This window comes from Amblyomma mixtum, chromosome 8 (genome assembly GCF_055824585.1).
Source record: "Amblyomma mixtum isolate Tamu chromosome 8, ASM5582458v1, whole genome shotgun sequence".
Taxonomy (NCBI): Eukaryota; Metazoa; Arthropoda; class Arachnida; order Ixodida; family Ixodidae; genus Amblyomma; species Amblyomma mixtum.
Genome location: NC_143019.1, coordinates 126,937,154 through 127,066,190, shown reverse-complemented (window position 1 = coordinate 127,066,190; position 129,037 = coordinate 126,937,154). Strand labels below are relative to the sequence as shown.

The 129,037-nt window shown below is 47.8% G+C and overlaps 1 protein-coding gene across 1 annotated transcript; it reads left to right on the top strand.

Moving 5' to 3' along the window:
• The first annotated feature begins 67,928 nt into the window (after positions 1 to 67,928).
• On the top strand, positions 67,929 to 128,520 carry LOC149334260 (uncharacterized). The gene is made up of 8 exons (XM_089556228.1): positions 67,929 to 68,086; positions 90,781 to 90,884; positions 97,303 to 97,513; positions 103,771 to 103,918; positions 105,732 to 105,859; positions 115,374 to 115,491; positions 120,792 to 120,917; positions 128,273 to 128,520. Exons 1-8 carry the CDS (start codon positions 67,980 to 67,982, stop codon positions 128,465 to 128,467), a joined length of 1,137 nt encoding a protein of 378 aa, XP_089412354.1. The 5' UTR covers positions 67,929 to 67,979; the 3' UTR covers positions 128,468 to 128,520.
• The last annotated feature ends 517 nt before the right edge of the window (positions 128,521 to 129,037 follow it).

Sequence of the window (129,037 nt, the reverse complement as noted above, 5' to 3'; positions counted from 1 at the left end):
GGAACCGATGCGAACCTCAGGACGTGAACGAAGCCGATCACGAAACCCGGCATGAACCCGAACCTTTCTGAAATAATCAGGAATTTTTCTCCGGAAAATATAAACCAGAACAGTAAGTTACTATAACATTTATACCAGCGGGATTCGAACCAGCACCTCTAATAGAACCAAACAAAGCAGCTTTATTTCCCAAAGCCTTTGTGCAGTTTGCTATTGCCAGACCTTTGTTTCTTTTTAGTCCATGAAAAGGCTACTGAAAGCAATCTGAAAAAATTTCACGCCACATTAACCGGCATAACACTCTCCCGCACCCGCCTGCTACTAAGCGAAAATTCTCATCGGAATTCCTTCAAGTAGAATTTTGTCAACATCCACACAGGGTTAACTCTGAGCTGTTTTCCGTGTGGCATAGCACTTCCACTATAGCTGCAGTGAGATCGTCACCGCTACCGCGAAGCAAGCCTTCGCCACCGCAACATCTGCGAGAGGGTAGGTTGTTCGGTATGTCAGTCTACCATACGGCCCTTTACTCACTGAATAGTTTCATGAACATTTATATCGCAGCGCACAACTCAGCGATTCTCAACAGAGAGAAAAAAATGCAGTGTACGGTGCGAAGTAATGTCTATTTTAAAGAGTTTGCTGTAGTAAATCCTGAATCAACTCAGGAGCATAAAAAGAAAAAAGCAGTTATCTGGGATACAAAAATACGGTACATGCAATAAAGACTGCAAAAAAGCATGTGTGATATCCCTTCGGAAGTGTAATTCTTCTTTAGGAGCGAGTAAAAAAATTGAAAATTGGTTTCTCAGGAAAGGAAACGACACACCGACTGTCTCCCATATCTCGGTGGACACCCCAAACGTTCCATAAGGGAAGGAATAAAGGAGGGAGTGAAAGGAGGAAGCAAGAAAGAGGAGCCGCAGTGGAGGTCTCCGGCCTCCGACATAATTTCGTCCACATGGGTATCCTTTAAGTCGTCGAAATTTATCCGGAGACTTCCATTAGACACCCCTTTCCGTCTTCATAAACGAGGGAGTGAAAGAAGAATGGAGCAAAGATGTGCCGTTCAGAACAAAACTGCTGGCCGAATAACCTGCAGTAGCTGAAAGACAGCTCTCTGCCACATCTGAGGAGCAACAGACAAACGCTCACGGACTTTCTCCTAAATGAAAATTAGGAGAAAGTGAGCAGAGAGCCATAGGAAAGTGAGCAGAGAGCCCCCGACGAGAGAGAGTCCGGATACCCTTACAGGAGAGGAGAGAATGTCGTGGTATTTTCTTTTGATTTACTTTGCGCTTTTTGCGGGATCCTGGGTTCGAGGCTGAGCTCGACCGATTTTGTAGTGTCCATCTCGCTTCACATTTTTGACTGGTCACTCGATGCCATGGGCTGGCAACTGAAAATGACCCTCCTTACCGCTTTTGTTAATGAAGGGTTTCAAAACGCCAGAAAAAGGATGAGAGCTACTCCAGTCTGATCTGGTGCTCTATGTTTAGCACGAAACGCGATTACACTTAAGCTCTAACCAGTAGAATGCAGTTATCAAAGTTACAAAAAGTTCTTTTTGTACTCAAGGAGAGGGCTGAGTCGGCCTTGTTTTTGGTGTTTTGCCGTACCATTTTTTTACGTTCATTTTCACTGCTTGCATTTTACTCTGCGTATATATCTTTCTAGTAGAGATATCCTCTGTTCCCATCTTCTTCAAGTAACTCTCGTGGTCATCATCATCCACACGGCACTACACAACTGGAGGCATTTGCAAACCATCACGGAAAAAAACGAACATCCAAATTCTATGAGGGCACTATCGGCAGCGGTCTTAACCCCGAGATTTCTCTCACGAGCATGCGCAATCTTTTGGAGCAGAAAAGTCGAATGAGAACTGAGCCTCCAATTAAGCATAGATAAAAGGAGGTGGTTTGTTGATTTGAAAAGAAGAAGCATTAGGCAGAGACACTGAAGGATGCTTACGCCTGGGAGTTCGAAAGCGTTACTGTCCTTGCGTGCACTGACACCCAGCCATACACGAACGCGCGCGAATGACGGCACCTGGAACGCTGGACAACCAACGGTTGCATCACAATTTTTATAAAAACGTAGAAGATCACATTAGTGATCTTCATGCTGTCGTCCCACCGGTTATGAGCACCCACACGTTCGTAATTGCACAGCCAGCCCGCCACGTCCTGTTAGTCCGTGCGGCTCAAGACTGCAGGGTCGCGCTGACGGAGCGCGCTATGGCAGACAACGCCGGCGAAGAGCGGGTGGGCAGGTTGGCCTCGGATGGCATGGTGGTAAAGACGGTATGGTTGAGCAGCTCCAAGATTGCAATCTCCAGGTTCCACCAAGATGAAACGGGCTTTATTCATAGGTGAAGATCTTGTGCGAAGGCCGGGTAGAGCAGGCCAAGACAGGCCTGGGCCCACAAAAGCTGGCGCTCTCGTCTCGCGGCACGTATCAGCTCTGCCGCTGCAGCTGCCGATTATCTTCCTCTTTAGAATTCGCAAATCAGTGTGTTGGTTATAAGAGAACTTCAGATAACTCAAGAAATACACCAAGTGTTTCAAGGAAGCCCGAAACTAATTTTTAAAAATAGGTAAGAAAGCTTCTTGTGGCATAGTAACACCTGTGTGGGCGGACGTCTAAAAAAACAGTTCATTCATATTAACTATAAAGTAATTGACTAAACCCCGCAGGCTCCACCAAATGTTATGTGGCGTGGCGGCCAGCCGAATAATGAGACGCGATGGAAGATGACAAAGAGATGATTGCAATGGTCGCTGGTCTAGCGCGAGCGCTCCGTGCCGCGCCACTGCCAGCTTCGTCTTCGTCACAACATGGTGAATTTTTAACCTATTGTCTCTCGTCTTTCTTACGTCCCTGCACAAGGATGTAGGAGAACTACGACTTACCCTCCGCATATAAAGGTTTATGTCAATGAACGATCCGTCAAAGAGGTAGAAACCATCAGAATACTGGGGTTGTATTCACAAATAAATCGAAAGAATAATGACAGACTCACTAGGCTTAAATGCACGTTAGAAGCGATGGCGCAATTAATCGGCCGCATATCTAATCGAAGGCAAGGGGTGAGGGAAAGAGATTTATGTCGACTAGTGCAGGCCTTTGGGCTAAGCAAGATACTATATGCAGCCCTTATCTCAAATTTGAGAAAACAGAAAAGTACAAATTGGATAGCATGATACGCCAGGCCTACAAAGCCGCCGTAGGACTCCCTAAAAATGGCTCGATCGAAAGGCTTATGAGGTTAGGAATACGCAACACTTACAATTAACAGAAAGAAGCCCATTCTAAAGATTCCAGAACTGGCAGGCGCATTCTAATAAGGCTTGGAATTAGCTTTAAACCCGAAAAATGCTAAAGTAGGCTTGCCCCGTGACTATAGGCCAGCCCTACTAATCAAACCACTTCCCAAAAACATGCACCCCATACACCATGAGGACAGAAGACAAGCACGAGCCAAAGCTTTACATAATATATACGTACAGTGCGCCCGAACAATTTGTGTAGGTGCAGCAGAATACAAACATACGAATGCCTTAGCTATTGTGGCTGTGAACGAGAATGGTGACCACATCGCCTCGGCAAAAACGAAACCCTCTTAAATGGCAAAAGAGAAAGCTATAGCCCTCGTGCTTTCGCATACTCAAGAGAGCATTTTTCTTAGCGACTCCAAAATGGCTACCAATAATTTCGCAGAAGGGCAAATTACAAACACCCCCCTTAGAATCCTTAATGCCACTAAATTCTCACCAAATTATTCCGAAGTCATATGGGAGCGAGCCCATTCTAGGAGTCCGGGGAATGAGGCAGCCCACAATAAAACCCGATGTTTCGTCGACCGGGCAGTGATGAATCTGGCTCCCTGAATTTCACGAAGGGCTTCATGATCACGTAACCTAATCTAACCTATCATTTTAAACTAGAGAGGAGAACTTGAACCCTCCCCACAAAAGTGTGACTAAAGAACAAGAGGTTACGTGGAGTCGTCTACAGACGAGATAGATTTCAGAATTTGGCCGTTCGTTTTGTTTTCAATAGCTATGGGCGATATTTTAGTGTAACGAGCGAGAAAAAAGCTTTGGGTTGACACACACTTCAAAAACGTAGGAACGTTCTTGGTTTAAAATTATATCATAATATATTTCATTCAAGAACTGGAATAGACAGAACCAAATATATAGTCAACCCTGATTATGTGTTTTTACGGAGCGATCATTCACTTAAAGTTAAAGACTACAGATGTCAGCCTGGCCATTTCAAAATGTTTTTTTTCCCCAAAATGATTTCGGAACGGAAGAAGCTGCCTGAGGAAGTAGTGTCCACATTATCAAATGATGCATTTTCTTTCGTACTGGGACATTTTTTATGTATAATAATTATGTATTCTTTCTATCTCAATGTTATCTTTTTTTTTGCAACCACCTGCACGCGGTGGCATTTGTATACTTTTTCCTTTTTCAACACCCTCCCCCCCTTCCCCCTGTAATGCCAGACGATGACGCTGCGGGTACGATGGTAAATAAATAACTAAACACGCACCCCGTCACTCCTCGCGCACATTTATCCTGATCTATGGGATCCCAACTGTAAGCACTGCGGTAAACGAGCCAACTACGACAGTAAGTGTTCAGGTTCTTCTCCTTCCTTGCACCAGGGGTGCCCCGTCAGAGACGGTCTTGAGATGAGTTACGATGCAGGGATAAGGCGAATACTTGAAGTTTATGTACAGATATTTACATCACATACAAATTTAGGCACTGGAGACAAATTAAACGGCAAAAAAGAGACAACAACAAAAGACGGAACTGGCTAACACTAGGGGAGGCCCCTACTCGGCAGGCATAGCCGAAGATACATAGCACTTCACCTCAGCTCAGAACCCTTTTTCCGGCTCGGGGGCCCAGTTTTAAAGCCCTAAAGGCCAGGCCCACATTTGGTAGCTTCCAATCATGTTACACTGCTCACATGATTGGTTTATCGAGAGCACTGCCAGCCCTCTAGCTTCCGTAGGGCAAAACACCCTCTCCATTGCAAAATAAAAGTAAAAACAAACACAAAAATACATTCATGCGAGCACGTGCCATCAGTTTCCCCCGATGACCCCCGACTTTGGCGCCTTCTCGGAATTGGGGATTATAGGGCTTAAACGGGCAGTTACCGCTGTAACTGCCACTGCGAGCTCGTACCCGCGTACCAAGGCGACTTAGCATTCCCGAGGCTCCTCTTTACACGGGCAGCCTAACTATAGTTAACGTTAACTGCAGTTATAGGTCTTAACAATGGTTAGCGCAAACCATAGTTACCTGCGCTTACACGCGGTCTGGGCATGTCGGATAGAGTGACAAACCACCATGTGATTTCCTCCATTGTGAATTTTTTTTTGCAACTACAGTAGTGGATTATTAAACAAGATTACATTAAAAAAGGATAAATGAAAGAAAGAGAGGTTGTTTCTCGCACTACTACCTGCAGGGCAGAGCACTGCTTGCGCATTTGCGGGCATTAACGAAAACCTGGAAGGAAGTCTACAAACAATGATCATAGTTGACTTTATAGCCGACAATAGCCACCTGTAGCCACTACTTTCCTAGGAGCAGTAATGCTTTCCTTCCTCCATGAATGTGAGCATTGTGCCTACAGTGAACTATAATTGTGCCGCTTTTGACAGCAATTGCAACGCGTGTGCGTCATTAGAGGAGTCAAGCGCGGTGCCTCGACTGGTGTGCGATATCGTGTCTTGTGAGCGTATCATTCTTTTCCGACGTTGAACACTGCGGTTGTGATGGCTTCGAGCAGGCCTGTGGCGGACGTTGCGGACGACGCCGACGCTGAATTTTGGGCTGCTTTCGCGGCGCATCAGGCAGCACTTCAAAGCCTTCGCTTGCAGCAGCTTGCTCTGAGCGCCGACATCGACATGCTGGAAACGAAGAGCAGGCGTCATCGAAGGCGAGCTAAACGCCTTTTGTTGGCGGCGATGGTGCAATGCACACGGCAGCGTGGTGTATGGATGCACCCGCGCCCAGAGTCGTGGTATGAAAGGACGTTGCCACATCTTCCGGACAGCAGCTTCCGCGAGAATTTCCGAATAAATCGCTCCACATTCCAATACATTGTGGGCGTTTGTGAGAGCGTGCGGCGGCAAGATACGAACATGCGAAAGGCAATTGCGCTCGAAAAACGTGTGGCGATTGGCCTTTACCGCCTCGCAACATCAGCTGAAGAGCGGACTGTCGCCAACCTCTTTGGCGTGAGCCCTGCCTCCGTCAATCTGGTATTCAGAGAGTTCTGTGGAGTGATTGTGCAGAACTTGGAAGCGCGATTTGTGGGCTTCCCGAAGTGTCATGAATTGCATGAACATATGCGCCAGTTCACAGCAATTTGTGGCTTCCCACAAGGTGTTGGTGCACTAGATGGCTGCCATATCGAGGTGTGCCCTCCAAAGGAGGAGGCGGCAGATTACTACAACTATAAAGGGTGGTACAGCACCATCCTCCTCGCTGTGGTTGACCACAGTTACAAGTTCTTGTACACGAACAGTTGGAGCCCTGGAAGGAATAATGACTCTGCCGTGTTTCAGACCTCACGTCTTCCACGTATTCTATCCAGTAGTCTCTTCCAGTCAGCAACAAAGGAAATTCAAGGGGTACAAGTTGGTCCCGTCCTCCTTGCTGACCAAGCGTTTGCTCTGCAGAGGCATGTTATGAAGCCTTACCCCTTTCGTGGTGCTGCTGGGTCGCCCGAACAGACCTTCAACTACCATTTATCAAGCGCCAGACGTGTTGTTGAAAACGCGTTTGGACGAGTGAAGGCACGCTTCAGGATGTTGTTGAAGGGCCTTGAGTGCGATATTCACAATGTGAACAATGTGATCCGTGCTGCCTGTGTGCTACACAATATCTGCGAGTGCCTCAGTGATCAGTGCGATGCAGGCTGGCTGAGTGCGGTGCAAAGCGCAAACGAAAGGCGTCCTCAGCCATTATGCACAAGTAGCAGAATAGAGCCATCGGGAATAGCTGTGAGGAATGCCCTAGCGAAGCACTTTGCAGACAACTGAAACATTTTGCAAGAGTCTGCTATGTCAGCTGCTGGTCCTAATGAGTGTGAGCGTGCCACTTTCTCCTTCTTTTGCTCTTTGAAGGATTGTCATAGCTAGTGCGACTAGGCGAGCGAACAGTACAGTTCCATCACCACTTTGTACTGTGCTTCTACTCGGGCTGTCTGCATTATGCCGAAGTCATAGCACAATGCCATATGCATCCCCCCCTCCCCACGCACACACACCAGAACAGCTTGCATAAGGGTACGTGCTCCATTATGGCACCTCCAAACATAGAAATGATCCTCCTGATAAGCAGGAAAGGTTGTGTCATTTGTGTTTCATGCCTGTCTACTGGTTTGGTTTGTTCATGATGAAGTTAGCGCCAAAAACAAGGACTAAAGTAGAAGAGAAGACACAACACGAGCGCTTTTTCGCAACTAAAACTTTAATGGAAGAACACATGACATATATATCCATCTCGTGATTTACTTCACGAGATGGATATGTATGTCATGTGTTCTTTCATTAAATTTTTAGTTGCGAAAAAGCGCTCGTGTTGTGTCTTCTCTTCTACTTTAGTCCTCGTTTTTGGCGCTAACTTCATCATGAATAAGATTCAACTCGCCCAACTTTCCACCTTACTACTGGTTTGGTTTGGTTTATTGGGGTTTAACGTCCCAAAGCAACTCAGGCCATCAGGGACGCTGTAGTGAAGGGCTCCGGAAATTTCAACCACCTGAGGTTCTTTAACGAGCACTGACATCGCACAGTACACGGGCCTCTAGAATTTCGCCTCCATCGAAATTCGACCAACACGGCCGGGATCGAACCCGCATCTTTCGTGCCAGCAGCCGAGCACCATAACCACTGAGCCACCACGGCGGGGCCGTGCCTGTCTACTACTGGATGGCTGAATGAACTGGAATTGTTTTAGCTGGGGTAAATGAAGGTTTTCTTTCATTGTGGGCCACATAAATGTACTTAGGGTGAATACACAGTCTGCTCCTGCATGGCAGCTTCAAAGGAGATGCTGTTTAACACAAGTTGCCTGCTCTGGCATTGCTGGATTTTTTGTTGATTTTTATAGTTTGGTTTTCTTCAGCCTCAGTATTCATACTTTTCTTGGACTGTGGTTTAAGCCGTCATATTTTTTCTCACATGTGGGCTTCTGATGAATATGCTGCTCCTCTCTTTGAAATTATCTGCGACATTGACTTTGCGGTCCTGCGACATTGATCTGCGGTCCTCTTTTCATCACTGTTCAGTTTGTGATGGGTCAGACAGTTGCGTCTGACCGTCTTTCAAGGTTGGCTAATCCTTGGCATGTCTTTCTTGACAAAGATTGTTGTTTGGCTTCCAGTATGTTTTTCATCTGTCACGTTCATTAATATGGGTTCCAACAGCTTTGCTGCCTTGGGCAAAAATATTCTTGCACACTGACCCACCAGCAGCTGTGCCAGGCTGGAAATCAGCCTATGGCAGCGTGTTTGAGAAGTTAATTCTGGCTTGCTTTCTTCTGAAAGTACAGTTCTGATGCCGTGTTTCCTGCCTTTCTTTAGTAGTGGATGGCTCGATGAGCTGAGCAATTCTAAATGCTTGGGCTTGTTGAGGTTTAGTTTTGTTCGGGGCTACGTGGATGTGCTCAAGATGAATAGATGTGTGTTCCTGCTGCGGAGCAGCTTCAGAGATGTGGCACCATGTAACAGGAGTGTGCTCTGTGTTTCTATTAAGGGTTAGGGGAAGATGGTGGCCGCAGGTTGGCACACACACGAGTTTTGCTCTCGCTGCAGCAGAGCTGATGGGTTGCTGGTCAGCTGGCGCCATTTATTATTACTTCTGTAAGAAAAAGAGTTGGGGTTTGCTGCCTCAGCGGCTAGCGCTGCCGAAGGAGAGGAAGATGACAGAAGAAGACAGAAGACGAAGCTCGGGTGCGCGCTTGCGAACGCCGGCCTGCTGAGCAGCACTGCTGGGACAAGGACCTGCACCCACTCCTTATTCACATCTACTCTTGTAGTGCATATGCATGCTTACTGAGTAGAAATTACTCTTGTAAAATATATTTCTTAACCTCATCGCATGCTGTTATATCACGAACAGCAGACCAACAAATACTCAGCACTCACGATAAAGAGTTATTTATTTATTGGTCGTTATTTTCCTTATTTTCTCTTGAGACTAGATACCTGTCGAGCAGGCGAACCAAACTGGCATTGATATCATTTCCCTCTTGTGTCATGCGCAAGATTTTCTTGAGGAACTTGTGAGCCCTTTTCTCGGCTTTTCTTGCTTCTGCTGCTTCATCTTTGTGGAGCGCAAGAAGCTGCTGGACAACAGAAGCATTTTGCCGCTTGCGGCGGCTTCTGTCACCTCCAGTTCTTCCGCCACTGATGTCCGCTTGGTCCATAGTGCCACTTGTGCTGGGTAGCACAGCAAGAGCAGATGTGCTCAGCACTGCAGCAGTGGTGCTGGTACTTAGCGTGCTGGCAACGCTGACTTGGGGGTCTGTGGTAGCTCTGAGGGGCCCGTCTTCCCCTTAAGCAAGCACCTCCGCATCTCCTGGTGCCTCAGTGACGACTGGCAGCTGCACATGACCAAATATAGTATATTGCATTTGCATCGTCCCAGGCGAGGGGTCAAGTTGCCCTAATGGTGTGCAATCATCAGATGTCCCGACCTATGCTGGCAAAAAGAAAGGTACAATTCGAGAACTTTAATCTGCACATAACTGCATAGATATATTATTGAAAAACTTAACAGTACCGGCTAGTGAGCTGATCACTCAAAAGCAATAATGAATAGTATGTTTAAAACGAGTGAGACATTGGAGCGCCATTCTTAATATATAATCTTGGCAAGAGGCCAAACCAATTACCCAAAGTAGAGATTAGGTGGGGACTTTAGTGGACACTTTGGTTTGAACGGGAGTGGGATAGTAAGTAACTTTTTTCGTCCTTAGCTGACAGCCACGGTTGTACAAGGGTTATTTTTTTCTGTGCAACCTCTCCCTCTTTTTCCTAGTCAGTTCTCTAATATCTGCATCCGGCCTGCCTTGTACAGTATTTTGTACATTTAGATACTAGTAGTCATGGAAATCGACAGTGATTGAGTGGTCTAATAACAGCTAATGTTTGAAACTGCAAATTACCTCCAAATTTTCCTCAACCCGTCCATCATCATTGATGGGTAGGCTACCGAGGAAACTGTGAAGCGGCCAGTAAAACTGCCACGGGACACCAGGAGACCCAGTGGACGTTGCTGTTCGTCTCAGCTGCCTGGAAAGATGGAAATGATTTGATCATTAAATGTGCTCTTTGTGATCTCTGCAGTTCTCTTCAACATCACTGTGAACACTGGAGCTGCAAGACTAATGTGACAAAATTATGCATAACCACCTGGAAGGTACTGGTAAAAATGTGACTTAACTGCACCAGTTGGAGCTTTTCTAGCGGTTGGCTCAGCTGACATCATTCTAGCAACATCTGCATAGTAGGCCAATGAGGCCTACAGTTACTCTCTCTCTCTCTCTATATATATATATATATATATATATATATATATATATATATATAAACAATTGAGAAATTTGCTTAGCTGTTACCCTAGCTGGTAGCCAGAAGTACCCAAGCACTCTATGAAGTCTCCTTAACTCAGGCAAAAAAAGTAAAACTTTGAACCACATGTATTCGGTTCACTACACAATGCTTACACTTAAGCAGAAGTTGTCTGACTGAGAATTTGGCCCGCCAGTCAATGAGTGCTAGTTAAATAGGAGATGAGTAAAGATCACAGCGCTCCGTGCTCTAGTCATGCCTGCTGACTGCTCTATGGCAAGGTCACTAGCTGTGTGGCAGTTTGTAGACGAAAATCTTGAACAAGAACAGTCCGCGCGAAAATGAGAACGACGAAGTTTGCATGCAGAGCGGTGCATGCACGCGTACGCAAACGAAGGCGAAAAAGAGTACTTATTTACGAAGAGTACGAACGAAAAAAAAAAAAACGAAGAACAGTCTGGCACTGCATTTTGAGTGCAACATACGCTGATCCTGTCACGAGGCCTTCGTTGTTCAGTTCTTATTGAGACGCTCGCGAGGTAAACAATACGCGACAACGGCGAGAAGAGTTTGCACATTGGTGAACCAACACATTACTTCCGCATGTGGGGCTAACGTCGCACCATGAAAACTGCGCTAGATGAGCAATGCGATGGGTATAAAGAGCGCACTTAGCGGTATTTCTTGTTCAGGTTATCCATTTTCTGCTTAACCTGTATTGCCGAGTAGGGGCCTTCGGCCGGCGCTAGACCGGCGTTTAACTCTGCTGCGATAGCAGCATATATACGCGCATTGCGCGTATTTCCACGCAATGCAGGTAGCTGGTCCTCCCAGATACGAATCAAAGCCATTGTTGTCGCATCAGGCCAGCTGACACGCCTCAGGGAGGACGATTCCTGCGAAACCGCTGCTGCACCAGCCATCCCTTCCGTGGGCGTCGCCATTTTGTATGTTTATCGCAAACGGTAGTTAGCCAGCTTGGTTACGCTAACTGCAGTTAGTGGCGTAACTATAGTTTGGCTTGTCGTGTGAGCACGGCTAACTATAGTTACGGAGAACCATAGTTACATTAACTATGGTTAAGGGCGCCCGTGTAAATACAGTATTACTAGCTTCCTATCCGGCGCCTCACCGACACCCGGTCAGTCGCGTCACCCAACTCAGGCCTTCGCTGCTCGCGGCTAGCCGCGCTGTCGCCAGCTATTCGTCATTTTTATCCCCCCCCCCCCCGCCCCCCTCGTCAACGGTGCCTTGACACCGTCCCGTGGTCCGCAGACTCTTCGAACCAGACGTTCGTCGCATGTTTGTGTCGCATATCTGGTGTCCGCCGAGACGAGGGGGCGATCAGCCTGCGGCGGCTCTCACCACTCCCTGAATAGCCGGCGCGAATTGGCCCCAAAGGGCGATGGACGCCCGAGCGGCCCCGGCGCCTTCGCGCGCGCGCATCGTCCCACGAAAATTGACACAAAAGGTCGAGCGCACCCCTCCGTCCCCTCCCGCCGGAGGGGGCAGCCCATTGAAGACGGCAGCGGCGGGGTGCTGAGACAGGATTAGCGGCGGTCCTAATGACCCCGCGTACACTACCCATACCTTACAACGACCATATCCAGTGGGATTCCAAAATAGAGCCACCCCCGGGTTACCGCTTCTTCTCTGGTTCGGTGGGAGACCGTGCTGGCTAGCTCTGACCCCTCAATGCAAATTCTTGCGGGGGAGTGGGCTGGGAAAGTCGTCGAGGGCTATGGACTCTGACCACTCAACGCGACCTGTTTCACAATGAATTTCGTCCCTGTGTTGGCCGCGTTTTACCTTTGTTCTACATAAGAGTACCCGACTAGCGATCAAATCAAAACTGCACGATCATGGTGAGATGCCTTTTGTTCACTTTCTGAAAGAGCAACAGCGCAAATGTTTATCGTTTCCCAGGACGCTGTTTCAAATAAAGCTCGCCTGCGGTGTTGCAAAGTTTGTTGTGAATTCATTCACGGACGTCAGGGTCGGCCACGCCGAAAGATGGCTTTCACAGCTATCGGTTTTACCTTCGACGAAAAGCCTCATAGCTAAATGTGTCTCGATGTCTCGAGTGAGCCGCAATCTATGCGGGTATTTCTACCAAAAGACATCTGCATGTTTTCCTACGACATATGCGTGTGCAGCGGCACGGCTAGCATTGGCTAGCACACCAATTAGAAGGCTGGAATCGTCCGCCTTCGTCGCAAGCAGCAAGCTGATCTTTCAGCACCTCTTTCGCCCAGCACGCTGAGGCGCCCCTGCCTAGAGTCGCAAGGACGCATCTGCATGCGTCCCTAAAACGATCGTACAGCGACCTTTAGCAAGCGAGATAGCGCCCGAGAAGTGAAATGCGGAAGAACCGCTGAAGGACGAATGCCTTCAATTTGCCGCGCTCTCCACGGTCTCAGTGCCACGAACGACTCGCACGTGTTTACCTGGCGGTCAAGCTCGCGGCATCGCGCTAGCGCTGATTGTGCCAAGGTCGCCGCGCGCGTTCCGTCGACCTGGCACAGCTCCCCGGTCAACTTTTTCTCTTTTTTTTTTCGGTTGTTGCCGCGACGTCGTAAGCTACAATTTGGGGTGCTTTATTGCTGCCTTTTCAGGGCCTTCTATGAAAATAATTTTTTTTTTATTTTACTAGCACTAAGTTCTTCGCTTGCGGAAAAGCCATGTCCTCTGGGGACGATGCCTCGGAGCACAAAGAAACTAAAAAAAATGGCTGAGGCTTAGCTAAGGTTAAGCCTAGTCAGATGCGAAGCATATTGATGGCTAGGCTTGGTAATACATGGCTTTCCTTGGTTGAATACTGGGTCATTTTAATACAACCACTAGAAGTGTAGCAAGGATTGCCGTGGCAGCTATATACGGGATCATCGGTGAATTCAATGCAGAGTGTACAACCGCTGCCCCAGCACCGGCTACAACAGCATTCTTGGCACCCATGGAAAGTACATTGGAAAGCTGAGGCAAACTCAGCTTTATACCGCTGCTGTAGCGTCACGTGGTCAACTGCAGCGCCTCTGATGTGGAGCCTCCACCGCCGCGGCCGACCGCGCGAGCCGGCAGCCCATCTCTCCTCTGCTGTGACGTCATGTTGTCACGTGGTGTCACGTGGTCACGCTAAAGGTCAATGGTAGCTCCACCGCCGCGCTCGACGGGCTGTAGTGTAGCTCTAGTAATATGCTTCGCATAAAAATTCAGAGGGCACAAAAGAATCCTTACGTGCTGTGAGTCGAATGCATTACTGTGTCATCGTGAGAGTTCGACCTCGACGCAGGTTCTGCACTGTAACGGAGACGCGCCTCCAAACGCTGTTGCCACAAACGCTGAATCCCCAAAGGTCCCAGTGAAACACTCGGCCGCTCGGTTCGAATATGGGTCGCGAGCTAGACTCCAAACTAAAACAACGTATGCAATTTGCAACCAGCGATCGTATGACACCGACGCAAAGGTTTATGACTTGAGGTTGCGTCACAATTTTTTTATTCACTTACCGTGGAGGGTTTAGGAGGCATTACAAGAGGGTGGGTGAGGTAAGATTACATGACAAGAATAAAAGACAACAATAAACACAAATAATAAAAACAAGCATTGCAGCAAATGTTTCACATTTAAAGAAAAGGCAAGTGCGCGAACAAAATCTTCGTGACTCCGAAGTGATGCTATGCTTTCCGTAAGTTTGTTGAAGCAGTGCATAGCGAGAAAGAGGAGTGAATGAAGAAGTGGGTTAGTGCAACCATATGGCTGAGTGAAGTTGGTTTCGAGGCGTTGAAATATGCAATGAGCAGGCTTGATATTACGGGTATTATCCCGATAGTGGTTGATAATACCGATGGAAACTAAACATAACAAAAGAGGAAATAGTGTTCGTTTTCCAAAGAGCTTAAATGTAGTGATTCTGTTGTTGTCCTAAGACTAGATGTTCGTGCAAGATTTGTTTTGATGAACCGTGCCGCAGTATATTTTGAAGGCATTGTAATTTATTGAATAAATACGTCTGACGGGGATTCCACATTACTGAACCATATTCTATTTTCAAGAAACAAGGGCTTGAACACCTCAACCGCGTCTTCAGAGAACATGTAGAGAGTGCGCGAAAACATACATTTCAAGCCGCTTATGTCGTCGGTTTGAATCCCTATAACAAGCTAGCCTCCAATTTACTAGCACATGTACGCTATCGGTAACGAGAAATCATATGACACCACACGCAACTCTGTACGACACTCGGTTGCTCGAAATTTTCTCAACCCCTCAAGGCCATCTGCCACATGCAGATGCTGGTGAGCTGCGACACTACCGTTCCCTGGGCATCCTCAGGGACATCTCCACAGGGGGATGGATGATGGTGAGAACTGCGCTACCACGGACCCGAGCACCCGTGCAGAGCCACGCGTGGCTCAGCCGTGTCCGGGGAAAAGGGGATCCTGGTGCTTGAGCCGATGCCGAGCGTTTGCACCTTTAAGTCCCCTCGGCGGAGGCAACACACGACATTGGTCCCAGCTTGCTGTACACGGCACCTCCGGCCTGACCCGATAAGGGAAATCGGCAGTTGCCGTTCCTTCATCACGAGTCATATATATAACTCTCTGCTCTCCTCCTTCCTTCTTGCTGTTTCCTTTTTTCCTGGCGGAAAGGATTAACCTTGTGTGACTTCCTACCCTGGGTTTCGTCATATTGGGCTATAGTTGGGGTGTTGTAAGAGCGTCGAGCGAACCCGCTTGTACGCGTTTCATTCGTTTGTGTTCTTTTTTTACAGTTGCACTGCGATCCGCTTCGCAGGGACGCGGGGCGTCGTCGGGGCGCGAGGAGTGGGGGGAGACTTTTGTTTGCCTTTTGTTTGTCTTTCAGTGTTGTGTTTCGTACAATGGCACCCTCGAGCCGTGCCGCCGGGATGCTGTGCGCCTTAGTGGGAGAACTTATGTTTGTGTTTTTGTTGTGCGGAGCGGGGCCCAGACCCCATAAGCGAGACGCCGGCGCATTCATCACTCGTATTTTAATGTGTTTGTTTCCGCGCGTGAACGCGCACTTCGCGTGGAGTGAGCATGAACGTACTATTGTTTTTGTCGGGTTTTGTTCTGGTATTGACATGGTAAACGCCGTGCGTGCGTCTCCGTAGGCGGAGCTTCGAGCATCACTTAGAGCTCGGGTCTCCGGACGCCTTTGGTGAACGACACCCACGCCTCCGTTAGGTGTGTGTGTGTGCTTTTATTTTTTTAATGGGCCTCGGGGCCACTTGTCGTAAATTTGCGCTTCTCCGTGTGAATGGGTTTCCTAACATTGCGGACAGGGACTCAGACGCTTCGGCATCCCAGTCCCGTCTACGGTACGTGCATTCCCCGAACCCGGGGGAAAGTGTCCATGGGAATATGGGAGCGCTGAACTAATAATTGTTTCTGTGGAAGAAGTCCAGCGACGGCCGCGAGCTCTGAGCGGGCGGCAGTTGAGGTCGGAGCTGGGTAGGAGACGGACTTCCTCCCGCATTGTCGCTTAGGACGAGGGACTGTCCTCTGTCCAGGGGCGGTCCAGCTCAGTTATTCGGTCCTATGCTGCTGTCATCATTTTAACTGCACTGTACCTTTTTCTTCTTGTAATCAAGTGCTTAATTCAAGAAGTTTTCTCTGTTAATCCGGCCAATACGAGAGGTTTATTGGGCGAAGCAGGGACATGTACCTACTTTGAAGAATGAAGAAACAACAAACAACAGCAAGTGAAGAAGAAGAGAGAAAGAAAGACGAACACAGAAAATTTTTACTGCTCTTCAGTTGGCGTGGGCAGGAATTGCATGTAAGCTCCTGTCGTGTCCCCTCGTTGGGCTCCATGGTGGGTGGTTGGCACCGTGGCCGAACATGACACATATGTATTTTATGACTCCCCCTTTCGAACAAAATGATCGCCCAGAAAAAAGAGCGCGGACCGATGTGACTGCCCAAAACTTTCAGAAATCGAAGGAAACTCTCCCGAAAGTGCATGTTCTGCACCCTGAAGAGGCAGAAAAACTGCCCGAATGATATCCCCATTCATGGTAGCAAGAAACATGACTAATGCCTTGGGCACGGGTTACAAGCTAAAAAAAATGGTTAGTGGTGCAGAACTCCATTGAAGCCTGAAAATAGTTCCCAACATTCATAGCTATCCACCATAACGTCAGTTCGGGAAACCCCAGTATCAATAACTGCCCACAGATCCCTATACAACGTCCGGGATATAATCTCTGAAGTCGGCTTTCTCAAAATCACCGAACAAAAAATGCTGCAGAGTCCCGGCCCCAGCGGTTGAATTTCTATGGGGGCGAAATTCTAGAGGCCCGTGTACTGTGCGATGACGGTGCACGTTAAAGAACCCCAGGTGGTCGAAATTTCCGGATCAAAGCAAAAACCTCAGTCTTCTTCTCAGGCTTGAGAAAATGGATGACGTGAATTTCAAAATGCACCAAAGCACAGGGTAAGAATTTTTAGAATTAATGGTTCTGTGATGTTATATTTTCTATAACATCTCCGCTTCTTCAAGAAACTAAAACAGATGATGTACCTACAAGTGTATTACCTCCTAAAAGTAAATTGGGGTGGAAGGAAATGCGATCATTGTAAAATACAGCAAAATATTTTTTCCTCAGCCCTTCAAGTTCTGTGCACGAGAATAGGATGTGGTTTACTGTCAGCTCATCCTCACATTTCTCACGTAAAGGTTTGTCTTGATTTGTTAGTAGAAACTTGTGTTATATTTGTTTGTCCGATGCGTAGGCGGCATAAAATTACCGCTATAAAACTTTCCTGATGCCTGCATAATCTCCATCTCTCAGAATAGGTTTGAATAAATGTAGTCTGTTATTTTCTGCACAACTCTATGCAGACCACCATTTTTCTTTAATTTTATTTTTTAGTAAACTTTCGCAATCTGCATAGGGTATATTTACAGTCTTGACTTCCTTATGGCGAACTTGAGCATCTCACCCGTCAGCTGTCTCGCCTCTCATTTCAAGACGGCTTGGTATCTAACAGAGCTTAATTTCATGCCCTTGTATTTCAGCAGTTATTATGTTATGTATCATATCTTCTACTAAAGGTTCTCTTACATTTCTGGCGTTAAGTGCTGTGATTACACTCAGCGAGTACGTGTAGATAATGCTGTTCTGAATGTTCTTTTTGAATATTTTTGATACAGCCACCGAAACGGCATAATATTAGGTTGAGAAAATTGACGCGCACTGAGGCAACCTGACTACTTTTTGCCGTTTATCTTGCACTACAGCACTTCCGGCGTAAAGTGCTTTTTAGAATCGTATGTATAAAATGCTGTGTATTCATTGTATTTTCTCGTAATATGTGTTCACGTAGATTCTGGTTTTCATCAAATTGTGTCAGTGTATACTTGGCTACAGCAGGAAAGGTGTAGCAAGGTGGCTGTGGTTCGGGTCTCTGGGGAACATCAGGTAGTGTGTCCAGAATACGCAATTCCTGGCAAATTTCTTTGCAACGGAGGATAAGGGGTCTCGTTGCATGGGGTTTGTTCCTGAAAAGCTGCTTTGACGGGCACCTCGTATCTAGGGAGTACCTGAGATGTTTTTGTAGTGAATTGGTTTTTATGACGTATGAACATGTGAGCATGGCTCTTCTATCTGAAAGGGATGGGTCATTACGTTCTTTATATAGACTGTTTATGCGCGATGTCTTGTACGCCCCACTTGAAGGAGCAGACCTGACTTATGTACTAGATTTAACCGCTTCAGGTAGGACGGCCGAGCTGAACTGTACACTATGCACCCATAATCAAGGCAAAAGCGATCTATGCTAAGGTAGATGTGTTAAGGGCAGGTCCTATCAGACCCCCAGCGCTTACGTCAAAGCCCCTTTAAGGTATTTAATGATCTAGAAGCTTCCTTCTTAGGTTTGTTTATGTGGGGCAAGAAGGTAAGTTTTTTGTCAAAAGTTATGCCCAGAAATTCGTGGTCACTCTTTATCGGTAATTCGGTTTCGTTCAGGTGTAGCATAGGATCTGTCTGTAGGCCACGCTTGAGTGAAAAAAGAATGCCTACTGTGTTCTGTGGGAAGACCCGAAAATCGTTTCGGCTAGCCCGTGTTGAAAGTTTATTTATTCTTAACTGTACTTGTATTTCGCATGTTGATATTTCTGAGGACGTGCACGCTATTTGAAGATCGTCAACATAGACTAAATACATAAGGGACCTTGGAATTTTGTTACTAATAGAATTTATTTTAACATCAAACGGGGTCGTGCTTAAAATACTCCCTTGAGGCACTCCATTTCCTTCAATGAAAGTTCTCGAGAGAGTTGAACCAAGGCGTACATAGAATGAACGGTTTAACAGGAAGTCTTTTAGGCAGTTCAACATCCTGCCGTGAATGCCAAACTCGGCCAAGTCGTAAAGAGTCCCGTAGATCCAGGTTTTATCATATGCTTTCTCTGAATCGAAAGCAAGCAGCAAGACATTGTTGTGTCCAAAGCTTCACGGACAGTATTTTGAAGACGAACTAGGTGGTCGATTGTGGAGCATGCCTTTTTGAAACCGCACTGATGGACATCGAGAACTCACGAGCTTCTAGCACGAAGGTTAATCTAATATTACGATGCGTTCAAAGGATTTCGCAAGGCAGCTGGTGAGGGCTATGGGCCTATAACTACCGGGAGAGGTTGGTGGTTTTTCAGGTTTTAAAAAGGAACGACGATAACCTTCTTCTTGGCTTCGGGTCATTTACCCGATACCCAAACCTTATTAAAAAAATTTAATGTGCCTCTGCGGCAGGTTCAGGTAAGTGGGATAGCATTTGATAATGTATTCCGTCAGGGCCGGGTCGATTCTGTTTACGAGCGGACTAGACTGTTGATTTCTTGAGCTGTAAAAAATTATTATATGTTTTATTTGTATATCCACTTGTAGAGAGTCTGTTTCTCGGCTGTGTTTTTGTATTTTAGAAATAATTCTGTGGAATGTGATGAGCGGGAACCTGTCGAAAAATATTCACCTGAAATGTCTGCCTGTTCTTCGATGTTTGTCTGTATGCCAGGGGCTGTTAGAAGGCGAAGTGCGAATGAGGAATATTAAGCATGAAATGCTTTTAGACCCCGTTGTCGGCAGTGTGGTGACGTCACGCCGAGACCGAGAGCCATCATCCGGGCACTGAAATCCACTCATCCGGGCACTGAAATCCACTCATCCGGGCACTGAAATCGAGTCATCCGGGCACTGAAATCGAGTCATCCGGGCACTGAATTCCAGTCATCCGGGCTCTGAAACGAGAACATCCGGGCACCGTACGAGACTTAACGAGATTTAACGAGACTCTCTAAGCCCTCCTACGCGACCGGCATGCAAGCAACGGTTGGTCTCCAAACGAGTCACAAAAAATAACTGCTGCCAGTGCCTTCTCAATGTTTATCAAGATATCAGTCGCGCTGTGCGTTTGATAATGCACGGAATTATAATTTCCGATTTCTAATAACGCCTGCAAAAAGCACATAAATGCCACGTACATTTCGTTGTCGTACGTGATCTCTTAGGGGCTTCGCGCATCGAAGCAAAGCTGCGCAGGTGCACAGGGGCCCGGGGGAGAAGCGCTGCGTTCAAAGGGCAAGGCATCGCGCCGAACGGGTGGTGGCGTTCCTCCCTTGCTTTACGGTGCGGTTCGGGTGTCCACCGAGATGGCAGAGAATTACTGCGCCATTTCCTTTCCTCAAAAAACCAAATGGCAAGGCATCGCGCTGAACGGGTGGTGGCGTTCCTCCCTTCCTGTACGGTGCGGTTCGGGTGTCCACCGAGATGACATTAGGCCCGTAAACATTTCATGCTTACTCTACTCTCGGTTACGGGAGAGGCAGAGATTTTTTTACCATTAAGCATTCGTACCTTCTCCCACATTTCTTTTGATGTTGGTGAGCTATTTATGGATGACACGTAACTTTGCCGCGACGTCTTTTCGGCAGTACGTTTTAAAGTTTTTGAGATTTTTATCCGTGGGGTACCTCCGAAAGGTTCCCCATGCTTTGTTTTGTTTATTTTTTGCTGCTCAATATTCTTTTGTATACCAGGTATTGTGGTTTTCTTTCACCACTCCAGAAGACTGAGGTATAGCCAGGCACGCAGCGGGAATAACGCAGTTTGTGACCATTTAAGTTCATCGATACTTAGGTTATGGGGATGTGTTTATTTTTCTAGGCCGGCATTTCCTTGAAAATGGAGCTTCCATTGTCGTGGTATTGTTGGAATGAATTGCGGAGAAGAAGTTACGTTGACAAGAATGGGTAGATTTTCGCTGTCATACTGGTTGTCCAAGACATCCGATTTAAAACCAGTAAAAACGGAAGACGATATAAGAGACAAATCTATGCAGCTTTATTTTCCTGAGCTTGAAGAGCAGTATGTGTGTTTACCCCTGTTGAGTAGGCGAATATTATTACACAGAATAAAATCTCCTAATGTACGGCCTCTAGTGTCTATTTGTTCGCTTCCCCACAAAATGGAGTGAGCATTAAAATTGCTTACTAATAGATACGGCTACGGTAATTGTTTTAAAAGTTCTTCTCAGTCATGGAGTGTTACTGTCAGGTGTGGTTGGAGATATACCAAATATACTGTAATTGTTTTAAAATGTACAACAGTGACTCGGCTTCAAAAATAGCCAGAAGCTTGACTTCACGAGGGGCCACACTACTTTGGAGAATTATGGCAGCGCCTCCAGAGAGCCTTTTTGCTGTCTCTCGGTCGTGGCGAAAGACTTTATATTTACTTAAAATTTTGTTATTTCTTGATCCCAACTTTGTCTCCTGCGATATAGAAAGAATATCTTTTACGTCACTGTACTCTTTTAAGGTATGTCACCACCTTTGAAAAAGCGCTTTTTTTGGAAAAATGACATTTTTTCTTTTTTATATTTTGGGAATCCCAAAACATTCAAAAATGTTTTGCAGCAAGAATAATGTTCGTATCTTATTTTGTTAAAAAGTTATAGCCAACTTTCCAACAGGTGGTGAACAGTTCTGAAACCGAAACTGATGTGGTTTGGTAACAGAAAATGATAACTCGGCAATAATCAGCTGCGTATGTTGAAACTTTTTTGTTTTGTTTTAGTCTGATATGTAAAAGATTACTCAAAGGCAATTTTTAAGGCTTATTTTGTTTTTTAAACATTGCTTTAAATTTCCGCAAGGGGGATGCATGAGGCTACAAGCCTCTGAGTTGTTTGCTTCGCGCTATCGCTTTGAATGCTACCGAATTCGTCCTTCAGTGATGGCAACAGAAGTACAGCAGATATTTTGAGGGAAGCAGGCATCGAATCTGGCCGCCACACTCTCCTACCATGTTGCACCAGTGACCATTACCATGTGATGAAGGCCCAACGTCAATCAACGGGTGAGGCAAAACATCTCCGCAAAAAAAGGACGGGCAGCAACAAATGCCAAAAGAGAGCTCACATCAGCTAAGGAGGGCCCTAGCTATGAACCTGAAGGATTTTAACTTCCTAGGGCATGATGATCTTCTTTCTACAAGGATTGAAAAACTTTAATCTTGTTTTTCTCAAAACTTTATTTCTTGCACTTTCGTGTTGCACAAACAGTCATAACTTCGAAATAAATAAATATTTTTCAATGAAACTTTGCACGCTCTTTCCTTTGTTATTAGCTTGTGCAATGAACTAGGATAAATTAAATCGAATGGTGAGTTTTGATATAATCATGTTTTATGTCAAGGAATGCAGGCAAAAATGACACATTTTTTGTTTTCTTTGGCATTTTTGCTATAACTTTTTTCCCAATTATCAGATGGCAAAGATCCTAGTTGGTTGCACAGTATGGTTAGTTGGCTAAGTCTGCGCCAAAAAGTTTAAAATTCCTGCTCTCCATTCGCTAGTTATGAATGTTTGCATAACAACCAAGTTTGGGCTTTTTTTGTGAATTATTAATACCAGAATGACTTTTTTCACTCTTTCTTCCTTTTGAATATCATATAAAACGGTGCTTTATAACGTAAATGTGAAATAAAAATTTAATGCTCAAAATTAAAAAAATTTTTGAAAAAGGTGGTGACATACCTTAATATGCTTCGAGAGCTCCAGTAAGTTAGGAACGCCTTATCTAATGCCTTTTGGGGATGCATTTGAAACCCTATGCTCCCGGTTTTGTGGGGTCTCTTAATAGAATTTCCCCCCCTTTTTGTGTTCAAGAGGGTTGCGCCGCCGATGCTGCAGGGGCAGGCTACTGCTTATATCTACCGCTTCCTCCGGCTCGGAGTTCTGTGGGTCCGCGGGGAACCCGCCGGTGTACGGATTTGTGGCTTCTCCCGATGGGGGGAAGCCGTGCGGCCTGCCGGCTCAGAACCAGCAAGCCTTTCTTTTGAGATGACAGGGCAGCCTTGGCTGCACCTGTCAGAGATGTGGATGACCCTGCCTGGCCAGTGGCCCGAGGTTGGGTGCTTCATTTCCACTCCCGCTATCGTTGGTTGTCCCAGAGGAGGCCGTCAGGTGCACCCCTGGAATGTCAAAGGTGCCGACACCGGAGTGCCGTTCGGGTATGGGACGGGGCAGGCACATGTGAAAAATGGTGTACTGTGTGCCCACTGTCACCAAACTCCGCTCGGTCCCCCGGCGCACGGCGTCAACATATGACCTGGCTATCTCTTGATCGAAATTTCTTCGTGCTTCAGGGTAAGATATTTTTCTCGTACTTTCAGATTAATTATTTGCTTTTACTTGTTGAATACTTCTCAGGTTCGCAAGTAGGCTGCATGGAGGCCTTTACAATTGGCACATTTTGTTTGAGTTTAATGGCAGTTTTCTGTATCATGTTCGATTTCGGCACATTTGCCATAGGTCTTGCCTCTGCCTGTCTTGCTGCCATGGCCACACATCTGGCATTTGAAACATCTCCTAGGGCTAGGGATGTGGGGGCGCACTGGACACCTCGTGAATGCAACTCGGACAGACTCGGGCAACCGAGTGCTGGCGAATGTTAGCACGATGTGAGATGTTTTTTCTTCTCCTTTACGCCTTATAGTGATGCGGCGAAGGGATGTTACATCTTGGTCTCGCAAATTCTCGAGGAGTTTGTTTTCATCCTATGCCATTAGCAGCCACTCAGCAATTACTCCCTGAACGCTGTCCAGGCTTCTGTGAGGTGTTACTGTAATGTCTAGGTCAGCAAGATTCTGTGGTTTGAGTAATGCATCGCCCTGACTTTTTGGACTTGAGCTGTAGAAGCAGATCTGCGGAGGAGAGTTTTTTCGCTCCGTATTCCTCGCCTATGTCAATCACTAGCCACTTTTGTATTCCAAACACTGATTGCGCACCCACTGGCGCGTTTTACTCACCAATGTGGACTAGCAGGAACTGTGGGAAGTTTTTAGCACATTTCGATGTTCGAACGTTGATTCTTTCGGTGTGGTACCGTTTCCGGTTCCGATAGTTTTTTTTGGAACGGAGTAAAAATGAGTATCCAATAGGCATGTATGGGTTAAGGGCTCCTTTCTGTCACGTGTGCTTCACCCTTATATGCCACAAGAAGGTCCCGGAGCCCCCCACCTGGTTGGTATACAGATGGAGAGCCCGTCTGCCGGTGCTTGACCATGGCGCTGACCAATAGTTGTTTCCTTCCTTCCTCCACCCTTCATGGTTTCTACCCTTCACCTTACAGCTTATCGCCATGGTGCGGATTACAGCTTTGGTATGGGGGCTAAGGGTTCGTGGTCGCGCCAAGGACCACCACCTTGTGACTCAAGGTGTCCTTGCGGGTTTACTGACCTAGCGAGTGTGAACGCCGACCTCGAACAATTCTTCGCTGCCTTCCTCCTATCCATGTCTCTTCGACAGTCTTCACGAATACACTCAGCTATTACGGTCATCTAAAAGTTCTAAAATCATGATCTAGACATAATGCGCTCTAGCCCAAAGAAATTCTGGCCTCTGATAACGCCCAAGGACATAAACAGTTCGTACAACTGTCACCCACACTTCGCGCACTTTTAGTGGGAAGCTCCCAGACACCCTTAGAGCGTGTGGGGGTAGCGGTCTCCGACTCAAAGGAGATGCCCTCGACTCAGCGTGGCAAACTCAGCGGAGACCAGCCACCAAGTGACAAGAGGTTTTTGGGCGTTCGGCGCCCAGCTTTCGCTGGTCGCAAGCCAGAGAATGAGTCGGAGCCAAATGTTTACAAAACAAAACAAAGTTTATACAGCAAAGAGACGATACAGAGGATTTCACAATCACTAGTACAAACACATACAAAGTGATTAACAGAACAATGCAACTCGTGCAAAGTTAAACTCGAGAGAGAGTACAATACAAAGGCAATATTGCACCTAAAGTGCACTAACACTCGAAAGAGAGGTAAACAAACAAAACACAATTTGTTCACCGGGCACTGCGGCAGTCCGACGGCCAGAGTTCCACGACGATGCCGTCCCGCAGACTGGCGACCGTTGCCTCGTTGGTCCGATGCTGGCCGAGTGGAGTTTCCCCGGGAGTCGAACGGGCGCGCTTCGATGAAGCTTAAACGGCGGTCCGGACTGACATGACAGCTGTTGTTGTTGTTGTGACTGAGAGAAGGATGAAGAGGAAATTGCACGGGCCTGCTACTGGCTGGAGCCAAGCCCCCACCGCGGCCACGTGCAGATAGAGGAGAGTTAAAAGATCAGAGAAAAGAAGTAAAGGAAAGAAAAGACGCGGTCAACGTCCTTCTTTTATAGGCTCGCTCTCATGTCTGTTTGTTGTACGCGCCGAAGTAGGCGCGCACATACACGCAGCATTGGCAGTGCTGCCTCCCTTCCGTTCTCTCGCCGGCCGCGCGTCCTCATTGGTTAAAGTCAGGAGTCGTTTCGCGAAGGTTCCAGCGTGTTCTAGCGTGGCGCCGTCGTGGCGGCGTAGCCGACGTCCGAGTGCAGAGGAGGGGGGACATGTCTTAGCGCACGCAAGGCTTCCCCCTCTTCCCCCGGTTAACAGTCGAAACGACTCCCATGCTCTAGAGAAATCGGCGTGGATGACTCATTCCTTCGGCGCACGCCGGGGCGGTGGAGAGAGAGGCACGCGCTCGGTGGGGGCTTTCCCTCTCTCCCGTTGTGCTCGCGCCGGCGAGACGCCGTGCGCGCGGCGGTTTTTCTTTGTTTGTTTCTAAAATGCGCCGAATTTTGTGACACTGTCCCTTCCTTTAAGAATATTGTGTAACAATATTCACAAAACACAAAATTTGCGCGCACATGCATGCGCTCACAAAGTCAGTGGTGAATGCCACTGACTGCCACTGGCAAGTCAGACAGCCGGAAAAACCGGCATGTCTAGTCAGCTGTGATACTCTGAAGTTTTCTCTTCGGAACGAAGGATCGCTTACAGTGTTTGTCTTCTTGAGACACGCTGGTTAGAGCGTACGAGTTTTGAGTCGGAACTCCTCACGTTGCAGTGAAACACGAACCACCTTTGCGGGCTGAGTGCTCGAAACAAGGTTGCCCCCGAAGGGGCGCAGCGGGGTTTACGGAGCTTCCTCCAAGCGCACACCACTGAAGAAGCAGGGCGCCCATTTGTAGCCATTTTGAGAAAACCGGTGGGTACCCGGCCGGTGGCGGGAGTCGAACCCACCACCTCCCGAAGCCGAGGCGGGCGCTCTGCCACGAGGCCACGACTGCGGTGGAAGGTTTCACATACAACCCTTCATTGTATGTGAAACCTTCAACAACTAGAGTAACAAGGCATTGCCGTCCGCATAAATTATCTCCTTTGTTTGCCCGCACCAATAACTTTAAATATTAAGGCGGAAGCTGTTGTGAACCGAATGCGCTACTGACACGTGCCGTGCTTATTTTATGAGGCCCACCGACCAAGCCATCTGTTATCGGCAGTGGTCCCGGTGACGTCACTAGCCAAGAGGCTATAAAACTACTAACCGCTAATAAAGCTCGTTCCTTCTTCTTCGCCAACCACTTGTCGATTCACTACAGTGGCGACGAGCGGCCCACCGCCGGGCACTGAATGCTCCATGGCAGCCCACGTTGGACCGCCGGGTTTCGATGAAGTGGAAGACAGTTGGGAAGCATACCAAGTACGTCTGGAGTCCTATTTTGAAGCCTACGGAATCGATGATTCGAAGAAGCGACGGGCGCTTCTAACGGCAGCTTTAAGTACAGAAACAGTCGGCAGAATAACGGGGCGTTGCGCGCCGGCCAAGATTCAAGAGCTTACCTACGAGAAGCTGGTCGAGCTACTGACTGAGCAGTTTGCGCCGCAGGGCAATGAAATAGCGGAGTCTTACAAGTTCTTCACCAGGTATCAGCGTCCTGACGAAACAACGAAGGACTTCATTGTCGCAATTCGGAAGATGGCCTGCGGTTGCAACTTCGGTGAATCAAGGGACAGGATGCTACGAGACAGACTAGTTTGCGGCCTGCGTGACGCTGGAGTTCAGCGAGCACTCTTGTCAAAATCGTCGCTGACACTCAAAGATGCAGAGGAGGCAGCTTTAGTGGCAGAGATGGCAGCCCTCAACGTGGATCACATGGATAAGACAAAGGGTCAAGGCAACGTTCACGCTGTGAAGAGCAAGCTGCAGGGTCCATCGCACTACCAGAAGACTCGCCTGCATACTTCACCTAGACCGAGCGATGGTGTTGTTTGTTCGTGCTGCGGTAGCACTGGGCACAGAGCAGCGAAATGCAAGTTTCGCCGGGCGGAGTGTTTTCGCTGCCGACGAAAAGGGCATCTAGCGAAGATGTGTGTACTGCAACAACCAGGAGTGGCACATTGCGAAGAGCATCCTTCAGAGAGTGACAGCGATCTTTGTCTGCTAAATGTGTACACTGCATCTGTTAACCTGGTCAAGCCCGTGGTTCGCACCTTCGACTGGAATTCCGCTGAAGATGCAAGTAGACACCGGTTCACCGGTCTCTATAATTACGTGGGAGACATACTGCAAGCATCGGCACGCCTGGCCTGCGCTCCGCGAGACGTCTTTGCAGTTGTCCTGCTTTCTTGGCAAGCTTCCCGTGAAGGGGGAGCTCCGGCTTCCTGTCTCGTACTCGGGTAAAACTCTGGAAGCGAAGCTGACCGTGCTGCAGTGTAACGGTTCGAACTTGTGCGGACGCGACGTTATCAGCGCATTTGAACGCAACGGAAGGGCTGTCCTGAGCATTGTCGGCGAGGCAAGTACGGGTGAGAGGAATTTTCCACATCAAGATTCGGTTAGCGCGCTGTTAGAAGAGTTTAGCGAGCTGTTTATACCAGGCCTAGGACGCATTGGTGGTCCCGCAGTTCATTTGCGGTTGCATGAAAATGCGCAGCCGCGATTCTGCAAAGCTCGTTCTGTGCCATATGCAATGCGAGAGCAAGTGTAAGGAAATAGACCGGCTTGTTAAAGAAGGCATTCTATCGCCTATCGACAGTGCGGACTGGGCCACGCCTCTTGTTCCCGTTATCAAGAAGAATGGCTCCATTCGATTCATTATGTGGCGATTTCAAAGTGACCGCGAATTCTGCATTTCTGGGAAACTTGGCTACTGTTTTGGAGCCGCTGTATGAACTGCTAAGAAAGAACGCACGCTGGCAGTGGGGAGTGAGACAAGATAACGCTTTCCGATTAACCCAGCGGCTGCTACAAGAGGCAAAGTTTTTGGTGCATTACGATCCAAATAAGCCCCTTATCTTGGAAACCGATGCATCCTCGTGTGGCGTTGGCGCAGTGCTATATCACAGAGTAAATGGGCAAGATCTACCAATCGGGTTCCGATCACGAACTCTGTCACCGGCTGAGCGGAATTACGCGCAAATCGAAAGAGAGGCATTGGCTGTGGTCTTCGGTGTTACAAAGTTCCGGGAATATCTACTCGGGAATCAGTTCACGCTCGTCACAGATCACAGGCCCCTCCTCGGCCTTTTCAGCCCTGTTAAGCCCGTTCCAGCCGTGGCCGCTGCACGGATTCAGCGTTGGTCACTCCTACTAAGCGCCTACAACTACAAGATAGAGTTTAAGCCAGGGAAGGCGTTAATTCCGGCGGACACCCTCAGCCGTTTGCCTGTACGGCAGGCGCATGACGCTAAGGCTGCAGAAGAGGACGCTAGTGAGTACGTCCTTCTAACCGATCACTTGGACTCCGGTCCGCTGTCGGCGAGCGATCTGGCTACGATGACTGCGGACGATAGCCAACTCGCACAAGTCCGCGATTACATTCACAACGGCTGGCCACGATACTTGCAACCTGCTGAGGAGCCTCTACGCGCATACATGCACAGGAAGGACGAACTGACGTCCAGCCATGGAATTGTGTACTGGGGCCATCGAGCGGTAATTCCGAGGAGTGCGCGGCTACCAATGCTGCGTATGTTGCATGATGCTCATCAAGGAGTAGCGGCTATGAAGAGATTGGCCCGTTCTGTATTCTGGTACCCAGGACTCGATCAAGACATTGAGAAGCTGGCTAGCGCATGTCCAACGTGTATAGAATGGGGCAGCATGCCCCCTGCACGACAACCCGTGCCTTGGCCAGAAACAGCGGAGCCGTGGTCCAGAATTCATGTTGATTTTGCAGGTCCTGTGGAAGGTCACATGCTGATGATTGTGGTAGATTCTCATACCAAATGGATCGAGGTCACTCTAATGAAGACAGCCAGCTCGGGAAAAACAATTGAAGCACTGCAGACTATGTTCAGCCGATTCGGCTTGCCGAGGACCCTTGTGACGGACAACGGGCCGCAGTGTACTAGCGAGGAGTTCAGGGCATATATGAAGCGCAATGGCATCAGTCATATGCGAACCGCTCCCTACAAACCACAGTCTAACGGTCTGGCGGAAAGGGCGGTACGGACTGTGAAGCACGGGTTAAACAAAAACACGCGAGGTAGTTTGCAATCTCGCCTGGACCACATTCTTTCTCATTATCGGCGCACTCCCCTTCCCAACGGGAAGACTCCGGCTTCCGGTTTCCATGCTTCTCGGATATCAGCCACGCTGTTTATTACACAATGTGGTATCACGACCCTTTCCTTCTGCAGATGAATACTACACCGGAAAACCGCTGCACAAGGAAATCTGGTTCAAGAACTACGGAGTGGGCGACAAATGGAAACCAGGCGTGGTAGAGTCCACCGAGGGCTCACGCATGACAACCGTAAGGACAGCAGATGGGGAGCAACATCGCCGCCACCTCGACCAACTAAAGACCAGGAGGACCAGTGTGGAAGGGGCTGACGTGAAGCCCCAGGCACCCACGGAAGCATCAATGGCTGCGGACAGCGCAAGAGCATCGGTGGACTCGCAGCCTCAAGGTCACGGCAGTGGGGAGAGTGGGTCCCAACCAGGACCGGACAGTCAAACGACGCCAGACGCGCAAGCCGAAGACTGTACAAACGAAGCACAGGGAACAGACGGCGCTGACGCACCGCGTAGGTCAAAACGGCAGCGTCGGCCCCCGGACCGCTTCGCTCCTTAAGGGGGAAGAATTGTTGTGAACCGAATGCGCTACTGACACGTGCCGTGCTTATTTTATGAGGCCCACCGACCAAGCCATCTGTTATCGGCAGTGGTCCCGGTGACGTCACTAGCCAAGAGGCTATAAAACTACTAACCGCTAATAAAGCTCGTTCCTTCTTCTTCGCCAACCACTTGTCGATTCACTACAGAAGCCTTTAATGTCTCATCGTTGTAAGCAGCAGTTGTCGACAGAAAATGTCACGCTTTTCAATTGGTGGAAACAGTCGTGACGTCACAGTGCGCGAATTTCAAACGGGGCCAGTTGTACTTTGGCTAGTAACCATGCATCGTTATTCGTAGGTTGAAAGTTAATCCTATAATCCCGCGACTATAGGACGGCCCTACTAATCAAACCACTCCCCAAAAACATGCACCCCGTACACCATGAGGGTAGAAGACAAGCAAGAGCCAAAGCCTTACATAACAAATACAGACAGTGCGCTGGAACACTTTATGTAGATGCGGCAGAATACAAAAATACCAATGCCTTTGCAATTGTGGTTGTGAATGAGAATGGTGACCACATCGTCTCGGCGACAATCAAAACGAAATCCTCTGAAACGGCAGAAGAGGCGGCTATAGCCCTCGCCCTAGCGCATACCCAAGGGAGCATCATCTTCAGCGATTCCAAAATGGGTATCAATAATTTCGCTAAAGGGCGAATTACAAACATCTCCCTTAGAATCCTTAACGTAACCAAATTCTCACCAAATTATTCCCAATTGATATGGGCCCCAGCCCATTCGGGGAATCCGGGGAACGAGGCAGCCCACAATAAAGCCCGAGGTTTCGTCGACCGGGCAGTGGATGAGTCTGGCTCCCTGAATTTCACGAAGGACTCCATGATCACATATCATGATCTCACCAATCATTTTAAACTAGAGAGGAGAATTTTCCCCCCTCCAGACAAAAGACTTACTAAAGAACAAGAGGTTACGTGGCGTCGTCTACAGACGAGATCGATACGCACCCCATCACTCCTCGCGCACATTTATCCAGATCTTTACAACCCAAACTGCAAACACTGTGGCCAACGTGCTACCTACGATCACATCCTGTGGGACTGCAAAATAGAGCCACCTCCGGGTGATCTAGTTACAGCTCCTTCTTTCGAGCGGTGGGAGACCGTGGTGGCTAGCTCTGACCCCAGAACGCAAGTTTTGGCGGTGGAGTGGGCTGACAAAGTCGTCGAGGGCTATGTACTCTCGACCACTTAACGCGACCTCTTGCCAAGCTCTTCCCGGCGAATAAAATGTTTTACAATCAATCTAGTAACCATGCAACCAATTGAAGGGATCGTATAGTGATGCTCCAAGTAAGTGGGACTGAGCTTAGTTAATTGCTTAATTACCCAATTAGCCTAATTAGCTTTACTAGTCAGGCCATATAAATAAATAAAACCGATTAAGAAATTGGTCGCAATCAGGAATCGAACCCCGGTCTTCAGCGTGAGAGACGAGCATGCTATCCACTCCACCATGCCAGCTCGATGGTTTGGAATGAAAAAAGGCGCGTCTAGTGAATACGGTGTCTTCACTCACTCTCATCCTCCTCCATTCCCTTCCGGCGAGGTTTAGGTGTCCACCGACAAATGAGAGCGACGAGCAAGGCGTAGAACCGAATGGGCGATGGCGTTCTATGGACTCCTTGGCAGCGTTGCAAGACGCTGTCGCGTTCCACTCTTAGGGGCGAAGCTTAACATCTTAACCACACATCAGTGACCACACTTTAGGTCAAAAAAGTGCCCCCCTGAATTTTGTGAGACAGTTACTGCGTAATTTCCTTTCCTCAAATACAATTTTCATTTTCTTCATTACGGCTCCTCTTTATCTATCTTCTTTCACTCCCACTTCCTCCCTTCCTCTACGGTGCGGTTGAGGTGTCCACCGAGATGACAGAGAATTACTGCTCCATTTCCTTTCCTCAAAAAGCGTTGCGTTCAAAGGGCAAGGTATCGCGCCGAACGGGTGGTGGCGTTCCGTGGACTACCTGGCAGCGCTACAACGCGCTGTCGCGTTCCACTCCTAAAGGCGAAGCTTAAGCGTCATTAATTAGCAGTTAATTAGTATTCAGTCATTAAATAGTAATTAACCATTAATTAGTGATTTGTCATCACTTAGTAATTAGTACTCAATTATATGTGACGCCACCAGTGCCACAGAAACAGCGCAGGTGGTGCGGAAAACGCTTCCGCCTCTACCCACTTTAGACAGTCAAAGTGCCCCCTGAATTTTTCTTTCTTTCCTCGAACTATAGCAGAATGGAACAACCTACCCCCTCATGTGTTTGTACCCGAAAATGTGCTTTCCGCCATTGAACAAGTACTTGACCGTTAACTATTGTTTGTTGTCTGTTGCGACTTGTTTTATTTTCATGCTCCGTATCGCTTCTACTGCATTCTGCTGTTGGCGTCGTCTTCTGCTGGTCGTCGGAGTTCTCTGTATGTTTATCCCACTCCTGCTTGGGCCTTAACGGCCTGTAGTATTGTATAAATAAATAAATAAATAAATAAAATAAATACATCAATACCTTGATGCTTTAACATACATAACACAGTACAATAGACAGATTGCACTCCAAAACTTCACAACACTTCAAAACACGCCGCGTTTCGGCGGTACAATTCGCGCGCACATGCATGCGCTCACAAACCACATGCGAAAATACACACATCAATGCCATGATGTTTTCACATGCACAGCACAGTACAATGTTGAGAATGCACATAAAAACACGCCGCGATTGGGCAGTACATTAACACAAGGCTACAAACATGGAGCACGCAAATACAAGGCACACTTTCGCCTACACTTCCAAGTTTGGCCTACAGAGTAGGTTAGGGACAGGACTGTTCCCCTCAAGCTTTCGGTCGTGCTTTTGACTCTCTTGAGCACGCGGCTCCGTGTTTTCTTCCTGTCTCGGGTTCGACTCTCCTTCCGCCTCATTCCGAAGCTTCTCTTCCGAACGCTGTTTTGGCCCAGCTTCCTATTCGTACTGCTCTCTGTGCATCGGTTCATGCTTCGAACCCTTCCCCTTTTCCTGTGGTTAGCGCGTCTGTTGCGAACAAATTTAACGCCAGTTCGCTCATGACGGTTCCAGTTCTTGTGTTCTCCTTGGCGGCGCGCGCTTTTCTGCTTGCGTTTGCGCCTCGAGACTGAGTCTTTGCTGATCGCTGGGCTTGTTCGTCGCAGCTTCTTTCTCACTTTGCTGCGATGTTCGTGTAGCTCGCTTGCATTCGACACGGCTGTCTTCAGCTTGGTTCTGTTTCTTCCCGTTTTCTTCCCGAATTTTCTCCAGGGCTTCTGCTTTTCGGCTTCACCTGCTTTGGTGATGTCCGACTCATTTCTCTTTCTTTTTTCCTTCTTCCAAGTTCTCCTTTTGGTCAAGCCCGGTTCACTGCCAATTGCGTCATCTGAGTTTTTCTCTCGCGATGTAGCCACTGGTTCAGCTCTCTTTTGTTCTTCGAGGGCTGAGCTTCCTTCTTCCAAATCCTTTTTTCTTTTCTTCTTTCTGACTACTCTTCGAGCGCAATGCTCAGAGCTCGGCTCAGGACTGATTGGAGAATCGTTCTCACTTATGAATTCACCTTTGTCAACTCCTTGCTTCAGTTGGTCACATTCAGTGCAGCTGTAAGCAGACTTTTCTCCAGTCTGTTCCTTTACTTCTACTGCACATTCTCCTTCTTCAGAGTCAAACATTTGTTCGCCTCCCTCGCAGGCACCGACTTCCTCGCCTTCCTCATCGGGAAGGCTCTCCTCGCTGCTCAAGGGTTCACTCGGAGCGGTTTCCGGGTTTTTTCTCAGTACGCTCTCCTCAGTGCTCCTTAACCACTCCTTCTCGTGGTCTGCGCTGCAAGACTTCGACGCGTTGCACTCGGAATTCTCGATGGAGGTCCGAACTGCTTCTTCGTCCTCAGGCGGCTGCCCTAGGATTCCCTCTGACTGAAGCGTCAGGTTGGCCTTTTCCTCAGTGCCTACTACCTCAGCAGTAGCTACACTTTCAGTTTCCTGGGGAAGGGACACTTTGGTCTGTTCTTCACTCTCTGTGGTTTTAATTGCAGGAACAGGCTGTTCCACAACCTCACTCTCACTAGTGGAGCTAGTTACAACCTCTTCCGTGGTTGTCAACAAATTAGACTCGTTAGTCTTCCTCCCGGCCTCTCCGGGGTTAAGCTCCACTTGATCTCTGACGTTCCTCGAACGCCGAATTTCAGCAAGCTTCTTCTGAAGGATTGCCATCTCTCTTTCAAAAGCCCTTTCGGCCTCTTCCTCTCGCCTTTTCCTCTCTTCTCGAGCTCTCTCTCTTTCCTGGTCCACCCATTCTCGCAGTTCGGCTCCGGCCATCCCATCTGGAGACCGACCTCTATTAGCTCCTTTAGCTCCTTAAGGCTCATTATTGGAGACCGAACTCTACATTCAAGGCAATGGATACCTCTAAACGGTGAACATCACTAACCGCTTCAGAGCGGCACCTCACAATATCGCTCTGCTGCTAACCCTCGTTTACGACCTCTTCGTAAACTCCTTCCGACTCTTTCTCCGTTCTCTGTACTTGCAAACGCCAAACGTCCTGTCGCGGACGCCAGAATATATTGTCACCCACACTTCGCGCACTTTTAGTGGGAAGCTCCCAGACACCCTTAGAGCGTGTGGGGGTAGCGGTCTCGGACTCAAAGGAGATGCCCTCGACTCAGCGTGGCAAACTCAGCGGAGACCAGCCACCAAGTGACAAGAGGTTTTTGGGCGTTCGGTGCCCAGCTTTCGCTGGTCGCAAGCCAGAGAATGGGTCGGAGCCAAAGGTTTACAAAACAAAACAAAGTTTATACAGCAAAGAGACGATACAGAGGATTTCACAATCACTAGTACAAACACATACAACGTGATTAACAAACGATGCAACTCGTGCAAAGTTAAATTAGAGAGAGAATACAATTCAGAGTCAATATTGCACCTAAAGTGCACTAACACAAGAGATAGAGGTAAACAAACAAAACACAATTTGTTCACCGGGCACTGCGGCAGTCCGACGACCAGAGTTCCACGACGATGCCGTCCCGCAGACTGGCGACCGTTGCCTCGTTGGTCCGATGCTGGCCGAGTGGAGGTTCCCCGGGAGTCGAACGGGCGCGCTTCGATGAAGCTGAAACGGCGGTCCGGACTGACTTGACAGCGGTCAACGTCCTTCTTTTATAGGCTCGCTCTCATGTCTGTTTGTTGTACGCGCCGAAGTAGGCGCGCACATACACGCAGCATTGGCAGTGCTGCCTCCCTTCCGTTCTCTCGCCGGCCGCGCGTCCTCATTGGTTAAAGTCAGGAGTCGTTTCGCGAAGGTTCCAGCGTGTTCTAGCGTGGCGCCGTCGTGGCGGCGTAGCCGACGTCCGAGTGCAGAGGAGGGGGGACATGTCTTAGCGCACGCAAGGCTTCCCCCTCTTCCCCCGGTTAACAGTCGAAACGACTCGCATGCTCTAGAGAAATCGGCGTGGATGACTCATTCCTTCGGCGCACGCCGGGGCGGTGGAGAGAGAGGCACGCGCTCGGCGGGGGCTTTCCCTCTCTCCCGTTGGGCTCGCGCCGGCGAGACGCCGTGCGCGCGGCGGTTTTTCTTTGTTTCTAAAATGCGCCGAATTTTGTGACAACATATCATTGAGAAGACAAGATGGCACACGCGTTCCGCTTTCCGAACGCTCTGATACAAGAATTTCTACTTCACATCAGTCTTCACTCACAAACCAACGGAGGACATGATAGCTTTACCCCAACTTAATTTAGCTTCAATGCTACCTGTTGCCATCACGTCTGAGGGGATTTCTAAGCGCATCGGTAATCTCAAGCCGTCTACTTCCCCACGACCTCACAACATAGCTGCCGAAATCCTCAAAGGAACCGAAGAATTGTCAAGCCAAATCCTACAGCTCATTTTCGACCAGTCTCTAAAGACTGGTCAAATTCCGGACGATTGCAAAAAAAGCATAGTTGTGCCTGTTTTTAAGTCCGGTGACCGCTCTGAACCCTGAAATTATCGTCCCATTTCGTTAACATGCATCTCGTGTAAACTCTTTGAGCATACACTGTACTCCAGTATTGCAAATCACCTCGATAAAAACTCTTTTTTTCTTTCCAAAACAACATGGTTTTCAGGGCAGGCTTTTCACGTGATACACACCTTTTTTAATTCACAACTGATCTTTATCTAATTCTAGATTCTTTAATTCAAACAGGCGCCATTTACCTAGAATTCTCAAAAGCATTCGATCGCGCTCCTCACCAACGTTTCATCTGTGAATTCGCATGCCTGTCACTCGACCCTCTAATCTTTTCCTGGATTTGCTGCTTTTTGACTAATCGCTCACAGTTCAGCGTCATCGCTAATCACGCATCTGCAACTACCGTAGTTATCTCCGGTGTACCCCAGGGTTCCGTCCTTGCTCCGCTTCCCTTCCTAATCTTCATCAACCACCTGCCATCTTAAATCTCGTCATCTGTTTGTCTTTTTGTGGACGATTGCGTCATTTATCGCCGCATATCTGGTAACACTGACCAGGAATTATTACAGGACGACTTAAATAAAATACAGAAATGGTGATCCGACTGGCTCATGCAGCTTAATCTCTGTGCCGCTGTCAGTAACGAATTCGTACAGGTACCTTGGCGTCGAAATAACGAACAAATTAGCATCGACTAACCACATTATCAAACTTTGTGCAAGCACTTGCAGAGAACTTTGCTTTATCCGAAGATCACTATCAATGTCGGCTCCATTCGTTAGACAATAAGCATACGAAACATTCATTCGCGCTAAAATGGAGTATGCATCAGCAATATGGAACCCTCACCAGACCTACTTAATACAATTGCTCGAAGCTATCCAGAATCGGGCAGCGCGCTTCATAACGTCGCAGTATTCGTCTCGACACAGTGTTACCAACCTAAAATCGTCTCTCGACCTTGAACCATTAGCACTCCGCAAAAAAGTATCAATTCTTTGTCTTTTACACAAACTATACTTCAACTTCCCTGCACTACGCCAAACTCTGTTTCTGTTCCCTTACGCTCATCTCGCCGATTATTGAACGCCCTCAGCATTCAGCGATTGCACGGTTCATCCCACGCTTACAAGAAATCTTTGCTTCCCACCGCCATAGAAGAATGGAACAACCTTCCTGAAACCGTTGTCATCGAATCTAATCCCACCAGATTTAGGCAGCTACTAACAGACCACCTGAACCAACTATAGCTACTTCCCTCGCGCTGCTCTGCCTGCAATTTGGACTGCTTGTGTGATTGCGTCACCCCCCACAAGTGTTTTCCCACTTATTTAATTTCCGCATATTTTATTTTTTAATTTTATATACTACTGCATTGACATATATTGCCACCTAGTATTGCCAGGTGGCTTTTGGAGTCTGCAAGAGCACCCACCCATCGACCTGTTATGCCAGCTGCAGCCTACTATACCTTGCAGAATCCGCGACTGCCCAAACCATTCCATGGCAGTCAACTCGAAGACGTCGAAGACTGGCTGGTCGAGTTTGAACGCGTGGCCTCGTTCAACCAGTGGGACGACGCAGCCAAGCTTCGAAACGTCTTCTTTAGCCTGGAGGATGGGGCACGTACGTGGTACGAGAACCGAGAAGATGCGCTAACATCATGGCATGAGTTCCGCCGACGCCTGCTGGAGACCTACACCAGCACGGATCGCCGAGAACGGGCTGAACGGGCTTTGCAGTCTCGCATTCAAATGCCGAATGAGTCTGTAGCCATGTACGTGGAGGATATGACTCGGCTCTTCCGGCGAGCTGACCCGGCCATGCCCGAAGAGAAAAAGATGCGCCAACTCATGCGCGGCCTCAAAGAACAGCTTTTCGCAGGCCTCGTGCGCAGCCCACCATCGACCGTCGCTGCATTCCTTGCCGAGGCCGCGACGATGGAAAAGGTTCTTCAACAACGTTCTGCGACTTACAACCGGCCCGTGCATGCTGCTGCAGTCACCGAATCGTTTGCCACCGCCGGGAGCCACCCTGACGATTTGCGCGAACTGATTCGCACCATCGTGCGTGAAGAGGTCCTCAAGTTTTGCAGCCCTTCGCAGTCTGCACTTGGTTCGATTTCCGCTCTTGTTCGCGAGGAGGTGCAACAGGCGTTCAGGGGTCCTACCGTCGAAACACCACCTCTGCCGGGAGACTACAGCCGCCCCACCTATGCCGAAGTTGCGAGACGCCCGGCTGCAGCTTCGCCACCGCCGATTCCAGTAACGCCTCCTGCACCGCTGTCCCCAGTTCCACCAGTCCCGTATTTCGACGATCGCCGAGTGCACTTGCGGAAGGCCGATGTCTGGCGCACACCTGACAACCGGCCACTCTGCTTTCACTGCGGAGAACCAGGCCATCTCTACCGCAATTGCTCTTATCGACGCCTCGGTCTGCAGGGCTTTCGAGCCGATTCGCCCAGACCCCGGTTTGGCCACCGGCCTCCAGCCATTGAAGACTTCCTCGCGGAACAGCGACTTTCAGCCCGTGCGCTGCATCAGCCGCGCTCATCTTCTCCGCGGCGCTCTTCCCCGAACCCGCACAGCTCCTCGCGAGCAGTACAGGGTTGCTCGCCGAGCCCTCGCCGGGAAAACTGAGACCAGCGACCTTCGGGGGCGAGGTCGCTGGGAGTCGCTGCGCTGAAGACCTCCCGCCGCCGCCGCTACGCTCCGGCCGTGAACAGATAGTACCGTCATCTGACCAAGACAGCTGCGTTTCCTTGGACATACCTGTTCTTCTCGACGGTCACAGAGTCAGTGCATTAGTGGACACCGGGGCCGACTATTCAATTATCAGTGATAAATTGGCGACTCTTCTAAAAAAAGTCCTTACGCCTTGTTCTGTAGTGCATCTCCGTACTGCCGGTGGTCATCTCGTTACTCCAAAGGGTATTTGCACGGCTCGCGTTCAGATTCAGGGATCTACGTTCGTCGTCAGTTGTGTAGTTCTGTGCAATTGCTCCCGCGATCTCATTATCGGCATTGACTTTCTGCGGGAGTATGGTGCTGTCATCGACCTCCGCCGACGAATCATCACCTTTTCGACCAGTAAAGCGACCCACCTCGCCGAATCTTGCCACCGCAGTGCCGCCCTTCGTGTTTCTGCAGACAGTGTCACGTTGCCGCCACGGAGCAGTGTTTTGGTTGAAGTCACTTGCAACGACTTGCATGACGCAGAAGCAGTCGCCGAGGCTAACCGTTCACTCCTGCTTACTCAAGGCATCTGCGCCGCTCGCAGTCTACTGACGCTTCGTGGTGGCCGGTCTGCGGTCCTGGTCACTAATTTTTCTAATGAGAACCGGCACCTTTTTGCAGGAACGGCTATCGCTTCTGCCGAACCTGTTACCGATATTCCCGTTTGTTTTGCGTCCGCGGCAGCCGGCACTGACGAACCTTCCCTTGAAAACGTCGACATAAACTGCCACCTGTCTCGGGAGCAACGCCTGGCTTTGGAACAGCTGCTGAAGGAATACAAGTCGTGCTTCGCTTCCTCCTCGAAGGTTCGTCAAACACCCATCACGCAGCACCGCATCATCACCTATGACGACGCTCGTCCTATACGACAGCAGCCTTATCGTGTTTCTGCTAAAGAGCGGGCGGTTATCCAAACTCAGGTTCAGGAAATGCTTGACGATGGCGTTGTTCAACCTTCCCAAAGCCCGTGGTCTTCACCTGTAGTCCTTGTTAAGAAGAAGGACGGCACTCTCCGGTTTTGTGTCGACTATCGCAAACTGAACAGTGTGACCAAAAAGGACGTCTACCCGTTGCCGCGCATTGACGACTCGCTGGATAGATTACGGCGCGCTAAGTACTTCTCATCCATTGACTTAAAGAGCGGCTATTGGCAAATTGAAGTAGACGAACGGGACCGCGAAAAAACCGCCTTTGTGACTCCAGATGGCCTCTATGAATTTAAAGTGCTTCCTTTCGGTTTGTGCTCCGCCCCGGCTACGTTCCAACGGATGATGGACACCGTCCTCACAGGCCTCAAGTGGCAAAGCTGTCTTGTTTACTTGGACGACGTCGTAGTTTTTTCGGAAACGTTTGACCAACATCTCCAGCGCCTGCGGGCTGTCCTCGAAGCCCTCCGCTCGGCAGACCTTACCCTGAAGCCCCAGAAGTGTCATTTCGGTTACGAAGAGCTCAAATTTCTGGGTCACGTTGTGAGCGCTGAGGGAGTGCGGCCGGACCCCGAAAAGACTGCCGCCGTCGCACGTTTTCCCGTTCCGACCGACAAGAAAGCTGTCCAGCGCTTCCTGGGTCTCTGTGCGTATTATCGGCGCTTTATTGCGGACTTTTCCACGATTGCTGAGCCGTTGACGCGCCTCACCAGGAATACCACCTCCTTTGTCTGGACCACTGAGCAACCGACTGCTTTCTCTACGCTCCGCCAGCGCCTTCAAACACCTCCCGTTCTTGCGCACTTCGACGAAGTTGCCGATACCGAGGTCCACACCGACGCCAGTAACATCGGTCTTGGCGCGGTCCTTGTTCAACACCAAGACGGCCTTGAGAGGGTTATCGCCTATGTTAGCCGTACTCTCTCCCGCGCCGAGAGCAATTACTCCACGTCTGAAAAAGAATGTCTTGCGGTCGTGTGGGCCACCATGAAGTTTCGCCCTTATCTTTACGGCCGCCCATTCAAAGTGGTCACCGATCACCACTGCCTATGCTGGCTGGCAAATTTGCGAGACCCATCTGGACGCCTGGCACGCTGGAGCTTACGGCTCCAGGAATTTGACATTACTATTGTTTACAAGTCCGGCCGCAGACACGAAGACGCCGACACACTGTCGCGTGCACCAGTTGATCCTGCCGACGCAGCGCCCGATGACGACAGCGGCTTCCTTGGTACTCTCACCGCCTCCGACCTACTGACTCGGCAGAGGGCGGACTCGGACCTTCGCCCTCTCATTGACGCCCTTGAAGGTAGTGATACGGTTATACCTCGCCACTTCTCTCGACGTCTTGGCTCCTTCTGTTTGCGGCAAGGTCTCTTGTACAAGAAGAACTCGAGAGGCAACGATAGACCTTACCTTCTCGTCATTCCAGCCGACCTCCGATCTGACGTTCTTTTCGCCTGCCACGATGAGCCCACGTCTGGCCACTTGGGCTTTTCACGTACGCTCGCCAGAGTGCGGAACATGTATTACTGGCCTGTACTTTCTGCTGATGTCAAACGATACGTTAAAAGCTGCCGAGAATGCCAGCGCCGGAAAACGCCACCACTTAAGCCGGCGGGTTTTCTCAAGCCCGTTACTGCCCCTCGCGCTCCGCTCGACCAGATCGGCATGGACCTCCTCGGCCCTTTCCCCTTGTCGCAGGGCGGCAATAAGTGGATCATAGTTGCTACCGACTATTTGACTCGCTACGCCGAGACCAAGGCGATCCCTCGTGGAACAGCTTCAGAAGTCGCAGAGTTTTTCATGCACAACATCGTCCTGCGACATGGCGCTCCTTCGCGCGTGATTACAGACAGAGGGACGGCGTTTACAGCGCAACTAATCGACCACATCTTTCGGCTGAGCTGCACAACACACCGCAAGACCACGGCCTACCATCCGCAGAGCAATGGCTTGACCGAACGATTAAACAGGACCCTTGCGGACATGTTGTCCATGTACGTAGATGTTCAACACAAAACTTGGGATGAGGTCCTGCCGTATGTCACCTTTGCCTACAACACCGCCCTGCAGGAAACTACGCGCTTCTCCCCGTTTCGCCTTGTGTACGGACGCGAAGTCCAGAGCATGCTTGATGCCATGCTTCCGTGCCCAGAGGATGACCAACTCGCCCCAGACGCCCTACAGTTTGCCCAACGTGCTGAAGAAGCCCGTCAGCTGGCCCGCGTGCACATCGGGCAACAGCAGAGCTCGGATGCGCGCCGTTACAACCTTCGCCACCGACAGGTTGACTACAAACCCGGTGACCAAGTCTGGGTGTGGACTCCTGTTCGTCGCCAAGGCTTGTGTGAGAAACTGCTCTCCCGCTATTTTGGCCCTTAGAGAGTGGTACGGCGTGTGAGTGAGGTTAACTATGAAGTGGTTCCGGACGGTGCTGCGCAACCGCGACGCCGACAGCCCGACTCTGACACTGTGCACGTTGTGCGGCTTAAGCCGTACTATACACGGTGACGCACCGTGCTGATGTTTTCGCGCGCTTCAGTTGCGGCAGTTTGCTTGTTTTTTTTGTTTATTTTTTGTTTCACCCTTACGTCGACAGCGACAGCGCTCTTTTTTTTTTCTTCATAAGGGGGGAATAATGCCACCTAGTATTGCCAGGTGGCGCATACGAAGTAGGGCGACGACGACGAAGTAGGGCTCGCGCCTTGTGGAGTCTGTCGCTGTTGTTGCCCCAGCTTGCCTGGCCTTCCCTTTCGTGCCTGCTAATAAAGCCCCCCTTCGTCAGCAAGTACGTTACAATATTTTCTGTATTATTTGGATTACTTGACAGTATAATTTCACGTCGAACTTGTTATTCTTGTTATTTTTATTATGCTTTTTTATGCTCACATGCCTTTGTATGACCGTTTCACACCACTGTCTTCCCCCCCCTTATGTAATGTCCCAGATGGGATCTTTAAGGGTACAATAAATGATGATGACGATGTGGTAGGTGTCTGACACCTCCCCACAGTACGAGCAGCGCCCGTCGAATTGACGATGGAAATGTTTTAGAGTTGCCGGGCACAACATCGTGTTAGTGAACAGGCGCAGGAGTACGCGCTCGTTGGCCTTCCCCAGCCCTTTGCACGGAGTTGGAGGAGTTTGGCGAGTGGATTTGTAATAATCACATATTATGCGAAGCATATTAACGTAGGTTTCGGGCCTTCGAGCGACGCCCGGCGGTGGCCACCATTGACCTTCAAGTGACCTTCAAGTAGGTCACGTGACATGACGTCACGTGATGACGTCACACCGGCTGCAGATGGGGCCTCATATCGCGCCGTCGGTCGCCTCCCGGCGGTGGCCACCATTGACCTTGAAGTGAGATCAAATGATGTGACGTCACGTGATGACGTCACACCGGCTGCAGATGGGGCCTCATATCGCGCCGTCGGACGTCGTCCGGCGGAGGCCTCCACGCTTCGGTTCGCGCCGTCGCGCGCGACGCGGCGGCGGCGCCACCATCGCTGCATCACGTGATATGTGACGTCACGCCAGGGATGGGGCGGCGCGAGCCCGCCGTCGCGTCAGTCTCTGTGCCCGCAACCGCGCCGGCGTCTTAGCGCCGGGTGTGTATGCGGTCAAGATGCCTCCAAACGCTAAGGACATGCTTCGCATCCACTGGGCTTAACCTTGATAAGCCTCCAATTTTTTCCTTAAAAGTGTAAACCTAATTGAAATTTTAGACCTGGTAAGCGCCGAGTCCAGTGGGAAATGTACGGAGAGAGAGCGCGCGGGCAGCGGTGTCGGCTACCTCGTTTCCTTAGAGGCCTTGGTGACCTAGAGTCCAAACGAGACATCGGTGCGCCGGATCCGAGTCTCGGCTACAATTCTGGTAGATGCGATAAGCCAAGGGGGTAGCCCACCCTTGCTCGACGCTTTGACAAACCCCTCGTGAGTCGCAGATTATATATTTGGAGGAAGAGTCGGAGGCTGCCAAAGCGATGGCAAACCTCTTCTGCGTGAAGTGCTGACTGAGCCTTGAAAGTAAGGGCGTCTACTGTTTTGCCCTCGTGGACGACCGCAGCCGTGTGCCATCCCCTGGGGTCAGGGCCGGAGGCGTCCACGTAGAAGGCTCCTGATTTGCTACCAAATGGTGGCCCAAGGCCGCGCCAGGCGCCTGCCATTATGGTCCTCTTTGGACGTGTTGGATAAGAGAGGCCGCACGTAGAGGGCGCGTCTTCAGTGAGTTGACAGTTGACAGCCGTGCTGTGCGGACGCATGTTTAGGCGCTCTTCGGATCACGCGTGGAGACCGGGACCGGACCGACTGCGAGTGCGACTGCGTAAAATAGATGAGTACATTATTTCAATATTTTTAAAGCAGGGTGTGTTTAGTTTTTAGGCTGTTAGGGGAAGTGCAGGATAAAGAATAGAATTTTGGTCAGTGACCTTTATTCGGCCGGGTCTATTTGGCCAGCAGTTTTTCAGTGCTTATTTGTGCGCTAATGTTTTAGAGAGGTAATTTTATTTTAAGTGATCGATTGGCATTTGCGGTAGGAAGAATTTTACTTTATTTGTGCACGTGTTTTCAAGTGTTTTTTTTTTTGTTTTGAGCATGTAGATTTCTTAGCATTTGGTTGTAGCAATAATCGAGTGCTGCTAAGATGGTTAAGGTCCTGAAGGTTAAATGTAAAGAGTGTGAGGCCTCGGTGAATTTAAAAGAAACGCGGTTCGAATCTCCGCAGGAGGCCGAAGGCGCAGATTTTATGTGCAAATGCTGCGTATTAGGTGCACGCCTGGACAGGGCTGAACAGGCGAACAGCAAACTAGTACTGCGTATGGATGCTCTAGAAACAGAGTTACAGGTAGAGAGGGCAGAGAAGCGCAAACTTCAAGAACAGCTGAGTCAGAGTAAAAAATGGCTGACACCGCCATTGGAAGCCACAACGGCGGACATTCTATCGCCAGCAACGTGGATGGGGCTTGCACTGGCATCGACAGCGACAAGCAAGTAGGTCAGGCAAGTTCAGACAGGAACAGCTACGCCCAGGTGGCAGCTAAGAAGTCCAGAGGCGATATGGAGAAGGGGAACGAGATAATAACAGGGAATGAGGCAACTGTCATTGATATGAGGCAGCAAGATGCGGAAGTTAGGAGGGAGGGACAGAGTACACTATTGCTTATCGCTGGAGACTTGAACATGAGGGGCTGCAAAAGAAATATACTGGACCGTGTAAAGGGTGATAGGCGGGTAGCAGTCGGGGTCTTCCCATGAAGGACAATGAACGATGTTATGAGAAAGGCAAAAAGAGAACTTTCCGAGAATGTTGCAAGGCATAACTTGGTAGTGGTAGCGGCGGGGCTAAATGATGTCCTGACTGGTGACGCCGCCCAAGTAGTGAAAAGATTAGCTGAGGGATTTGACGGTATAAGGGTGATATCACAGCCAGCGCAGATCGTGATGTGTACAGTGCCGGAGGTACAAGGAAGAAATGAAGAGATTGCTAACGGCGTTGGGAATCTTAATCGAGAGATAAGGCAGTTATGCCTCGAGAAAGGCTTTGAGGTAGTAGACATAAACAAGGAAGTGCACAGAGCAGGCTTTGGCAGAGGCTTTAGACGAGGTGGCGTCCATTTCAGTGGAAGGGCAGAAGAAGAGATAGGCTGGCGCCTGGGAGGCCGAACGGTAGCTTTTTTAGGGGGTCCACGGTGGCTCAGGGCGTAGGGGTAGGCAGAAGCGAAGTAGTAAATGTAACAATGAGGGCTGAGCCCACCAAAATGGCTATTAGAGGGCCCAGAAAGAAAACTAAGAAAAAGAAATTTAACGCCAGGATCAGTTACATAAACATGCAAGGGGGTAGAAAGAGAGCGAAATGGCTAGAAACAGAACAGCAGTTAAAGGACGAAGAAGTTGGTGTGTACGCTCTATGCGAGACACATCTGAGGGATCTAGAAGATCCACCTTTAATCGATGGCTATGTCTGGGAAGGGTCAACAAAACAACAACGGAGAAAAAGGGAGGAGGAGTAGGTATGCTGATATATCAAGGAACAAATTCGCAAAGAATAAACTCAACTTCCAAAGAACATGTCTGGGTAACCGGTACAATTGCTGGTAAAAGGACAAGGCTAGGGGTAGTTTATTTAGGGACCGGGGACAAATGCAGGCAAGAAAACAAGGATCTAGTTAAGTGCCTCAATGACGATATAAAGCAGCTTACAGACGATGCCGATAATATTCGGCTTGGAGACATGAATGGCCGCATCAAGGATCTGGATAGATACACAGATTGTAACGGGAAGTTAATGCTAGACTTCTGTGAGCGACACAATCTAGTTATTGTCATAGAGAAACTAAATGTGAGGGACAGATCAGGTGGGAATCTCGTAACAGGCAGACAACCATTGACTGCTGTCTAATGTCGCAGGGCATCTATAGCAAGCTGGCAATAATGGAAATAGACGAAGAGGGGAAGGACAGCCTAGGAAGTGATCATAAACATATTAGTCTACAGTTGCCAACCCTAGTCAAAAGAGAAATGCAGCGAAGTCAAAAAGGCGACACAAAATTAAACGATGAGCAAATAGCGCTAATAGCAGCCGATGTAGAAGTAATCAAGAAACGCCCCATGGAAAAGTGGGATTATAATCAGTTAGAACTGCTCATCGCTACAAAAATGAAACAAGTGAAAGGAGTAAACCGCTGGAGAGGAAAGAAGAAACCGCGAAACTGGTGGAATACGAAAATTAAGGAGGCCATTGAACAAAGACGGGCGGCTTCAAGGGAGCACAGAGAAGCAAAGAGAGCGCAGTTATCTGAAGAGGAAATAGGTCAAAAATGGGAATCTTATCGACAAAAGAAACAGCAAGTTCACGTCCTAGTCCAGGCTAAAATAAAGCAGTCCCTTGATAAATGGCTGGCTGAAGTTCGCGAGGCAAATAAAGGGGGGCCAAGAAAATTCTGAAACCATATAAGCAGGTTGGGAAAAATAAATCAAAGAAAGCAGGAACAGATTAAAGATGCTGAGGGAAAATGTTTAGAGGGAGACGATGTTGTGAACTACATTACGTCATTTATAGCTGCGTCTTTTAGCAAAGACAATGGTGCAATATCCCCAAGTGTGGCGGCAACACAGGACAGAACAATAGGGAACAGCTTAGAACTGACTAGTCTTAACTGGAAAAAGACGGAAGCAAATATTCCTAAAACCATATCCTAAGGGATAGAAGAAATTCCAATTGAGCTCACTAATGAACTTGGAACAAGAAGCAAGGAAGCGCTGATAAAAGCATTGGAGATAGTCAACAAATAAGGATATTCCGCACAGCTGGAGACAGAGTAAAATCAATTTGATTTATAAAGGGAAAGGAGATAAGATGAACATAAAATCATTCCGTCCGATTACGATAACATCTGTTATGTACAGGCTGGCAATGTAGGCGAGGAAATTAAAAATGCAGTCATGGGTAGAGGGTAATCGGATACCCGGAAAACATCAGAATGGGCTCAGAAGGGATAGGCGCTTAGATGATGATAGCCTGTTCGTGCTTACCCAATGCACAGAAATAGCTAAGGCGGAAAACAGACCTCTGTATTTAGCCTTTCTGGACATAAGCGGTGCATACGATAACGTGAACAGGGAACTCCTGTGGAGCATATTGAAAGATTTAGGTATCGCTCATGAGGTAATTGATTTTCCATAGGAAATCTACCGAGATAATAAAGTTGAAATTACATGGGAAGGAAAAAAAAGTACCACAACTGTGAGGGTGCACAAAGGATTAAGGCAAGGTTGTCCTCTATCACCGCTGCTGTTCATACTTTATGTGATAAATATGGAAAGAAGGCTACAAGAAAGTAATCTAGGTTATAATCTGTCGCACAGATTAGGCGGTAATGTAGTTGAGCAGCGACGCTCGGGTTTAATGTATGCGGACGATATTGTACTGTTAGCAGATAGCTAGGAAGATTTACAAACTTTGGTTAATTGTTGTGGAGACGAAGGAGTTTCTCTAAGATTCAGTTTTAGCGCACCTAAGTCAGGTGCGATGATTTTCAACGATACAACTGACCAGGTGCTTACAATACATGGCCACGAAATACCCAAAGTGGCCGAATACAAATACCTCGGGATATGGCTAAACGAAGGGGAGATATACACCGAAAAGCATGAACAGGATCTTAGGGCAAAAGGACGAAGAGACGCCGGGATAATGAAGCAGGGAATTATGGGGGTACAACAAATATGAAGTACTGAGAGGTATTTGGAAAGGAATAATGATGCCGGGGCTTACTTTCGGCAATGCGGTTCTGTGCTTAGGGGCAGAAGTTCAGTCGAGATTAGATGTAAATCAGAGAGCTTTTGGAAGATTAACACTAGGTGCCCACAGCAAAACCACAAACGAGGCAGTACCACGGGATATGGGCTGGGCATCGTTCGAAGCACGGGAAGATAAGAGTAAAATTCTACATGAAGAACGCCTGAGGAAATTGGACGATAACAGGTGGGCAGCTAAGGTATTTAAATACTTATACAGAAATGGCGTTGACTCACAGTGGCGGAAAAGAAGTAGAAAACTATCCAGTCAGTATGCTGGTAATGAGCACGGAGAAAGAAAGAGCATTAAACGACAGGTTAAAAACGCGGAAGTTAGAAACTGCGTTCATTAAATGGAAAAGAAGCATAGTGCAGAACTATATGGATAATGGAAAAGGCAGATCAAGAAAGAAATTTTCTATGATAACTCAAGAGGCAGTGCCCTACTTTTTGAAGCGAGGTCAGGGTGTCTTAGAACGCGCAGCTACAAAAAGAAATTTAACGAAAAAGATGACACATAAGCAGTGTGTGGTAGATGTGTGGAAACAATTGAACACCTCATACTCAAATGTGATGGTATCCATCCGGATGTCGATGCAGGCACAGTCACTCTTCCTGAGGGCCTAGGGTTTAAAGTTAACAATGGTCTTGTAAATAAATCAGCAGTGGAAGTTAGCAAAAAGCGATTGGAGGATTGGTGGCTGCAAAAACAGAGATGGGACATAAGGTTAGAAGCGTAGGAAACCTTAGGTAAAGAAAATGGCGAATCTTAATGAGAATTGACAACACACCTGAACAAAAATAAAGAAAGAAAAACTGAGCATAGTGGCCATTGCCACCACCCCGTTTTAAAGGGGGTGCTCCTATCCATCCGTCCGTCCGTCCGTCCATCCATCCATCCATCCATCCATCCATCCTCGGCGGAACATGCGACCCACATGGTCCCCCACCTGCCGGAGCTTGGCTAGTGCTGTGTCGCAGCGTCGCTGGTTTTGTATGAAGAGTGCGAGTACTATGATTTCCTTGGATTCGTGAATGGGACCGCTTTGCAAGAGGAGATTTATTTGGGTCGAGCATGTGTGCAAGGGGCGCAGATGAACAGATTCTGATTTTGACGGGGAGCCTTGCAGACCACAGTCTCGGGCATAGCGGTCCACTATGCTGGCGGCCGTTTGCTGGCTGGCTTTCATGTCCCCGAGACATCCTGCCAGCCCAGAGGGTGATGTTGTCGGCGTAGAGCGCGTGCTGGACACTTTCGACCGCAATAAGCAGGGCAGGTAGGCGCATCATGGCAATGTTCAGTAGAAGAGAGGACAGCACCGCGCTTTGTGGAGTTCCCCGCGAGCCGAGCAAGAAAGGTTCGTCTTCTTGGTCCTGTATTAGGATGTGGGACAGTCTGTCCGTGAGAAATTGTTACAAATAATTGAATGTATTCGTACCGCACTGAGTTTGACTAAAATATGTGAGTATGACCTCGTGAGTTACGTTGTCGAACGCTCCCTTCCGGTCGAGCGCGAGGACAATTTCGTCGTTTTGTGAGTGTTTGATAGGGTTCGAGATTTCGCGGTCGAGTTGCAGCAGGACATCATTTACGGATCTATGTGGGCGAAATCCGAACATGGTGTCCGCGAAGCTGCTGTGTTCGAGGTACTCGGACAGCCGATCCCGCACCATCGTCTCCATCAATATGCCCTCACACGAGGTGAGATGGGGAGGAGGTTGTCCGTGTCTATCGGGTTCCCTACTAGAGATGTAAAATTTCAAGAAATTTTGAATTGCATGAAAAAAACCGTTCTTTTCAGGGTTTTTTTCATGAAAAATTGGAACTTTTGCAAAACGTATCAAAAACAGATTTATTTGCAACAGCACAACAATCAATAATAATGCTCCAAAGTTCAGTCGAATATGCAGTTATAGATGTCATATTGTGAAACGAACTTCTTGTTCTATTGCACCGAGAAGATAAATAATGATTTGCACTTCAGGCGAATATGGAGATATAAATATTATATCTGTGGAACGAACTTCTTGTTCTATTGCACCGAGAAAGGGAACATGAAAACTGATCTATAAGTCACTCCATATCGCACTCAGAGTCACTGTCGCTTCGGTGGATACGGCACTACGCGCAGCAGCATGGATTGAAGCTGTGTCCACAGCTAGGTTCGACTGCACATGCACAAGCTTACGAACGCGTTCCTCTTAAAGTCTGTTGCGAATCCTTGTTCGCACGTTTGCGAAACGTGACCAGTTTCGTTCGCAGCTGGCGGATGATGGTGGTATCTGCAGCAGTCGGCAAGCCAGAGGAGTTAGCGGCTGGTTGGTGCCAAGGCCTTGCCACCAGGTACATGGGGCCACGTGCTTCGCTGGGTCCCAGACCCCTATCCTGGATCAAATTCCTGCGGATGTCCTGTACTCTGCTACGTTGGAGATCAAGAAGCTAGGCTTGTATTTGGCTAAAACCGCTTACGCGCACAGCCTATGTTATTTATGCCGTGTGTGTCGCGCTGTAGTATTTGCAGCCATTTTGTTCTACTTGAGCCGTGAGTTCAAGCATTAGTGTGTTTTTACGTCAAGCCTGGATCTTCTATGTGACCTGGCCTTCAACCCGCGGTACTCGCAGCATGAACGTTTTAAAAGCACTACCTGGCACCGGCGATGATGACTGCTCACCAGTCGTTCAACGATGTACACTGCAATGGTTTTCAAAGAAAAATCGAAAACCTAAACTAAAAGCAAGCAATTATAAAACCTTGAAATTGCATTGTGAAATTTTCGAGGTTTCTTTCCATTTTTCCTCGTTTGAAAAAAACGAAAAAAAAACGGTTTGTTTCCAAAATTGCAGTGTTTTTTTCTGGCCTTCACATCTCTATTCCCTACCTTCGGGGTGAAGGTGACAAGAGCCGTCTTCCAGTCAATGGGGAGGGAGGTTTCCACCGTCCAGATCGCATTGATGTATTCCAGAAGGCACTGGTGCACTGAATCAGGATTTTTCGCCAAAATTTTGACGATGACCTTATCCCCGGCCCGGCGTGGTGCCCCTCCTCATTTTGGTCAGACTGACCCGCAGATAGTGCAGCCGGAAACGCTTGTCTAACTCCGAGTTTTCCCTGCCTGCATAGCAATAGACCGATCTGCGGGCGTCCTGAGTTGTGCGCAGGCAGCGATCGCGGAGCACCTGTGCCAACTCCGTTTTTTATTGCGAAGTAATACTACTTTCTCTACCACCTCAGCCCGTGCCGTGCCGCGGCCGCATAGCCACGCTTGACCTTTTGCGTAACCTCGCTGCGTGACGTCATACCATCTGTGTGAAAACGGGGCCCTATCTCACGCCGTCACCTTGCGCGGCGCATAGCCACGGCCTGACTCCCGCTCCTCTCACCAGGGGCGCTGCGCGCTATGTGACGTCATACCATCTGCTTGAAAACGGGGCCCCATCTCACGCCGTCGCCTTGCGCGGCGCATAGCCACGCCCTGACTCCCGCTCCTCTCACCAGGGGCGCTGCGCGCTATGACGTCATACCATCTGCTTAAAAACGGGGCCCCATCTCACGCCGTTGCCTTGCGCGGCGCATAGCCACGGCCGCGGCCTGACTGCGCTCTTCGCGTCAAGCCCATGTGATGCCACCTCCAGCCTATACGCGGCAGGTTGCAAAGAGGAAGCATCAGCGAGCTACGGAGACAGAAGAAGAACGAGAACGGCAGCAGAACCACGTATTGCTTCGCAATTACCAGGCCTAACCAAGCTAAGCCACAACCAATTTTTTTTTTGCCTGGAATGAGTGCATGGCTTTGTGAAGTTGCTTCTGAGTTTCTGTGCGGGCCTGTATTGGGTGGATGAAGGCGCGGGAGAGCCACCACGTGTGGCTCGACATCTGCCTCGCCGCCGAGTTCCAGCGGTCCACCCAGTTGGAGACAGCGAGTTGGGTTGCGTACTCTGCTGCCTGCCGAGTGAGGTCCGCAATGCGCGATTTGAGCTTCTTTTGTTTCTGGCGCTTCAAGCTGCGCGTAAGGCCGCGACGTGCTTTCCAGAGGTGGAGGAAGTGGTTGTCCATGTGCGTGACCACCTCTGTGAGCTGTATCTGCTTTTCGTGGGAGTGAAGGTGCAATATGACTGACCGGGACCAGTTCGTGTAGCCCTGCTTGGTGATGTTTGTGTTGTCGACGGATGGGAAATTTGGACAGAAGGTGGTCCAATTGGGGGTGCGTGCTTGTGTGATGGGGCGTTTTAGGGGGCGTGTATGAACAGCGGTGTTCAGGATGCAGTGGTCGTGGCCGAGGGTATCCTCGGTGTTTATCCAGTCTGCATGTCTTTTGTCAAGGTGCGGTCAACAAGCTTGGGCGACCTTCCGCCTCGAGTGCTCGAGTGCGACGGCGCAAGCTGCCCTCGCACGCCGGGCTAGTGTGGCGGCGAGGTTATGCTGCACCCTGTACTAGGGACGCGGACCAAGATTCCAGCATTCACTGCCTGCGCCGGGTCACCCTCTATATTTGTTTATTAAAGGTTTGCTCTCTGTCTTTCTCTCTTTTGCTGTCGCTTAGTAGGAATTATGCTTTTGTTTCTACGCAGGCGCGGGCTATAGCAACTTCCTCCGCAGACTCTATGCTGCGCCCCCGGAGTGCTGCCGCGGAGACTCGCGCCCATCGGCCGCTAACGACCGAAGCTACTGCCGCTCCTTGGGCCTTTTGCGTTCCAGCTCCATCGAAACGCAGCCGCCGCGGTCGGGCTCGAACCTGGGCACTACCCCTCAGTAGGGAGCGCCGTAACGAATGAGCCAAGTGTATTCTTCTTTTGCTAACAAAAATTTTAAAGGGAAGAAAGCTAAGCAGGGGCAGGGGTTGCCTCGGCGACCATGGAGCTTCCCGTAAAATAAAAAAAAAAGCCTCTGGATTAATTGAGCGTAACAGAGAGAGGGAAATCGTGTCGACGCCAAGTGTACGTCGGCGCATCTCCGGCCGCCAATGTGGTGTCTTGCCTCCCCCTCTACCATGCCGTCGACTAGCCCAAAATGCAAAGCGGCGATAACGTCAGGAATTGCGGATCCATGCCGCGGTCGCCAGAACGACCGCTTACATGAGGAGCGTTAGGCACCGCTGAGTTGGGACGCTTAATTATTCGCTTGTAGCCGCTTCTAAAGAGGGCTTTAAGCAGCCCGCCGATGTGTGCTTCGCATTTCCGCGATATTAACCAGGACATTCGTAACAATGTATCGTTTGGAAGCGCAACCCTGATCCTCATCTTTCTGGTTGCTCTATTTATATGTTGCTGACCCAGTGTGTCTGCTTCTAGTCCTCTACATCGCCTTTCCGTGGCCCAGAAAAAGGCGAAGACCAAGGGCGACCGACTGAGAAGACGAACTTCCTTACAGACACTAAACGGCTGCCGTCTTTAACTCTGCTCTTTCTCATGATCAATATTCCTCTGGAACGAAAGCTTTCTGAAACGTGGAATATTTAGCCCCGTTCTCTATTTCAGTCACCGATCTCACAGCATTTGTTTAGCCTGTTACAATTACACATCTGAGATCCTTTCATTTATTTCCTAATTGCTATTATTATCATAATTATTTTATTTTTCATAACCATTATTTTCTTGTTGAACATTTTGTACACCTATCAGTTGCCGCCTGTGTCTTGGCCAATCCCCCGCAGTGGGTACGCGCCATTATCTAGAGGACAACAGCAACAACAACGAAGACGTGCACTAGCACGCGCACCAGAAGAAGAGGACTTACACGCGAAGGGACGTGCCTGCTGCCCGCTCTGCTGCGCTTCCTCTTGAGCTGTCTCCTCTAGGCTGCTTCTACCATGAGTGAGTTTTGTGATTCCTGTTCCCTTACCTACGCGGCTCTGAGTAGCGAGTCCACCACCAGCCCACTCAGCCCACTACGCAGAAACCGAATCGCTGAATCGTCAGCGCTCACTCTGAGGCGTCAGCTGGTAGCCGGCGTTGGATTCCACATAGATTGCGGGCCGCGACGTGCAGCGAACGTGGATAAGCTTCAGAAGCTTCGCAACGGGCTTCTGTAGCAAACTAGCCGTGATTCTCTGCACCGTAAGCTCACTTCGCGCGGACGCCTGCGGCTGGTGGAAAGTTCTTATGTGTTCATTGGTTGCTGGAGGATTAGTCACCCGCAATGGGTTTGTGAACACGTACACTCCGGCGAATTTACCTAAGTTGTAAGAAATTTTTGCTGTCGGTAATATGTAGTCTCAGGGAACATGCAGACGTAAATTTCCCTCACTGGCTAGAACTGATCAGGTAGGCCTAGCATGTCTTTTATTCCTAATGCCTTGCATGTTGCGCCACGCATGCTTTTCGTTCGCCGTACTGCTTTTAGCGAACCCATATCAAGTCTAGATTTAGAACATCAATTGAATCGACAATTAATTTTTGCTCCCAGAAGAGAGCACGAATCAAGTGCCAAGTAGCTCCACCTAATAGCAAAGCCTTCCGTGGTTTTATTTCTAGATACTTGATGTGTGCCTTCTAAGGTAGATTTTCTCCTGTCGTGTTTGTCTCTTTTGTCCACGTCTTTTGCGTCGTTTTTCTGTTGAATCTCCACCGTGCAGTTCTTCCGAGTTCATTGAAAAGTGGGCAGCTTACAACTTTCATGGTGTTTACTTCTTTGCTTTGAATCGAGGATTGCGTAACATCAGGGCCCCATGGTGTCACCTTTAATATCTAGCGTACCTCGAAAGAAAGCCAAAATAAGATCCAGCTCCGAGTGTTCACTCACAATTCGTTACTGCATACTACAACCGCACTGCATAGAACAAAATACAAAACCCGTTGGAAGGCTGCACTTATGTGCTGGACCATTGCAAAAAGCTGTGACGCAAGCAGATCTGCTAAACTACGAGGCTGTTTCGATGCCTCGTTTTTTTAAAGCAGTATAGACACCTAACTTTTCGGTACTTGTTTTGTTTGTATTGATGCGACAGGGATTATTATACATGGATTAACACGTGGTATTCTGCTACAACTGCTACTTAATCTATTATAGAATTTTTCCCGTGCTCTTTCGGTATCGGTTTTCACAGCTGAGCGATGAATGTGACATTGAAGTTTGATTATAGGTCACGCGAGGCACGAAAAAACTGAAATATAATTTGTGCTTCTACACTCGTTGTCCTTGCGACTCTTAAGCAAAGCTAGCTTCAGCGCTGTAGTGAATGAAAACACTGCAGCAGCGATCATCCTCTTGAGACTCGAGATGCATTTGAAATCGAAAGTTTTTTCTAGGGTGTTAGAATAAGCCGATAGAAATAGGAAGGTGAAAAGTGAGAGATATTTTTAACATGACTGATAGTTGCAGCTCAGCACGATGTCCGATATGTTTGACACCAGGACTCTAGCCCTACTTTTGGCACCCAGTTGGCGTGCCACAAATTACTTGAGATATAGCTGTGAAACGTGTGCCAAAAAGTACTCGAAATTTGGAGGTCACCATTGAGTTGGCAGTGGTGAAATCATCTTGGAAATCACTTTTTATCATATGCGGTTGAAGGCAAATTTCGGGAGTGGCTCAGCTAAATTTGGAGGCAGCTGTTGTGTTGGCCATACTCAGTTAGGTTGGGCACGAATTTTAATCAAATTCAGACGAACTGAAATTTTGAGGGCTCGGTGTACCACATTTTGCGGGTGGCCAACATGAACTTGAAAGTCACCATTGAGGGACCGTCGTCATCGCTGGCTTCTTCAGTGCCTTTATTAAGTGGTGCACTGAAGTTTTGATCAATAAGAGTGTCGTCGTCGTATCCGATAGGTCAATGTCCGAGGTGTTGCCTTGTGCAATTCTTTGCGAAACTGCTTCGGAAATCTAATTAGAAACGCGAGGCCTGTCTCCTAGGAAGAGAAAAGAAGGTTTGATTTCGTCCCCAGCCATTAAACATCAGCAGTACTCGTTTACTCTTACTACCAAAGCCATCTCAAAAGCACGGTTGAAATAACCGGCTTGAGTTCCAGTGTCCAACGCATTGGGCACGTAAAATCAAGTTAAAAAAAGAGAAAAGTGAAGACGAGCAGAGTAAAAATCTGCTGTCTCTGTGCTTCGTCTCATATTTTTGTTTATATAAGACAAATTTATGCTCAGAAAGAAGGTAAAAATAGCAGAAACTATACTACTTCTGTGACAGATGGCGTAGAGCACCGCGCCAAAGGACGTCTTTGTCGCTACCTTTAAAGATTATGGAGGAACCTTGACGGCAATGAACGCTGTCATTGTCGAAGTGTTTTGGCGCGAAAGTGAAAAATTTAGTTTAAGAAACGATGCACAGATGACACCACCAGTTGTCCAATGTACTGGACGACCAGGTTTTATGAAGATGAATGCTTTGGTGTAGGAGTATTCGCCTAATAGCTAATGTCGAATATATTGGACAAATTTCCATATAGGGATCTCAGGAGGTTGTATTCATGATTTTCATGCCTTACGTGACTTATAGCCACATTCTGACGCTGCCGTTCAGCTGCTGAAACCTAAACTCAAAGAGCATGACAGAAACATTCGATTATGAGTTATTTAGAGGTCGTAGGCAAATATAACATGATGTTTCATGCAAAGTAGTGTCTTCCGCATCATTGTAGAGAAGAAAACATGAACCAAAATTAGGTATTAATGCTCCTTTAAAGTGAAATTTTTATTTTTAGGGTGGCCTGGCTTTCCTTTTCGTAGTTGTTATCGAAAGGCCATGCTGAGGGCCTTCACTTGCGAATGCCATTAGGCGTCTTAGGTGGGTGCCCTGCCTTTACAAAACGGGAGAGCGTGGACCTTCCTGGTGTCTGCCGGCGCTGATGAGGTTTCTCTGTTAAATGTTTTTGTTCTGTCATCCAGCACTGATTCCACGCCACAGGTGTAGTCTTTCTCACATAGGTCTGACCTCACAGTCATTTTATGCAAATCAGTGTTTTTTTCGAGAGCTATCGTCATATATAAAGCAGAAATCATATTGTGTTTAAAGACCGGTTGCTTTCGTGTAACTTAGTTTTTTGTTATTTTCACAGCTTCTTCTGCGGCAAACCGCGAACAGAGTGAGTGATATTTTCCGGGTCACAAGGCTTCTATATACAGTGCGTAGGCCTTGTGAAGCCTCTTCTGAGGTTTCACAGAAATGGACAATTTATTGTGACGAACATAACGCGTGTTATGAAGCGTAATTTACGACTTTCCCTAATTCAGTTATGCGATGTTAGAAGTGCCTTTTAAAAAATTGGCGGGGCTGCCTCGGATCAAGCAAACAGCTGCGCCGCCATGCATACTCTACGATTTCACCATCAGCCACAGAGATGACCGAGCACAACAGGACCTTTTTCTATGCGACCGCCGTTATCGGAACGGGTCGCAGGTGCCATTGCACACATGTAGTAGCAGGTTCAATCTTACGAAGGGTGTTGGAGCTTGGATGTGAAGATACTATTACATAACAGTAGAGCAGGTATGCTCGGAGCACTGCTTTTGTCGCGGCTTGCCACTGACAGCAGGTGGTATCCTTGATTGATTTCCTGCAGAGTAACTGTAAAAGTGCCTAGAGTTGCGCGTAGGTCTGCCAAGTGGCCGCAGAAAGAATCCACATTATGAGGGAAAGCCGCAATTTTTGTATGCAGGAAGCGGACTTGGTGCAGTGGTTAAAGCAAGCTTAATCGGCTTGTTTCTGGCTGCCGGACTTGCTTTATTTTAGCCAAATTACTGTTGCACTGAGTAATACAGCTTGCTAGCAATGCGTCGGCTGCACCGTGGCGCACTAAATAGGTTGTGGACAAAATACTCGCCATCTGGGTGGGTAGTGCCATCTGTTGCACCCACCATGAATCACGAATCTTTTCTTTATAACAAGCGAAATTTCTGAAACAATTGCGTGTTATTGATAAAAAAAAACCATCGTTCTCGGCGAAAATGTGCTCCTTCAGTAACTGTACGAATTTACTGTCAGCAACGGTGCAGAGGTGCAAAAAACTTGGCTTCTCCGATACTCATAGATACTTTCAACCATGGGATCGCGTTTGGCCAATACAGTCGCGAGCAGCGCAAGGAACAAAAATGCGCAACTCTAGGCGCTCATACAATAACACTAACTTTCTGTGGCGCCCTTGGTTTTGGGGAACAGGGCTGTTGCCTTCACTCGCTATTCATGTCGCGCATTTTGCTTTAAGTATAAATTAAACGTGGTCGTATATCGGGTACGAAGTTCATCAGGGCTCACGAAATGAGATCTAGACACATATGGGCTGCGTCCACCAGTCGTGGATTCTCACTATTGCATGTCCTGCAGGCACTACGTTCGACTTTCTCCTCCTCATTTCTTGTCTTGAGCCACCGGTTAACCGACATGAGCAGTGGTTGCCATTCATAGATCTCACATGGTTGTCTGAGATGGTTCGTTAGCGCAGAAAAGCGAAAGGAACGCAGCGTCCATGAAATTTCCATACAATGATGTCAGGCCAAGAAGGGAGATTTTTCTTTTGTGGACAGGATTATTCCATCTAACCTAGAGCAACGAATTATAAATCTAACTTTCCAATAGCAGTTGATAATTATAAAATGTTCAGCCATAATGAAGCCGTGCGCTGCTGCCGTTTATAATGCCAGAAACCTTTTTTTTTCGCAACGTTGTGCGCTTCTTCCCGCTTGTTTTCACTGTGCTCTTGTTAGTGTGCTGAGAGCAGCAAATTGAAAAGAGCGTTATTCTCTGTGTTCTTTGCCTGTGTAGTTGTTTTTGGTGGTGTTGGTATGTAGATACCTGTGATGTACTTTGCATTTATGTCCACATGTCACAGTATTGCATTGCTGCCAAAGTGGCGGTATGAGGCATTGTCAAGCTGTCGAACGGCAGCTTTTACTTGTACCATTATGGTAAATATAATTGAAATTGAAGTGAACAATCTGGAAGGCATTGCTGCAAGTTTGCGATAAGGCTGGAATGTAGTTGTAAGACGCGCGGCATTCCAAACTTTGAAGAGGCGCGCTGTTGTCACTTTCGCCGGGAAAGAAATTCGAGAACTGGCTGCGATATTTTATGGGCTTCTTGGTAGGCGGAAGAAAAAAAAATGAAGGCGGGTCAAGTATCGTAACGTGATATTTAGCGTTAGCTCTTGAGGGGGTCAAGGCTGCGCCCCTAAATATTAGTACGTCCTGATAACGACTAAGAGATATGATGGGTCCTATTCCCGCATCGACGATGCATCACGCAAGAATGTTGACTATATTATGCTACGTGGTGCATCCTTTTATCAGCAATGCCAAAATGTTTGGCTCTGGACGTGGGGGGAAACCTCAGCCTTAGAGCGGAAACTTTTGTATTGTGCGGCCTTGGAAATAACCGGATCTTGTTTCCTAACCGCAGGCTCGGTAAATCGTAAGTATTTTTTCGCACATTGAAAATAGAAATTTTCGAACTCTCATTCTTGACATACCGTTGCACTTCCACTTTAAAACTGCAACAGTGATTTTTTACAGACATTAATTATACATTTCTTCTTTGATAACATACAGAATCCATTTTCGCAACAGTAAGTACTCGTGCCCACTTGAGTGACCACCCATTAAATATAGTCCTTGATGATGTGGCAAAAGGCACAACCTGGTGAATAGGGAGCAGTGCATTGCTTTCTATGCCAATAGGGATTTACAAAGCCTCATGGGAGTCGCCGTGCAGCACTAATGTTCCGGCTATCCGGAAGGACACTGGAAGTGCGCCTGTCCCGTGGTGTTTATCTTGTTTTTGTTTTCACTACTTTTGTCGTTCGTGTGTACACACTGTGAAGTTAAATAAAAATAAAAGACGAAACACTTATTCACAAAGATGCGATAAATAATACAAGTGTTAAAAGAGCGGGAAAAAAGGAATACGGAGGCGTCGTAGAAATCGGAGGAGACGCACGACGAATACCAACCGATTTAGCAGTTGGGCATCATCAATAACTGCGTTAGGCGGACAGTGCAGAATGAAAAAGCCACCATGGAAACACTAAATTACAAAGTGTGCAGACGCAAATGCGCCACTAAAAATAAGGAGGGAGGGAATGAAGGGACGAACATATATTGTATCGGGAAAGTGAACATGGGCACTGATGGCATTGTTCGGCTTATGCATCTTTTCCTAAGAACAGTTGTCTGTGTCAAGCGCACGAAAATTAGGAACACCGCTTTTCGTTTCTGCGGCTGGCACCACGCGCTGCATGGGGCGGAACATCTCTAACATTGCAGAAAAGAATTGAGAACACAACTTTTTATCTCCTATACAGCGAGAGCTGGCAGTCAGCGGCAAACCTTTGTCCCGGTCTAAACGTTTGCTTCGCTTTTGGCAGGTGAGCTCTGCAAGCCAGGGGACAGTATCAGCCGGAAAGCGGCTCGTATCTTCAACGGCTCTCACCTTCGCAACTGCTTCGGGTGACTGATCTGCGCATGCGGCTCAAGAAAGCTGTTGTTTCGACATCGCAAGCCATCCTTGCCTTCATTCGCTCTGGACCTGCCAAAGATGTCCCCCTGGCGCCGATCACCGACTATTTAAAGACCGTCAACTTCGTGGACCGTTGCAGTCAGCGGCAAACCTTTGTCCCGGTCTAAACGTTTGCTTCGCTTTTGGCAGGTGAGCTCTGCAAGCCAGGGGACAGTATCAGCCGGAAAGCGGCTCGTATCTTCAACGGCTCTCACCTTCGCAACTGCTTCGGGTGACTGATCTGCGCATGCGGCTCAAGAAAGCTGTTGTTTCGACATCGCAAGCCATCCTTGCCTTCATTCGCTCTGGACCTGCCAAAGATGTCCCCCTGGCGCCGATCACCGACTATTTAAAGACCGTCAACTTCGTGGACCGTTGCAGTCAGCGGCAAACCTTTGTCCCGGTCTAAACGTTTGCTTCGCTTTTGGCAGGTGAGCTCTGCAAGCCAGGGGACAGTATCAGCCGGAAAGCGGCTCGTATCTTCAACGGCTCTCACCTTCGCAACTGCTTCGGGTGACTGATCTGCGCATGCGGCTCAAGAAAGCTGTTGTTTCGACATCGCAAGCCATCCTTGCCTTCATTCGCTCTGGACCTGCCAAAGGTGTCCCCCTGGCGCCGATCACCGACTATTTAAAGACCGTCAACTTCGTGGACCGTTGCAGTCAGCGGCAAACCTTTGTCCCGGTCTAAACGTTTGCTTCGCTTTTGGCAGGTGAGCTCTGCAAGCCAGGGGACAGTATCAGCCGGAAAGCGGCTCGTATCTTCAACGGCTATCACCTTCGCAACTGCTTCGGGTGACTGATCTGCGCATGCGGCTCAAGAAAGCTGTTGTTTCGACATCGCAAGCCATCCTTGCCTTCATTCGCTCTGGACCTGCCAAAGATGTCCCCCTGGCGCCGATCACCGACTATTTAAAGACCGTCAACTTCGTGGACCGTTGCAGTCAGCGGCAAACCTTTGTCCCGGTCTAAACGTTTGCTTCGCTTTTGGCAGGTGAGTGTTGGTTACACCTGTTGTAATTCATCACTTTTCGTGTTTTGCCGCTGACTGCACCATGTCTTCTTTGTGTACTTCTTGCTCAAAAGCCATACCGAAAGATGGGAAATTTATGACTTGCTGTGCCTGTGAGGGCGAATTTCACTTGGGGAAAAACTGCTCGTCAGTTACTGATAACGCCTACAAGAAGATGAGTACGGTAACACGTGAAACATGGAAGTGTCCTTCATGCAAGGATGATTCGGTGGCGCAACCTGACGTAGCATCCAACCCTGATGGTGGTTCGTTCTCGCAGCAACTGTCTGCTCTGAATGTGAAGCTGGATACTTTGACTACCACTGTATCAGCACTGATGGTGAAAATGGAAGAACTGTTGTTGGTCAAGGAAGCTAGTGAAAAGGTTGCTTCAGCAGTCGAGGACATACAGTCAGCTATTGACTTCCTTTCGTCACGGTATGACTCTGTGCTTGCTGGAGTGACCACTAATCAGGCTGAGCTTGCAGATCTTCGGTCACAAGTTCAATCACTGTCTTCAACAGTAGTTTCCCAGAAAGAAGTGATTGACAGGATGAGTGGAGAGATAAATGATCTCGAACAATACAGCAGACGATGTAACTTCGAGATTCACGGCCTTCCGGTCAAATCTGATGAAAACTTGCACACTTTCTTAAGTACCTTAGCAGGCAAACTAAACATTACCGATTTTCAACCAGCAGATATCTCAGCAGTCCATCGGCTACCGTCCAGAGGCGACTATATCCCACCGATCCTAGTACAGACTCAGTCGGTTTCTGTTAAGCAGAAATGGCTCGGAGCTCGGAAGGGCCTTCCTGATTTGGTGCAAGACGACCAGTCTCCTCGGCTGTTTTTTAACGATAACCTGTCTCGGGTTAATCGCGAGCTGTTCCGACTAGCAAGGTCTCGGGGCAAACAAAAGGGTTTTGAGTTCGTCTGGACCAAAAATGGGAAGGTCCTTGCAAAGCGGTCCGAAGGCGCACCTCTCATTCGCATCAACAAGTTTTCGGATCTTGAGAAACTAACATAACCATGTCTGATACAGGTTTCGTGAAGTGTTCCGATTTTTCTGAAGTCCGGAAGTTCTTTCAGTATCAAACAGGCAATTCATTTCAGTTTACTCATGTTAATATTCGCAGTATACGGAAACACTGGGACCATTTTTGTGCGTTAATTCACCCTTTTCACTTAAGTTTTGACGTCATTGCTCTCACGGAAGTGAACGCTTCGTCAGACGTGTTACTACAGTTCTCGCTGCCAGGCTACCAGTTATATTCTTACACTCGTTTACAAAGAATGGGAGGAGGAATCGCAGTTTTTGTTAAGGATTCTTGGTCCGTTTCTGAAATTAGTGTTCCTTTCACTCAAGCAGAAGTAGTTGCGCTCCGCCTAAGTACACCTTGGTTGTCGCTGGTTCTTCTCACAATTTACCGCCCTCCGTGTTGTAACGGTCGAATCTTTTTAGCTGAGCTAGATTTTGCATTATCATCGTTCTCCCGCGAAGAACACGTGTGCATTATCGGTGATATGAATATCGATATTTTACGCCCCACTGTGTCAACGGTCGCAGATTATCTGGACACTTTATCAAAGTGGGGGCTAGCGACTACAATCCACAGCCCTACACGTGAGGAATACTTAGCTGGGCAGCTGGTCGCGTCTTGCATCGACCACATCAACGTGCGTTCTCAAAACCTGTCGGTGCGGTCTGCTGTGGTTGAGGTCAAGCTTGCAGACCACTATTTCATTTGTTGCTCGTTAACAGATAGTTCCAGCCATCCTGCATCTATGCACAGCCAGCAAAAGGTCTCAGTACTTGATTATAAGCGTCTTGACGAAAGAATAGCAAAGCATGATTGGGATTCTTTTATACACAGTGTGTCCCCTGCGGACCTATATGATCGGTTCGTCGATGTTTTTCGTTCACACAAAGCAGAATCTTCCCGCATGGTGAATGTTAAACAACGAAATTTAGACAACAAGTGGATGTCTCCCGCAATATTGGCAGCCATTAAAGAGAAGGATCTGCTCTGGGCTCGATCAAGACGTGCCCCAAACTGTTCTCAGCTACGACTGCAGTTTAAACATGAACGAAACCGTGTCAACGCCATGATCCGTCTGGCCAAGCGCAACCACTTTAGGTCTCAGTTTAATGACGCACGTTTTAACAGCAAGAAAACATGGTCATTGGTGAATAGTCTGAAAGGAGGGAGCGCTGCTATCTACAATGATACATATTTCATCTCGCATTTTCATAAAGATGGACAGAGCATTGCGAATGACTTCAACAATTTTTTTCTCTGGTCTCTGGTGCATCTCGAACCCCTCCTACCGACTGTCCTATGCCTCTCAGTGTGATGGAATCTGCTTTCCTTCCTGATATTACTGAAAGTGATTTAAGGTGTATACTTTTCAGTCTTAAACGTAGCAAATCTCCTGGTCATGACGGCCTCACGATTTCTGAATTGTGCAGAAATTTTGAAGTGATTAAAGGTGTTCTACTAGTTATCCTTAACACTATCATTTCTACTGGTATAATACCTGCTTCAATGAAAACTGCTAAAGTTATACCTTTGTACAAGGGTGGCTCCAGAAACATTATGAGTAATTACCGACCTATCTCTATTCTACCATGCATTGGCCAAATTTTTGAGAAGCATCTATTACTCACCATGACGAATTTTTTGAATACGCACAGTGTTCTATCACCTTGTCAGTACGGCTTTATAGCAGGAAAAGGAACAACGGTTCTTCTTGAAGAATTCTCTGACGTGCTAAATTCAGCTTTTGATAAGAATCAAGTCGCATGTTCTCTTTTTCTGGACGTAAGCAAGGCTTTTGATAGCATCTGCCACGTTCTTTTGCTTGATAAACTTTCTGCGCTGGGATTTCGAGGTTCGTTTTTGGAACTGCTTACTAACTTTTTACAAGATAGGCGCCAATATGTGTCGATTTCAAGATTCCATAGCGATTTCACGGCAATTGCCTCTGGAGTCCCGCAAGGTTCTATATTAAGTCCTTTATTATTCAATCTATACGTTAACGACCTTGCTAACAGTGTGCCATCTTTGCTGTTTCAGTATGCTGATGACACTGTTATTGTTGCATGTGCAAAGAAATACACTGATGCTGTTACAGCATTACAGATAGCTGCTATTAAAGCCATGGACTGGTTTAAGTTTAATCTTATTAATGTTAATACTTCTAAAACAAAACTGATCTGTTTTCATAACCCATTAAAACAAGTTGAATTAACTGACCTTGTTTATTTGCATACTTCCTCTTGTCTTAATTGCAACTGTGTACCAGTTGAATATGCGCATTCGGTCAAATATCTTGGCCTGACCTTCGACAGTGATCTCTCTTGGAAATCGCACCTTTCTTTTGTTTGCCAAAGGCTTCGTGCTGTATCGTGTGTCCTGTATAACATTAGATATTTTATGCCTTTTTCTGTCCGTAAATGTGTTGTACATGCTCTAGCCTATAGTGTACTTAGGTACGGAATTACTGTTTATGGTCACTGCACGGTTCGCTGGCAACATAGGGTGAATTCGCTTTTGCGTTTGCTTCTAAAGAATATTGCTTACGACCTGTCCATTGGTAATGACATTGATATTTTTAGAAGACTAAAGCTTCCAAGTTTTAACTCTTTATTAACAGAAACTATTGTGCTAAAACACTTCTGGTACAGTCAGTTCACCGTTCCATATGTCCCTGCTCGGGATTTAAGACCAAAATACCGCTACTGCATTCCTCGCTCCTCAACCCGGTACGGTAAGCGCACACGTCATTACTATGTACCTGCCTGTTTCAATAGCTTGCCTCCTACTGTACTCCGCATGAAAACTAAATACACCCTGAAAAAAACTTTGCGGTATGTCTCCGTGTTGCTTCCTGCCCCGTAGTTATTTCAGCTATTTACTGTATTAATTTCAAATCACTGTAATCTTTCTTGATGTTGTAATAGTTATATATTTGTTTCATTCTGTTTGGTGACCATTTTCTTTTTTTGCAAAGTTCATTGCAACGTCTCTATTTTCCTTTGTTTTGCCAATGTTAGCTGTCTGCCAGGCGCTGCCACTCAAGCCCTTTGAGGCTTTGGTAGGCCTGATTTATGTTGTCTGGCAATTGACGTGAATAAAAGTTCTATCTATCTATCTATCTATCTAGCTACTCCGGGAGAGCCCAAGAAGTATTTCATAAGCAACATTTTTCAACATGTAGGAAGTGTTATCATCATACCACCAGCCGGATTATGCTCACTTGAGGACCCGGGCCTCTCCCATATCTCTCCTATTAACCACGTCCTGTACCAGCCGCGGCCCCCTTACATCCACTTATCCCCCGCAAACTTCTTAATCACTCGAGCCCACATAACTATCTTCCAGCCCCTGCTACGCTTGCCCTCGCTTGGAATCCAGTCCGTTGCCCTAAACAACCATCTTAAATCTTATCCCCCGACAACTTCTTAATCACTCGAGCCCACATAACTATCTTCCAGCCCCTGCTACGCTTGCCCTCGCTTGGAATCCAGTCCGTTGCCCTAAACAACCATCTTAAATCTTATCCCCCGACAACTTCTTAATCACTTGAGCCCACATAACTATCTTCCAGCCCCTGCTACGCTTGCCCTCGCTTGGAATCCAGTCCGTTGCCCTAAACAACCATCTTAAATCTTATCCCCCGACAACGTCTTAATCACTCGAGCCCACATAACTATCTTCCAGCCCCTGCTACGCTTGCCCTCGCTTGGAATCCAGTCCGTTGCCCTAAACAACCATCGTAAATCTTCGCATTAGGGCCGTTTCACATGCTGCGACTAGAACGAAAATAGTCGGCCTAGTCGGTGACGCCGCATTGCGATTTTCGCTCACTGCTTTCGCATGCAACGCGTACCTAGCGAATTCGTTCAGAGGGACACGCAAGGTTGCTCGATGTTCGCATGGGCAAGCCACGAATAAACGCGACAGAAACGCTGCACGGAGTGTGTTTATGAAGTTATGACCAGCGTTTTTTTAGATTCAAGGCAATATTTCTGATGTTTTGATTAGAATAAACAGTTTTGCTTACGCCGCGGCAACAGCTCCCACGTGACCCCACGTCACGCGCCGTCTCGGCGCTGCCCATTGGTCAGCCGCAGAGCGAAACCACCGACGCTGCGACTGAATTTCAACCGCAAGAAACTCCGTCGCATGTCGTCTGCGGCTAGACCGACGGCTCTCCCCAGTCGCAGACCGACAGAATTCGCAGCATCGCAGGCGAGAATCGCATGCATGTGAAACGACCTTTACGCGCCTTGCCGATGCTAGTTTCTTCATTATTTCGACTAGGATGTGATTCACTCGCATCTGCTTCCTTACCCGCTCTGCCCTTTTCCTATCTATTAAAGTTACACCAATAACATTCCTTTCCATACCTCGTTAGACCTAAATTTAGGTATAAATTTAGTTTGAACCCTTTTCGTGCCCGACGGGTAAGTACAGGACAGTTACACTTTGTTATATATAGGTTTCTCTTTGGAGATATTAGTAAACTGCTATTTATGATCTGTAGGAAAAGAATGCATAATCTTCGTGCACCATCTCTCCGTAATTTTTTTCACAATTATATATCAAAATATTGTAATTGTTTTGAGATGAATAGGTTTCTGAATATGTTGTAGGCCTTAGATTTCTTCCAGCCTGTCCTTACCTTTTCCGATATACTTTGCTGTTTCGAAGTAAGATTTCGAATTATCGCGTGTCATGTAAGTGAGAAAAGGTAAAGGGATTCCGCACGAGGAAACATGGAGGCCCATTATCTAAAGACAGCTCTGTTAGCGCACCGTCCTGAGGACGCAGCAGCCAGATAATGGGTTTCTGACAAGAACGCATATAGATAATGCATTCATTGGTCATATCCGTCTTTCTGAATAACTGTTTATACCCCACACTCCTCCCCTTATGGCCCATTTTGCCTAACAAGTGCCATTTAGTCCTGCCATGTTTTCTTTTCATTTATGCCTGATAAGGGCTCCATGTTTCGTATAAAACTATGTACGTAGCTGCAACGAATAAGTAGTCAGCGCCCGTGTCATACTGTCTCGGCTTCTCTAGTTTGTCGTATCGCGGCATGTCAACTCAGATCATCAACCAACTGACCATCTGAGGAGTAGTGAGGCAACTCTTTCCTTGCATTTAAACTCCTAGAAACCAACAGTCATGCTCTTGTGCATAACAGCAAGCTTTCCAAGGGTCCTTACAAACTGTGTGTTCACCCTGGGTATTCTCATGAACACCCACTGAACCTGAGATCTCCGTCTGTGCAAAAATTCATTTTGCTTGTTTAAAGGCCCTCATCTACGGTCAAAGAGCAAAATGTTCACAAGCTGTAAAGTATACTTCTCTGGCTTTTTTCTCTCCTTTAATTCCGCCCTGGCTCTCCATATTCCTGCAGACGCAACCGGGCACCACCTCCGCAGAGACTTACATCAGTGGCGACTCTGCGTTAACCACGATGGCCCCGGTTACCGAAACCGGCTTCGAGCCTTCAAATATTGACGATATGTCGGACACCGAGTTCTGGGACCTGTACGGCTTGCCTTACGACATCCTCATGGAAAGGTGGGTCATCGCAACCATTAAGAGAACCACAGGCGACACTCGATGCCACGGTTGCCACCCGTTGTTTGCGAAAAAAAAACTAGCAAGGGGAACAAGAAAAATGAACTGCCAAGAAGAAAATTCAGAAGTTCAGAAATATGACTATATGGTGTCAGTGCGTTAGCACTACGTTTTCTCCTTCATGTAGATTAATAATCAAAGCTGATGGGGCCTGCACTGTACACGGTAGACACCCGCAGAGTTTTTCCCGTGGCAACTATCCTGAAATTTCCCTACCCTCCGCCCTCGTCTGAACGCCCCCTGGTCACGCTCGAAATCTTTAGGGTTCTTACCGGGGCAGCTAAGTTCTCGCCTAACCCTCCCTTCCCTTAGAAGTCGACTGAAGATTTCTCTCCACTTTGGTGCCTGCTATCTTTACAGGTCATTTCAGGTGAGTAAATATCATTTTTAACGCCAGTGCCAAGGCGTGCGTGCTGCAAAAAGCCGGCATCGTCGTCGTTAGACGTGAGCGAAAAATACGTTCAAATTTCGAAGAGAAGGAACCTATGTGGCAGTGGAGCACGTAGGTCACGTGACTCTAATGTCATCACAACCTGCTCAAGTGATTGTGAATAAACTACATATACTGGTCGATGGAAGCGAAATGCTACAGGCCTCTGTACTGTGCGATGTCAGTGCAAGCTATTCGGGCAGGAGCGGCTTTGACTCCTTTTGTGCGTCATCGGTGGCGTGACGAACGTTACGAAGTGACTCACAAGTGTCCCCATTGTGGTGCTGCGCCCGACCAGTGTGACGAAAAACACTTGCTGTGTGGACTTGCCCGACTACAGCTTCCGTGAGACGACGCTTCCTAAGAAAGGTTTTCCTGCGATGGGACGTTGCAGACGACTATCGAAAATGGACTCAAGATAATCGATTTATCGCGAACTTTTCCCGCTTTTTAAGCGAGGCTTATTTGCACTCCTTTTTATAACTTTCTTTCCCTTTTTCATTATGCCTAATGGCAAACAGCTCGAATAAATAAAACAGTGCACGCTAAAGAAGCCCAGTTGGTCGAAATTATTAGAAGCCTTCCACTACGACGTCCCTCGTAGTCTCAATCTCTTAGAGACGTTAAATTCTATGAATCAACAGAAGTGCCAGATAAGAGCTGTTGTAACGGGATATCGTTAAGGACCGTGTTATCCACAAAATCGGCCGTCGGAGTTGTGGGTACATTCCTCAAGCGCTGCACTATTGCACAAGGTGGGCGTGAGGATTCCCAGGGACCTGTGAATGTAAAGTCGAGAATCGCGGATTCTATCTATATGAGCACTAACTGATTAACACTACCGCTTCATATCCTTAAGATGGAGCTTGAGTGTTCCCTCCTTTTTTTCATTTGAGAGATGCTTCTTTAACGAAGCGTTAAAGATGCACAAATGTGGTCTGAGCAGGCGCTATGTACGTCACGGCGGACTTTGCTTGTGTGGTAGGAGGTAGTCAGAAGATGACTAGGTAGTTAAAAGATGCATGGTCAATTATTTTGGACCGCCTAAGTGTATACCATTTTATTTTTGGGCAGAATAGGATGCGGCGGAATTGGCTCTAGCCTTCAACATAAGAGGCGAATGGGCACATATGCTCTTATGCATATGTGCCCATATGTGCCATGTATACATATGTATACATGTAATATGTATGTACATATTACATGTACATGTAATGTGTACATGTGCAGGCTGCTGTCGGCTATAAATGCAACAAGGCCCTAAACTGGGGCCTGTGGGTCCACATTCGAGTGTCGGGTGGCCGGCGGGTGTCGTAGCTCTGAGTGCCTAGGTGTCGTTTACGTGCCGCCCGAAGTCCGGGGCAAGTTAGCAGAAAGTGAGCTAACGTGCCTCTGTAGCAGAATTGGGGCAGGAGGGGCAGTTCAGAAGCGGGGTCTGTGATGTCCAGGAGGCCCTGACCACAGGCGTCAGTGCCGCACCCACCCAGACTCTCCTCAAGGCCACCTCGTCATGGCGAGTTAAATCGCCCCGAAGGTTGGATCTCTGCGATGGAATTAAAGCACGCGTGGAGCGGCAGAGAAATTCCTTTTGAAGCGAAAAGTTCCACTCCGAGGGTCGGAGCCCAGCTTCACGTATGCCGTATGCCGCGACCGAGTGACGTCACGCACAGCGCAGGTGCAGCCGCGCTCTACTGCGCATGTGCGCCGCCTTCTCACCGCCGCTACAACTGCGCGCTTCGCCTCCTCGCCCACCGTTTGACCTTTCATTGCAGCCGCGTGTTTCCCGCGTCGCAGCCGGCAACCCTCCTCTCCGCATTCCTGCGGGCAGTCTTAACCGCGCCAATTTCCGTCTCCTCCTCCTCCTCGTACAGGCAGTGTGTGGACGGCCGAACGCCCCACCGCTATCGTGGTGCTCCCGGTGCATTGTTCGCGAACTGCGACAGCCATGACGTCAAACCAAACATAACTGAAGCTTTTCGCTTGTATATTCAGGCTTAACCAGAGCTAAGCCACAGCTTAATTTTTAGGCAGAACGAGAAGCCCCCGGATAATTTCAGTAGAAACGAGTATATCACTTGTATCGCATGGGAAGCATTACCCGCTTCCCTAAGACGGTGAGTATTACACCGAGCCCGCAAAACTCGGACAGGGCATGGATACGATTTCACTATGCTGCAAACATGGACACAATACCCAGGACGCAGACTGCGTGCTCTAGAGCCTTACTGCTTGTGTTGAGCCGCTGTATAGGAGAAGATATTTCGGTGGTGGAATTATGCTAGGAAAATGAGCCAATACCGCATCTAACGCGCGAGGTACAGTGGAAGCAAACTAGCCGCCCTACCCGCCGCGGTGGCACAGGGGTTAAGGCGCCCGTCTACCGAGCCGGAGTGCCCGGGTGCGAACCCACCGCCGCGGCCGCGTTTAGATGAAGGCGGAACGCAGAAGGCGCCCGTGTGCTGTGAGATGTCAATGCACGTCAAAGATCCCCAGGTGGTCGAAATATTATCCGGAGACCTCCGCTACGGCACCTCTCTCTTTCTACTTTCACTCACACCTTCCTCCCTTTCCTTACCGCACAGTTCAGGTGCCCACCGAGATATGTGAGACAGATACTGCCCGATTTCCTTTCCTAAAAAACAAAACAAAAAAAATCTGCCTCTTCTTTCACTCCCACCTTCCTCCCTTCCCTTACTGCGCTGTTCAGGCGTCCACCGAGATATGGAGACAGATACTGCGCCATTTACTTTCCTGAAAAAACAAAACAATTATTAATATTATTGTTGTTATTATTAGCCGCACGTAACTCCAGGGCGAAGCGCTTAAAGTCTAAAAAGCCATGGAAACGCATTTCTCGCAGATTTTATGCGAAGCATACTACTTTAGCTACCACTTCAGCCCTTCACCGTGGTTATGCGCCTCCAAATCACGTGATACATGACGTCACACCACGTGACACGATGACGTCACGACAGGGGAGAAACGGGGGCCTACCTCGCGCCGTCGCTGTGGTTGTGCGCCTCCAAATCATGTGACACGATGATGCCACACCACGTGACACGATGACGTCACGGCAGTGGAGAAACGGGGGCCCACCTCGCGCCGTCGCTGTGGTTGTGCGCCTCCAAATCACGTGATACATGATGTCACACCACGTGACACGATGACGTCACGACAGTGGAGAAACGGGGGCCCACCTCGCGGCGTCGCTGTGGTTGTGCGCCTCCAAATCACGTGATACATGACGTCACACCACGTGACTTGATAACGTCACGACAGTGGAGAAACGGGGGCCCACCTCGCGCCGTCGCTGTGGTTGTGCGCCTCCAAATTACGCGACACGATGATGCTTCGCATTCTCCAGGCTTAACCAAGTTAAGCCTCAGCCATTTTTTTTGCAATCGTGTGCAGCCCAACTGCCATACACTGACTGATAGAAAAGAAATTAGCTGCGGTTTAACTTCCGTTGAACGCGGTTAGACAGCGAAAGCTATGGCGTATCGTGCAATTATACGCTGCTTGGCGTCCGTAGCGTTCAGTGCGTTCCGGACACTGGTTAGACCGCGCGCCCACACTGCGACCCTAGCAGGTGGCGGTTCATGGTTCATCCGGAGTGTTTGCGTTTTGCCTCCACCTAAACGCAGCCGCCGCGGCCGGGTTCGAAAACATGTACTGCGGCTTAGTAGCCACAATCATGCGGGCCGCCGCGGTGGCTCAGTGGATATTGCCGCGAATCTTTGTAGCGTTTGTTTGTTGTGTTTATTTGTTCATGCTTCAAGGCTTCCGGCACGCCGCTTTATTGCTTCGTTTGTGACGCAAGACGCGCCTTGAATTATCTCGATTGATCGCATCCGGACGGAGCGGATTCTAGTTTGCGCCAGAATGTTCTAGTAACTTCTAAAGCTTTATCTCGAAGGGTCGCTACCAGCTTTAAAAAAGAGCACGGCCTACAGCGGCGGTCATTCTGTTCGACGACCGCCGAGCACGCTTGTTGCTACGCCGCTGCCGAATGATTCAGTTCTTTGCGGGCGCAAGTCAGTCCGAATAAAGAGTTTCGTTTCGAAGACATTCTCGCTGTGTTCCTGTTCGCCGGAATTCAGTCACCACTACGTGACAATATAGTGGTCGACTGCTGACCTGAAAGACGCGGGTTCGATCCCCGCCGTCGCAGCCCAATTTCAATGGAGGCGAAATTCTAGAGGCCCGGGTACTGTGCGATGCCAGTGCCCGTTAAAGAACCCCAGGTGGTCGAAATTTCCGGAGCCCTTCACGACGGTGTCACTCGTAGCCTGAGTTGCTTTGGGATGTTAAACCTCATAAACCAAACCAAACCAAACCAAACCACTTCCGCATGCAGACAAATGAGAGTTGAAAGAGTTTTTTGGCAACAGAGACCCCTCTGGAAAAGTTTGCGCACAAATGTTAGCGCAAAGAGTTAGATATACACACGAATGTCTTGTGAATGTCTCGCTTTTTGCGCTTACTTTTGTACGAAAACTATGCACCGACTAGCCAAGCAACAAGTGTTACCTGAGTACCCGTCTGGCAAGTAACCCTAGCCTTAATCTGGGAGAGCACGTTAATGCTCTCCCCGATTGGCAAGGAAGCCTTGCGGCAGGTACTACTTCCTCTTTCGCTTTAATATTGTTACGAAAGCAGCGGAAGCGACCGTTGTATGCCGTTTTCAAACTAGGCCGTATCTGCTGGCCGGCTGGGGACCACGTGAGGAGGAGCGCTTCGAGTCAGCTGCGCGTCTGTCATAATTTTAAGCCGAAAGCCTTACTATCCCCATTAAAGAAAAAGAAGCAGCGTGTGTTAGCGAGTTAGTTTTAGTGTGTCTACTCGCAGATGGTACAGAAGATACGAGCGATCGCAAGAAAAAAAATTAGCTTCGGCTTAGCTAAGGTTAAGCCTGGATATCTCGAAGCGAAAACCTGCGGTGATGCTCGTGGTTTAGCTTAAGGTTATACTTACGGTTACACTTAGGGTATAGCTTTCTGGCTTTTCCGAAACGTATTGCCTTAGGTATACAAAGTTTGTACAGAGGCGGAGGGGGAGACGCGCGTGTTTTGAATACGGTGCTATCTTAGAAGATTGCTTTAGAGACGTACTGTGGTATGCATTTTTTGGGGTGTACGCCAAGATATGGCAGACAGACATTTGCTTCCCTTAAAAGCAATTTTCATTTCATTTCATTTTCCTTAAAGCCCTTACGGCGCGGTTTGGGTATCCACCGAGATATGAGAGAGATAGGCGTCGCCTTCTTTCATTAAAACCAATTTTCTTTTCATTTTCCTTATCTTACGGCGCAGTTCGGGTGTCCACCGAGATATGAGAGCTTCCTGGCGCACTGTCTGTCTTTCATTTTTTTATTTGTGATATTTTTTCTGTCATGTCGTTTTTTTATTTTAATTCTGTCAGCGGCGGCGGCGAGGGCCGTCACCAGATGATGATGATATCAACTTTATTTTCCTCCAGATAAGGAAGCCGTCTACTCCCCGTCCCTGGCGTGCAGGCCTTGGTGACGGGGGCCGTGGCCTCCGCTATTAGAAGCAGGCAAAGAGGTCTTGATTCCTCGAGCCTTCTTCCGCCAGGCGGATGGCTTGTTGCTGTGAAGCAGGGGCCTCGCTCCGCAGCAGGGCTTCCCAGGTTTCTCTCAAATTTATGTTTTATTTAGCCCCTGGGGAGCTAGCGCACTCTCAGATTATGTGGTCGAGGGTCCCTCTCGGCTTGGAGGCGTCCCGATGCGATTGCCTCCCAAATGTTTAGACTTTTATCCGGTAGTGGCACCAGTCTCCTCTGTAGCCAATAATTTTCATCAATCTTCGCATAATTTTGCAGACGCTCGTCCATGTTTTGGCAGTCGGGCGGCTCCACAGCTACCCGGAAGTAGAGAGCTCGGGCTAACTCGTGGGTCGAGTCATTGCCAGGAATGGACGCGTGTGCGGGAGTCCAAATTAGGCTAACTTTTCTGTTTAGCCGTCTACTGGCCAGAATACTTGCCGCTTTCGGCGAGGTCCTACCCTTTTCAAAATTATAGATGGCCGTTTTCTTATCGCTGATCATAAAATTGGCTTCCGTTCCAACGCAGGCGAGCGCGATCGAAACTTTTTCAGCTGTTCCCGCGTTCCGGCTTCTAATGGTGGCTGTCGATACGGGGGCACCACGGCCGTCGACCACTGAGGCGACCGGCGCACCCGACTTGCTGCGTCCACGTACGCAACGTACTTGCTGTCCATCGGATCGAAGCGTCTGATTAGTGATTCTGCTCTCTTCTCCCTCCTTTCAGTGTTGAATATGGGATGCATGTTACGAGGGAGTGGGGAATGATTAGATTTTCTCGGCACTCCTGCATAATGTTCGATTTGGCTCGTAGTCCCCTATCTGTTTGGAGGCCTACCATTTCAAGGATGGCTTTGCCTGTGGTTATTCGGCTTAATCTTTTGAGCTGTGAAATTCTGACAGCCTCTGCTATTTCGTCTAAGGTATTGTTCACTCCCATAGAGATCAGCTTCTCCGTGGAGGTGCTAATCGGTAAGCCCAGGGCTCTCTTTATGCACCGGCGAATGAGCGAATGTAGTTTCGTCTTCACCTCAGCCGTGATGTTTAAGAAAAGTGTGGCATCACTCACGCGGCATATTATACATGGTTGGGTTGATTTAAGCAAGCTTTCCTTTATCTCTCGTCCTTTCAGCGTGACCCTTCTAAATATACCAAGGGCTTGCGTGGCAAATCCCTCAACCTTTTTGATTGCCCCACCCTTATATCCATTATCCTGAACAAATAGCCCTAAGATTCTGATTTGGTCTACCTTTGGAACTGGTTTTCCCTTTACTTTAATGTCAAATTTCCAGTTGCGCTTGCTTCGGAGTGACTTCGGGTTATAGGCGAATAATTCTGAATTTTGCGGAGAGCATGAGACACCACTTCTGGCAGCATATTCGACGAGAGTGTGCGCCGCAGCCCGCAGGCGCTCCTTGATACTCGCATCACTCCACTGGTTAATCCAGAGGTTGATGTCATCCGCATACATACTGAAATTTAGACCCTCTATGCTACGCAGAGCTTCGAGGAGGGCCTTCATTGCCACGTTGAAGAGGAACGGAGAGAGAACTGAGCCCGGCGGCGTGCCCCTGCTCCCTAACTTCAGTGTGCGAGACTCGATGTCTTGGAACTTCATGCAGGCAGTTCTGCCTGACAGAAAGTCCTTGATGTAATCGTATGTTCGCGCGCCTACCAAAATTTCATGACGACTTCGGAGGATTGCTTCATGTTTGCCATTATCAAAACCCTTTGTCAAGTCTGGGCCGAGAAATACATTGGCGTCTCTAGAACGTGAGTCGATTGTCATGTTTCAGACGGATCATAACGTCCTGCGTGCACAAGCCCGGTCGGAAGCCGACCATCTCGTGCGTCCACAGATCGCTTTGCTCCATAAAGCGCGTCAGTCTGGTCTGGACTACGCCCTCCATCAATTTCTCCATGCATGAGATTAGGGAATTAGGTCTTAAATTTTCTAGTCACTAGTCACTCGTGACGAGTCTTGGGTGTACGTGTACTACCCGGAAACCAAATCCCAGTCGTCACAGTGGAAGCATTCCACGTTACCAAGACCAAAGAAGGCCTGTCAAGTGCGCAGCCACGTGAGAGGGATGCTGAGTGCTTTCTTTGACTCCCGCTGTGTGGTACAGAACTAGTACTCACCACATGGTCAAACAATGACTAAAGAGTACTACAGGGATGTCCTCCGTCGCCTACGTGATGCTGTTCGGCTCTAGAGACCGGAGTTGAGGTCAAGAGAAAATTGGCGCTTCCATGACGACCATGCTCCTGCACATTCCTCGCACTTGATTCAGACTTTTTTTGCGAAAAACCAGGCTCCTGTTGTTCAACAGACTCCTTACTCTCCTAATATGGCGCCCTGCGACTTCTTGCTGTTACCTAAAATAAAGAGCCTATTGAAAGGAGCATGATTTCAGAAAACAGAGGACATTATAGCTGCAACGACAGCTGAGCTAAACTCCATTTTGAAAGTGGCCTTTTCGGAATGCTTCCAACAATGGCCGCAGGGAGAAGTGTGTGGAGTCCCAAGGAGACTACTTTGAGAGTGATTAGGTTTCCAACGCTCCAGTGGTGCCAGTTTTTTTTGTTCGGCCAAAGGTCGGATACTTTCATAACAGACTTCGTATTTCCCATTCCGTTACTCTCGGTTGACGCACACGACGCGTCTTAACTCCTTTTTTAAGGATCGAGGCCAAAATGAAATGATCGCTGCCGAAATTCTTCTCTGAATTGTGCACTTTTAGATCTGTCACACATTTAGAGAAGGACAGGTCAGAGGAGGTTTCTGTGCACACACTTACTCACCCTGGGTGGACTACTAGGGTCTTTAAGTAGAGACCCAGATATGCGCGTCCTCCCACAGCTGCCTGCCTTTGGGATCTTGTTTAGCGTAACCCCATTCCGAGTGCACAGCATTAAAGTCACCATAATTGCTTTGTGAAAGCGGGCCCTGAATCTCACCATACTCTGCTGTGGGGTACTGTGCAAATTTAAGAGGAACACGCTAGGCTTCTGTTTTCGTCCCGTATGAACTTCCAATAGCACTGCTTCAATTTCGCTCGAGCTGACCTCGTGCTCGATTGCCGCGATGTTCCTCTTAATAAACGTTGTGACACGAGATTTCTCACCTCTCTCACTTGAAAAAGCTCAATATCCCGAGAGTTTTGCTCTTTTGCTCGTCTCCTGCAGGGCTATAGCTAGCAGTTTCTTATTTAATAGCGTCAGATATTGTTGCAATAACGGCCACTTGCGTTGGAATCCGCGACAGTTCCGCTGCCAGATTAAAGACTCAGTGGGTGCGCCTCTGGCCATGTTGGAGCTGGTCAAAATTTTTCCTCCTCTTTTTGTTGCCATTCTCCGACGGCAACTAATTCTGCCCTTTGCCTTCGCACTTCGACCGTAAGCGCTTGTATCTGGCTTCCTGCGCCGTGCGTTATGTCACTCGGTTTCGCGCATGCGCAGAAGTGGCAAATCTGGGCTGCGGCTCACGCGAAGTGCGGCGTTGACCAGCCTAGTGAAGCTTTTCGCTACAAAATTCAGTGGTCACTTGAGGCTGCTGGCTGCTGCGAAGACGAAAGCGTCAGTGTCATCGCGAGCGTCCGATATCGACGCTGGTTGCGCACTGCGAAATGAAACGGAGGCGTGCCTCCGAACGCTGATTCCACAAACGCTGAATCCACAAAGGTCCAAGTAAAACGCTCGCACAGTCTGTTAGCATGCGTGTCGCGAGCTAGCCTCTAACCTGACTAAGGAACATATGCTGTATGGAACGACAAACCATATGGCACCATCCGTAACGGCGTACGATGAATGGTTGCGTCAAAAATTGGATGCCTGAATTGGTTTTTGAGGAAACGAAAAGGCGCAGTAATTGCTACACATCTCAGTGGACGCCTGAACAGTGCCAAAAGGAAACAGGTAATCTGGGCTGCTGACCGGAAAGTCGGGGATTTGATCCCTGCCGTGGCAGCCGAATTTCGATAGAGGCGAAATTCTAGAGGCCCGTATACTGTGCGATCTTAGCGCAGGCTAAAGAACATCAGGTGTTCGAAATTTCAGGAGCCCTTCACTACGCCGTCCCTGATAGCATGAGCCGCTTCAGGACGTTAAGCCCCCAGAAGCCAAGTAATCACTGTCGCAGGCTATTGCGGAACTTGAGCGGACCATGTAAGCTATGTCCATACAGAAATTGTATAGAACCTCCTGAAAAGATGTATGCCATACGGTTGTGCTGGCAATTATCGTAACAATGTAGTCGGGAATACTGGCACAATGTTTAGGTCAGCCAGTGCTGGGTGGAATGGAATGAATGCGATTGAAATTATGGCGCTCGACTGGCTGCTTCCATGACGGCGGTGGTCGCTTTAACGAAAGCAAACATGCAGCGCTCCTTTTGCTGATATCGCGAGAGCGAAGCGAATACGCGGCCCGCACCCTCCTAGCGTGCTTCGATGCCAGCACCCGTTGCAGGGTGAAGACACCGCCCTCAGCGAGGCCATGTTGGGTCCCACTCTCCCGTTCGGCTCCACTGAGCGCGATGCAGCAGCGGGCCGTTTCGAGGAGAAAACTGCATCTGCTGCGACGAATTCAGGAAATTTGGTGTTTCACCGCGACAGAGAAGTACCAGAGATTGTTTAAACAGCGAATCGAAGTTAGTTGCTCCATCTTTCGCAGCTAATCTGCCGAGATTGCCGGCATCTGTGAACAGTTGGTGCGCTCATGTGTGTTCGCTCTCTTCTGCTCCGTTTCTTTTGAGCCGTGGTCCTTCATAATTGCATAATTACAATGTGCGTAGCATAATCTCTTCACCCAGATAGTCTACTTTTGGATTACTTTTCCAACGATCACGATTACTTATTTCGAGTTGCATATTCGCCAAAGACAGCCTTTAAACGTTCTTGTTCATCTTGAAATCGGGTGCGAAAAGCAGCCTTTTATGGCTGCTAATTTAAGGATGCAAAGTTAAGTTCTTCATTACCGCGCGATAGCGTGTACAGCTCGTTCGGTCGAAAAGCCGTCGATGTAGCCCGCACCGCGTGTTGAAAAAAAAATGCCTCCTGCCAACCGTTTGCTGTAGAATGTTCCGGATGGTGTTATAGGATTGAGCGTTTCGTGCAGCATAAACTTATGAGTTATGTTGGAGCCTAGCTCACGGCAGAGATTCGAACCGGCGACCTATAATCGAGAGCGACGTAAAAAAATCGTATCATGGTAATTTGTAGTTCTCGTGATTGATTTCAGTGTGATATGCGGTGACAATGTGATGAAATCATTGTAATTAATTAATTAAAGAAATAAAAAATGGTAAAAGAGGTTAAGAATGCTCAGAATGAAAAGCCAAGTTTTGATGATGCTAAGAAAATTTCCAGTGTTTAATTGACGAATTATTTACTTGAAACAATTGATAAAAAATGTAAAATGCGTTCGAAGGTGTCAAACTGCTTAGAATGATAAGGCTAACGACTACGCTATCATGTCACACACTTAAGGCGAAGCTTACGTGTTCTCTCCAATTTTGTCCTCAGTCCGCAGCAGAAACTGTTCTCGAAAGCAAGCATTTCGCATGACTGACCTTGCGTACTTAGAAGTTTAGTTTTGGTCTAGCCATCTCGCTCGGCCTCCGACTGCCACTTTTTTCTGCGCACGCTGCCGCGAGTAAAGCAAAGCGAAATAGCAGGTGCCCTTTTCTAATTTTACTTCCGGTGCGTCTGCAATCACTGGGGTTTATGCTTCCGGCAACGTAAGCGACTCAGAACGCTCCGGAAAATTTTGGTTGTACCTCTGACACAGCCTCCGTGAAAATGCGACCGCCGCGGCCGGGATCAAACCCATGTCTTTCGGGTCAGCAGCTGAAAATCATAACCATCTGCTCGGCGCAGCGGTTGCCGCAAACTTCCATAAGCACACTCACGCTTTTGCGCTATGGCAGACGGGAGTTGACGTCGGCGAACAACTAAGCACGACAGTGCGTTCGATATGGCTGCTGAGGTTTTCGGGCGCTACGCTAGATTTTCGGGCGTTACGAGGTTTTCAGGTGCTAGGTTCCATACTGCCCGATACGTGTTGCAAGTTTGAGGTTTGGCAGTACCCGCAACAGTCGATTAAATGCGCGGCCCAGGATGTCGGCCGGCGGGACCGTGTTATGTGTGGCCTTGTCTTTGATTGCTCGTTCATTTGCCCGTCCTGGTTTTACCTTCACGGTTGGCGTATCTAACAACTGAAAGAAAAAAGAGCCGAAAGTTTTCAAGACAACGCCGAACACGCATCCACTAGAAATGTGTGTCGAATTCATAATATTTAGCGAAGAATGGCACGGCAGTAAAAGAAGAGGACAAGAGAGTAACACAGACACACACCAGAACAAATGCAGACATTTATTACATCGCTCTCAAACCACTCAATAAGTACTTGAGAACACAATAATCACCACCATCAGCCTCACTACACCCTGTGCACGACAAAATCCACTCTCACATCTCTTAGTTAACCATATCTTGTGCCAGCTGCGACCACCCCAACTTCGCAAACTTCTTAATCTTAAACACCCACCTACCTTTTTGCCGCCTCCTTCTACGCTTCCTTTCTCTTGGATTCAACTTTGGTATCCTTAAGGACCTTCGGTTACCTTGCCTTCGCATTACATGCCCTGCCCAAGCCCACATTTTCCTCTTGATTTCGACTAGGATGTCATTAACATGTGATTGATCCCTCACCCAGTCTGCCCGCTTCCTGTCTCTTAACGTTACACCTATCATTTTTCTTTCCATAGCTTGCTACGCCGCCCTTAGCTTGAGCTGAACCCATTTCGGTAGCTTACACGTTTCTGCCCCATAGGTGAGTACCGGCAAGATACAGCTGTTGTGCACTTTTCGCTTGAGAGATATATTGTTAAAGTGCTGTTTGTTATCTGAGAGAACCTGGCATATGCCCTCGAGCCCATTCTTATTCATCTAGTTATTTCCCTCTGATGATCCAGATCAGCCTTCACTACCTGCCCGAAGTAGGCGTAATTCTTTACAACTTTCAGCACTTCGCTACCAATTATGAATTGCTATTCCCTTGTGAGAGTGTTGAATATAACTGTTTTTCTTATTATTATATTTTAGGTCCACCGTTATTTTCTGCCCTTCTAACTCACGAACATCCTTTGAGAGACCTAGCAAGGAAATGCTATCAGCGAATCGCAGATAACTTAGGTATTCTCTGTTAGCTCTCATCTCACACTGTTCCTAATCCAGGCCTCGAAACACAACCTGTAACCAGGCGGTGAATAGCATTGCCGAGATCGTGTCTCCCTGCTTGACGTCCTTTCTTATTAGATTTTCTTTGCTGACTTTATCAAGCTCCTTACCAGCTGTGTAATGGCTTTAACACCTTTCAAAATTTTTTACATAAGGCTCTTCTACACCCTGATTCTGCAATGCCTGAATGAGTGTTGTTGTTTGGACTGAGTCAAATGCCTTCCCGTAATCTCTAAAGGCTATGTATAAGGGTTGGTAACACTCTGCGCGATTTTCTATCACGCGGTTGGTAGCGCGAATATGGTCTATTGTGAAGTATCCTCTACGAAAGCCTGTCTGCTCATTTAGTTGATTGGAGTCTAAGGTTGCTCTCAATCAATATGCGATTAATTTAGTAAATACCTTACAAGCAACGGACAGTACGCAGATTGGTCTTTAAAGTTCCTGGCCCTAGACCTCTGCTTTCTTGTCGCTGAAGTTGATATTGGCATCCTTCCAAGCTTCTGGTACGCTCGAGGCGATAAGGTATTGTGCGTACTGGGTGGCTAGTTTTTCTGGCGCAACCTCGCCTCCGTACTTCCAAAAGATTTGTTCTTACCTAACCCTCGCCAGCTGCTTCGACCTTTTTCATTGCTCTTAAAACTTCTGTACTTCCTCTTTCTTTAATGGTGGGAGGTTCGAGTGCCGTGCGCTTCTGCCCCTCTCATTAACGTCTTGATTACATTAGGTACCCTGTAGATTCGTGTAGAATTCTTCGGATGCTTTAACTATATTAGCCGTAGTGCTAGTTGCATTGCCTTCTTTGTCTCAACGATATTGTCTGGTTTTTGCTTATGACTATTTTCCTATTCAGCGCTTTTAGTCTGCTTTAAACCAAAGTGGCCTACCGTGCGAAAGTTTCATGACGATAAAACCCGAACCGCCATGAACGAAATGTCTATTATCGCGACAAGCGCCACGCTGCAGCATGATCGGCACTTCTCTGTGCCAAACGGAGTAGTCTCCGCAGGTTTCTCGTTCGCTACCTCAGTTTTTTAGAGCATGCTCGATTCTCTTCATATTAAACTTCCTTATTTTGACTAACTTGGTTTGGTTTCGTTTTTGAGGAAAGGAAATGGCGCACTAACTGTGACATCTTGATGGGCACCTGACCCGCGCCGTGAGCGAAGGGGTAAACAAGGGAGTGAAAGAAGACAGGAAGACAGAAGAAAAAGAAAATTGAAATTTCGCCCAGTGATTGACTTTAATAGCTCTGGCAGTTCTATTTTCTCTGTGGTGTTAGTCGCCTTCGTCCTTTGGCGTTTCTTAATCAGAGCTTTAGTGTCAGTGCACGTTAAAGAACCCCAGGTGGTCGAAATTTCCGGAGCCCTTCACTACGGCGTATCTCATAGCCTGAGTCGCTTTGGAACGTTAAACCCCGTAAGAAAAACCAAACTATCTTCTGAGATTCTAAAGTTTTGCGAACAATGACCTCAAGGGCATCCTTCTCGTGTTTCCGTATGGGAAGATAAGGAGTCGAATAGAGAATTCGACTGGTTACGAAGGCGTTTGCCAGCCGCAAGGCATCCTTACTTCGTAACCCTCCGCTTGTGTTGTAAACCCGCCGGACCATGCGGCCCACCTGGTCACCCACCTTAAAAAGTTTGGCCAATGTAGTGTCTGGCTTCCTGTGTTTGTGGATGCAGAGTCCGAGCAGCCGTATCCCATCAGTTTCGCGTATGGACCACTCTCAAGAAAAAGAGAGATTTTAGTTATGCACTTTTTTGAGGGGCGCAGGTACACAAATTCCGATTTTTTTAGGGGAACATTGAAGATCGCAGCGGTGGGCGTAGTGGTGTACTATCCTCGCCGCTTTTTTCAGGCTGGTTTCAATGTCTCTCTCCTGCGCTGCCCTGCGTGGCCCACAGAGTGATGTCATCGGCGTACAAGGCGTGAAGCTGGGCCGGCAGGTGTATCATAGGCAGATTGAAGAGCAGCGGGTCAAGTACCGTGCCTTGGGGGGTTCCCCGCGTTCTCAGTGGGTAAGGAGCATGCTCTATATCTTAGATGCGGGATGTAGGATTGACGATCCATTGAAAATTGGCATACATATCGGAAAGTGTTGAGGCCACAGACGGTCTGGCTCAGGTTAGTATGATCTAGCGTGTTACATTGTCAAATGCCACTTTAAGATCCTTCAAACAGCCGGCTTATGGCGCTTGCGGTGGGGAATACTTTCCGGGAGCTCCGGGAGGCGCACATTACAAACCAGTACACGCGCTTGTCGCAAACGGAGTCGGGTCGCCGCCTTCTTGCTCGAACCCATATCCAACAGACCACTCCCAAGAAAGAGAGGTTTCACATCCCAGAAGTGTGGAGACGTGCCCTCCACGTGCGGCCTCTTCCAGCAAACATGTCACACGAAGACCATAATGGTCGGCGCCTGGCACGAGCGGCAGCGCTAGCTTGACATTATGGCAACAAAACAGGTGTATACTACGTGGACGCCTCCGGTCCTCAGCACGGGGGATGGTACACGGTCGCGGTAGTTCACAACAGCAACACAGTAAACGGCCTCACCTTCAGAGCCAGAAGTGCAACACAAGCAGAAGAGGTCGCGATTGCTCTCGCGGCCTCACATTCCGATTCCAAATACATAATCACCGACTCGCGAGGGGCCTGTCGGGACGTCGAACAAGGCTGCACTCCCTTCCTAGCCTATCGAATATAGCAAAAGTGCATACTGGTTACGGACCCCGCACACCGTTACCTTATATGGGCCCCTGCTCATCATGGGTTGGCAGGAAACGAGGCAGCAGACGCAGCCGCCCGCGCACTCTCACCGGGCTGTTTTCTCCTCCCCACCCGATCAGGAACCACATTTTAATCCGGTGTATACATTCAAAGATATTACTACCTACTATCAAAATAGTCATCGCCTTTACCCTAGCCCATGTAAAGGCCTGAATAAGGCGGATGAGTGGCTCCTTCTCCGCCTCCTGACTAATACATTGCTGTGCCCGGCTGCACTAAAACATTTTGACCCCTCCTTTAGCAGCTGCTACCCACACTGTAGTGCGGTGTCTTCGGACACCTCCAACGTGGCCATTCCCCACTTCTCCAACCCAACCCGGGAGAACTGGGAGGCGACCATGCTCGGCTGCCACGACTTACAGGCCCAGCAAGCCTTAGTCAGACGCGCCCGGGCGGCTGCCACCGCCACTGGGGTCCCAAACTAGGGACCTGCTGTGGTGGCCCTTCAGGAGCCAGGAAATGGCGCCACCCTTGCCAGTTACACGGTGTACCAGCAGGATGCGCAGAGCTGCCTCTGCGTACATAAAAATTACACGGCCTCCTAGGTTGACCTGGATCTTAGCGCTAATTTCTCCTATGTAATGGTGACGATCCTTCCGCTACGCAAAGAGGACCCCCCCATTGCTCATACTCAACATTTACTGTCCCCCAAAGCTACCATATGTTACATTCGCAGATGTCTTCAGCCGAGCTTTGAAGGTCGCGAATCGGGATCCCCTCATAATCGTTGGGGACTTTAATGCTCCCAGCACCTTATGGGGGTACACACGTGAAGAGAAACGCGGACGCAAGTTGGCGGAGCTTGTTTCCACACTGGGCCTTACACTTCACACGGATCCCGCGCAACCCATTCGTATAGGTAACTCTGTTACGCGCGATACGTGTCCGGACCTCACCTTTACGAAAAATATTCGCTATGCAGATTGGAGGAACACAGAGGAATCCCTCGGTAGCGACCACTGCATAATTACCACTACAATCCATACCAAGCCACTCACAAGACCACAGGCCAATGCAAAACTACCCGACTGGACCAAATTTAGGAGCAGCTACACCAATCCTCAATCGATAATGGACCAAGGATACTCAACGTGGTCCCAACACCTAGTATCCCACTTGAAATCAGTCGAGCAAAATGTTCAACTCTCAGAGGCGAGCCCGGCGGTGGATAACCACCTCCTCCACCTCTGGGAGGCACGACACAGCCTAGTCCGCCGCTGGCGTCGTCAAAAACACAATCGGAATCTCAAAATTCGCATCGCGGATATCACCCAACAGGCGGCACAATACGCGGCCCAACTCGCCGACTCCAATTGGGTGCACCGATGCAACACTGCAGCTCGGCAAATGTCGAGTCGGAGTACGTGGCGCCTCTTCCGCACCCTTATTGATCCGGCACAAACCCGTACTGAGACACAAAAACAGCTTCAAAGGGCTATACATAACTTCACTGGAGACACGGCCAAACTGGCCGATGCGCTCCGCGACAAATATTTGAGTATACACCAGGATCCCCGTGGTCAGGCGTACTCGTATGCAGGTTCCGAGAATGCGGATTTGGATCAACCGTTCCAGCTCCATGACCTAAAAGCGGCCCTGGCTAAAATGAAGCGAGGTACAGCACCAGGCCGGGACAAGGTGACGGTAAAGCTTCTTGCCAACCTCCCAGATCCCGCCTACGAAACTCTCCTCGATTACTTCAACACTATCTGGATTGGAAGCACACCACTCCCCATAGATTGGAAAACGACACTAGTAACTTTCATTCCCAAGCCAGGTAAAGCCATTAACACCGACAACCTCCGGCCCATCTCCCTCACTTCGTGTGTGGGGAAGCTGATGGAGACTATGGTCCGCGACAGATTGTCGGCTTTCCTGGAACAGCAAAAAATTTTCGCAGACACCATGTACGGTTTCCGCCCACACCGGTCCGCACAAGATGTCCTGTTGAAACTTCACAAGGAGATTCTCGACCCCGTCGAGCACCCCAGCAATGATAAAGTAGTCGTCGCACTTGACCTGCGGGGGGCTTTCGACAATGTGACCCACGAGATCATCCTATCCCACTTGTCGCAAACAGACTGCGGGCGCAATACTTTCAATTATATCAAACAATTCCTTACAGATCGCCAATCCTATATCCGGCTGCAAGACACAGAATATGGCCCATATCAACTTGACACACGAGGGACCCCACAGGGAGCTGTCCTCTCGCCATTACTATTTAATCTGGCCATGATGAAGCTCCCTACCCAGCTGGCAGAGGCCGCCGGTGTGCAGCACGCTCTGTATGCGGACGACATCATCCTCTGGGCAACACAACAATCGGTTGGAGACATCGAGACCAACCTGCAACAAGCGGCAGCTATTGTGGACGAATACGCTCGTCGCTGTGGTCTTGAATGCTCCCCGAGCAAATCGGAATTTGTGCACATACGCCCCAACTCAAAGTGCACAACCAAATTTGCCCTTTCCCTACTTAGCCGACCGATACCTGAACACGAGGAGATCCGGGTACTGGGGCTTTTCATTCATCATAGGCGCAAGATAGACACTACCCTAAACAAGCTACGTAAGGTGGGGGACCAGGTGGGTCGGATGCTCCGCCGGGTGTCCAATAAAAGGGGGGGACTACGATGCAAAGATTCCCTGCGGCTGGCCAATGCATTCGTGACCAGCCGGATTTTATATTCGGCTCCCTACCTCCACCTACGCAAATGCGATGAGAATGCCTTAGAAGTAGTTCTCCGCAAGATTTATAAGAGAGCGCTCGACCTCCCCATAACGACGTCCAACAAGCGTCTCCTCGGTCTGGGGATGACCAACACCTTTGCGGAGTTACGAGAAGCTCATCTTAACAATCAATACTTGCGCCTAAGCAAAACACCTGCGGGGAGCCGCCTTCTGACCCGCTTACACATATCCTACGCAACACATACAGAAGAACGGGTCCGCATCCCTGAAGCCTGGCGCTTTGCACTCCAGGTGCGACCCCTTCCGAAGAACATGACTGCAGACACCCATGATGGTCGCCATCTCGCGCGGGCGGAGGCTATTTCTCAACAATATGGCCATAAGCCAGGTGTCTTCTATGTAGATGCGGCCGGCCCACACCATGGGGGTTGGTACACGGCGGCCGTCATCCACCAAAACACTACAGTTCAGGGCCTTACTTTCCGTGCCCCAAACATTACATTTGCGGAAGAGATCGCCATTGCACTGGCCGCCGCAGATCTAGAGTGCCGAGTCATTATTACGGACTCCAGGGGCGCCTGCCGCAATATTGAGCAAGGGTATATTCCAGACCGTGCTTTCAAAATTCTCCACGCATGCGAATACACAGGGTTTCCGACCCATCGTACTATCGTGTGGGCTCCGGCTCATGCGGGTCTTGAGGGGAACGAGGCAGCCGACGCTGCCGCCCGCGTGCTTACTCACCGGGCGTCGCCTCATCCGCAGCCTGATCCGGAATTCAATTTCAATCCGGCCATCACCTTTAAAGAGATCACCTCTCTTTATCAAAATTTTCATGGCCTCTATCCCCCTCCCTGTAAAGGCCTCACCAGGGTGGAGGAGCGCTGGCTTCTCCGCCTCTATACCAATACTGTACTGTGCCCGGCAGTACTTAAGCACTTCAATTCTTCTTTCTCGGGCGCGTGCCCACACTGTGAGGAGGAGTTTTCGGACACCTACCACATGGTGTGGGCATGCCCTTCCAATCCTGCCTACCCACCCCACCTCCACCCCACTCGACAGGACAGGGAATCTGCCCTGCGCGGCTGCACCGAACTCCATGCCCAACAGGCATTGGTAGCTAGAGCCCGGGCCGCTGCGGAAGCTACAGGGATCCCGGACTAGGGATCCCTCCTAGTGTTTGTAAGGGGCGGGCCCTTCCGGCTCGCCCCATCGACCTCTCACTGTAAATAGAAATAAGTTTTCCTCCTCCTCCTCCATCTACTACGTCCCCTCTTTTGCCTTTCCTTTTTTAATTCCCTCTTTTCGTCTTTTTCTTAGGGTGGGGTTCAAGTGGTCACCGGGATGTTAGTTACTACTCATTTCTATTTCGTCAAAACCATAAATTCTGTATTTCCACCGGAATCGCCCCCTTTGAGTCACGAGGATTGAAGTAAACAGTATAACGGTTGCTTCACTTAAGTTGTTCTTCGATGTTTGAAAATAGTGTTTTGCCTTAAACGAGCCCTCTTTTCGTCATAGCATATTGAGCGACGTAGCGCATCTCATTGTAGCTAGGGTGTACTATGTTGTAGGCTGGATAACTAATACTGAATAGTTAACGTTTTGTCTATTAGTCGTATTTTCTGAGTCTTACTTAGTCTTATTATATACTAGTCTTATTTACTGAGCGGCGTATAGCCCCCGTAAGTAATATCCATATAAGGTTTTTCAATTTTTAAAACGAAGATACCTCCGGCCCTGTGGCCCAACAAATTTTGCCTAGTTGGACGAGATGTGTGCACTGAAGAGGTTGCTTTTCCTGCATGCTTTTTAGAAGGCGCACGTATTTTGAAGCCATGTGGGCAAAATATGTTGGGCCACAGCGGCGAGGGTAACTGCGTTTTGTAAGTTGACGCATTATTATGAACACTACTTTCAGTGGGCTGTAACCCTCTCAGTTAATAATGGGATCAACATTAATAGCTGAAATGTGCACTGCTAAATACTACCTAATTAGCACATTCATAGCACGCCTAGCCAAATTATGATGCTCAACAGCTCTGAAAATATGATTGCGAAGAACATCGCAGAACTTGTTAGGTTAAACATTCTGTGCATTACGAACAGAATGCGATGAAGACTACGGGCTGTTGAAAAAAAATGACAGGCGCTCATACGGCGGGGTGCGAAAAGTACGCGACAGCGGGAACCTTTAGCTTTAAAAAAAGTAGCAGTCATATATAAATATATGGCCATTGACGAAATTACCTTTAACTGTATTGCTCTAATACACCATGGCCGCTTAAGTACAATGATCACAAAAGGTACAGTCCTTGTGAAAAGTGTACAGACCAAGCCGTCTGTTTCTGAGCACTTCCGAGCAACTCCTCCAGCATATTCAGGGGGCCCTAGTCTAACGAAGGAGGGAGGGATTGAAGTCCTCAGCCCTTCCAAGCATAGTACTGCCAAAAGTACTTAAGAGCCCCGCTACACCGCTTGCGAGGGGTCAGCCCCTTCGGCTGTATATTTTTGACAAATGATGTGCATTCTTTGCAGCCTTCTGCTCGAGTCAGCTGGGTAGCAAGTTCATTGAATAAGACCGAAAAGCGTCTTCCAGCTCCCATGACCATCCCAAATAAACTGCCAACCCCCCCTTCCCGAAAAAAAAAGCAAATAAAAAGGTAACATTGAAATTGCAGTTAACCGCAGGCCAAGCGGGCCCCGACAGGCTACAAGATCAATCGATGCTTCGTTTGTGCCCCCTCGGCGAAGCATCTGAATGGAAGCAGTTCGATTACCAGGAGTTCGATTACCAGTCGCAGTATGACCTTTCTGCCCACCCGGTCGCGTGGTGAGCGTCGCCTGCCCACTCGACCTGAGCGTTCTGTGCTGGCGGAGCGTGAAGGCAGGTAGCCGACAGCAGATGCACACACGACGCTGCAGCTTCGTCGGAACATCTTTAGAACTTAGTACAGGATCGAATACGAAGGTGCTTACCTACCGTAATCGCCTACCGCGAACGCTTCAATTTATCTCGTCCGCGGCAGCAGTCTCGGCCCGGAGTACATGTACACACTGGAGAGCTTAAAAAGTTCCTTGTTAAGGTATGCTTTCAAGAAACAGACGTTCTTTGAATGCATTTGTTGGCTGTGTTAGGGCAAGTCCACATATTACGAATTTCGGATACAACAAGCTCAATCCATGTGATCGTCAGTTTTGTTATAAGTTGGCTCGACTGTACATGTTTGAGGCAAAAATTTGCAGTAGCTGTTTCGCTCACAATGAAGGCATGAGGCGAGTGGGGAGTTCAAAGGATGAAGTGAGTCTCCGTAGTGGAAGGATGCCGATTATTTTCGATCCCCTGTGTGGGATTTATGGCGCACAACGCATGGAGTTAATATGCATTTCTCAGCTAGAGACGCAAGCGATGTCAACGGAGTTTTCAACGGAGTTAATCCTGCATCCTCACGCCACCACCACTGAGCCACCACGGCGGGTGGATGAAGCTGGCAGTTGTGCGAAGCGCAGTGGATTGTCGACAGCTCATTAGTTGGGAACAAGCCTTGGGAGGCAGGTAAAGACCAGTGCGAGCATAAATTACAATAGTGACCTATAGCCATCTGTAAAAGTTTGCAGGGTAGTCAACGATAACGGATAGTTTTTATGCTCAGAATAAATAAAGGAATAAACACTTCCTATGCGCCGCAGCTACAAAAGAACGCATAATGACTCCGATAAATATCAGTTCCAGTGGCACCTACATGTAAACGTCACAAGTTCCATGGTGTTTTTGTACGGACAAGCAGCTTTCTTTTGTAGACATGTCCTTGCTTGATGTCAGTACGAGTTTTCTTTCACTACCGCAGTGCGTTCGTCGTTTGCGAAATAAACATTTAGACACCTTTTCAAATTGTTATCCTTCCGCTCTGCAGCTCCGAAGATTCGTTCGGCCGAAGATGCCTACTTTACCTGCTGTGCCTGCTGCTGATTTTGTTCTTGGCCGCTGTACTTTTCGTCATCGCCGCCGCCGTTGCTGGTACGAAGTAGAGTTCGTTATTTTTTTCCTTGCTACCCAGAAATCACGCGGCTTCTTTCCATTAGAATAAAACCATTCCTTCTTGCCTGACGTCTGCATGTGTGTCGTCTTCATTACAGTTGACAGAAAGAGAAATTAGTTAACAGAAACTTGTTATGATTGGGCAGAGCATGCTGCATATCGTAGATAACTTTCATGAAAACTGCATTTCCACAAAAACTTCGGCCAAGGAAGCGAAGTGCGTCTTTAGTATCTTTAGTATCTTTGGTAACAAGCCAGCTTTATTGAACGTCAATGTGTGCAAGGCTTTAATACTCGAGTACATCTGTAGTCATGAGCAGAGCGCAAAACAGCAATAACATTACTGCGCTCACCGTATCTGCGTTGTGTGCTGGGCGTTTTTCTGGAAGTCATACAGATACCTAGGTGTTCATATTTTCACATAACTTATCATGCCATATGCACGTTGAGCATGTCACTAATAACGCTAACCGGGTTCTTGGATATTTACGTCGAAATTTCTCTGCTGCGCCTCTAGCAATAAAACTAACACTTTACAAAACATTAGTGCGGCCGAAGCTAGAATATGCTTGCGCAGTATGGGATCCCAGTCAATTCACATTAATCAACACACTTGAATCCATTCAAAATCGCGCAGCACGTTTCATCTTACCTAACTATTCCCGTCACGCCAGCATTACTTCCATGAAAAACACCCTTACCCTGCCAGACCTTTCCTCACGCCGTAAATGTTTTCGACTCTGTCTTTTCCATAGAATGTATCATCTCAACCCTGTATTAAAGGATCATCTTTTTGCTCGCCCATCATACATATCGTCCCGTTCTGACCCCATGTTTAAAGTTGCTGTTCCATTTTCCAGAACAAAAATGTGTCATAACTCATTCATTCCCAAAACGAGCGCAGACTGGAACGACCTTCCTCCCTCCATCGCTGCCATTTCTGACATCTGCAATTTCAAGACAACTGTATTTTCTGCCGTTTAGTAAATAATATTGTATAACATGCACGGTTCATTTTATGTATCTTACCACTCCTTTCTGTAATGCCTTCGGGCCTGGAAAGTATCCGAAATAAATAAATAAATAAACTGCTGGAAAGGTGATCAGAATGGCACGCATTAAACAGCCAGCATGCTCCTCTTCGCGTGCGGGGTCAAGGAGAGAAATAACCTTAGTATTTTTTGAGTCATTTTATTGAAAAAATTTTGTATCAGCTACATGAATCAAAAAGGACCAGGCAACAGTCGCATCAAGACTCCTGACAAAAGCATGTTTTCCTCGAAAGGCATCGCAAGGCACTTTGCTAACCTAAATCTCAATCATACAGGCTCGGTGCTTATGAATGTAGCTAATATACAAGAAATAAATGTACAAAATGAAATACTGTCTAAACAAGAGTGCTTAAACATGACATCATGTAAACAAGAAATTTAGGGCACGAGAAAAGAAAATGCCGAGCAGGATTACGAAGCAGTATACGTGCTTCAGGTGTGTTGCTCAAAGAATATGTTATGTTCTTTCGACCGCACGCAGTTTCTATCACTGAGTAAAGAAGTTGTCGGTAAGGGTTTAAAATGACTGCAGATAAGTGCACGAGCTTCTGAAATTCATAATTTCTCCTGTATTTCGAAGCATGAAACTGCGAACTTCTAGAACTGTAAGGCTGTGGGCTTTATTAAATATGATCTTACTAAACATTTCAGGCGCAAACATTAAGACAATATATTATTTCTTGGACGATCAAGACGGAATACTTCTTTGGTGGTGCCGTTTTGTAAAGGTTTAACTAGAAATACATATTTTCCTCTGCAGGAAGAACTGACGCCAGAAGGGGAGACAACACAACCGTTCTAGTAATAAGACTTACTAGAACTACCGAGGTCATTGAAGGAAACGATACGGAAACGAATACGACCTCCACCACAAGCGCGACAAGCACAACTGCCACCTTTTCTACTACAGCGACTACGACAACCACGGCAACCACCACTAGCACGAAACCCACTACAACAGCCACAAAAACCACTTCTACAACGACTGTAACCACAACAACCACTACTACAACGACTACAACTACAACCACTACGACCACCACTACGACCACCACGACAACAACTACCACGACAACCACCACGACTACAACGACAACGACCACTACCACTACAACCACAACTACTACAACGACTACTACCACCACTACTACAACAACCACTACAACCACTACTACGACGACTACCACTACTACTACAACTACTACCACCACTACTACAACAACCACTACAACCACTACTACGACGACTACAACTACCACTACCACTACAACCACAACGACTACTACCACCACTACTACGACAACGACTACTACCACTACTACAACTACCACTACAACGACTACTACAACGACCACTACCACCACTACTACGACAACGACTACTACCACTACTACAACTACCACTACAACGACTACTACAACGACCACTACCACCACTACTACGACCACGACCACTACCACTACAACCACGACTACTACCACCACTACTACTACAACGACTACTACCACCACTACAACTACTACCACCACTACTACGACAACCACTACCACCACAACGACGACCACTACCACCACAACTACAACGACCACAACAACCACAACCACTACAACCACCACGACAACTACTACCACGACAACTACGACAACCACAACGACAACAACCACTACGACCACTACCACAACTACAACTACCACGACAACTACCACAACGACGACAACCACAACGACGACAACCACAACTACTACGACCACCACGACGACTACAACTACAACCGAACCCCCATGCGTGAACTGTAAGCATGCTTCGTTCCATTTCACCCTGCAGTACATTTGGCCGCGGCCAGCAATTTTAAACAAACTTCTCGTTATGAAACTCGAGCGAAGGAGTCCATTAGCATCAGATATCAAATGCGGGGATGGTGGGATTATTCTAAATGGCTAAGCCAAAGCTATAACGCTTCTTTGATTAATACACTATGCCGGTAAGCTTAGCTGTACAATTTTTTGTCGAGTATACTGGGTGTCATGAATATACAAAAGCATGTCGCTTTAGGAAATGAGAAGTTCGGCTTCCGAGTACTAAACACAGGTATCCACAGGACAAAATCATGTGTTCAAGAACACCTAAAGCGTCGTTTCAAGACCCACTACACCACTCAGTGGAAACCTCAGCAGGTATGCAGGCATTGTGGAATCAGGGTATAGAAATGCCAGGAGCATGAACTAGAGCATGGTTGGTTAGTAAAAAATTTATTCGCCACGCTTCAGTGGATCAGGTGAGGTTGGACAAAGGGTAAGGGGGATGAACAGGACGGTGACGGGCCCTCTGGTCGTTTTTGATTACCGGGAAGTGTTGGGCCATGTGACTGCAAAGGCCCGGCTTGGTACAGCTCCGCTTGTGATCTTCGCAGAACAACCTCCCATCGTTCCTGTGATTCTGTTCCTTGAAAGGGAGGTTTCGGTTTATTTGCGCAAGTTTGAAAGGTGTGTTTAAAAGCAGCCCTGGTGCTCGGGCTTAAATGCAGGGTAGAATATATTTCCCCCTCGGTGTAAAAAGAAATGGGGGAAAGGGAACGTCATGCTGGCGATTGGTAATCGCCACCTTACCACCAGCTAAGTTTTTGTCCGGAAAGAGTGAGGAGGGCAGATTCCTCTGGAGTTTCTAATGCTTAGTGGCGGCGTGATAGGTGAGGAGGTGGTCCCTCGCATTTCGGAACCAGGGCAGATCGTCCGCTGCCCGGTTGCCGATCTCTCGGGCTTGCTCGTGGGCGGCCGTGTTGCCCTGGTGTCCGCAGTGCGCTGGAACCCATATGGGGATGATGTGGCAGTTGGGAGGGGGCATGCCTATAGCAGCTGCGCAGCTACCTTAGTCAACCATAAAGTTAGCAATAAAATTCCAATAATAAAGAGTGTCAGGCAGGGATACACAGATCTCGCCAATGTTATTCACCACCTGTTCCCAGGAGGTATTCACTGTTCTGGATTGCGAGAGCTGGGGAAGAGAGTTAATAGAGAATGTCTTATTAATCAGCTATTTGCTCATGACCTTGCCTTGCAAAGTCACTCAATAGATAAATTGCGAAGTGCGATCAATTAATTAGGCAGGCAGAGTAGTACGATGGGAATAAAAGTAAATATGCAGAATAAGCAATGTTCATCAGTCTCATGCAGGAACAGCAGTTTCAAAATGGTAGCGACGCGCTAGAAGTGATAAGGGATTACGTCTATTGAGGGAAGGTAGTGACAGGTGATCCGGATTATCACAGGGATATAACTAGCAGAATAAGAATTGGCTGGAGTGCATATCGCCGTTTCTGTCAGATATTGAATGGCAGTTTACAAATTTCCCTCAAGCGCAAACTATATAACAGCTTTATCTAACCGGTAGTCACCTATGCGAGAGAAACGCGGAGTCTTAATGAAAAGTGTCCAATTAAGGACAGCGCAGCAAGCTATGAAAATAATTATAGAAAAATGAAAGGGACAGAAAGAGGGCAGAGTGGGTCATTGACGAACCACGTGTTAATGACATCCTAGTCGAAATCAAGAAGTAGAAATGGCCTTGGGAAGGGCATGTAATGCGAAAGCAACAGAACTGATTGGAAGCAGACTGGATTCCAAGAGGAGGGAAGCGTTTCAGGGGGCAGCAGAAAGTTAGGCGGGCGGATTAGATTAAGAAGCTAGCGGGGATAGGGTAGCCTCAGCTGACACAAGAGTTGTTTGGCCAGATATAGAGTGCCATTTGTCCTGCAGTTGGCGTAGTTAGGATTATCTGAAATAATTTAATATTTATGTATTTATTTACCTATTTATGAATACCACAATCCCACAAGGGATTTTCGCTGGGTGGGTAAATGAACACACATAAAAAAGAAAAATTACAAGAACAGGTGTCAGAAGTTCAGGCAGAAAGCTAAAACATGAGAGTAACAACACTGTACAAGCGCTCAACGGTGATAAGCAAAACAATAAACAGTTCAGCTATTACACCCAGTCAGTAACAAAATTTTTAAGCCAGATGAGAAAATAGAACGGAATGCAATAAAAAAAAAACAGATTTTAAGTTATACATGCAGTTCTAGTATATGACACCAGAGATTGCAGTAAAATTTCGCCATTGGTTAGCCGATTGCAGTCCGTTACACTTCTTGGAGCAATATTTGAAGCAATTATTACGAGAGCCAAAGGGGGTAATTGTGAGACTGTGTCGCTGTCTAGCGTTGTTACTTGGAAGATAATCATATTATTTCACAAAGGTATTGTTTTTATATTCAATTTATTAGCAGCCATACATTCAGTATGACTATTACTAAACTTCGTGGAACAATATTGACGGGCAACCTGTTGCTACCAGCAGAGCGCGTGTAGTAACCGACACCTTACCATCGGTGATGTCGATGGCTCTTAATGAGAGATATGGGAAAAGAGAATATGAACGCGCAGCATTAAAGGTCTTACTTATTCAGCGCAAAACCCTGTGGCGTCGCCGTCAGCGGCAGCGTGAGCGAGGAATCCCCATAGAAGCTGGGATACGTGTGACCCAGGTTGCTCTTCCTGACGAAGCAGCTGCAAGTCAGCGCCCGTCTTTGTGTCTTCCTTCAGTCGTCCAAGTTCGCGCTGTTATTCAAGGAAACGCTGTTTAGATCATGCGACCTTGTGTCATCGCATCCTGCCTACCGGATTGCGAGCAAATTGCCCACCATGGCAGGTGGCAGTTAATGGTTGACTGCGAGAGGTTGCACTGAAACTGCAGCCTGGGTTTCAGAAGCCCCACCGGTGGTTGTGTTTGCAGCAGCCACTTACCTTGGCAGTGGAGCATCGCTTAACTGCTGAACCTTTGCGGCACGAGTGCGCACCTCCACCAGATGTCACGTAGTGGTGGTTGCACACAGGCGAAGAGGACAACAGCGAGAATGTCTTCGGTAGCAACAAGCGTGCTCGACGGTCGTCGAACAGAATGCCCGCCTGCTCTCGGCCGTGCTCTTTTTAAAGCTGATAGCGAACTTTCGAGGCAAAGCTTGAAAAATTACTAGAACACTCTGGAACAACCTAATGTCGGCTCCGCCTGGGTGCGATCAATCGAGATAAATCTAGGCGCGTCTTGCATCATAAACAAAGCGATAAAGCGCCGAGCCGGCAGCTTTGAAGAATGAACAAACAAACACTATAAACATTCGCGGCACTATCGCATCACTACTTTAAAGGGGGACATTAGGGTCCCCTCTTGTGTCTGTGTTCTCTTTCATATGCGCTGTTTGCATATCACTTCTTGCGAAAGTAAAGAGAGTGTCAGTTGTCATGCTTTTGCTGTACGATTGCTCACTGCATGCTCACGACTTATTTTAGGCATCAAGTTGCTGATCTGCACAGTGGGCCCCCTCGCCGTATATCCGGATATGTATGCTCCCGACGGCGTCTGTCACTACATATTCTATACGGACGTCTTCATCGTAAAAGGAGCCGTGGTGGCAACTGAGCTACAAGGCTCCTTCCAGACGTTCAAGAACGTTCTGAAGACGTACTCGAAGACAAAAGGAGGCCTCTCTTTCGACATAAAGTGAGTGGAGCTCTAGAACGCACTGGCTTTAGGCGTTCCGGCGATCCCGTGCAGATCAGATGGAAGCACGTGCATGCAGGCAAGATTGCTGCTTTTGAGGATTTATTTTCGCGTCAAGACGGCTACTCTCACTCAAAATAAAGGTGACTGGTGTCTCTAGCTCGCCAAGCTGGACGTTTAGTGAACTTTCACACACAAAGAAGAAAAGTAGCGCGTGAGTGCTGAAAGCAATTCGATATTGTTTTGTCGGCTGAATTTCCCGTCACGAGGGTTTTACAGCATATACAAGTGCTTCTTCAGAATCCCCTACTCTCTCCCCGGGTTATATTTAGCAGTTATCTTAAAACTGGAATGACGTCATCACTAAGCAAAGCCACGTGGCATATTTTCTCGCTAACAGTGTCTGAAAGAGACCCGTAAAGGGTAACGGTACTTTCCGGAAGCTGTACCGAGAGACAGATTATTTTGCCACGCTGCGTATAAGTGGGCCACGTACATCCCCGTAGCACGACCGCTCAAGCACAAACTCTTCACATCTTGCTCTCACATGTCTCAAGTCGTCTGCCCTTAAATAACTGTCCATTACCGCCTTTGCAAGAAATTAGCGACTGCAGCAATAAAATTGATGCATCTCATCAACGACGCCAGATTTAGGCTTGAATTGCATTGCACAATAGTCATGTTGCTTTCTTAGACGTCTCATACATGACGGCTCCCGTACTCGGGTATTAATCAGGTGTTGTGGCGGCTGAACTTGCCATCATCTCTGCGCACTCGTGTTCTTCGAACTGGATGACGCGCATTGTCTACGTGGTTATCATGGAGGCGTAACGAACATTCGCTATCAGCCGCTCTTCTTAGGTGGGCAACATATTTAGATTGTTGTTTAGATTTAGACGAAAAAATATGTCAGGGCTTGGACAGAATACCTTGCCCCTAAATAGCAGTTCGCAATTGGTGGCGAGGTGCTGGAAGTAGTAAGTGAATATCTCTACTTAGGGCAGGTAGTGACAGCTGATCCGGATGATCAGAGGGAAATAACTAGAAGAATAAGAATGGGATAGAGCGCATATGGCAGGTTCTCTCAGATCATGAATGGCAGTTTACCAATATCGCTCAAGAGAAAAGTATACAACAGCTGTATCTTGCCGGTACTGACCTATAGGGCAGAAACGTGGAGGCTAACAAAGAGCGTTCCGCTCAAGTTAATTACAACGCACCGAGCTATGGAACGAAAAATGATAGGTGTGACGTGAAGAGATCGGAAGCGGGCGGAGTGGGTGAGGGAACAAACGCGGGTTAATGACATCCTAGTTGAAATCAAGAGGAAGAAATGGGCTTGGGCAGGGCATGTAATGCGAGCGCAAGATAACCACTGGTCCTTAAGGTTAACGGAGTGGATTCCAAGAGAAGGTAAGCGTAGCAGGGGGCGGCAGAAAGTTAGGTGAGCGGATGAGATTAAGAAGTTTGCGGGAATACGGTGGCCAAAACTGGGGAAGGACAGGGTTAATTGGAGGGACATGGGAGAGGTCTTTGGCCTGGAGTAGCGTTGTCAGGCTCATGATGATGATGAAAAGAGAGTAAGCTAGAGGGCAGCTTACTCACTTGTTTACTCCTTTCGTGTTTAGAGTTTTCGGTCTCTGCCACGCCAGAGCGCTCACCCCAATTTAAGCTGCCCAGCAACAATTCGTGGCACAGAACGAATACACGATTGATGGCGATGAAAATTTTGGACGCATGTGGCGAGAAATTTCCAGCTAGACGCTGTCCGAGCTGTCTAACGCATCCAGGAACGAAGCTACTTTGCCTGCGTGGCTGTTGGTTCAAAGCTTGTCCTGGGAAATTTTAACGTAAAATATTTCTTCTTGACAGCTTAGCCAGAGAACGTTTCGCGATGCTCTAGATATATTCTGCCGTGTGCTCGGCTTCAGGTCCGGGCTCAAGCTCTGAGCTATGTACAACTGTAAGTCCGCAGCTGCTTCCGAACGTCATTGGGCTTAGTTCGCCTGCAGTATGATAGCAAGTCGCATCCTTCTTGTGCAGCTCTTGCTCAAGAAGGAGACGAAATTTTTTTCGTTTTCATTGTTGAATACAAAACTGGTTCTTGTGCAATCATCAGTTGTATTTGGGTTCCTGTGGCGAGTATATCTTTTAAATTAGTGCTTGTGTTCTTGTGATGTTTGGACCACGCGGCTCATCCTTACGTTGTCTTCTCCCAGTGTACGCATTCGTGTCCTCAGTTTTCTCCCTAGGGAATATGCAGCATAGTGGCCCAAAAATGCATTCTTTTTCAATTTTTCTAGTTGTGCCATGCACACCGCTGACAAACACTGCAAATATTCATGCGAATCTTAAGGTTATCAGCGGCGATGGCAAAGGCGCTGCGGTGGATCCCTACTTAATTGAATTTGCCGATCAATTTGGCTTGAGAGTCGAGGGCCTCGGTCATTAGTAGAGACCGGATTTTAGGTAAATGCCTATTTTTTTCAACGCTTCGTAGGCGCACCATTTTTAGATATGAGCACGAATTAGGTGCTGACAATATGTTTAATACTCTTTTTATAGTGCCTATAAATGCCTATATTGGGTGCCAGTGCCTATAAATACCTATTTCCGACGTCGGTGCCTAAAAATGCCCTATTTTACAGAAAAGGGGCCTTAATACTCTGTGGTTTTGCTTTCAAATTCTGTTTGCTTTCGAATCCATTGCGGTTTTGAGTAGAACACACACGTGACAACATTAAATGACCTCATCAGTTGGCTGTGGTGAACACTGCACCTACGCCGGCTGTGTACACAATACCAACCACGTCAGCCGAAAATATCGAAGCAACTTTTTTCCTATTTTCTGCCATTTTATCGTGGCAGCTGGTTGGTGACTTTGGCTGTGGTAGTTGACCAGATGTCACCACATTTCGGAAAGTATACGGAGTAAGTTATAGGTTCGTCCATATAATTCCCAGTTGGTTCCAATTGAAACCAGCTGTAAAATGTTCCATAAATCTTCTGGAGACAGTTTAACTGATTAAAATTTCCACCTGGGTAACCTGCCTTATTTTCGTTCCTTGCGTCCCAGATGGTGCTTGTCTGCTACCTTTTCTATAGCTTTAACAGTGATTTCTAGATGGATGATGTTTATTTTACCATGGATCCTCGTGGATGTACGTAGGACCGTGCAGAACTATGATTCTTTTCGGCGTATTCTGCATCAAGCAGCACTGTCTGTAACATTTTCTAGTATCTCATATTTATGGTTTACAGACTCTTCAAATGGCAAGCACCATTTGATAGTCGCGTGGCTCCAGACACGTGAAGCCACAAACTATAAAACACTGTTTACACAAATGACAACATATTTATTAATGTTCAAGCATAGTGTATGCCTGCAATAAATAAGTTCAATTCCTTTGTGAGCGAAGACTGAACTCATTTGTCAGATGCTTTGAATTGACAATGTTTCTATCGATTTCTAAATACATGGCCTCCTGTTAAGGTGTTCATTGTTTCTACTTTTGTCCACGACAAGCGAATCGTTTGTTTCGAGGTATACCAAAGTGTTTAAAAAGGGTTGGTAACCGTCCATTTTGCTCTGCTGAAGCATGTGTATTGTACGAAAAGTTGCGCGACAGCCAAAAAAAAAACGACTTCTAATGTTCGCACCTTGCTTAATTCCCCAAATCATTCCTGCTGTGTTTTTGTTTAATTTTACGGCAGATATTGCGCGCTGAAGTTCGGAAGTGTGTGCTTTTTTGATAAAGATTAGAGTGCCTATTTTTCTCCGTTAGGTGCCTAAAATGCAATTTTAGCCGCCTATTTATGGCGCCTAAAACATGCTTTTTAGTGCCTAAAAATCCGGCCTCTAGTCGTTAGTCAGCCAGTCGAAAGGTCTTGATTTGCCTGCTTTGGTTTGGCCACACAATTTTTCGTCCCGGTTTTACATCGGTAGCTCGAGAGTTTTAACACCTTGCGCCACCGGACTACAAAGTCGTTTCTCTCCTCAATCTTCTCTCTTTAACCCTTGCCACTTCTTCACAACGGCAGCGAAGGCGAGCGTGCGGCATGTGGCTGCGATCGCCTGTACCACGCGAACTCGCACTCCCACAGAATTTCAGGCGATACCGCAGAAAACAACATAGCTCGCACATTCAGCGCAGCTGTTGCCCACTTTAGCGCATTACGCCGTGACGTTGGCAAGGCTATTCTAAGGCACGAAAGCGCCATCGCATTGGCTTCGCTTGGCCCCAGCTGTCGGCATAATGGAGCGAAACATACGAGGATAAGGCTGTGGCTTTCAAAGCGGTGCTCTTCTTCCCCATTCGAGAGCTGACCTTACAGCACTGCAGCCAGGCTGCTAGCTACTAACGGCTCCCTCGGAATAGTCATGAGTTATCGTAGCACAACCCGTGTGTCACGATTAGGATGTGTAACATCGGTTTTAGGGAACTGCGGTCAGGATCACTATAAATTGTTGCGAGATATTGGAATGTTTTCTTTCCTCGAACCAGCTTCTTAGTGCATGGCTTGGACTTTGGACATGAGCTTTATCTTTTCAAAGCGCCTCGGGCTAGGAGAGATGCCGTAGTGAAGGGTGGCAGATTAATTCAGCCACCTGGGGTTTTTTAACATGCGCTGGCGTACACGGGAATCTAGCATTTTGCCTGTATCAAAATGCGACCGCCGCTTCCTTGTTGAACTCACCCTTGTGGTTAGCAGCCGAGCATCATAACCACTGAAGCCACCGCGGCAGATTTTTCTTAATACAGCTAGCTTCATAAATAAAATAGCATATATGTAATACATCATTTCATCGCACAATACAGTGCTTTGTTTTGATTAAGCTTTGCAATTTTTAACTCTTCTTCAGGCGAGTTATTTTCGCTGTTATATTTCATGTTGGTGATGATATATTAAACGGAGCGTACATTTACTTTTTGCGTTGCTAACATGTTGCCTAAAAATTTGTCCTCTTGGTCTATAACAATGGTATGTGGTGCAAATTCCGGTGGTGTGATGGCATGGTTCGCACTGCTGTTTTTTTTTTTTAAAGTGCTGTTGCTAATTCTGCCATGTAAAGGGGCAGGCTACGCAGTCAAGATTGGCTCATACCAGCTTTTGTCTCCGCTCCCTGCATTGTTATCAGTGTAAAAAATGGAAACTTAACATTGAAATGAATTGAGTTGAAAACGATCTATTTATTCCGCATCAGTAAGGCGTTTCCGGGTGGCACTTCTGCTACGAGACGTACTAGATTGCGCTGGCGGCGACGTCATTGGCTCACTCGATGGCCCGTATTTGAGTCTTCGGATTCGAGGTGACCAGCACAGCCTCCCACCACTCGGGAGAAGGCAGCTGTATTAAGTCTGCCGTTTGCGCAGTTCCAAAGAATGTGTTTGTACATAGCTCTTTCGCCGTATTTATTGCAGTTAGGGAAAGCACCACTGCATTCAGAACGGAATGTGCTTGCAGCCGGTGCCAGGTAACTTCCGGCGCCTTCGTTAAGTATTTGTGGGGAGGTTTACACGCGCGCCTCTCCTGTCTAAAGTGATGGGTGATGCCATAAAATGAAGTTAATCGGTCCCTTTCGAAATTTCGGGTCGAAGGGCGAGCCCAGTCGACGAAACCTCGGGTTTGGGCGCGAGCCTCCTCGTTTCCCTGATTAGAACACTGGGTCTGGACCCAGATCAATTTGACCTCATTAATTGTAAAACTGCGCAGAAACTCTAGCTACCACTTTCTTTACTCAATAAATATGCATGCTTCTTCTCAAAATATGCGAAATTGCCAATATTGTCGGCGTCTGAGAGATAAAAGGTATCAAGATGGCTGGCGCATTCTGTAAAGGACGCTAGATATATGCTTTGAGCCTCTTGCCAGCAATGACGTAAATTTCCAAATATCCTAGGAAGCATGCATTTCCCTATTTTTTCTTCGTGATTGCTTTCCGCGCCATCCAGCCGGGCAGTCAGCGCTGTAATCTGGGACTTCTAATTCGGTTGTAGCAGTTGCGATCTTTCCCACCTGAATATTCGTTAGGGAGAGCTCTTTTGCACGCTACGATAGCTCAGCGGCTATGTCTGTTGACTCTAGGGACCAGTGTAGTTTGAGCAATTGAGATCCCCTCCATCGCAGCTGTAAGCTCTCTGCCGTACGCAGCCTAGAATACAGCTTGCCTCAAAGCCCATGCTTAGCTATTCGTTACAACTTCTCGCGCTGGAGCCACTGGCAGATGGCAAGTGATTTTCTCTTTTTTGTTGCAGGTACATTGTCGCCGGCAACGTCTCCGATAATGAAGCGGCTCTCGCGAAGCTGGCGCCTGGCAACATCGGCAGTTACGGGTTTCTTGGCATGGTAGCCCCCATCGAGATATTGCAAAAATGGGTGGACAAAGCCAGTAGCATTCTAAAGGTGTGCCTTCCATTCAACAGAATCAATCGACGTGCGAAACTCCGCACTTCGTAGAGTGGGCGGATGCTCTAGGTGCGGACGTTACTGGCTGCTGACCGCTAGCAGGGTGCTGGGTAGCGTCCTTTGTGAACTTTCTGCGCTTCAGCTGGGGACATTTTAAGGCCACGGTACGATCGTGTAGAGATCAAGCTTTATTTAACATCGTGATGTTGGGTGGGCACATACAAAAAGCCAAAATGAGGCTTGACGGGGAATGTGCCCCCCTGTACAGGGCAGAGATAGTTACATCAGTGGGGTGAGTTAGAAATAAATAGTAAAAAACATCATGTGGTATCTGCGCGCAGCAAAGGTTGATAATTGCATAGGACCACTATACAGGCTTATTAATGGATAGGACAGCAACAACAACAAAAACAGCAATTGCATCCATTCAAATTCGTTAAGACGGTCATTTAAACACCACAGGAGTTATGTGTAATATTAAGCATTTGGCGAACCAGAACTCTAAGCATTTGGCAACTATAATTAGTGCGGGAATGAGGTATGTACCAATCATCATTAGCTCGCGTAGTGTACGGTTTGTCTGGGGGGGTTAAGCGAGCTAGAATGTCGAAAAATGGGTTCTTGTTTTTTTGGTGGGTTTGATAACGACGAATTAATAACGCGTTTTGAAGTTCATTGACAGGTGTTATTCTTAATGAGGAAAAAAGCGACAGGTGTTATTTTTAATGGGGAAGATGAAGAACGGGTGAAATTTCGTGTAGTTGCATTCAGAGAAAACTACCGCTGTAATCTTTCATGCACCGCGGGAATACCCGGAAATATAAGCTGTCGATGTCGCCTCCATAGCATCTGGCTCCAAATCAAAGTGCGGGGCTTTTTTTTTTCTGGAAGGAGCTTACAACGGACGTATTTCTGTTCTCTAAACTAAGGACGATGGATTAAAAGTCTGGATAAAGTAAAACGGGAACATGTGATTGCAGCTACCATCGAGGAGAGCCAAAAATACGCCATGGGACATCGGCGGCCACCAGGTACCGCGTGCAGCTCTTAGCTTCTGCATGGCGTCCCCTCCTTTAAGGGGTACCTGTACTCAAGGTCATCTCAAAGGTTATATATTGGTTTAGTTAGTTCACTTTAGATAATATCAGTCTTTGCAGGCTCACACACGAGTACGAGCACGTCACAAGGCAGATTGTTTAAACTTCAAAAAAGGAATGAATATTGCGTTTTCAATAATGACGTTCGAGGAAGCAAACAAATAAGCAATAAAACCAACAGCGCAATGAAGATTGTGCAAAGCAGGTGGTGCTATGTGAAGCACTCTCCGGCGAAGTACTGCAGTTGCAAAGAATGTAACAGCGAACGGTTCAGGTGCGAAATTTTCGATGGTGAACTCAAGCTATATATACACCCAAAAAAAGTCCATGATATATTCCGTGAGCATATAAACCTGCTGCTTTCCCAACCGAAGAGCGCAGGCTGTGACGGAAAAACTGTCGAGGCTCTCTCTGAACTCTAAATATGTGTATGGCGCCGACTGCGATATTCCACTACTCTACCCACTGACGACTGAGGCGCTGAGATAGTAGGTTAGTGAATGTGCTTAAGTTCAGCGAAATTTTGTCACGGCCAAATATATATCAACAAAAGGACCACGGCCGCACCGCCAACTGCTCAAAAGTCCCGGCTAAACACTGGGTATTCTAGCCGGCTAGACATAGAACGCAGCCACAGTTTGGTATCCAGGTCCTGAGCGTCTCTGTGCAGCAGCAGCGACTGACCCGGAACAATACTTTCTTCCTCTTTCCAGGAATTCAAGAAACTTCAAGGCGGAGACCAATCCAGAAGGACCGTCGTAGCAATCGGCACGTTCCGATACAACGAGCACGACACATGGGCCAAATACACCGATCTATTGAAGATATCCATAGGGAAAGAGTGAGTTCTGTTTGTCTCGCCACCTGCGAACCAGAGCTCAAAGAGGCGCGGTTTTATGCCCGCTACCTGCCAAGGGGCGTGCAGCGCCCGATATAGCGGGTTGTTACACGCGTTAGCACCCAGGGTCCCTTCAGCGGAGAACCCAGGGTTCGTAGTTAGCTTGTCGAGAAAATCAGGATCGGTGGATGGGGCCGTGACGTCACACGTGGAGCAATGTTTCAGTCATTCCTTCCGCGCACAGCTGCTGAGTGGAATCACCTTCCTGCATGAACCGCTACAATTACTGACAACCAGCGCTTCAAGACAGCATTATAAAACACTGTATAAGAAGGAGCATCTATTTTTCTACTTTTTTTGTTGTTATTTGTACGAGCATTTTGGTTTTTTACTGTATTTCTGCGCTGTATGTTGCGTATTATATACTATTAACCAGCACACCAAGAACCCAACAGCTAACATTGTATAACTAGGAGCCATCATTTTTGTATTACTAATTAGTTTGCTGCATGGTACATATTTCTTTCTTGAAATTTATGTAACCACTCCCCTCTGTAATGCCTCTGGCCCTGAGGGTACACGAAATAAATAAATAAATAAATAAATAAATAAATAAATAAATAAATAAATAAATGGAAATGAGGAGATTAGAACTTGAGATAAATGGTGATTTTATCGCGGCAACTGTCACCTTCGCGGACTAGTTGCGTGCGTGTGAGAAGGTCTTCGCGATTGCTAGCGTGTGCCGACGACATCGTCTACCTAGTACGGGGCGTAGGTCGGCCTCTGACGGCACATCTGTTTGACCGCCACTGCACGAAACTACGTGTCCGCACTGCTGCGCGCCCGAGTCCGTCGGCTTCAGCAGTCGGTAGAAGTTTGCCCGTGCTGCCGCAGCATCGTAGCACCGAAACAACGCACCAGATACTGGTCGCTTTCAAGGCTACTCTCATTTCTTTGTGTTTTCGACGGATCATCCAGCGCCTAAATATTCGGTGATGACAGCCCGGTACGCGCTTCGTCCAATTCTTTTGCCGACGATAGCTTCCTCTTCGTCAAGAGTACAGCCTTGCACGTCCGCTTTAATCACGCACGTTTCGTCTGAAACGTGCGGCGATCCTTCGCTGGCGCACAGAACTTCGCGCTTCAAAGAAGTGCCATCTCGTTGAACAGCAGACGCTGACTGGCAAGAGTCAGCGGCTCAGCGGCAAGAGTCAGCGCCTCCCTAGAGTCATATTCCGTTGTTGATTGTGATTTTGAGGTACTCGTTGCCGAATCTTCTGGTGTTATTATAATTATTGTTTATAGAACCTCGTCTGGTAAAGTTGAAGGCTTTTTTTCCTACCTTGACCGTGCACTTCATCGCTTACAGGACATAGCCAATCTGTTGTCGTGATGGGTGATTTTAACATAGATATATTCACTGATAATGCAGTTTCTACGAATTTTATTGGTATGATGTGTACCTACAGCTGTACAAATGTTATAAACCTGCCAACAAGAATTACCACAAGTACTGGAACTGCTCTCGATTTATGTGTCACTGACTTCTTACCAAATATGTCCAGTCGGGTGTGATGGCCTGCGACGTTAGCGACCATCTTCCATTTTTTGTGCTTTTGCACCATTCGAGGAAAACTTTTCCTAGTAGCGCAGCTAACACTTTCTATCGAAACGTTAATGACGAAACTATAAATCGCTTTCGACGCTTCATTTCAGAGGCGTCTGGTCACTCCTTTTTAACGAAGAGGATCCCAGTCGCTGTTACGATGTTTTTGAAAAAAAATTTCACGATGCCTACCATGGCGCCTTTCCTCTAGTCCGCCGCTCTAGATACAAAAAGTGTAAGAAACTGTGGGTTACTAAAGAGCTGTACAAGAGAATAAGGCAGAAACGCAATCCCTTTGCTGATTTTTTCAAGCACAAGGGTAACGAATAAGCTCAACACGGATCTAAATCCGCAAAACAGGAATATTACGCAAAAGTGTTTGCTAATAAACTTGCCCCTAATCAAATATGGAGGTCATACAACAAGTTGATATCAAAACGAACCGAGCCAACTCCAGTAGAGATTGTGCTAGATGGCGTTCCACTCAGAGGTCGTCCCTTATTAGACATGTTTAACGAACACTTCCTGACGGTTGGTGAAAATCAGCCTGCGCAAACAACATGCATTGATCCAATGTCATATCTAAAAGGCAGTCCAAAAGCTTCGATATTTCTTTCCCCAACATCTACAGCCGAAACTCCTCCTATATAATGCTTCTAAAAAATTATTGTTCCGTTGGAGCTCATAACATCAAGGGTGAGGTAGTGAAAGCTGTATCTTATATTATCGCACCTTTGTTGCCCCATATATGCAACCAAATGCTCAAAGAAGGCACGTTTCCAGATAAATTAAAGATAGCAAGAGTTTGTCTGACACGTAAGACAGGAAGCTATAATGATCCTAATAATTATCGCCCAATATTCGTTTTGCGGTCTTCTCAAAAATTGCTGAACAAGTCATCAATACCCGCCTTACTTCGTACATCATTAAGACCGGAGCTACTGCGAAAGAACAATATAATTTCAGAAAGCTAAATCTACGGAAAAAGCTTTACTTCACATAAAGGACAAAATAATCAACAATATAGAAAACAGAATTTTTACACTTGGGCTATCCTTAGACTTTAGAAAAGCCTTCGACTCGGTCTGTCACGAAATTTTACTACGCAAATTACAATTCTATGGGATACGAGGCTTCGCGCTTAGTCGTATTCAGAGCTACATATCATCAAGAGTACAATTCACAATCATCAACGACATACCTTCAAGCTACGGCCTTATACGCACTGGTGTGCCACAGGGCTCAATACTGGGTCCCATTCCATTCCTAGTTCACATAAATGATATTGTTAATATTCTTCCCTGCTCCGAAACAGTTTTATACGCTGACAACACAAATATTTTCTTTCATGACGCCAGCTTACAAGCAATAGAATGTAGAGCAAATCTCTTGTTAGAAAACCTTACATTATGGTTGAGGGCAAACAGGTTAGAACTAAACATCACGAAGACGAAGTATGTAATATCCAGAGCTAAAAATAAAGCCATAGGTGATGAGCCAATCATATTATGCAATTGAAATGTTTTACGACGAGTACAGTCTATAAAATTTCTTGGAGTTATATTTAATGAATACCTGCTGTGGACTGACCATATTAATCAAGTAAGAAAAAAAATTCGCGATCAGTGCTCCTTCTAAACAAATTTAGGCTTCTATTACCAATATGGTTTCAGTTTATAATTTCAGTTTAATTCGGTTTGGTTTGGTTTTTCGGGGTTTAACGTCCCGAAGCAACTCAGGCTATGAGGGACGCCGTAGTGAAGGGCTCCAGAAATTTCGACCACCCGGGGTTCTTTAACGTGCACTGACATCGCACAGCACACGGGTCTCTAGAATTTCGCCTTCATCAAAATTCAGCCGCCGATGCCGGGATCAAACCCGCGACTTTCGGGTCAGCAGCCGAGCACCATAACCATTGGGCCACCGCGGCGGGTCAGTTTAATTCATTCTCATCTTCACTATTGTTTGCTGATATGGGGAGACTCAAGACAGACTAATTTAAATGCTTTGCTTTTGTTACAGAAAAAGGCCACGCGAGCAATTGCTAATCTAAGTTACTTGGATAGCACGAACCCGTGGTGGAACAGCTTGGGGCTATTGACAATTTTTCAATTAAAAACTCTTCGGCTAGTGCTTGAGACATTTCATTTTGAACCTCAGTTTTTTGCAACACCAGAGCTACCACAATGCCCATAACACCTTCGGCAAATGACAATAAGAGCACCAAAAGCAAGAACAAATTATGGGTTCAAAACAATTAGATACCAAATGACTACCTTTTCGAATGAAAACAAATTCTCACGACCTCCTATATCAATATAGAAGTAAAAAATATACAAGAGAAAAGTGATTGCACTGTTGACTGCATGACTATCCGGTAAATCCTGTGACATATTGTCAATTGACAACAGTTAACATGATTCTATATATTTTTTTCATTTTATAATTCCCTGTAATCCAACAGCACGCATTTCAACAACTTTGAAGCGACTGTAAAATTGCTGTATAGTTTTTTGTTTTCTTTTAACATGCCAACAAGTGTCATGGCGACCGCTACATTTATTGTATTTGTTTATTTTGTATGTATATATGCTGAATGCAATTTGCTTAACCAAGGGAGGAAGGCCCTCGTCAGGCACCACGTATTTTGGCCTCCTTCATGATGTGCATGTAGACACACTTCAAATAAATACTTTTCAAACTTAAAAAAAAACTCGGCAAAGGCGTGCACGTATGCCGCACAAGCAGCGAGCTTAATAAGGCGCCGATCATCAGCCACACAAAAGGTGCGCTGGGCGGCACATGAAGGACAGAACAGTCGACGCCAAACTCATACATATGTGGAAGGCCCAGCGCAGTCTTAGCGCTCGCTGGCTGCGCCAAAAACACAATCGATCCCTCAAGCTCCGTCTCGTTCGCCTCGAGCGAGAGATCGAAGCTTACTCCATCAAACTGAGTCCGGAGCAGTGACATTAAACCTGCGACCGTCTTAATGGCCAGTTAGGATGCAAAAACTCGTGGTTCTTCAATAAAACGTTGCTTGAGGGGATGTTTGTAGCACGACAAAAAGAGACAAGGGACAGAAAACGAATGGGACAAGCGCTACTCTCAACTGGTTTATTCACTGGTTTATTCAACTGGTTCGTGGTTCTTGCTCAGACATCTACTGGACCCAACTCACACCAAATACACATCTCACAAGAACCTCACCCGTGTCATACACGCTTTTCAGGGCACAAATGAGGAACTCCTCGCTACCCTGAAAGAAATACATCAATACTTCCACTGAAATTCCCATCCCTTCAGGGTACACGGGTGCTCAGAACACCAACATGGACGCCGACATCACAGCAGGAGAAGTCCGCGCCGCCCTCAACCAGATTAAAACCACCGCAGCCGCTGGCGACTACCACATAACCAACAAGATGCTTCGTAACCTCGAAGATCAGTCCGTCGAGGCACTCACGGACCTCTTCAACCAACACTGGCATGAGGGTCACCTTCCAGACACTTGGAAGCATGCCAAAGTGATTTTCATACCTAAGCCAGGCAAACGACTCGAGCTGGGCAACTTTAGGCCCATCTCGCTCACGTCCTGCCTGGGAAAGGTCATGGAACACGTCATACTAAATAGACTCCACACTCACGTAGACCAAGAGGACCTTTTTCCCCCCACTATGATCGGCTTCAGGACCGGCCTCTCCACTCAAGACATTATGTGGCAAATCCAACACGACATCATTGATCCGAGACCCATCCAAGCTACACGAACCATCCTAAGCCTAGATGTCAGCAAGGTTTTCGACAACGTGTCACATGCTTCCATCTTGGCAAACCTCTCACAAATGAATGTAGGCACTCGCACTTACAACTACATCGCCGACTTTCTTCATAACCGTACAGCAGAACTTCACATTGCAGACCTCCACAGCGAGAAGATCACACTAGGCACCCGAGGAACACCACAAGGAGCAGTCCTATCTCCGTTCCTTTTCAACACTACAATGAGAGGCCTCCCTCCGCTCCTGGAAGAGATACCTCACATTAAACACTCAATATATGCCGACGACATTACCCTGTGGACCTACCCTGGCTCTGACGGGGAAATCCAAAACTCCCTCCAAACAGCAATCGACAAAGTACACTCCTTTGTACAGGCGAACGGGCTCACATGCTCCTCCACGAAGTCCGAATTACTAGTCATCAGGGACAGACGAGTTCGCTTGCCAGTCCCAGACCCGCAAGAACCTATTGTGCTTGAAGTCGACACACATCCCATACCTCCGGTCCGCACCATCCGCGTTCTGGGTATATTAATACAGAACAACATGCAAAACTCGGAGGCCATTCAGCGCCTCCGCACCACAGCCAATCAGATCAACGGCCTTATCCGCCGCATCAGCACCCGCCGCAGAGGTATGAAGGAGGATGACCTCTGTCGGCTCACGCAAGCTTTCCTCATTAGCAGGATAGTCTACTCCTACCCCTACTATCACCTCCGTCGGAAGGACGAGGAAGCTGTGAACAGCATTATACGTTCAGCGTACAAAGCGGCACTGGGGCTACCTCCGTACGCCAGCACACAGCACCTCCTCCAACTCGGCATCTACAACACGCTCAGAGAACTCATAGAGGCACACAAGACCGCCCAAATCCACCGCCTCTCCCGCACTAAACACGGGCGGCTCATACTTGACCGTCTCAACATCAACCCCATAGGCGACGTCCACCCCACGACGCCCATTCCGATAGGGGTCTATAGGCGCCTAGTTATAAAACCAATCCCCAAAAACATGCTACCTGGCCGCCATGATACGCGCCGTCAGCTGAAAGCCCAAGCACTAGATGCCACATACCTTGCCGACGAACACGCAATATACGTAGATGCTGCACAGCAAAGTGCAAACACATACATGGCTTGTGCAACCACGCCACAATCTACTCTCGTCACCGCCGCCACAGTAGTAGCTCACTCTCCGACAGCGGCAGAAGAAACCGCCATCGCGCTAGCCACCGCTGACCCACGTACGCGCACAGTCCTAAGCGACTCCAAAAGAGCGATACAAAATTACTCGGCAGGTTTTATCTGCCACCCCGCTGCACGCATCCTTCGCGGCTGCACTCTCGACCATAAGATCAACCTGGTCTGGGTACCCGCCCACGCGGGACACTCTGGAAACGAAGGGGTCGACCGACCAGCCCGAGGACTAACCAACCGGGCGGCCGGCCCCACAGACCCAGACGCTGTTGCCGAGGCTCCCCAGACCTTTGCCGAAATTACTAACCTCTACAGAGAGATGAGACGCCAGTTCCCGCCTCCACACCCCGACTTGAATCGAGCGCAAGCCAGCTTGCTCCGCAGGTTGCAGACGCACTCCATCCTTAGCCATTCTAGACTTTCACTCATCACAGACGGGGAATACGACCCCGTCTGCCAAAATTGTTACCAGGGAGAAATCGCCACCCAGGCACACATCCTCTGGGGCTGCGCGGGAAATCCGCCACCTCGAACCTTACTGCCAGCTCCCTCCGAAGAAGGATGGAACCAACTCCTCAAAAGGCCAGACAAGAGCATCCAACTGGCACTCATTCGGTGGGCTCAGGAAGTCGCCCCCACCTGGGGGCCACACCAAGCCCACCTGCCCTAAATCCCACCAATCTATGGCAATAAAGTTGTTTCTCTCTCTCTGTGCAGCGGCCTTCTGCAGGCTGTCACATTTTACTTTCTTTGCGTTTTTTTTTATCGCAGACATCTTACTCCGACGGGAGGATAATTGCGGCGAAAAGAGCTTTCCGATTATACAAACCTTGCCGCGTGTGGCACCAACGACCTGAGTAAAATTACGAACCACTTTAGCGGCTGAAGTGGTGAAAGGCGAAAGCCTGACGGCTGCATTCTGCTACGCGATTGTTCACTTCACATTCGGTTGGTGCATTAATTAACTGCCAGTTGATGACGCTTAACTTTGCCTTTAGGAGTGGAACGCGACAGCGTGTTGGAGCGCTGCCAGGGAGTCCACCGAACGCCACCATCCGTTCGGCGCGATGCGTTGCCCTTTGAACGCAACGCTTTTTGAGGAAAGGAAATGGCGCTCTAATTCTCTGTCATCTAGGTGGACACCTGAACCGCACCGTAGAGAAAGGGAGGAAGTGGAGTGAAAGAAGAAAGAGAAAGAGGGGCCGTAATGAAGAAAATGAAAATTGTATTTGAGGAAAGGAAATTGCGCAGTAACAGTGTCACATATCTCGGTAGGCACCAGTCGAAAATTATATTTGAGGAAAGGAAATTGCGCAACAACTGTCTCCCATATTTCGGTGGACACCCGTCAAAATTCGCGCGCAGTGACGTCACGACCATTTCGACCAATCTGAAACGCGGACAAATTTGCCGACACGTCTTGGTCACGACAGTATAAGCCATTAAAGGCTTTCACCTTAAAAAGAACATTCTTCAGCGTAAAAACTTGAGAACCAGAATTTCTTTCGTTTCCGGGTTTTCTTCGTGCAAGGTATTACACAAGTGGTGGTGGTGGTGAAAAACTTTAATCAAAGAGAGCTTGAGGGTTAAAAAAAAATAAATAACCCTGCTGCATGGTCGGTATCCTTAGTCAGGGACACCGCATGACGAGGCCCCGTCTCGCGCCCGCTTGACCAGAGCCCTTTGGGACTCCAGTGTGGAGCAGTTGAGGAGGGCAGTCTCCCATGCCTCTCGGGTGGGGGTGGGGGAGGGGGGAAGGTGAGGATTCTGAGTACATGCCCACACCATGTGAAAGATATCGCAGATCTCTCCACAGTGCGGGCAGCGCCCATCTGTGTTCGGATCGAAGTGTTTTGCTATTGCAGGACAGAGAAGGGTTCCTGTCTGCAGGCGCCGCAGAGTTCGCTCCTCCGCCTTACTCAGCCCCTTGGCAGGTGCCGGGTAGAGACGGTGGCTGTCGCAATAATAAATTAGGATTTCGCGGAACCGCAGAAGCGGTTTATGAGCTTCTGAGCCATGAGAGCTAGGATGAGGAGCCCGGTGTGTGAACGCTCGGGCGGCCGCATCAGCGGCCTCATTGCCTCGTAGACCCTGGTGGCCAGGAGCCCAGATCACTTTTGTGCGAGTTGGATCGGCGAGAGCGCGTCTTAGAATTTGCGAGGCCAGAGGTGATATTTCGCCTGCAAGATAATGTTCACAGGCCCGGCGAGAGTCTGTAATAACCGTTTTCGATTTTGGATCGGCGGCAGCGAGAGCTATTGCGACTTCCTCCGCTCGTGTTGAATTTGGGGCCCGAAAAGATAGCCCATCGACATTCATTCCCCGGTGGACTACGGCAGCCGTGAAGAATCCCGCGGGCGACGGCCCTGTGATGTCCACGTAATAGACGCCCTCTTTATACCCATATTGCCTCTCAAGCGTGCGAACCCGCGCTTGTCGTCTGCCTTCATGTGAAGCCATGTCCATGTTACGCGGGAGCGGAGCGACCAAGAGCATGTGGCGCCACAGCACCAGGATGTTCTCCGTCCCCTCTGGTATGCATGTGTGTTGGATGTGTAAGCGGTTTAGCAGGCGGCGCCCAGGCACCGTCTGCGATAGCCGCGTATATTGGTTCACGAGGTGGGCCTCCCGCAACTCCTGATAGGAGTTTACCACTCCCAACGCCTTCAGTTTGGCGTTGGAGGTAGCCACCGGAAGGTCCAGTGCTCGCTTTGTTGCCTTCCTGATGATGGCGTCAATGCGCTCGTCTTGTTGTTTGGTGGTGCGTAGGTACGGCACGGCGTAGAGGATCCGGCTGGTCACGAAGGCATAGGCGAGCCGTAGCGCGTCCCTGCAGGTCCCTGAGTTCTATCTCTGTTGAGGTTATTTTTTCACTCACTGTGGTAGTAGTGTGTTGTTAAGCCTAATGGTCTGCGCTGGATGCTCTGCAGCTACGGTGCGGACGTCGTGATCGTGGTCACGTCCCTCTACATGCAAGAGAACATCACCCAGTGCACCGTGGTCCCGCCTGCGGTTGTGACGGCCGCGGATGGAAACTTCCCTTCGTTTGTGAGTACACACGAGCCTCCGCTCGCCAGCAATAGCTATCGCAGCTAACAAAGTCTTTCGTATTAAACCAACATAAGACGAAACTTATGCGCTATAAAGAATATTCTTCAAGGTGAGGAACAGGCAAGTGCCCACAACGATGAGAACGCGTATTTGAAATCGATTGTGTTCTTTCAGACACGAAGAAACAGCGTTTTCTCAAGGGGAAGCTTGCGCTTTCTTATTTAATTTCAAAAATTGTCATCAAAGTTTCAGAATACGGACGGTGCTCAGTAATCGCATCGACGCACTCTGAGTGTATGTCGCTGTGAGCGCCACCCTCGGGATAAGGAAGAGGCGCGCAGTAACTGACCTCAAGCTGCCAGACGCGACGAACAGAGTATTTCTATCCATCATTGTCGATGCAAAGCAAGAAAAGCAGCGGCTTCATGTAATATACAATTACAGACCTACTTTTCTGTGCTTTTTAGTATCCAGGGCTATGGTCAAAGGACTGGTGACACACAAGCCCTTCTTGTACGCGTGTAAGGCGCCCTGTGAAAGATATATGCGAGCTGTTTCACCTAAGACTAGACACTTTTTTTTTAAATATTCTTTTTGAGTTAGAACAACACCTTTTGCGGCATGGCATTGTCAGCTATGTAAAACAACATAATGTAGCTCAGATGTGGTAACCAGAAGGCTGGTTAACTAATATTTAATAGTTACCTTTTTAACTATTACCGTTAGGCACCTTAGGTACTGAGAGGCGTGTAGGCAACCGCTAGTAATGGAAATATCAGTTTTAGAATTTCGAAAATCTGATTACCCACCGCGCTGTGTCCCAACCAATTTTGGCTACGTCGCGACAAAATACATGCGCTTTTAAGCACCTTGAAGACAAAAGAAACCCGCCAGTGTATGTAACCAGTCGAAATAGCCCAAACATGCTGTGCCACAGCGCCAAGCTTAAACTCGTTTTGTAAGTTATAAAAATCTGATATATATATTAATAACGCTGGGCTGCACACCTCGCAATAATTAAGGAGCCTGTCAGGTATAGTCAAGGTCAATAATGGTTAACCAGCTTGCTAGTTAGATATCTTAGCAGTATTCTGACGTACTACAAAACTGATTATCCTATGCCGAAAAAAAGCGCTCTTCTTATTCAAAAGCCTACTCTTAAAAAATTGTGTATAGACCTAGTAGCAACATCGTGTATACTCAGTTCCATCGTTGGTGCACAAAAGTGAAAGCGTGAGATTTCGTCAGATTGCGTTTACGTGTTGGTAACATTCTATAACAACGGCGGGCCGGAAGCAAATATTAAGTAAATGGAGAATGGGCGGCCCAAAAGAGGCCACACCAGTGTCGTTTATTGCGATTTATTGCGATAAGATAAGATCCGTAGAACCCGAGGCACCAGAACTTATCAGGGACCTTGAAGAACAATGTTATAAAGCTTTAGGTCCGAACATTTGTTGGCCCAGCCGTGCTTGCGTCCCTTTCTGTGGTCAGGTATTATTTATTCGTCATAGGATTTCATGCTGTCACGCGAGAACAATACTGATAAAACAAAACTAAAGCGCCACCGACCAAAGGCCAAATGGAATGGCGTTTCTGCATTGGGCATGCTGTGCCTGCCCCATTGCGACAGCGTATTGACTGTGTTATCGTGCTGTGGCAGCTCTATCACAAGCTGCGCGGTTTACACTGCTATTGCCCCACCTCCCTCAGCTGCAAAAATGCTGCTAAATCAACAATGCTCCTTCATCTTGTTCCATTCATCATGTGGTAACACTTGTCTTTAGGTCGCGCCGCATATCACGGTCAGGTTCATATTGAATAAGACTCCCGTCTCGGAGCGGAATTCACACTTCATTTTCATTTTTGCCGGTGACATTTTATTTTCTGTCATTTACCCCCCCCCCCCCCCCCCCCCCCAGACGGGCTTCGGTTACTTTTAGCTTTCATTTGGACAAATATTTTTCAAGCCTAGATGCTATGTACCGGCCGTAGATCCTTTTAAGCGAGTGTTTAATAGTGGTGAACATACCCTGGGTTGTTTTATGGTCTGATCCACAATATTCTGCGGCCGGTCGGTCTTCCCTAATGGAAAACACTTCGAGGGATAGACATTAGCCTGTCACATCCAGGGCGCTCAAAGACGCGATGCTTCTCGCCTGCGAACCCTCGTGACACTCAGTAGTGTAGACGTCATTAACAGAAACTCTTAAATTGTGTCCTGCGCAGATCATTCTCCAGCCCAGAGTTTTTATGCGACTCCAGAGATTTGCAAGCCCATAAGATTGCCAGCCGTATTCTCATACCTGCCCGGTGACATCAAGTTGGCTTGGAGCTTTTCCCCATCCCTATTGAAAGTGCCCTCTAAAATAGGTGCAGTTTTTCCCTTTTGTGCGAGCACACCTGTAGTTTCTAGAGGTATGACAACCACTGCCAGGATTCAGGGAAGAAATCTATAGACTAGAAATGATTCGCCTCATCTTTCAAACTTTGATCTTTCCAGAGCCGACCTAAGGATTTTCTATATAAATCTTATGTAGACAGCAACAAATGCCTTATCCTCGGTGTGTCGCTGGAGAGCAGCCCTTTGTCATACAAGCATACACAAAATATCACCCACGTCAATGAACTTCAACTTTACAAGCCTTGCGAGGAGTTCACCTACGGACCCCTTGACGTGGTAAGCAACACTCGCCTCATCTGGAATCTAGCGGTGATTTATTGAAAAAAAAAACTGTCGAAATGAACAATAGCCTACCACGTACAAATGAGTCACAAAAGACAGCTTATATAGCACAAATTCATTTCAAAATATTGCAGGGACTCAGGAAAGGAACCGTATGCCCATTAAGACTGTCAACCTCCCACCAGAGTTGACCAGTCCCTAAAAAAAAAAAAGGGTCAGCCAATATAAAAGCCAACAGCAGTGAAATGCAGTCTCATAGCGTAGGACGCATGCTGAAAGCGTGGGTTCGATCCTGGCCACAGCGGTAAATAAATAAATAAATAAATTCGATGGAGGCTAGATTCTAGAGGCCCATGTACTGTGCGATGTCAATGCACGTTAAAGAACCACAGGGGGTCAAAATTTCTGGAGCCCTTCACTACGGCGTCCCACAAGCCTGAGTCGGTATGGTACGTCAAACCCCCCAAAAATCCAGAAAACATGCTTGCAGTGGTTGTTCGGGGCATGTCGGGAGGAAGCAATGCGAGCTTTAAGCTTGTGAAGTGAGCCATAAGGATTAATAGGACATCTTCGTCTTTGCCGAAAACATTCACTCATAAAGAGCTCAGAAGGATTTATTACAGCGTATGAAGAAGACTTACGCGTCCAAAGTGCAATGGTAATCGCCCTGGAGGCTAATTTAGTAAAACGAAGCTGATGTTTAGTGGTTTCGCACAGAAAATACATTACGTCATATTTAAGAACGAACTGGCCGCTGTTAACTCTATCAAGTGCCTCTAGCTGCTTTTAATCAGAAGCAATATTTCCACATATAATAGATAAGCAAACCTCAAAGAAGCGGATTGGTTGGTTTTGTAACGCTAAACACCGAATGTTAATATTTTAGAGCACCTAAGCAATTCAGTATAATGTGTAACAATTGTTAAACTGAAGGGTGAAAAAGCTTTCTTTTTTTAAATAAAGTTTATTCATCCTTCCACGATCACTGAGGTTCGGTTGGTGAGAAGAACGAAGGGTTGATAATGGAATGTCGTGAATTAACGTAAATTTGAGAAGCTTCCTCATTCCTGAGGCTACCATCAAAAGATTTACCCAGCGTTAATTGCTTTAGCGGTTAGAATGCGTTAGCATGAAAATCTTGTGCATTATCGTAGCGGTCTGTGTAGCTACAAAGATTCTGGGCGGGCAGTCTTTTTTGCCCGAATGCTACCGTGGCCTGTAGGTCGACGACCCGCCTCCGCTTAGGGAGGTAGTGGGTTTGACTCTCTCCCTCTCAGTCAGTTGTCTCAAATGGGTAAAAACCATCACCAGGCCTGGTGCTCGCTTTCAGAGTGTTGTCGGCCTGGAAATGGAACCTGCGTCTTAAAATACCGTTTCTCGTCCGGGTTCTTCGCGCGGGATGCACCTTCCGGCCGCTCACTCATCTCCTGTACAAGTGGAGAGGATCTTCCTCTCTCCACTATGTTGGCAGGGGGCTCTTTCCTGCGCAAAACCTTTCATTCCTTACCTTACATACACTCGTTGTGCGTTTTCTTTCTTTTCGTCCACGTTTTTCGCGCAGCTCCCCATGAAAGGTATCAGAAATTCGCCTCCAGTATGCTTCCCTCGCGGCGGTTCATGACAGCGATAAGTGGACGCAGCACTAATCGCTTGCGGTGGCGTAAATCGCACATGCAGCTCCTGCGTTGCAGCCCAGTCACCTTTTAAGCGGCAGCAGGCTCGGCTAAATGAGCTGTTCGTTTGTAGGGCAAACGTTTGAGAGCATTACTCTCGCGGCGCGCAAGCGGACCTGTGACGTAGTACTTTTTGCATTTCGCGCACATCTACCGGCAGGGAAAAAAATAAGCTAAAGCCTAATAGGTGGAAAGTTGAAAATTATTCAATCCGACGTTTTGCGGTTCGTTCTGCAACTTTCTTTGGATGTTTCGTTCACCTTCTTTGCTTGCAAAGTTGGTTACTTTACTAATTACGCAATTAAGCACAATACAAAAAGTGTGACTAGTTACATGCAACAGCCAGGGGCATTCTTTTGGTCGCGTCGTCTTAAAGTGCCACTGCATACTTTTAAACCCAGTTGAAAGATAGCTGGGACGCCCTATCTGTTATTTCCGCAGGGTGCACGAGCATATTTTGTTTTTACTGCGCGAGTTATAGCCATGAGGTCAAGGGCGCCCTTTTGTTGTACACCGCATAGTTTCAGCCCTTTGAACGCTGCAGGCTAAAGCAGGTAGGGATAAGCCTATTAGGCACGCTCTGAATGCTTTCATTGTGCGCAGCAAGTTCAGGCCGAGACGACGTCGGTGAACCTCTTACTTCCTCATGTTGCTTGAGCCGCCGCGGTGGCTCAGTGGCTATGGTGCTCGACTGCTGGCCCGAAAGACGCGGGTTCGATTCCGGCCGCGGCGGCTGAATTTCTTTGGAGGAGGAATTCGAGGCCCGTGTACTGTGCGATGTCAGTGCACGTTAAAGAACCCCAGGTGGTCGAAATTTCCGGAGCCCTCCACTACGGCGTCTCTCATAGCCTTAGTCGCTTTGGGACGTTAAACCCCATAAACCAACCAACCAATCATGTTACGTGAGAAGCCTCATGTCATGAACTCAACTTTCGCAGGTCTGTGACGTGGAGAAGACAGACTCCACTTCGGGATATCTCGCCGAGAAAATTGCGGTCGGCTTGCAGAAACGTTCCGACCGGTATTTTGTTCTGTCCGAGACTGATGAAAGCTGGGCTGCCAAAGTAAGAACACGCAAATATTTGGGGCAATGGCTGCGCCGCTCTGTGTGTGTAGGGTGTACGGTAGCTATTATAGATAGGAAGGCCGGTCACAGGAATTCTAATGCGAAAACATTTCTTGTCTCATGAGCGGCGTGTACAGGACCTGTCAGTAGAGCGTGTTATCAGAGCCTGTCCGCACGAATATCACCATTCGTGAAAAGAAATTCGCCAGCATTAGGGTTCGAACCCAGGCGCTGTGTGTGCCAGGTGGGCACGCAGCGCGCATACGCAACGAAAGGTCGTTGGTTCAACAGCGTTAATGGGCAATAGCAGAGATATCTAGGCTAGTTGGTACGCTGACATAATGAATAAACAGCGCTAAAGACGAGGACGAAGAGCAAAATGGACGAGCACTGACTCGCAACTAAAGTTTATTGACGAAAACACAGAATATATCGAAGCCAAGCAGCACCAAAACCGCACAGTCATCAAAAACTAAAGAAACCATGTCATGACAACCGCCTACACATGCCCCGTTCAAGAAATCTAACCTCATTATCTGTTAAAGCAATGGAAGGGTCGCTGACACATTCTTTCCCTAATCTCATGATATGTCTGGCCTCTGTGATTTCCCGGTTGATCTTTGCCGAATGGCTTGGCTTGGATATATTCTCAATTTCCCTTAGTAATCGTTATTCGTGAGTCAACGCTCGTCCTGCTTTCTGTTCTCGTCTTTATCCCTGTTTACTCATTGTGTTAATGGAGGACGAATTGAATGCATTGGGGTGCGTACGACGGTACAGTGCGCTGGTGTTATGTACTGATGTTGTACAACAATGACTTGCAAAAAAAAGTTGCTGACGATCCAAGGGTCACGAGATAAGTGTCCCGTGACAATGATGAGTTCAATTGACGTTCACTTTTTTATTGTTGCTTGGGAGAATTAAAAAACACTGCGCAGTTTCATCCAGTCACCGGTGGGAAAAATGGGCACTGCGATGATCGATCCTTCGTCCTGTCCTTGCACAGGACCAGAAGCAGAAGCATTTTAAGAATTCGCGTATGAATGACTGAAACTTCCAATGACCTCCTAATATCGGAGCGCTATATGGCGTCCTGAAGTGAATGGCTAGCAACATGAATTCATTGAAGTGATTCTGCTCATTTCCTTTTCTTCTATGCTGAAAAATGTTCTCGCGTTTCCTCACAAGCTTTTCATTGGTCTGTAACATTCACTAGAGCTTAGCTGCTCTCAAAACATGAAGCGTATCCGATTATAACAATGGCCTCACTTAAAAGGAGCTGGAAAGACTAACCTTTGCATTAGTATTCTCTATTGCTTACTTGCCTTCCGTGCCGTACCAGCTAATGACCACTGTGGCTTAGGATTTTCGCTGAAGCAATAAGTCCTCAAACACATTGAGCCCCTGTTTCGAAGCAGACCGCACTTCCCCCGGATATAATGTCTCCAGGAAACCCCCGTGGCCTCTTACCTTCGTGGATATTATACAATGGCACCTACGGACTCGCCGAGAGTAGCTACTCTTGTGGCCAAATCAGTTACGACAGTCCCACATCAACTCCCCTTCATAGATATTAACCATGTTCTAGTTGAATTTTTGCCGCAAAAGAGGGGACAGCAGAGCATCTTTATCCTAAATATCTGCAGCCCTCCAAGCCGCAAGAAGGAAGATTTTCTGCCTATACTAACAGAATGCACCAGAATAGCCCAGGACAACCCCTTGGTGGTTCTGGGAGACATGAATGCAAGACACAGCTCCTGGGGCTACATAAGCGACTCTCAAAAAGGTGCTAATCTACTTGAAGCCGTAGAAATGCTAGGTTTAGGGCTCGACACTGATATTACCTCTCCTACCAGAACAGGGAACAGTATTAGCCGATATACCTGCCCAGACCTCACCTTCATTAAGAACATTAATCACGCAACCTGGACTAATCTAGGGGAATCCTTGGGCAGCGACCACAACATCATAAGTCTATCTATACCAACTGCCAGAATCAGAAGAGCTCTGGGAAATCTACACATCACGGACTGGACAAAATTCAGAGACTGCCCGCCGCCAGAAGGAGGCATTAAAAATATTCAAGAGTGGACTCAACTAATCAAAGGTGCCCACTCAAGCAACACTCGAACCATCCAACGGACCGTAGAAGCACCGGACGTCGATCGCCACCTATTGCATCTATGGGAGGCTCGAAAAGGCCTCACTAAACGCTGGAAAAAGCAGCGTCTCAATAGAAAACTAAAACTACGAATTGCTAAGATTACACAGCAAGCGCAAGCATATGCTATACAACTATCTAGACAAAACTGGTCTGAGTTTTGTGCTTCCCTGAAAGGCACTCTAAGCACAGCGCAGACATGGACCATCTTAAGATGCATGCTTTACCCGAATAAGGCCAAATCAGTTACCAGCCGAACTCTCCAAACAGTTGCCCATAAGTTTCAAGGCACAGATCAAGACCTCATAACAGCCATGCATCGCAAGTACATAGGAGACCACACCCCTCCATGCACCCTGACCTATGAAGGACAACAAAATCCAAGCTTAGACGCCTCCATAACTGTATCTGAAGTTTATGCTGCAGCAAGAATAGCTCAGCGGAACACAGCACCGGGCGGAGACAAGGTTACCAACGCTATAATTCCAAACCTCAGCAACGACCATCTGAAATACCTAACAGAATACATTAACAAGGAATTATGGGAGAAAGGCCAGGTTCCAGCTGAGTGGCGCCATGCGGACATCATTATGATTCCAAAGGCCGGCAAACCCCCGGCAGTAGAGTCCCTGCGCCCAATCTCCTTAACCTCCTGTCTGGGCAAACTGTATGAAAGAATCATACACACCAGACTCCAGAACTATATAGAAGATAACAACTTTTACCCCTACACTATGGTGGGATTCCGAAAAGGTCTCTGTACACACGATGCCTTCCTAAGGATTAGCGAAGAAGTGATTAATACAATACCCCCCCACGGAGAAAACCTTCTTTTAGCCCTGGATTTAAAAGGAGCCTTTGACAACGTCTCCCATCAGGCTATCCTAGAGGAGCTGAGTGGTCTAAACTGTGGAGAGAGGATCTTTAACTACATCAAGGCTTTCCTCTCCAACAGAACCGCCACCATAGGCATTGGTGAAGTCCGTTCTCATCCATTTCCCATGCCTAACAAGGGTACTCCTCAAGGGGCTATAATATCCCCCCTCCTCTTAAATATTGCCACGCTAAATCTAGCAAGAAAGCTTCAAACGCAGCCCGACATAGGCTACACGGTCTATGCCGATGATATAACTCTATGGGCCACACACGGCTCCTTAGCCCAAAAAGAAGCCCTACAAGAAGCCATACACAGGGTTGAAGAATTTGCTGCGGAAAGTGGTCTGGAGTGTGCCCCGGAGAAGTCTGAGGTCATTAGACTCCACAAACTCCCTTACACATCCCCAGGAGAAGTTGAGCTTTTCCTGGGAGGACGCAAGATTAATGAAGTGGACAAGATCCGGATACTGAGGCTCTGGCTTCAAAGTAACCTCAGATCCGACCATATGATAAGAACCATCAAAACAACAGCCCTTTCGTTGCCCCAGACCCCCGCGTGGCCTGGTATCCAAATTATGTTATGTTTCTCTCTCCTCCCCGAGGGTGTCCCCTCGCTGAGGATCCTGAGTGTCGTTTTGCCTACCCCTCCTTTTGTGTAGTTGAATGATCCGCCGCATTACCTGGCACCGCAAGGGTATGAGAGAAGAGGACACCCTTAGACTCGTCCAGGCCCTAGTTCTGAGCAGGATAACATACGGCCTCCCTTACCAAAAACTGGGCACTATGGAAACCAGAGCTATCGATACAATCATAAGAGGGGCTTACAAAACTGCCCTCAATCTTTCATTACCCACTTCTACAGAACGACTTCTAGAGCTTGGTCTGCACAACACTTTTACCGAGCTCCAAGAAGCCCTCTTAGAAAGCCAAAAACAACGCCTTCTAACAACCAATGCGGGAAGGACGATCCTGACTAAATTAGGGACATGGCCCAGGCTGGAGACAAGAGGTAGTAAAACCTCTCTTCCACTCCAAACCCGAGAAAAGATCACCGTTAGCCCAATTCCACGTCACATGCATAATGCTCATCAGCAAGGCAGACGACAAGCGAGCAAAGGCACTTCAGAAACACCTAGAAAGCGACCGTAAAGCCGTTTACGTAGACATTGGGGCCTACCCCACGCCGGGAAAGTTCTCAGTCGCTGCGATTGACCACCAACTAAAACCGGCTCTCCAAGCTTCTATCTATGCAGAAAACCCCTCCTCTGCAGAGGCTCTGGCAATATCCATCGCCATCAAACATAAAGACCAAAGAGGAGAGTCCTCCCACGTTATAACAGACTCCCAACAAGCCTGCCGAGACTTTCGTAATGCAGGCTTCCCTCAAGAGCAACACAGCTACTTGGCAATCTCAGTCAAACACACAGACTAACATGGACACCTGGTCACGAAGGACTAGCTGGAAATGAGGTAGCCAACGATCTAGCGCGAGATTTAACCCACCGGGCGGATCCTCATCCCTACCCCACGCCCATGCCTAGCACCTATGGTGACAGATTAGAACATATTCGGCTGGAGCGCAGAAAATACCCACCCCCTCACATGAAACTAGACTCCTCCGCAGCCATAGACTGGAGGAAAATTCAGACCAACACTTTCCCTAACTTGTTCATCCTACACAAGATTAGCGCCACTCAATATCAGAATACATGCCCTTGGTGTGTAGCTTGCCCTACGCTCTACCACATATTGCGGGAATGCACAACGAAACCAAAACACTTAACTGTATCCAACCCGACATATGAGCAGTGGGAGGTGGCCCTGACCAGCGAGACCCTGGATCAGCAACTTAAGTTGGTTCAGAAAGTCCGTCAGTCAGCTAAAGCCAGTGGCGCCTTGGACTAGGGGTGCCACCCAAGTTGCTCGAGCAACCTTCCTCATTTTAAATAAAAGTTTTCTCTCTCTCTCTCTCTCTCTCGCACTACCTTCAATCTCCGAAGAAATTTCAAATGTACCTCTAGGAATCACAGAGAGCTGGGATGAGCAGTGACAGCTTTCTCCTGAAAAATATTCCTCCGCCTTTCTTTTATTTCTGGTACAGAATTAGTCAGCTTAATTAGATTTATATTAAAAATTCAGGGGGCACTTTGTTGACCTAAAGTGCGGTGAGGCGAAAGCCTTAAGCGCAGTGTTGCTGCTTGTGTCACTGTTGTGTGGTTAAGATGTTAAGCTTCGCCTCTAACAGTGGAACGCGACAGCGTCTTGCAGCGCTGCCAGGAAGTCCACAGAACGCCATCGCCCGTTCGGTTTTACGCCTTGCTTGTCGGTAAATTGGTTTTTGAGGAAAGGGAATGTATCTGTCTCGCATATCTCGGTGGACACCTGAACCTCGCCGTAACGGGAAGGGAGGAAGATGGGAGTGAACGAAGACACCGTATTCACCAGACGCGCCTTTGTTCATTCCAAACCATCTAGCCGCAGCGGTGGCCTAGTGGTCAGAGCACCCCCATCGCATGCGGGAGGTGCTGGGTTCGATTCCCAGTGCCGCCGGGTGCCCACCGGTTTATTAAAGGGTACAAGCGTGCCTCCGGCCTTGTGCTCGGCCTTAATGGAGGGAAATGCTTGGAAAAAAAAAAGTTGGCATGGCGGAGGGGTGGCGTGCTCGTCTCGCACTCCAGAGACCGGGGTTCTATTCCCGATCTCGACCAGTTTCCTACTCGGTTTTATTTATTTATCTGACCTAACTAGAAAGGTTTATTAGGCTAATTATGTAAGTAAGCAATTAACTAAACTCATTCCCAATTACTTGGAGCATCACTATATACGATCCCTTCAATAGGTTGCATGGTTACTAGCCAAAGTACAATTGGCCCCGTTTGAAATTCGCGCGCTTTGACGTCACGACCGTATCGACCAATTGAAAAGCGTGAAATTTCTGTCGACAACGTCTGCTTACAATAATGAGGCATTAAAGGCTTCCGCGATTAATATGCTTTCACATACAAGCCACGTAGTTCACCTATTGACAACAATACAGTGACGTACGCTAAAGACATTGACCACCCATCGTTTCTTATTTTGCCTAAACTGTTTTACCTATCTATTCATACGTTTTGTGGTGATGCAGAACAAGTACCTTCACTTTCTTGTCTAAGAGCGCAGTGGTGAGTGGTATGCTTCCACACATTTCCCTATTGTGGGATGTGGAGAGCGCTTAGCTCGCATGAAGGGGAAGGTTAGTTGAGAGCGAATAGGTGCTTAAATATCCCACGAAGCATAGACAAAGCAATCGAAAAATAGCTGGTTATAAGCAGAGGACAGATGCGGTAATCCTCCTTCTCTTCTGGCGTAGTTGCTAGTGAAACTATTAAGTAGGGGTGCTGTTGTGGTGATATCTCTACCAAGAAAATAAAAACTTGCCGCCAGTTTCAGCTCTATAACTTGTCGTCTAACCCGGCCTCAGTATGATTCCACTGAGCTATTAGATGCAGCCATTGCGAAGTCAGTGAGTGGCAGGCTGCACTGTATGCTAACTGGACCCCATCGTGGTTTTCCTTGGGTGGAATGACTTTACAATTGTTCATATATCACCAAAGACTGACGCCTGATTGCAACAAACAGATTTTGTTAGCGACGAGAGGTTAACGACAAATCGATGAGGCATGTATGAAGATGGCTGAGAGCAGTGATTAACAAAGCAACGCATTTTGAGAATTGACAAACCACACGTTTTGTTAGACCACAGCCTCAGTCTTGCTATGTAGCACTGCGAAGAAACCACAGAAAAAGAAAACTTTTTATGTACGACACAAAAGGAAGGCTTATACCAAAGGAAGGAAGGTATTATCACGCGGAATTAATAAATGTGCAAACGGTGTACAGAATATGTAAATTTAGTGTGAAGATTGAACGGCTGGTGGACCTGGAATCGTAGTTTTTCTACAGAATGCCACAACATCGACATTTTAGTACATTTGAGGATTTCTCTTCGTAGTGAGCCACATGCACCTTTACATAATACGGGAACAGTGCGCAAAAGGGTTATTCATAGCAGCTGAATGCAAGTTGTTAGGTATGCTTCAAGTGCTAGCTGTACATACCATTTAATTTGACAATTCTTCAAAAGAAAGACCTACGAATGCGTCTGAACTTTTCTTAAACTTAGCCTCTGCATTTGGCTCGCTTCAAAAAAAAAATCCTTTTTCTTTGTACTTCTGCCTTTATATGTGTGCCTCTGCGTTCTGTATGAAATTGGATTCCTAATTTCGAATTTCTGTGTGCCATACAAACAAAGGAATGCAATCACATATACGCAGGTGGACTTCGTCAAGTCGCTCGATCCCTGGCATCGCTTTGCCTGGCTCGTATACAACGTGCACATGGTCGACTCGCGCTCTGTGTGCACCGATTCAGACAGAGACAAGCACGGGATGCTTAACAATCTCAGAAGACTATTCGATATTGAACACTGCAGCAGCGGCCGCTTCTGCACGTGGAAATGTGGAAATTAAGAAATCCACGTGGAGGTGCGGAAAGTATGAAATCTAACCGACGGCACCAGTGTTGCGATGTTACGAAATACGCAGCAATATGAAGCAATAAACAGTACAGAGAAAATACAAAGTCCACTTTTCTAGACCGCTACCTGCACACTAAAGCAAAAAGCTCGAAAGAAGAAAATGCTTGTCTACAGAGCTTAAGTTGGAGCTTAAGTGCTCCCTAAAATGTTTGAACGTTGTTATTACTTCTCGTCCCGCAAACTTTTCTTCCACACCTGTATGCATGGCCTCAGGGATCATCAGGTAGTTCACTTGACGTTTTTTTTTTTGCAGCATGTTTCGCCACAAAAAATTAAAAAGACAAATCCCCGATACGACAAATTTCATTACGCAAGCACGAATCGCGGGGTAAAAATCTTCCACGATAGCTTCACTCCAACTAGTCAAATAGAATCCTTTTCAAATTAGAACTGCAGTGCCTCATGACACTCCATATAACAACTAAAACCCACTCAACATGGCTTTCTTGGATTCAGGCCAGCGGGCGGTAGTGTGAAACGTGCTGACAAGTGGCTTTTAGTT

Excerpts from the sequence above, each read along its gene's own strand:
- LOC149334260 (XM_089556228.1), top strand. The coding sequence starts at position 67,980 with ATGGCCCCGGTTACCGAAACCGGCTTCGAGCCTTCAAATATTGACGAT. Across the intron at positions 115,492-120,791 it reads ATGGAAACTTCCCTTCGTTT|GTCTGTGACGTGGAGAAGAC; the intron begins GTGAGTACACAC and ends CAACTTTCGCAG. Across the intron at positions 120,918-128,272 it reads ATGAAAGCTGGGCTGCCAAA|GTGGACTTCGTCAAGTCGCT; the intron begins GTAAGAACACGC and ends ACATATACGCAG.